General features: G+C 34.7%; 5 protein-coding genes across 5 annotated transcripts; 2 read left to right on the top strand and 3 right to left on the bottom strand.

The window, feature by feature from the left end:
* Positions 1–14,439: 14,439 nt before the first annotated feature.
* On the top strand, positions 14,440–16,683 carry LOC124632338. Its single transcript, XM_047167137.1, has 9 exons — positions 14,440–15,018; positions 15,135–15,339; positions 15,441–15,626; positions 15,717–15,783; positions 15,862–15,897; positions 16,007–16,099; positions 16,177–16,251; positions 16,345–16,436; positions 16,529–16,683. The coding sequence occupies exons 1-9, from the start codon at positions 14,957–14,959 to the stop codon at positions 16,679–16,681; spliced, it is 969 nt and encodes a 322-aa protein (XP_047023093.1). The 5' UTR covers positions 14,440–14,956; the 3' UTR covers positions 16,682–16,683.
* Positions 16,679–18,324, bottom strand: LOC124632335 (putative nuclease HARBI1). The gene is made up of 5 exons (XM_047167134.1): positions 17,935–18,324; positions 17,503–17,835; positions 17,281–17,425; positions 16,871–17,197; positions 16,679–16,795 (listed from the first exon to the last, which is right to left on the bottom strand). Exons 1-5 carry the CDS (start codon positions 18,166–18,168, stop codon positions 16,734–16,736), a joined length of 1,101 nt encoding a protein of 366 aa, XP_047023090.1. The 5' UTR covers positions 18,169–18,324; the 3' UTR covers positions 16,679–16,733.
* A 13-nt stretch (positions 18,325–18,337) lies between these two features.
* LOC124632336 (putative nuclease HARBI1) lies at positions 18,338–20,114 on the top strand. Its single transcript, XM_047167135.1, has 5 exons — positions 18,338–18,858; positions 18,958–19,290; positions 19,368–19,512; positions 19,596–19,922; positions 19,998–20,114. Exons 1-5 carry the CDS (start codon positions 18,625–18,627, stop codon positions 20,057–20,059), a joined length of 1,101 nt encoding a protein of 366 aa, XP_047023091.1. The 5' UTR covers positions 18,338–18,624; the 3' UTR covers positions 20,060–20,114.
* On the bottom strand, positions 20,110–22,353 carry LOC124632337. The gene is made up of 9 exons (XM_047167136.1): positions 21,775–22,353; positions 21,454–21,658; positions 21,167–21,352; positions 21,010–21,076; positions 20,896–20,931; positions 20,694–20,786; positions 20,542–20,616; positions 20,357–20,448; positions 20,110–20,264 (listed from the first exon to the last, which is right to left on the bottom strand). The coding sequence occupies exons 1-9, from the start codon at positions 21,834–21,836 to the stop codon at positions 20,112–20,114; spliced, it is 969 nt and encodes a 322-aa protein (XP_047023092.1). The 5' UTR covers positions 21,837–22,353; the 3' UTR covers positions 20,110–20,111.
* A 32,235-nt stretch (positions 22,354–54,588) lies between these two features.
* Positions 54,589–113,358, bottom strand: LOC124632719. Its single transcript, XM_047167671.1, has 6 exons — positions 113,106–113,358; positions 72,800–73,162; positions 68,883–69,000; positions 59,536–59,705; positions 56,811–56,882; positions 54,589–56,461 (listed from the first exon to the last, which is right to left on the bottom strand). Exons 1-6 carry the CDS (start codon positions 113,185–113,187, stop codon positions 56,394–56,396), a joined length of 873 nt encoding a protein of 290 aa, XP_047023627.1. The 5' UTR covers positions 113,188–113,358; the 3' UTR covers positions 54,589–56,393.
* Positions 113,359–144,179: the final 30,821 nt, after the last annotated feature.

Below are 144,179 nucleotides of genomic sequence, written 5' to 3'. Positions count from 1 at the left end.
ACCTTTTGTCATAATTATTGCGTACTTTTTTTGGGTCGGGGGTTTTTTTAAATTTATAATTTAATGCCAAATTGATGCCGTAATATCAAGTAAACAAAAGAATACCAACTAGAGCATTGTTAATTTATTTCAACAAAAACCATTTAAAATGTTACGTGTTAAATGTTCTGTTGCATTTGTTTGAAGCAAAACGTGAACATTTAAATAATTTATTTGGTATTTAGCGTACACGTGTAGCACCTAGTTTATTGCAGATTGTGTTAGAAAGAATAATTGAGTAATATACTATTCTAGGACTGTTAGCAAGAAATTTAAAAAATAGTTAGCATATAGCAAAAATATGGCATTGCTACTATTTAATAAATAGTAGCAATGCCAGAATCATTTGATTTTGTTGATTGAAGAAAAGAAAAAATCTCTATGGCTTACTTTAACATGCTTTTCGAAACATGGAGGAATTCGTCATGATAATGGTCATCCATCAATGGATCGATTATGCCAAGCGTTATTTAATCATATTGACTTGACAACAATTTAAATATCCAATCCAGCTTAGAAAAAGTGTAAGTTGCTTTTTTAATACGTTTATTTAATTATAGACAAGAAATAGCCTCAATATCACAGTAGAGCAATCGACAAAGTAATTCCAATTATGGACTAGATTATAGTCCATTAATGTTCTAAATACGTGACATTATCAAGCACTAAGGCTGAGCCTACCACAATTAATTTACCTAGGCCATCCAATCAAGTAACTTAATAAATGTTATCGTTAACTTAGCAAAATCTAATCACAGACTGAAATTAAGGAATTCCGATAACTAATCCTTAGGAAAGTCCGGTCATTTGGTACACTGTTCCAATTTGTGTTTCATGAATATTAATAAGCCTTACGTTCGAGCACGCGGCGTTGTCTGTTTTTCCTTTTACTTTCATTTTTACATGATATTTTTTCTATCTGTTAAATGTTTTATGGGACGTTTTTGTATCGGTATTACCTTAGTTTAGAACGTTTTTATACGATCAACAAACAATTTTACTATCTATTGTATATTTTATAACGAGTTGGTTTTATGAATTATTCAGAGATTTATATCTTTCATTTAATTTAATTAACTTCAGATATAAACTAACCAGTTTATGCGCTATACTTGGATATTGATTGAAGTACATCCACACAGATAAGTTAGTAGTATCCACACAGTAATTTCAGAGAAGATGACATCATCAGGTTTACGAACCAACTACTTACATCTTTTTCGTTATTATTGTAGGAATTAGTATAATGATGATTTTGTTTTATCATTATTGTCTTCCGAAAATAACAATACAACCGAAAATAGCTGGCTTTTGTAAAGTAATTGCCGAGTTATATTTAATTTAACTTGTCATTAAGTTTTTTTTGATAGTATAAACTCAATGTGTAACTAACTAAAATGAAATAAGAAGTAAACAAAATCATGCAAATTATTTGATAGACGACCTCGATGGTCACCATGCCGGACTGCCAAACCTGAGGTTCCGGGCTCTATTCCCGGTTCGGTCGACATTTGTGTGATGAGTATGCTTGTTAGCTGTGGTCTGGGTGTTACAATATGTAATTATAAATATGTATATGTGTAGCTACATGTACATCAGTTGTGTTAGCACCCATAACACAAGTTAATTAATAACTTAGTATGGGGCTAACCGACCGTGTATGAAAAGATGTCCTGACATTATTATTATTTATTTCATCATCATCCTCCGAGCCTTTTCCCAAACTATGTTGGGGTCGGCTTCCAGTCTAACCGGATTCAGCTGAGTACCAGTGCTTTACAAGAAGCGACTGCCTATCTGACCTCCTCAACCCAGTTACCCGGGCAACCCGATACCCCTTGGTTAGACTGGTGTCAGACTTACTGGCTTCTGACTACCCGTAACGACTGCCAAGGATGTTCAATGACAGCCGGGACCTACAGTTTAACGTGCCATCCGAAACACAGTCATTGGTGTCTAAGATATACTTAGAAAGACATTATTATTATTTATTTATTTATTATGAATTGCAAATTGACCATAAACCCCTCTTATGTGAAAAATTTAAATTAGACGCGACTTTTTACACTAACGGGAAACAGAATCATACCTACTTTTTATAGTGGGAAATCAAATAATTCCTCTTTCGATACATGATACATTCCCTTGATCAGGTAATAAAAAAGATTGGTAATCTTGCTCATTATCTTATTGTTCTTCAAACACCCTTAAGGTAAATATTACCCAATTAACTTAGCGTGGAAGTTGATGTCATTCCATTTTACCACAGAAATGTAATATTCTCTAGCTAAATATCTTAATTACCTCAATTTGGACTCTATGAAGACGACAAAAGACGCCAATGAGGGGTCGTTCAAAGAGCATTAAGCTGCGGTCTTTCTAATAAAATTTGAGTAATTATGTTAAGGTATTACGAAATAATCTCTTCAACAATTTCTTTGAAGGAGTCGTTTGATATTTTTAACCAGTTATTTAGCGAAATTTTCCACTAAGTGTGTACTTAGGGGGAACTGGTATTGTTGTTTAAAGTTGGGGTGATAAACTAGGACAAACGACAAAGTACCTGAAAGTGTAGCACATTAGGTTAACAGGTGCAGTGTCGTGGTTAGCAGACGTCAAAGGTAAGTAAAAGCGTCTCTCTTTACCGAGTATGTAGGTGAAGGAAAATTATTACATGCATTGGGAAGAAGAAATACTTTTTGGTAAACACATATTTTGTGATTATAGAAGGCCTCATAATCATCCGTAATCTATCTACATAGGTGTGGTAAACATAGTGGTGTCTTACATTTTTATCCGTAACACTTAGTAAATTACATGCAACTTATTTATTATTTACTCCGAATACCTACATAAAGCATTCGTTTTTCAACACGGATCGATTTACGACCTACATACGAGTGGGCTCGCTTTATCTTGAAAGCGGCTATTCTCGAAACTTAATGAGCGAGAAATGCGCTATAAAGCATACAGGACCGAATATATACGCAGAAGGGTTGACTCCCATGACGAAGCAAGGACCCTAAATCCATGGGCTGTACCCACTTCTGATATGAGATTAGTTTCGGCAAAAAGGGGACAAAAAATGAGTTCTTTTTATTTAATCCTTTTGTTGGGTCTTGTCAAATGCAGTGTTTTATTTACCTACTTTTGTTATGGAAAAGTCAAAGGCAAGAGCTAAATCACGAGTGTAATAGACTGTTTTGTTTGCGTTATTTATTTATGTTGATATTTTTTTTACTCTTATAAGATATATCAGTCATTTCTCTTATTAATAATCACTTCATCTCCATACCGAGATCTTTTGAACCATTGCACGTTAAACATGTAGATACAACAGTGTGAAGTACAAAATCACGTTTACTTCTATACAAGTTCCTAGTTCCTGTACGTGGTGGTTGAAATGGACACCAACAACTTTACATTAACACGTACTAGAATGTAATTCAAACAAGTAAGATCGAAGTGTAGTGATCAAACTATCGAATTACCGAACCCAAGTCAACTATGTCCTTGTTAGCCAATGCAATTTGCAGGAGTCAACTAGATGAAATGCAATATTGTAACTGTCGCCGCCTTTGGACTATCTCTTGCTTTAAATATGTTAGGACCCTGAATTGATGGGGAAGCTTTGCGCTTTTGTTTTAGATTCGTTCTTGGAAAAAGGCCACTTCGAAATTTAAAGGAATTTTCTAAAGTAGGTGTTACATCTCGATCAGAGGTAGGTCGTTCTCAGGATTTCTTCATGATTTTAATCTAGCCAGTCTTTGACTGACAATGGGTGCAAAATAACGTTTTGTTCACATTAAAACCAAAATAAAGTTTTCAAATTAGCAGAATATTAGGGTTTATGTAACTACAACAAAGTTTATCCTTAGAAAAATATGTAAAAGTCAATCTTGCATGTAGCACCAATTTCAAAAGTCCAATTCACGAAATAAATTATTTTACATTCGATGAAATTCGACACACAAAAGTTCTATTCTAACAGTTTTGATAGCTCTACTTCGAAATACAGTTGAAACTGAATGTATCCAATTACGTTAGTACGCTCACCTTTAACCTGTGTAAGAAAAGTAAATTGTCGAATCTTAATGAATTACTTATATGTAGTTCCAAATTATCTTGCTTATTTTATTGGTACATAGACTTGGCTTCTCATGGAGCTCATAAAATGTTAATAATTCTGATCATTTAAGTACCTAATTTCGTTGTACATAAAAAACTCTATATATTTTTCTGTTAACTTTAAATGTTTGACTGTCACTAACAGTCTGCTGAATATTATTATGCTGTGTTACTAAACCTGACAGCCACGTTTATAAATAGCCATGTTAACATCAAATTAAAACAATCAAAACTATGACACTCATATCACGATATCAAAAACCACACACACATACAAACAATCTGACTAACACCTTCACACATTGACAGATTCCACGTAAAATGACAACTGACACTACAGTAACGTCACACATGACAGATGACGTCACAAAACGAACTTATGGCGGCGCATAAAATTCTATTTGGCAATTTGTTATTTTCACTTTGGTGTCGCGAAAGGAATGGGGGAGTGTGTATGAAAATTTAAGGACATCTCTAGCCGCGTTGCTCCCTACGGATATGACCGTGTCACGTGACGAATGCTGCGTCGTGACGTTGCGGAATTAGGGAATTTGGAACGGATTTTTTGGGAAACTGTCTTGTGAAATAGTTTAAATATATACCTAATAAGATGTGTATAGATCAAAAATGTACTGTCACACTTACTGCAGTATAATTTCTTTTACTTTTACGGTTGACCGTAAAGAGTGATTTGTGACACAAATGACCTCAAGTAATCAGCAAAAAACAATAACAACCAGTAATTTTAAAAGACAAATAAGTACCAATAACCTGCATTTTGATGGCCATAAAGCTATGGAAGTTACGGGTAAACAATTAAAGGCAACATGTCCCATATCCATGGTCTGTTATTTACATAATTATTAGTAGAAGAACCACGGAGGAAGAAAATATAGTGGAGATGCCATGAGTAAGGTAGGTCAGGCGCCTTCTTGTAGGTCAATGTAACGTACGGTAGACGTGAACAGTTACTAGAACAAACAGAAAAAATTGTCCTTGATTGATTGGTTTATTTTGAGAAAAATGAGCGGTATCCATAGAAGGCGTGTGAGAGCGCAGCTAGTATCGTTTCTCGTCCCCCGAACATTGTGACGCGCTACTTTCTTAGGAGAGTTTACGTTATGACATATCTGCTAGTTTTATTCTCCATGAGGACAACTCATTCGAAGTAGACGATCGAATTCCCTTGATTAGGTTCAACGTTCTGTGTTCGTTGGACTAATTTAAGCTAGCGTGTACACTGCTGACAAGGATATACATGACATACGACGATGTATGTTCATGTTCAAATTATAGTGTACTACATGATATCCTTGGTAACAATTGTTGTTGTTAAATGTACCATCTTCTGTATAGAAATTATAAATTATCAATATTTACTATAGTTAAGTTAACGCTAAATCCTTCTCCGTGTGAGAGGAGGTCTGTGCCCAATAGTGGGACAGTAAAAAGGATCAGCCTTTAAAATAATGTACAAAAGTCAATTTTTTTTTTTCTCTATCGATATTGTCAAGTCAGCATAATAAATGAATCGTAAAAAAATCACTTCAGGACATACATGTAACAAAAAAATAGAATACCAAAAAATACAAAATATATTCATAGATTCCAATAAAAATGAACAAAAAGTAAGCTCTTCTTGCATGCTATATCAACGTTAAACAATTTCGATATTTGATACATCGCAGCCAATATATTTACGATCGTATTTTACTTCAGTGTTTATGTGTGATTACCTGCGCCTCGTAAACCTTTATTTACTTTGACATACTGATGCAAACCTTTTGATTTCTTTGACAAATTACGTGGGGGTCAATGAACTTGATTTTATATTACGTTCTTGTAGTACAATGAATTTATTTTTGTCCAGGCTGATTACTGCGGTTTCACAATCTTTCACGAACTCTAGACAACTCAGTAACAATATACCCAGCCTTTTGGAGCTTTTTAGAAGCTGATGCTATGTGTGGCGTAAGGTAATAAGCTATAAATTACAATCTGTTTTTAAATCAATCAATTTCGCAAGCCATGGATTAAATTTCTGGATTCGCTAACCTTTCAAGGATATAGTAAAGCTTTACTTAATTGCTTTTTCCATTTTCTACTCAAAATATATTCCTGAATGCATTTCACGTACAAATAAGGTACACCCCGAGTATCAGATGGCATCCAAGTAATTGCTTGTTATATCGCTCCCCATTCAAACGGCTATCAGTAAACTATTCAAATTCTATAAAGGACTGAATAAAAAGAACTGAGTCCCTTTTCCTCATTCAAACACCCATTCTAACAAAGTAAGCCTTTTTCATTACATCTCGTTTTACATACGAGAACTCCCTTTTCAATGCGAAGTTCTTTTTTGAACGTATAATATGCTCAACCGTTTTCCTATGAAGCATGATCACACGCAGTGTAAAAAAGGTTTTGAATTATTTTGTAGGTAGGTATGTATACCCGAAAGTGTAATTGCGTGGGTGACTGTACACGCGTGTAATTTTCTATTTAAGTTAAAAATAAATATGTGTGTGTACATAAACTGTTAAATAAATAAATAAATAAAGTATTTTCTATGCCTAAAGAGAAAACTACCTGTCAGAAAAATAGCTACAGGTTTTTTAACTTTCCTTATTTCAAGGAAAACCAATTGAATGTTAAAATAACCAACGTACATATATAGTAACATAACAGGAACACAGTAGTGTTTATTAAAAGAACTCCCGCTGTTTATATTTGAAATATGCCGTGTAAAATTCCTCGCAACCCTGATAATTTATTATGAGAAAGGCTTTAAGATTAGGCTCTTAATGGAGGTCATACATAACCCCACTGGAAGCCATTGCCACCCGTGGTTTCGTTACGTCATACCGTTGCGACAATGTGAAAGCAGGGTGTGAAATTTTTATCTCAAATGTAAGAGATTATGCTCCTATTAAGAGCATATTTTAAGAGCCTGCAGACAGTTTTAATAGAGCCATTAAAGTCTTGGGAGATATATGGAAAAGTTTATATTCCATTTGGCAGTAAAATGTACCTAATGCAATTATTCTGGCTTGTGTTAGTATTTTATTTATGAAGCGTTTGGTAATGCAGTCGAAGACGAAAAACTTTGGCAATTATCCTACTGTTCTCGTCAAATATTAGCCATTTATTTGACATATTGTGCATGGGACAGTAGTAGTGTTTTGTTTCGTATATTTTACTAAAGTTCTATACACAAGTGGATGATTTACAACATTTAAAAATGATTTTGATTTTTGAGCATTTTTTACACTTGTGTTTTATTTATATATGAGCGCGAAGAGTATTGAATAGCACCCATTGGCTTTCACTAAGCAATACTCACTTTGAAATGATTAATAGAAAACATTGTAAGAACAATGTGTTTACAAGCTATGCAGACAGTAGACAAACAATTGGATATCTAAAATATTTAGACAAAATTAAACGTCTTTTATCTTCAAACGTTTTGAGAATATTTTATCTCTTATCCTTTATCTAAGTATATAACGGAATGCTATCAAAATAGAGTGTTGTTTTACAATGTAATATATTTGAGCATGTCTAGACGAAACAGTTATTCGAATTTTAGTATCACACTTCAGTCTGTTTATTTTTATTGATTTGGTAATACACTTTTGTTTTTCGTTGAAATTGTATTTCATACTTTTAAAATGAGATAGGTATGAGTAGACGGGAGTGTCAACGGCCCCGATTGTCGTCGATCACAAATGATATGAAATTGAGCTTGTTGATACTATATAGTTTACCTTGATAGGTATTACAAAATATCGCGCAAGCCCTTCTTTAGAATTATAAGGTACTAGCGGTTGCCCGCAACTTCGTCTGCGTGGGCAATATAGAATAGTCAAAATACTACTTATCCCGTAGGTGCATTCTTTCACGTGACAGTATAATTAGGATTAGCACTTGGCAGTCGCATAGATTGATTGATCAAGGTTGTGTTGTGGATGTGACCATTTATCTAAACAAAAGAAGTAAAGTTTGTGACGTTGTTCAGCCAATTTGGAAAATTATTACGTATGGTGCGTAAGTAATTTTCACAGGAAACAGCTATAATCTATGTCTACATGCTTTGAGTCTGACAAAGCTGTCATTTGTACATTTTCTGCAGCTGCTGCGACTAATCAGAAGCAAGAAAGTCTGTCAGTCTTACCAAGGATATCGTCTTGTGTAGTTGACTGGATTGTAGATAGGTAGTCGCTCCAAGCAAAATATTGGTACTCAAACAGATTCGGTGACTGGAAGCCAACACCAACATAGTTGGGGAATAGCTGGATGGATGATAAAATGAGTCATCATCATCAGCAGGCGCATAGAGTAGGATAGTTTCACTTACTCACTATGGTAAGGCTGACCCCACATCAGGCGTGCGCGATCCTCGGGCGTGTGAGTAGCGCGGGCGTCGCGAGCGCGCTGCGTGAACGTCGCGTTTTGCTGCCCTGCGGCATGTGTGAAGAGTGCAAGCAACGCGCTCGCGGCGAGCACGCGGCGCTCGAGTTGCGTTCTTACCTCTTCGCCTGCTATCCCCGCCGCCCGCTAAACGCCTTAGCAGTTAAACGTCAAGGAGAGCGGCGCGTGCGCGCCGCGAGCGCGCTGCAAATGCCGCAGGGCAGCAAAACGCGACGCTCACGCAACGCGCTCGCGACGCACGCGCGGCGCCCGCGCTACTCACACGCCCGAGGATCGCGCACGCCTAATGTGGGGGAGGCCTAAGCCGGGACTCCACCGAAATGTTTGCATTAGTTCACGAATAGGCAAAATGTACGTATCTGTGAGAGTCCACTTCATGTGTTCGTACTTGAAACCTGCAGCTTTGCCAAGATTTTCAGAATGTACGCTCGCAATTTGTCATTTCTTGGTGGAGCCAGCAAATCAAAAGAAACATAAGTGTTGTATACTGTGCGTCACTAGTTCACTACCGCACACCGGGAAAATTTCGCTCTTGCGGAGGACGTTTATATACCATATTTTGTGTCACACGTAAACAGGACGACAGTAAGTATCCACCGAAACACTTTCAAAGATCTGATGAACGAACAAATCAGACCTGACTTGGTCACCTGGGGCCAATCACAGCTCTATGAAGCGATAATACGCTTTGGCTCCTACTGTTATTGTGGTTTCTGAAAATTTATTCACCTCATTCAACGATGAATGTAATTCTGATGGTACTATTAAGAACACTTGCTTAGCGCAGAAGCTGACGTTGGCAGGTCAACTCTTTTGACTTCTCGAATAGGATACCATTGGTTTTTGTGCAATGCACACCTGCAATGCATTCTGGATTAGGATAGGATATAGGTGGATAGGATTTGCAACAGAGAACAATTCTGTATTTGTGATTAAATACGTAGTTTTATATAAAAGGTGTTTTTTAGGGTTTTTAGACTTGGCTCGGGTCTTACTGAGACTGTTCGTAATCGTGAACAGTGTATTTGCGATCAGAAGTTGAAAGTAAGCATGTCTCTGGTATGCGGCGCGTAATTTGTACGTTTTCAGACGCATAAAGCATTTTACGTGTGTATGGTATTAAATAAAGAGAGCTCCCATTTCTTATCTGCACTTTGTATCTGGGCTTGTTTTTAAAGCTACAGAATCCTACATTACCTACCTCACGCTTAGCAGCGCTTGCGAGAGATAGATCCTCATTTCTTCTAGGATTAAGTTTACATATTTTGCATCAGAAAAAATAATTAAGGTCTACTTAATACTACTCACTCAAAGTAATTTGTTTTAAGGCCACCACATTAGTGGAAGATACGCTAAACTATGTTTATGAAAAAATCCTGATATGAACTCCATCTGTAACTTTAAATGATAATTAATTGTTCCACTAAAGTCATCATTTTTGACATAATGTTCAAAAAATAATTTAGATGGCACCGTTGTAAATTTGGCTGAGAACTATTAATTTTCTTTTCATCAAGGTAATAATTATAGTTGGATTTTGATGTGGCACGGCAAACTGACAAACACTATTGAAATGTCTATCGAAAAATTACACTTCGTGTTAAAATATGGTGAATTACGGAAAATACACAACTCCATCTGTTGAAATAATAATCCTCTATAAAGAATGTATGGTAATATTGTCATTTACCACCTCACTCCTTTGACAGATTTGATGTATTTTATTTACCACAGATGGAGCTACTTTAACCTTGGCTAAACAAAATTTTCATATTTTTTTTTTCTTCCGAAGTTACTTATAAAGGTGTGATTTTCTGTGTAAAGATTAATAGTAGGCCGATCAACTAATAATAACTAATAAGTACAACATTCAAATGTACAGTTTTGACAAATAGATTGCGTGTCATAATATTTTACATCTTGAATTCACAAAATTAATCATATCTTTTGATAGAGTGAATCGATTTCGATGAAACAAAAACTAAGTAATACCCCAAGTTACGTAGAATTTTTGTATATAAGCATTGTCTGCATTTAATTCGTAGGTTTTACGTGAATCCCGAACAAACAAACAGATAAACAGACAAACAGACAAAAATGACAAAAATGATGGAAATGGGTTCTGTTAGTTATCCTTTAACATGCTGGCTATTTTTTTTGTCAATTTCTTCAATGTACAAAAATTACTTTTCTACAGATTTATTATATGTATAGATAGCGGTTGCCCGCAACTTCGTCTGCGTGGGCAATATAGAATAGTCAAAATACTACTTATCCCGTAGGTGCATTCTTTCACGTGACAGTATAATTAGGATTAGCACTTGGCAGTCGCATAGATTGATTGATCAAGGTTGTGTTGTGGATGTGACCATTTATCTAAACAAAAGAAGTAAAGTTTGTGACGTTGTTCAGCCAATTTGGAAAATTATTACGTATGGTGCGTAAGTAATTTTCACAGGAAACAGCTATAATCTATGTCTACATGCTTTGAGTCTGACAAAGCTGTCATTTGTACATTTTCTGCAGCTGCTGCGACTAATCAGAAGCAAGAAAGTCTGTCAGTCTTACCAAGGATATCGTCTTGTGTAGTTGACTGGATTGTAGATAGGTAGTCGCTCCAAGCAAAATATTGGTACTCAAACAGATTCGGTGACTGGAAGCCAACACCAACATAGTTGGGGAATAGCTGGATGGATGATAAAATGAGTCATCATCATCAGCAGGCGCATAGAGTAGGATAGTTTCACTTACTCACTATGGTAAGGCTGACCCCACATCAGGCGTGCGCGATCCTCGGGCGTGTGAGTAGCGCGGGCGTCGCGAGCGCGCTGCGTGAACGTCGCGTTTTGCTGCCCTGCGGCATGTGTGAAGAGTGCAAGCAACGCGCTCGCGGCGAGCACGCGGCGCTCGAGTTGCGTTCTTACCTCTTCGCCTGCTATCCCCGCCGCCCGCTAAACGCCTTAGCAGTTAAACGTCAAGGAGAGCGGCGCGTGCGCGCCGCGAGCGCGCTGCAAATGCCGCAGGGCAGCAAAACGCGACGCTCACGCAACGCGCTCGCGACGCACGCGCGGCGCCCGCGCTACTCACACGCCCGAGGATCGCGCACGCCTAATGTGGGGGAGGCCTAAGCCGGGACTCCACCGAAATGTTTGCATTAGTTCACGAATAGGCAAAATGTACGTATCTGTGAGAGTCCACTTCATGTGTTCGTACTTGAAACCTGCAGCTTTGCCAAGATTTTCAGAATGTACGCTCGCAATTTGTCATTTCTTGGTGGAGCCAGCAAATCAAAAGAAACATAAGTGTTGTATACTGTGCGTCACTAGTTCACTACCGCACACCGGGAAAATTTCGCTCTTGCGGAGGACGTTTATATACCATATTTTGTGTCACACGTAAACAGGACGACAGTAAGTATCCACCGAAACACTTTCAAAGATCTGATGAACGAACAAATCAGACCTGACTTGGTCACCTGGGGCCAATCACAGCTCTATGAAGCGATAATACGCTTTGGCTCCTACTGTTATTGTGGTTTCTGAAAATTTATTCACCTCATTCAACGATGAATGTAATTCTGATGGTACTATTAAGAACACTTGCTTAGCGCAGAAGCTGACGTTGGCAGGTCAACTCTTTTGACTTCTCGAATAGGATACCATTGGTTTTTGTGCAATGCACACCTGCAATGCATTCTGGATTAGGATAGGATATAGGTGGATAGGATTTGCAACAGAGAACAATTCTGTATTTGTGATTAAATACGTAGTTTTATATAAAAGGTGTTTTTTAGGGTTTTTAGACTTGGCTCGGGTCTTACTGAGACTGTTCGTAATCGTGAACAGTGTATTTGCGATCAGAAGTTGAAAGTAAGCATGTCTCTGGTATGCGGCGCGTAATTTGTACGTTTTCAGACGCATAAAGCATTTTACGTGTGTATGGTATTAAATAGAGAGAGCTCCCATTTCTTATCTGCACTTTGTATCTGGGCTTGTTTTTAAAGCTACAGAATCCTACATTACCTACCTCACGCTTAGCAGCGCTTGCGAGAGATAGATCCTCATTTCTTCTAGGATTAAGTTTACATATTTTGCATCAGAAAAAATAATTAAGGTCTACTTAATACTACTCACTCAAAGTAATTTGTTTTAAGGCCACCACATTAGTGGAAGATACGCTAAACTATGTTTATGAAAAAATCCTGATATGAACTCCATCTGTAACTTTAAATGATAATTAATTGTTCCACTAAAGTCATCATTTTTGACATAATGTTCAAAAAATAATTTAGATGGCACCGTTGTAAATTTGGCTGAGAACTATTAATTTTCTTTTCATCAAGGTAATAATTATAGTTGGATTTTGATGTGGCACGGCAAACTGACAAACACTATTGAAATGTCTATCGAAAAATTACACTTCGTGTTAAAATATGGTGAATTACGGAAAATACACAACTCCATCTGTTGAAATAATAATCCTCTATAAAGAATGTATGGTAATATTGTCATTTACCACCTCACTCCTTTGACAGATTTGATGTATTTTATTTACCACAGATGGAGCTACTTTAACCTTGGCTAAACAAAATTTTCATATTTTTTTTTCTTCCGAAGTTACTTATAAAGGTGTGATTTTCTGTGTAAAGATTAATAGTAGGCCGATCAACTAATAATAACTAATAAGTACAACATTCAAATGTACAGTTTTGACAAATAGATTGCGTGTCATAATATTTTACATCTTGAATTCACAAAATTAATCATATCTTTTGATAGAGTGAATCGATTTCGATGAAACAAAAACTAAGTAATACCCCAAGTTACGTAGAATTTTTGTATATAAGCATTGTCTGCATTTAATTCGTAGGTTTTACGTGAATCCCGAACAAACAAACAGATAAACAGACAAACAGACAAAAATGACAAAAATGATGGAAATGGGTTCTGTTAGTTATCCTTTAACATGCTGGCTATTTTTTTTGTCAATTTCTTCAATGTACAAAAATTACTTTTCTACAGATTTATTATATGTATAGATGTGGTTTTATACAGCTACGCGAAGTTATCTTATAGACATAAAAATAATATCAATCTGCATATTTGTAAATATGTGGTAAAAGAAAAATTAGAACATAGTTAGGGATGTATTTATGATCTGTGAATGTCTTGTATTATAGCTGCACCAGTAGTTTTTTCAAACATATAATTGTTTTGTTGCAGTTTTTTGTAGTTATTTCTTAAAACATATACCTACTTATCAATTATATGTTTCATCTTCACTTATTTTTCAAGCTATGCTTCAAGCATGACACTTGAAAATCTTTTTAGAACAAGGTACAAGGTTGACTGAAAACACGCATTCCCGAACAATTGTACTACGTTAAACATTCATGAAATTCAAATCAGAGAGGTCTAAATGCTCAAGAAGTTTGAAGCTCTCTTAGATAAAACTTTACAGTTAATGTCGTTCACTCTGATAGCTGTTTAATTGGTCATATAATACTTGGGTACAATCTTGACTCAAATCTGCCTAGATAGACTTGAGAACAGTCGCTTAGTAGATTTTCAGCGAGTTGTGTTCGTTATTAAATAACTTGACTTGTTCTTGTGAGGGTTTTAACTTTCTCGATTCAAATATTTTTTTGCGTCATCAAAGGTTTTTTTGGAAACCCATCAGATGGCCGGACTAACTGATTTTACCCCACCTTAGTTCTTCATCGATCAGTTGTCACAGGACCACGGTAGCTGTAGCCTCGGCAGGCTTCAGCAAAGTCGCGTTCTGTAGTGGCTATGTTATTACCCATGTTGTTTCTCTAATGGGTATTATCTCTTCTGGGCCTGCAGTCTCGACATAAGATAGCGATTCGATCGCAAACTGACAGTCGCTAAATATTAACGAAAATATTCGCTTGCCATAACGACAGTAACGATAAACGCAAGTCTCGACAGCCGAGATAGCGGGCAACATCGCTAATTATCATGACATATTCGTGTCGGTACGATAGCGAAAACCGTATTCATAGTGCGGTGAATTTGTATTAAAATGTTGCATGTAAAAAAAATCCTTGTATTATAGGGAGAAATGGTAGACAAGATTTGCACAACCAATTTTGTTTCCTTTGACAATTATAAAGAAAATAGATGAACCTTATCATATTAAAACTTTTTGCATCGAACCGTGTAAGTAAAACATACCGTTTTTTAAGAAAACACATATTAAAGATCTTAATAGTTTGCGTACTTGCAATACAGACATAGAACATAAACAAACTGTCAATGTCAAGTTTGTTTGTGCACTTGAACATTGGTTTGATTTATAATAATAATAAAGGAGAACGGTGTATTCATTACTATTCATGGACGGTGAAGTCATTGAAACAGGCGCAGGCCTGCCGGGTGCCAGCAGCTTGAGCGTCAGGTAAGTACATCTACAACGAGAATTTTTTATTCCTATTCTTGGTACTTACTAAATTGAATACTTTGTATACATCCGAAGTATTCTGTGTTTACATAATGACTACTTTAATGTTTCAGGCGTAAGCGTCTGCGTAGCCCTCGTGTTACACCCGCTCAAATTGATGCACTACTATCAATATTAGAAGCGCGTCCATATTTGCACACGCGGAAATTTACCGGCTTGCAGGGCCGGGAAAATTTCGAAACGGGCTGGAGGGAGGTTGCCGAGGAGCTCAATAATCTCCCTAACGGGTCTAGAAAGACACCAGAGCAGTGGATGACGGTAAGTCTTTTTCAAAGATTGAATTGGTTTTAATTATAAGCATGTACATGCCACGTCAGTTTTTTTTTATTATTTACTTGAGTTAATTATTCTAATTGTAGGTTTGGAGAGACTTAAAAAGCCGCGCTTGCAGTAAGGCGGCAAAATTAAAAAAAGAACAAAAACGTACCGGCAACCGAGGCGTCAGCACTGCTCCCCTGACCGAGGCCGAGAGCCGGATAATTTCAATAGTTGGGGCAGATTATTCCTTTGGGACAGACTGCCCGGACGCTATGCCAGAGGAAGATGTAAGTTGTGATTATTGTATTCAATACAATTTAATATTCTCAATCTTTGAATGTTGATAACACTAAAAATACTTTTATTGTTATTTACAGTTATTACAACATGAGATGGAGGCTGGGGTGGTAATCTCTGAGGTTCTCACCTTACCTCATTCTCAGGGTAAGTTTTTAAATTAATAGGTACTCAATTCAAAATATAATTATTTTAATTTTAATGTTACTATTTATTTTATTACAGCTAGAGATTTTGTGGAATTGTTACCGACTGAAACAAGTAAGTTGGAGTTTTTAGTAACTAGTTGGTTACTGCTATAATATATTTTATTATGTGTATACATCTGTACACTAATGTTACCAAAATATTAATTAACAAAATATTTTAGCAATCAATGACAGCAGAGCAACGGCTGGTTCTTCACCACCACCCATCCAAGAACAAGTGCAAGATGCCCCTCAGTCGCCAGTACTACAAATGAGTAAGTTGCAGTTATTTTGCTCACCTATGTTTATTTTCATTGATTTTTATTTAATGTGTTATAATTGATAATTCCAGCAGTACGTGGCAGAAGGACAGAAACTGTTGCATCATCAACACCACCACTGCGACAGAGACCCAGAAGAAAGAGGAGTAAGCTTAAATTTTATTTATAATAAAAACATTAGTTCTGCAGGTGGGTCAGCCAATAATTCCTACAATACCAATAATTTTGGGTATTTTCAGATCTGAATCCTCGCCAAAGTGTTTCTGAGCAATATAGTGCAGCTCGACGAGAATTTCTAGCAGTTGCAGAAGCAAATGCTGCTACAATGAAGGTGTGTTATAGTGTAAATTTCCTCTTAATTATTATACACACTAGCATGCTAGAGAACATTAAGACACATTCAGTAAATCCAACGTTTTTTAGATGCTGGCAACTGCTGCTCAAGCGCAAGCAGATGCTGCCAAGATGCAGGCTGAGGCAGCCAAGGTACAAGCCGAGGCGACGCTGCAATTGGTAAAAGTCGGAAACAAAATAGCTGACGCAATAAATAATTACATAAATAAAAATAATAAATGATATAAAATGTTTTTTATTTGAAACAGTACATAAATGAAAAAAAGTATAATAATTATGTGAAACTAGTGTTAATTAGCCTTCTTCTTATGCGCTCTGCAACAGCTCGCCCAGAACCTGCATAACAAAAATAAAATGTATTGGTGTTAGGTATACATACATAGTAAAATAAAAAATCAGTTCATAAGTTACCTGTAACTTCTAACATATCATCATGGAATCTACTATTATCCACCAGCTGCATGGATGTGGTGGACTCTGGTTCCGGTAATTTATATGTTATCCGCATATTGTGGAGCACTGCACATGCGTTAATTATTAGGCCAGCCATATAGGGTTCGTACATTAACTGGCGTTGGTGTGATAGACATCTAAACACAGATTTTAGCACACCGAAGCATCTTTCTATGATGTTCCTAGCTGAGCAGTGTGCTTCGGTATATTTATATTCCGGTGTGCCAGGCTGTTGATGTTTTATGGGAGTCATTAACCACGGTTCCAGAGGATATCCATCATCACCTAAAAGATTAAAAATACAAAGTAATTTCAGAAGTCGAATGGGCAACCTCTTCGAGGCAGATTTATAATGTTCATTTATTTACCAAGCAGCCAAGCACGGCGGTCCCCATTTTCAAAATGTCGCTTCATTGTTGAGCGCACCGGTGAATTTGCCCATATGTGAGCATCATGTCTCGCTCCTGGCCATCGAGCATTAATATTTAAAATAATAAGATCAGGGTCACACACCTGTAATATATTAAATATGTAAGTACATATTTTTCAAACAATATTTTTAGATATTATAGAACTGAAGGTCAACTTACAGCTTGCACATTTAATGAATGGCCCTCATGGTGACCACTCACATAAGACTCCTCATTGGTCTTAGGAGCTAAAATTTTTATATGGGTGCAATCAATGGCTCCAATTACCCCTGGGAATGGCTGTGGGGCATTTCTAAATTTCTGTTTTGCCGCATGGCGTTCTCCTTGAGTCATTGGAAATTTAATATATTTTCTTAAAAGTTTTTCATTTATTGCCGAAGTTACAGCCCGGATGACTCGGCTAACAGATTTTTGGCTCATGCTACAACCCCACTGCAAGCCAACAGGTTGTTGGTAGCACCCACATGCGTAAAATCGGAGTGCCGTCAGTATCTAATAAGAAGAAAATTTAAAAAAAGTTCAACCTTAGTTATAAGAAAAAATATATTATAGAAATATTATTTATGCACGGTAGGTCGCAAAGACACTTACTTGGGACTCCACAGAAAGTCCGTAAGGCCGTCGTCTTTGGAGAGATGGACGCAGTTCACTTAGTAGCCTGTGAAACATTTCCTTTGAAATTCTATACATTTGAAGAAATTGGCCATCCTCCAAATCCAAGGGATTTTCATCGTTTCGCTTGTTTCGTGCTATTTGTCGACCCATAAGCACATCGCGTCTGTGCTCGAGCACAACTAAGTCCCATGCTAAATATTCAGAAGCCATTATTTATTAAATTACTATTTATTTAATATTTTCTGACGTAAAATAAACAAATATAGGAACGATATCGATAGTAGCTATCACTTAGCGGGCTGTCAAAAACTGTCGCAAGGAAATTCTATGACATAACGATAAATCGTTATCTTACCGAAAATATTCGGTAACAGGTGCAGGCCCTGCAGTCTCGACAAAGATAGCGATCGCTTAACGACAAAATTCGGTCGATAAGTCCTAACGATCCGATCGTAACGATTTTTGGTAGTCTCTACTGCCAAAACTATCGAGTGTCATCGCAAAGTTACCGAATATTTTCGGTAAGATAACGATTTATCGTTATGTCATAGAATTTCCTTGCGACAGTTTTTGACAGCCCGCTAAGTGATAGCTACTATCGATATCGTTCCTATATTTGTTTATTTTACGTCAGAAAATATTAAATAAATAGTAATTTAATAAATAATGGCTTCTGAATATTTAGCATGGGACTTAGTTGTGCTCGAGCACAGACGCGATGTGCTTATGGGTCGACAAATAGCACGAAACAAGCGAAACGATGAAAATCCCTTGGATTTGGAGGATGGCCAATTTCTTCAAATGTATAGAATTTCAAAGGAAATGTTTCACAGGCTACTAAGTGAACTGCGTCCATCTCTCCAAAGACGACGGCCTTACGGACTTTCTGTGGAGTCCCAAGTAAGTGTCTTTGCGACCTACCGTGCATAAATAATATTTCTATAATATATTTTTTCTTATAACTAAGGTTGAACTTTTTTTAAATTTTCTTCTTATTAGATACTGACGGCACTCCGATTTTACGCATGTGGGTGCTACCAACAACCTGTTGGCTTGCAGTGGGGTTGTAGCATGAGCCAAAAATCTGTTAGCCGAGTCATCCGGGCTGTAACTTCGGCAATAAATGAAAAACTTTTAAGAAAATATATTAAATTTCCAATGACTCAAGGAGAACGCCATGCGGCAAAACAGAAATTTAGAAATGCCCCACAGCCATTCCCAGGGGTAATTGGAGCCATTGATTGCACCCATATAAAAATTTTAGCTCCTAAGACCAATGAGGAGTCTTATGTGAGTGGTCACCATGAGGGCCATTCATTAAATGTGCAAGCTGTAAGTTGACCTTCAGTTCTATAATATCTAAAAATATTGTTTGAAAAATATGTACTTACATATTTAATATATTACAGGTGTGTGACCCTGATCTTATTATTTTAAATATTAATGCTCGATGGCCAGGAGCGAGACATGATGCTCACATATGGGCAAATTCACCGGTGCGCTCAACAATGAAGCGACATTTTGAAAATGGGGACCGCCGTGCTTGGCTGCTTGGTAAATAAATGAACATTATAAATCTGCCTCGAAGAGGTTGCCCATTCGACTTCTGAAATTACTTTGTATTTTTAATCTTTTAGGTGATGATGGATATCCTCTGGAACCGTGGTTAATGACTCCCATAAAACATCAACAGCCTGGCACACCGGAATATAAATATACCGAAGCACACTGCTCAGCTAGGAACATCATAGAAAGATGCTTCGGTGTGCTAAAATCTGTGTTTAGATGTCTATCACACCAACGCCAGTTAATGTACGAACCCTATATGGCTGGCCTAATAATTAACGCATGTGCAGTGCTCCACAATATGCGGATAACATATAAATTACCGGAACCAGAGTCCACCACATCCATGCAGCTGGTGGATAATAGTAGATTCCATGATGATATGTTAGAAGTTACAGGTAACTTATGAACTGATTTTTTATTTTACTATGTATGTATACCTAACACCAATACATTTTATTTTTGTTATGCAGGTTCTGGGCGAGCTGTTGCAGAGCGCATAAGAAGAAGGCTAATTAACACTAGTTTCACATAATTATTATACTTTTTTTCATTTATGTACTGTTTCAAATAAAAAACATTTTATATCATTTATTATTTTTATTTATGTAATTATTTATTGCGTCAGCTATTTTGTTTCCGACTTTTACCAATTGCAGCGTCGCCTCGGCTTGTACCTTGGCTGCCTCAGCCTGCATCTTGGCAGCATCTGCTTGCGCTTGAGCAGCAGTTGCCAGCATCTAAAAAACGTTGGATTTACTGAATGTGTCTTAATGTTCTCTAGCATGCTAGTGTGTATAATAATTAAGAGGAAATTTACACTATAACACACCTTCATTGTAGCAGCATTTGCTTCTGCAACTGCTAGAAATTCTCGTCGAGCTGCACTATATTGCTCAGAAACACTTTGGCGAGGATTCAGATCTGAAAATACCCAAAATTATTGGTATTGTAGGAATTATTGGCTGACCCACCTGCAGAACTAATGTTTTTATTATAAATAAAATTTAAGCTTACTCCTCTTTCTTCTGGGTCTCTGTCGCAGTGGTGGTGTTGATGATGCAACAGTTTCTGTCCTTCTGCCACGTACTGCTGGAATTATCAATTATAACACATTAAATAAAAATCAATGAAAATAAACATAGGTGAGCAAAATAACTGCAACTTACTCATTTGTAGTACTGGCGACTGAGGGGCATCTTGCACTTGTTCTTGGATGGGTGGTGGTGAAGAACCAGCCGTTGCTCTGCTGTCATTGATTGCTAAAATATTTTGTTAATTAATATTTTGGTAACATTAGTGTACAGATGTATACACATAATAAAATATATTATAGCAGTAACCAACTAGTTACTAAAAACTCCAACTTACTTGTTTCAGTCGGTAACAATTCCACAAAATCTCTAGCTGTAATAAAATAAATAGTAACATTAAAATTAAAATAATTATATTTTGAATTGAGTACCTATTAATTTAAAAACTTACCCTGAGAATGAGGTAAGGTGAGAACCTCAGAGATTACCACCCCAGCCTCCATCTCATGTTGTAATAACTGTAAATAACAATAAAAGTATTTTTAGTGTTATCAACATTCAAAGATTGAGAATATTAAATTGTATTGAATACAATAATCACAACTTACATCTTCCTCTGGCATAGCGTCCGGGCAGTCTGTCCCAAAGGAATAATCTGCCCCAACTATTGAAATTATCCGGCTCTCGGCCTCGGTCAGGGGAGCAGTGCTGACGCCTCGGTTGCCGGTACGTTTTTGTTCTTTTTTTAATTTTGCCGCCTTACTGCAAGCGCGGCTTTTTAAGTCTCTCCAAACCTACAATTAGAATAATTAACTCAAGTAAATAATAAAAAAAAACTGACGTGGCATGTACATGCTTATAATTAAAACCAATTCAATCTTTGAAAAAGACTTACCGTCATCCACTGCTCTGGTGTCTTTCTAGACCCGTTAGGGAGATTATTGAGCTCCTCGGCAACCTCCCTCCAGCCCGTTTCGAAATTTTCCCGGCCCTGCAAGCCGGTAAATTTCCGCGTGTGCAAATATGGACGCGCTTCTAATATTGATAGTAGTGCATCAATTTGAGCGGGTGTAACACGAGGGCTACGCAGACGCTTACGCCTGAAACATTAAAGTAGTCATTATGTAAACACAGAATACTTCGGATGTATACAAAGTATTCAATTTAGTAAGTACCAAGAATAGGAATAAAAAATTCTCGTTGTAGATGTACTTACCTGACGCTCAAGCTGCTGGCACCCGGCAGGCCTGCGCCTGTTTCAATGACTTCACCGTCCATGAATAGTAATGAATACACCGTTCTCCTTTATTATTATTATAAATCAAACCAATGTTCAAGTGCACAAACAAACTTGACATTGACAGTTTGTTTATGTTCTATGTCTGTATTGCAAGTACGCAAACTATTAAGATCTTTAATATGTGTTTTCTTAAAAAACGGTATGTTTTACTTACACGGTTCGATGCAAAAAGTTTTAATATGATAAGGTTCATCTATTTTCTTTATAATTGTCAAAGGAAACAAAATTGGTTGTGCAAATCTTGTCTACCATTTCTCCCTATAATACAAGGATTTTTTTTACATGCAACATTTTAATACAAATTCACCGCACTATGAATACGGTTTTCGCTATCGTACCGACACGAATATGTCATGATAATTAGCGATGTTGCCCGCTATCTCGGCTGTCGAGACTTGCGTTTATCGTTACTGTCGTTATGGCAAGCGAATATTTTCGTTAATATTTAGCGACTGTCAGTTTGCGATCGAATCGCTATCTTATGTCGAGACTGCAGGCCCAGGCCCTGGCATGGATGGTATCGTAATAGCCACAATTGAAAATTGAATTGGAGTACGAGAGGACCTAATTATAAGACTACATAATTTGCTTCTCTCTTATACAGGGTTACTGGTAAGTAGACCGCATCCTTTCAGGAGGTGATAGTATAGGTCAATACGGACAAATTTGACCCTGGGATACACTGGGCAAAAGTTGACCCGTTTCGAGATAATCGAATTTCAAGATCTTTTCTTTACAAGTCGTCTAGGTACACGAATACATTTTTATTATTAGTTAAAAGTCTCGTTTCTGCGGATTTTTGTGTGTTTTGTGCCTTTTTGGATAGCCAGATAGATGTAGATGTTTTTTAAGTATTCTGCACAAAAAAATGAAGAGTAACATTTTTGAGAAAATGACTACTAAAAAAGTAATTGCTGTTCGCTATAATTTCCTCTGTGATTTGTACAGTTTTATGGTTTGTTATTATGAAGTGATTCATCTTCTATCCAAAAACACACAAAAATCCACAAAAACGAGACTTTTGACTAATAATGAAAATTTATACATGTACCTAGACGACTGATCTTGAAATTCGATTATCTTGAAATGGGTTAACTTTTGCCCAGTGTATCCCAGGGTCAAATTTGTCCGTATTGACCTATACTATCACCTCCTGAAAGGATGCGGTCTACTTACCAGTAACCCTGTATAATATTACATATTTCCAGTCTATTTACAATCTGTTAATAATTTTTACAACCTATCCCTATACCCACCCAGCACAAAAATGTAATAATGTTTCTGCTAAAAGAATTGTTTGGAAAGTAATTTTATTAGATCTTAGAATTATGATATTGTAATGGTTCATGAAATATAATCCCTTAGATGTTTTCTGTACTCAAACATTATTAGATTTGCTTCATTTTATTAAGACCTTTTTATTATCATACCATTCGATTTAACAAAAATACCAAATAAACCGAAGCTCATACGAGTCTTTTAAGTTTATTCATAAAATACCCAAAACCCGATATCTTAAAAGTGTCCAATAAAAAAACCGTATATGTATCTCTTTTCTTTGATAAAAAATTTAGTAGCTTTATTTGGCGGATGGTCCCAAGAGAAATATTGGTTTTACGTGACAAATGCGATCCGTGGACCCATGAAAATATACTACGCGTTTGATATATCGGAAAACCGGGACTTAGAGATACACTGCATTATTTTGTGTTTACGTCAGAATGCCAAGTTTTTTTTCCATGAATATTTTAAGGTAGCCAACGTCACAGCACAGATTGACTTGGAGTAAGGCGTGGTTATATTTTTTTGCTAAATAGATGATATCGTGTGAATATTTTTCAAACATGATCTAAATACATTATTTTAACAAGAAGACAAGATTGAAGGAAAGTTTGTTTTTATAAATGTGTAGTTTTAAAAACAGAGTATCTTAAACGTTTTCTACACCTGAAAAAGTTTTGTTTCCCATTCAAAATATCACAGTAAATAAGCTTTTTTTTACCAAACAGTAGCTAAAAAAAGTCGTGGTGGCCTAGTGGGTAAAGGACCAATCTCTCAAGTATGAGGGCGCGGGTTCGATCCCAGGTCAGGCAAGTACCAATGCAACTTTTCTAAGTCTGTATGTACTTTCTAAGTATATCTTAGACACCATTGGCTGTGTTTCGGATGGCACGTTAAACTGTAGGTCCCGGCTGTCATTGAACATCCTTGGCAGTCGTTACGGGTAGTCAGAAGCCAGTAAGTCTGACACCAGTCTAACCAAGGGGTATCGGGTTGCCCGGGTAACTGGGTTGAGGAGGTCAGATAGGCAGTCGCTTCTTGTAAAGCACTGGTACTCAGCTGAATCCGGTTAGACTGGAAGCCGACCCCAACATGATTAGGAAAAAGGCTCGGAGGATGATGAGTAGCTAAAAATAGATTTTGGTGAAGAATTTCTCATCGTATACTCTCGTACTTTCTTACAAAACGATGAAAATTTACACTGACGTTCCATTTTACTGTAGTGTGTAATTTGACGCCATTAAGAAGAAACCTGGCTGTTTAAAGTTTTATATTACAGCCTGAATGATACTTGAAACGCTTATCACGTCTTGATATTTATTGTCCATCTGGACGTAGCAGCAGTGCAGCGTATTTATACAATAACTTGTGCAGCATTTGCTGAATTTATTTTATTTGTAGAACATTAATATAAAAAGCCAGGTTAAAGATATTTGGAAAATATTAACAAGGTACCATTTAGGTACTTTGACTGTCTTGAATTAAGTTTTAGTTTTGTGTGGATTTTTTTATATTTTCATGGCTTCCAACAATAGTAAATTTTTTCATACGCTTTTTAAATGAATGCAAACCCCATGAAATATTGCAAAGATTAAGCTCTTTGAAGAACATTTAAAATTATATCCACTTATAATTAAAAATGCATAAGTAAGTCAAAGCATAACATTAACTTCCGTTTAACATAGAGCAGTATTAATTAAAAATCACTAACTCAATTTAAAAAATGCATTTGAGATTTTATTTAGTTGCGAAGGTAGTGACCTGAATATTGTGGACTCAGCACAGATTATATTAACGCCAACGCTTCAGCAAGTCGAGTGCTATTTGCGTCTTAAAGTGAATTTACGACGGAGCAAAGAAAAGTCAAGAAATAGGTATTTGAGTGCCCTCATAAATTTACTCGCTTTAGAAAAATCTGTCTTAGTAAATAGTACTGGGAAATGAATATTGTTGGTTTAATGTAAATGTGTTATTTTAATACTTTGTTCAGTGTGTTTTTAGTTTGCATTTTAATTACATTTGAATAAAGTTAAAAATCAATATTTACTCATACTACAAAAATAAATTGTCCAGATGTATTTCAGTTGTGTAGTAATGTTTAAAATAAAAAACAAATATCTGTTTTTTGATCTATGAAGACCACGACTTAGCGCAAAAGCTAATCAGAAATTAGCTTTTTTAATTTTATTATGTAAGCTAGTTTTGCGAGATGTTCATAAAACGACTATAAACAGTAACTGCAGAAGTCATGCACGATTTATACATATATTGCTATTTAAAAAGGAATTCAGAAAATAAGATGGTTTATTTGAACCGCAGTGGCATCTGCCACTGAAAAGCAAGTCATCATAGATCGAGCGAATAAAAAGTTTATGTAAAATCATAAAAACTTGCTGATCAAGAACTACGCAGAATTTCGACAAGGTTTTGATCATTGTTTTATACAGTTTATCATAAAGAATCATTTAGGTTTTCCTTGGTAAAAATAAATAAATCGCTAGTTGACACTGCACTGTATTTAATACCGTGGAAGCCAGCTGAATAGTCACATTTACCTCATACATTATAAACTAAACACCAACAAAAAATCCTCACGTTTTCCCAAATCGATACATACGAGTACAAAGATACCAAATCACGCGTACAAAGGATAATCTTGCTTCCGACTCGTTTGCTGTCAAAGTTTTCAGCAATACTGTTACCAATACCCTTGAACTGAATCCCGATAGCTAACATAATGCTAAAGTGAACTGAATATACCAACTTTAAGTACGGGATCTTGCTGATCGGAAAGGATTTTGTATCAGACGCTGAAAATGCTTTGTAAATAGAAAAAATCTTGAAGAGTCGGCAGAGCGAACGCTTTTTTAGGGTTCCGTAGCCAAAATGGCAAAAACGGAACCCTTATAGTTTCGTCATGTCCGTCTGTCCGTCTGTCCGTCTGTCCGTCTGTCCGTCTGTCACAGCCGATTTACTCGGAAACTATAAGTACTACAGTGATGAAATTTGATGGGAATATGTGTTGTATGAACCGCTACAAAAATATGATACTAAATAGTAAAAAAAAGAATTGGGGGTGGGGCCCCCCATACATGTAACTGAGGGATGAAATTTTTTTTTTCGATGTACATACCCGTGTGGGGTATCAATGGAAAGGTCTTTTAAAATGATATAAAGTTTTCTAAAAAACATTTTTCTTAAAGTGAACGGTTTTTGAGATATCAGCTCTCAAAGTCGTAAAAAGTATGTCCCCCCCCCTCTATTTTTATAACTACGGGGTATAAAATTCTAAAAAAAATAGAGGTGATGCATGCTAATTAACTCTTTCAACGATTTTTGGTTTGATCAAAGTATCTCTTATAGTTTTTGAGATAGGTTGATTTAACTGTAATTTACGGAACCCTTCGTGCACGAGTCCGACTCGCACTTGGCCGGTTTTTGATTTTTTGGGTGCGCTGACTATGCTTGCTTAGTTTTTTTTTTTAAACAAAATACAAAGTGTATACAACAAAAATTTAAATTAAACGTTACACGGTTTAATTCGAGGCAAGCAGAAATTACATCAAATGTTGCTGAACTTACATATAAATCGAATTCTTAAAGTTAGTATTATACTTCTATCCACTACTAGAAAATCAGCAATATTTCACTCCTTCATCAAACAATAAAACAGGAATTTCAATATCGAACAATGAACTGAAACCCAACACGCCAACATTGTATTCTAATCCCACAACTTTTATATTAACGTAACTAACTTCTGAACTATTTGATCAAATTACATTCATTCATCACTCCATAGTTTTGAAACATTGGCCTGCAGTTTATCATGCGAGTTACAAGGCCACGCCAGTTTGACATAGTAAAGGCGGGTTCTACCGTCATGTTAAAAGTTACGTTCGTTAAAACTTGATTATTTGATCATGAATCATAGTTCAGCCATCAGCGCTGAATTACCGGAAAATTAGCAGTTACTCCAGTTTTGGGACTGTAATTTGTGATCTGTTGTGGAAAATAACAATATTAGGTTTGGGTAATAATTGTGTCGTCGAAAGTTTTTGTAAATAATTTTGTGCGATTTCTCAGAGTTCGGTTAAAATTGCGTATTTTTTAACCTCTTGTCTGAAAAGCAATATGGTGCCTCTCAGCCTTATTTCACGATATGCATAAACAATTCCAAACTTGTTTCTTCACTGCGTGTATGCCTCTGTGTATCAGAATGTAGTATAAGTTGTATTGTTTCTAAATTATGACGTCATCGGAGAACGTATGCGGAAGAATTGGTTTCTGTTATGCATAAAAACTCCTGTTTGATCTGAATGACTGTTGATTTCGTAGACTCCGTATTAACCTTTCCAATTTACCAAGCTAGGTAGATTTTATGATGAAGTCTATCAACCACAGTCTTTTCCTCTCACACAAACATCCCTGACATTTCGATAATTTATACCAAACGACTGTTCAATAAATAACTCAAATATTTTCTCTAATCTCTTGAATAAATTTAGCTATCCTAATTCCTAAAACACGGTTTTTAGTCAAAAAGGAAAATCTGCAAACTATTAAATAGACGCTCGACTATTCTACTCACACTTTTGCACATAATCTGTGACGTGAATTCCAAGTAGCCCCCCTAAGCATACGCGCACACTACAGACTAAACAGTTGGCCAACTGTTGGCCGGCGGTATGTGGTTGAATTTTATTTTTTGGAAATCATAAAAAAATGATTTTCGGTAAAATATCTGATAGTTGTTACGTGTGTACTTCCATTTTTTTTGCATAAACATGGTGTACAAGATGGTAACTTAAAATAGAATTGGCGAACATATGTACATGTTTTGCTTGATACATAAGCGTGCAAATACATGCATAACAATACTATAATAAATTATCTAATCTTATGCTGTAGGAATTGCTTGACACTGTAAAAACTATAATTAGACAACCATTTATATAATTTGATTTTGAATAATCTTATATTTAACATTTTGAATTTTATTATACACGCGGACACACATAAACATGTAATTTTTATTGTATTTTGCAAGTCTTGGCAAAATATCTAATGTGAGCCTGTGAGGGTCGCGACGGCTTCGAGAGTGAATATAGCTTGCTTTAGTGAACAGCTCTATATGTCTTCGCACAAACAAACTTTCTAAAATATAAAGAGACGGCACCGGTAAAGCTTGGGTTTCCTAGGAAAGCGGTGCCGTCATATAGCGGCCGTAATAAAGCGGTGAATGACGTCACTAGAACGTTGTCTATGTAAACAAAATGGGGCGGTTTCCTGGAGAGCAGTAACTGACACCGTAACTTCAAAAAGCGGTGCCGCCATTTGCATGACGGCCGTCTTGACGGTGTCAGATAGTTTGGTGAACGTTTTATTGAAAGCGGTGAAGCTTTTTTAATACGTATCTGTGTTTTTTTTTTCGGAACAACGTCAAAAATTTGTTACAACTCTTGGAGCAGCGAGGACAACGAAGTTTTAATAGATTTCGTTCGTAACCACGAAGCAATATATAATATAAAAAGTAGAGATTATAGAAAAAGTCAACTAAAACAGAATTGGTGTCGTGAAATTTGAGAAATATTAAATAAAACAGGTTAGTAAGTATGATACAACTAACAAAAAGTTTATGACGGTGTGTTAAAACGGCCGTGGAACTTTCCACATATCATCACCGTAAAGACGACCGTCTATTTGCGCCCGTAATATTACGGCCGCTATATGACGGCACCGCTTTCCTAGGAAACCAAAGCTTAACAAATCAAGTTTTTTAAATATTGTTCTAATATTCGTCTTTACACTGATCTATTAGCCGAAACAAACTATCGGCAGACTAGAAGTTTTTTGTGTGCGCTTGCTGTTACTCGAAACGTTATCTACGAGCATATGTAAGTCGATGACGGTTTAGATTTTTTACCACTATTTATTGAAATCTCGATACTGTACTAAATAAATTGATATGGTCTACTTTTGCAGATTTATCGTTTATTCATTTGAAGAAGGGTACAACTATGAAAAACGAAGAATATGTTTTGTGAACGACTGAAACTTTTGATCCTAATCAATATAAATGTAATGAAATATGTCTAAAAATGATTTATGTTTTAAAATGTATCTTTTTTTATTTCTTCCTGCTTGCATTTATACCAATCGAAAAAATCTATGGATGCTTTTGGCTCTATGATAGCAATTACATCCTTAATCAAAACGAATCTTTTCTATCGTAGAAAACGGACATAAGCGATGTAATGAGTAATCCATATAAAATACCCATAGCAAGAACAATAGAAATATCTTACATCTTAATAAGATACATAGCAAATAGTTTCGTGACCCATAATACACTTACCATGAACCCATAACAATATAACACATACACTTAATAGACACTACGATCGGCCTACATGACTGCATACATGACACAAACTGGAAGCACACGGCAAAGCCCTTAGATCGCATAAAAGCGTTACTTAATAGGGTTCATTATGAAGCCTTCACTTAATTAACATTAGTAGGTATGTGCGTGTTATGTAGGCTTATGTTCAGTCAAGTGAACTGTGAAATTGAGGAATATTGTGCTTCGATGTTGCTGTCTTATTAATTTGATGCAAGTAAGTCGCTTCTGCCCGTGGTTTTGCCAGCGTCCAGATCTATTTATGTCATGCACCCTGGTAAAGAGTAGCATAGAGTAGCCTTTTTGATAAATGGACTAGGTATATAAAAAATAAATATTTTTTCTAAAGGGCCAAGTAGTTCTTGGGGTTTGCGCATTCAACCAAATTACTGCGGCTTGGTTCCAAATATCTTACTTGTCGTTTCGTGGAATATTTATTAGCTTCCGAGATGACCCGTCGTCGTTTGCTGACATTAAATTGAGTTTTGCACAAATTATGCCTGACGGGTGCTACTCAATAATTGGTTGCAGCTCTGACAGGTTGTAATAATCACCTGCATCCGAATACACTAAAAGCCTACCATAATGATTGAAAGCTTTGGCAGGTCACGTAAACTTTTCGTATAAAAAGGCTACGTTCAAAATAAAGCTTACTAATAGTGAATATCGCCTACAAATATTTTCATTGGCCCGATTGATTGCAATCCGTATCAGTTCAGTTTAAAAGGCTGGCTTTTTCAGTTAAATCGCGTTTAATGGGCCGCTCAAATAAATCAACGGAGATATCGATAGTAGTGTTGTGCTGCGTTAAATGGGGATTATTTTTATACAAATAGGTAGGAGTTTTGTTGGGATGATGTTTCTAAGTATGTAGTCGTATTACTACACTTGTTTGTCTGGGATGACTGGAAAATGTTTTCCTTTTAATCCGAATACTTATACACCACTACACTCTATGCGTAATTTTAATCAGTTTGTGTGTTTGCTGGAACGTGGTAATCTTAAAAAATGCGGGTCGATTTGAAAAACCATGTGTTAGGTAGCTCATTTATCGAGAAAGGCCATAGATTACTTTTTACGGGAAGTAGTTCCCACCGGACGTGAGAATATGTGGGAATTACAGCTAAAATAAAATATAGGTAACTATAAATTACATTATCAATATTCATTCTCTAAAGAACACTGTCTCCATGAACAATAGAATCTACATTACGCCATATTTCCTGCTCCTTGAAAGGTTAATGCAAAAACACTACACCGAGAACCTTTCAGCGCCACTCCGTAAGCTTTACTTTGATATTTTTCTACGGAACCAGCATTAAAAACTGCCATAAAAGCGAACAGAAACTAAGGAACTTCAGAAATACCAGGATACTTTACAAGAACCCAGTATGTGGCACAAACTTGCAAAGTATCTATTTACTTGAGCAACATAAACATCTTGAGAAGGATTTAATCACGGCTCGCTATTAAGTTTTCCACAAGGAAATAATGCTTCATTAAAATTTTAACGCAGCGGTTTAATTTTCTATACGAGAAAGGATTTTAATGAACCGTGGTACGAGACAAGAGTTTTAATCTCCTGGTTTTTGCTTGGTGAGTAAAATATAGAACAGTTTGCTAACAGGTAGTGCTGAAGTTTTTATTTATTTTAGTATGGGTGGTGTGGGTGAAGTTTTTATTTATTTTAGTATGGGTGGTGTGGGTGAATGTTAGTCCGTCTTTTGTTTGATGATTGATGTCTGTTTTGAAGAGTTTCTTGTAGATTTTTGTAGTTGGTTGAGCTGTTGTGTTTGAGTTTTTAATGCATCTAATGATGCTTTTATGTTTATCATTCTTTGAAGGAATAGATGGGTTGTATTTTTTTTTATTTTGAGTCTTTTATTTAGGTACTTAAATTTTTACTACCAACTTGTCAAAACGAGTCCCATGGGTACTTATTTTTTTTTCTTGCAGATGCAATTTAACTTTTTAATTTAATTACTAGAAATAAATAACACTCATTAATTTCTACAAAAATATTTCCCTGCACAATTTAACTAAGTAAAACTAAAAATAACTTGCAACAAACTATACAACGTAAGATAAAAATTAAGTAACTACTATAAGATTACTCAAGGGATTTTATTTGCTCGCTATAAAGCTGAAGAAGCTAAGGCATATTAACCTTATCTCTTGAGTACTGTTTATCATTAAAGTGAGGATTAACCCCGGTAGCTAGTAAGCATTGGATTAGGTAGATAAAAATAATTTGTAACTGTATTGTTGGATTGTTCATTGTTCTACACGGAATCCTTTACTTTAAGTTGATTGAAAAAGAAAAGGTGTAAATTAAACCACCAGGTGTATTTTTGAAGCATTTACATTTTAAAATACGGATAATTAAACAAAAGTAGAATCACAGTTAAACACCTTAAACCTAACGATCTCCTAATGATATAAAATTCCAGAAATATCACACGTTATTAAGGTAATTTATGAATGAAATAAAAATTGAAAAATATAACAAGACATCCAAAAGTTTCTAAAACATCGTACCCATATTTTCATACATATTTGTGGTCACCATCCATATTTTCATACATATCCAAGTATATTTCTCACACATCCCAATAGACACAAATATTGTAGAAATCCCCGTAACCCGTCTCAGGTACGCCACTATAGCCTACATAAGAAACGCGAATAAATTTCCCGCGCGCCCAGTCTCACCCATTTTCATATGTACCCAGAATATGGGGTATTCTAAGACCGTTGCCTGATAGATTCTGAGGTTTACGCAAATCCTATCTTTTTGTGACAGTAATTTGTCTCACTGGGACCCTTTGTTTTGTCCCTTTGTTGTAGTATGGATTGAATATTTTGTTACAGTTTTGTGTATTTGACGTATGGAATGTTGAGTAGGTTGTGTGAAAAAGTTGGTCGTATTTTGTAACTTTGAAAGTAAATACATAAATAAATATCTTAGAGCAAAATAAAGTTAAAAAGTACTTAATGTACATAAAGAAACTACCTAGTTATGTAAAGACGTTTATAAAATGTCAATCCTACATCAAATATTATCTAAATGGAGTTTCATACGTAAAATTTCTCACAACACCTTAGAGACGACGAAAATATAACAGCCTTGAAGAGTACATATAATTCAATTTTGCTTATATAATACCCAAAGTGAAAATTGAATTTTATTATATACTGGTCACGGGCTGACGTCGACTTTTGAATAAGAATATTTTCTTACGATGCTCGACGTTGCATCTGTTATGTGCCATAAGTTACAGGAGCGTCAGGGCCAACTTAAAAAAAAAATAACAACTAAAATAACTCTCCCCAAGAATGAAATAAACGACTGAATATAAAACTTGCTACAATTTTAATTGCTCTCACCAAACGCAAAAACAAGATCTACGGTTTGAATTAAAAACTTCGAAACGGAGATAGTGAAAAAGCATTATAGACGTCCGAGGCTGTTTTATAAACCGATATCGGAGCCAAAAACTTTACAACTAACGATGAAATAAAAATGGACAGTCATAGAAGTTTTAATACTAAACCGTTGGCTCCCCGCCAGTTGAGAGAGTCGAAGGCAAAAAAAACGTTGTCAACACAGTCCCTTCGGTAAGTTTGGAACCCTGAATTGAATACTTTCTTGCCGCTGCAGTTCTGCACATGCATCACAACATTAGCATAAAGTGAACAGGTGCGGGCGAATAACTGAGCCGTCGCAATGCGGTATAGGGGATCTTATATTCATATTATTGTAGCGACTCAGCCGCTGGCCGGGACGGTGACGATTTTAAATTCAGAAATCAAAAATGCTTCAATGTAGATGTTGGCTCTTTTATGGTGTGCGCACCTGGTGCAAATATAATCCGAACAATATACATTTTTGTCTTTGTTGTGTGATTTTATGTATTATAAGTTACCGATGTGTATGATGAGGTGTTATAGAGACAAAGAAGTCCCAATTTTGACTTTCACGTACTTTTGTTATTCATTGTTCTGTCTTTCTAAGATACTATTTTTATTACAAAGTTTTTGTTTCTCTCAAATTGACAACGACACGAGTCCATCGTATTCCCCGAAACCAAATACCACGACAACCACGCATAGTACTTACCTAATCTCATTTGCGACGTAAATGTCTGCTGACAGAACCACCCGGTCTTTACACTGCTCCCGATTCACGGGAGCTAATTAATAGGGTCAGGAACATGGACCAATGTTCCAAGACTTGAATTACCGTTGCAACTGCTAATTGAAATGAGAATCGTCAGTTTGGGTCGTAAGTACAAAAGGTTGTGGGTCTCTGGGTGATGCGGAAATTAGTGCCAATTTTAATACAAAAGAGGTTTAGTAATAGGAGGATTTAGGAAGATGATGAGTTTATGGAACATGGAAATAATATTTAAACACAGTAGTATATTTTTGAAGGCTGCTTTAGATATTATAAATTACAAAAACAGCAATAGCAAAAAGTTGAGTGAGAATATTTTCCGTCTTACCACAAAAACTTTTAAATGTCAGTTTAAGACTTGTCCAAAAAAATTTCATATTATGACGTTGAAATAAGGTCCATTTTGGAACCACACTTTTTTTAGACAAGTGTTTGACACATGGTTAAGTTTTTGTAGTAAGACCATTTATGTTTAGAGTTCAACAGGCTTTGGGATATTTTTCTTATTCCCAACCATCTCCTCTCTACTAATCGAAATGAAATACGACTGCTAGTGATGTGGTGTGTTGATCCCGTGGTTCTCAGAATCTGGTGAGTACCTGGCAAGTAAATCAATCAAGCCTTCGTAGTCAATCCAGAGAGAATAGGTACTTTTTGTACCTACCGACACCATGCCACACCCGCTTGCAAAAAAAAAACAAATACCAAAAATGTAAAACAAATACACTCTAAACTGAAAATCACCATAAAAACACCATAAGCAAGCACTCACATACAATCAAATATTTGACGAGTTAGTAAACAACAAAGAATCCTCAATACCAATATCGGAGTACCCACATTTAAAATATGAATACAGCGTAAACGTCAGGCCGGCTAACAAGTACTGGGTAACAGGAATAAAATATGACCTTCTGGCTCAGAACCACTGAAACTGTTACTCCAACCTGCCTTGCTGAATATTTATAGCTTCAGGAACGTCGCGGTTTTCACTACTGTGTATGTGGATGATTTCATCACTGGATCGTGATTAATCTTTCAATCATATTTATTTTTGAGTTTTGTATGCACGATCAACGTTCAACGCTTCACCAAGGACCAACAAATACTGGTCGTATTTCGTTGTTGAATTCTAACTAGTGGCCGAGAGAATGTATGATATTTACTTAAATACCAGTATGGTTATATGCGACCAAAGATGATTCACGACGAATGTAAACTGTTAACTTCTTTGATTTGTCTGTATTCCAATGCAGTGGCCTCTTATCAAAGCGAGTCTTGCATCTAAGTTTCTCTAATTGACTGAGACAGGTGACACACTTTACCTACCATTCTCGCTATACATGTATAATTTCTTTTCAAAAAGCTAAGAAATAATTTTATTAAATAACTACCATCAAAAAGAACATGAACAGCAAACCAACAACTCAAACTACTCAGGAAACTCGAACTACAGAGAAATAAATAATGTTGAACATTACCCTCGGAATACTTCTCCGTACATTAATTAAACAACTGTTTCGTAATTATCATGCTATTGAGCAAAAATTTTAAATTAATTTACGCTACAGTTCCAACTGAAACTATTCATGGCGTTTCGAGATTGTTCACGAGTGTACCAGCGAAGACAATAAATAAGGGTGACAATGTTTCAAGGCAACAATTCGCTGGTTGCCTGAATAGTTTTCTTCGTCCATCAGTTTCCATTGTCCGGTGATCGTAAAACTTCATCTGCTTGCTTTTTTATGTATTCTAGACGTGGTTTTAGACAACCTGTGTTTCAAGGAAAAAATGTTTTTTTTAGAATGACCAATATGACCATTAATGAGAGAGGTATTTTTGTAAAAAATATGTACCTATAGTTATGAGACAGAAAGGTCAGTTATGATAGTTTACAGAATTGTGTCGCTTAATGTGAATGTCATACCTCTATTTCTCCTTGATAAAATTCTACAGACCACGCAGTCACTTAAGCAGTATTTTTATAACTTCTACAAAACCCAGCCAATTTCAATTCCTGTTGTTGTGTGTAATGGCCTAAAAAGATATAGTTTGTCGCAGCTCCACTAACCTGCTTCATCTATTGTCCTGGCTGCGAAACAGATGACTGGCCCACTGCCACTTGAGTTGAGAATAGTTTTAATATTTTCAAGCCGGGTTGAAAGGAAATGCGGCATTCCTTCGGCGAACAATACCCCAAGTAGGACCGTGCGGAATTTTTATTCGTGCCAAAAAACTTTTATGCTTTACTGCGTACATTCCCATCGGTTCGTTAGTTGAATTGAGCTGGGTATTTAAGTAATTGAGTCAGATTGCGGCCACTGAAGTGCTCTTTGAACTACCTCATTTTGTTTGACTGGCAAATTATCTGGCAGCCGATTGAATATTGTAATGTTAGGGAAGTCTTCTTTGTTTTTGGGGAATGTTTTAAATTGTTGACTGTCTGTGTTGAGTTTTATCGTTTTTATTTTTTGAAAATATGGCTTGGGAGACAGAATTCAAAGTTAAGACAGAACAAGCTGGTTTCTAAGACATTTAATTTCTGCTGTAATTTGTAAATTATGATGACCTTATGAAGTTGAATGATATAATTTGAAATAACTGTAATAAAACTATAACAAAACAAAATTATTCATCACCCACTTTCCTGTAACTAAGCCAAAATAACTTTTCTTGTTTTGCAGTAAATAAATCGAAGTGAACCGAAAATTCTAAAGAATTTCTACTCTCGGGTCCGGCCAAACAACGGGCATCCGAAAATTAGTTAAAATCCAATTCGATAATTGTTTTTCTTTGCTAACATTTCAAAAAGTTTCCAAAAAGTTTGTTAACTCTTTTCTTACTGTTGAGAGAAGTTGCTAGGGTACCAACCGCCATTCGCAGAAAATTAATGGCGAATTTTTCCTGCCTTTAACTTCCATTTTTCAAACGTTGAGTTCTCATTATTTTAGTGCGGCTTCGGGTATTTGGAACAATTCTTTTTTTTATAAGTTTCACTAAGTCTTTGCTCACTATATTTATAGGTATGATTAAGCTTGGCGTTCTAGGTAATTAATTTGCTTTACTTAGATAAACTTCTAAAAGACAAATGAAAACACTAAGCTAAAATAATTACAAATCACTGCGTTGGTGTTAATGCAGATTAGAGCTAAATTAATATAGATTTAAAATGAAAAGATTTTAAGACGAAATGCATTTTTTTCATCCAAACTCGAATTGTTAAGTCATCCATTAATTTGCCCAACTATACCATTTATATATAATTTACTTATATATGCTGTATAAACCAATAAAATAGCCGACAAATAAAACACAGTCGTATCATTAAGACATTGAAACAAACACATCGCAAGTCTGTCTTCAGTCATACCAGGAGTCAATATATCACGAATTAATGTACTGGAAATAAAATATCGCGTTTGCTATTCGCCCTTGTACTTCTAGTTTATATGCTGGCTAATACGAAGAGATCACTGGATTTATTTTTATTACATTCCAAATAATAATATGGTGTTTCATTAATTTAGGAGATAGATGGAGTATCTATCTTAGTATGGATAAATAAAAAGACTACGAAACTACTGAACTAATTTGAAAAATTCTGTCGCTTATGGAAAACCTATGTAATCTGATGGTGCTAAATCCATAATCTCAGCTGCGTCTTTAATTAACTTTCTAATCAATTTATTAATTTACACTTCATATGCACTAAATTATACATAAATGGGTTTAATGACATAAAGCACTCTCTACCAGTTAAACCGCGAGTAGACCAATTATGGTATCCTCATTCCAATTAGGTATGAATTAAGTCTTAATTAGTGGTTACAATTATATGCGTAACTACTTAATTATTTCTGTATAAACTTATGATATTTTTCTTAAACTAAATCTTAAACAGTTTTTACACCTACCACTTCTATTTCACCATCACCTTAAGGTAGACTGGTAGAGAACACCTAAGGCGTTAGGCCCGCTGTTGAACATAAATGTAAATAAATATATAATACAGTTTACCCCTATTGTAACCAATTCTATTAATAGTGTCCTCCTGTTATTAAATAATGGACCTAAACTCCAATTTGAAATGTCTATTAGCAATTCAATAGCAATACCTTTACATTTAACTGTCAATGATAGTTATAGTATCGTAAAACCGAATAATATCGGTTCAGTTAAAGCCATCAGGTTGGGTAGTTGCATCCTGTAGGTTAATGGCTATCGATTTGCGATAGGCCGAGCATATTCCGTATCTCGGGTGAGAACTCGGAATACGTATCGATGTATCGAATCGGAATCGTTATAATTTATATCGTCTCGAATGTCCGGGGTGTTTGGGGTTTTTGGTTGGTATTTGGACTTTCAATCGATACACAAGTTATATTGTATTTATAGTATTTTTAATGTTTTCATTAAGATACGTACAAAACGTGATATAAATACTTAAAAGGTTCAAGGATAAAAATCTCCCTGTTACTGAAAAAAATAATCAGACTCATTCAATCGAATCACAATTCGAATTATTCAATTTAAATTTCGAGGAAAAGGATCTCGATATCGGCATTTCAACAATGACAACAAAGATATTTATAAATCCGATTTTAAAGTAAGCCTCGGTAAAGGTACGGGTCATGGAGAACAAAAGGACTAGCGGAGGTGCCATGTTGAAAATCTCTTAAGAAAGTAGCGCGCCAAAATGCGGGTGTGCGGGGGACGTTACTGTTTTCGCCCTTATGCGCCTTATTTGGACCCGACCATTTTTTGTAATACCAAAAATCGGTGATAAAAGTCTCAAAGAACCCGAACGCCTCGTTAATTCATAGCTTTGGTCATGCACGACGCAAAAATGTGACCAAGAAGAAGACGCCTGACCTACCTACATGATGATATCTCCGTTCATCTTTTCTTACTCCGTGGTACGGATCGTATGGAAGCCGCGTGGTAAGTGTTTGTCACTCGATACGTTGGATGCACTATGGTAGTACCTACACATTCTGTTTGGCAGGTCTATAGGCAACCGTCAGGCGTTTGTGTGCTTCTAAAATGTGTCTGGTGAATTTGTTTGGTGACCGAGTATATTGTGTATTGACGGTTTATGTCAAAGAACGGAATTGTGTTTTTTTATAGTAAACTAGAAAATAAAAAAATAGTTACTTACCTGTCAACCTACGTAGGTGGTCCCGGTCATATTAAACTAAAATAAAAACGTGGGGCCCATTAACTATTGCTGTAGTACTTTCTTCTAGAGGTATAATAGGTGTGGATTGCATCGACTTACTATAATCGTAACTGGAGATTTTGACAATCAATAATCAGCCGTAGCAGCTTCACCGGCGAACGCCGAGCTCATGATCTACCAAAGTATAAAGATATGCTTTGCCATAGGTAGGATTTCACAGGGGCCCCACGTTTTTATTTTAGTTTAATATGACCGGGACCACCTACGTAGGTTGACAGGTAAGTAACTATTTTTTTATTTTCTAGTTTTCAGTGCACATAAGATAAAACCGTTTAACTTAAAAGTTTTTTTACCGATTTTTTTATTTATTTTCTAGTTTTCAGTGCACATAAGATAAAACCGTTTAACTTAAAAGTTTTTTTACCGATTTTTTATTTTCTAGTTTTTAGTATTTAATGAAAATGCGTACCGAATATTCCTCATTCTATCTAATTCATTTAGTGTATCATTATTACACGGTCTCTTACCTGACAATTTATTACAATCTAATTCCTCAATACATAGCCCTTCCAGATACTTTTTTTTTTAACAACCCCAAAAATCATCACATGACCTCTCCTGCTGTGGGTCAGCAGCGGTGAGGGAGTGTCAGACTCTTGACTAGAAACCGTTTTGTTCCGTCGTAGGCCTTTTATGTACCAGGGCCGCGGTAACTCTTTCGAACAATCTCGCAGCCCAGGCAGGCCTTGGCCCTGTTGGGCCCCGCTGGAGTTACTGACAGTTTTCTACTTGTGAAGCCCTTTTATTTGATACCCGTATTGGTGGGATTGATAAAAAATTGTTATCAGCCATTTGGTAGCGGCGGCCATCTTAGATTTCAATTTTGCATAGTAAATTGTATTCTACTTGTTGAGACCTTTCATTTGATACCCATGTTGATGGGATTGATAAAACCTACGTTATCCGCCATTTTATAGCGGCCGCCATCTTGGATTTAATTTTTTATAGTATATTGTATTCTGTTTGTTGAGCCCTTTCATTTGATACCCATATTGATGGGATTGATAAAACCTACGTTATCCGCCATCTTAGATTTCAATTTTGCATAGTAAATTGTATTCTACTTGTTGAGACCTTTCATTTGATACCCATGTTGATGGGATTTATAAAACTTAAGTTATCCGCCATTTTGTAGAGGCCGCCATCTTGGATTTTAATTTTATATAGTACATTGTATTCTACTGGTTGAGAACTTTCATTTGATACCCATATTGATAGGATTGATAAAACCTACGTTATCCGCCATTTTGTAGCGGCCGCCATCTTGGATTTCATTTTTTATAGTAAATTGTATTCTACTTGTTGAGTCCTTTCATTTGATACCCATGTTGATGGGATTTATAAAACCTAAGTTATCCGCCATTTTGTAGAGGCCGCCATCTTGGATTTTAATTTTATATAGTACATTGTATTCTACTGGTTGAGAACTTTCATTTGATACCCATATTGATGGGATTGATAAAACCTACGTTATCCGCCATTTTGTAGCGGCCGCCATCTTGGATTTCAATTTTTTATAGTATATTGTATTCTGCTTGTTGAGCCCTTTCATTTGATACCCATATTGATGGGATTGATAAAATCTACGTTATCCGCCATTTTGTGCCGGCGGCCATATTGGATTTACAATGTTATTGATATTACTATATTGTATTGTCATCGGAATTAAAGGTGTATACAAAATTTCAGATTAATCGGTTGACAGGAAGAGGGTGAAATTTGAATTACTAAATTTGACCCAAGAATGAATAAATAAAACAAACGGGGTAAGCTAAATATAAAACCGTTTAAAAAAACCGTTTAAAAAAAAAGTTAAATGATGATGAATTCAGAATTCATTTATTTCATGTACTAATGTAGTTTACACAACGCAATAATTTGCCATAGGTAGGTATTAAAGTTTAAAATGTCTCAATTGTTCTTTAAAAAGTAGGAATAAGTTTCTAAGTAAACTATATTTCAACAAAGAAAAATATAAAAAAATCTTGTTCATCCTTTTTTAATCCTAAACCTAGTTAAAACCAGCAACCTGCTTCATTAACCCAACCAATCCACACGCAACGCTTAGGCCTATTACACAATACCGGAGTATTAACGCAAAAGACATTTAAGGCCGGTTGTGTAAAATGGAAGTGCAATTGAGCGCACAATCGCATCAGTTGAAACCGGGATTCATTTTGTTGAGCTCATCGACCTGGGCTCAGCTCGAATGCGATGCTGTGGTGCAGTTTGCATTCGATTTGAGCAATACAATCGAGTGAGCGCTCAAGGAATATGATGTCTCGATTTTTGAAAGGGATTTTTTGGCGTGGTATTGTGTTGAACGTTTTTGTTTGAATATGGAATTTTGCAAATGGCTTTGTTTTTCGATTATGAAATATGGAATGTTGGTAATGTTTAACCCCTTTGTAATTAAAAAAAACATGATAATTTTCTGGATAAATTATCCTTAACAGACGAGTCACGATAACAATTTTGACTAGAATTATTTTTTTGTGTACGACATGCGCACAAGACGAACGACGGAAAAATATTCCAGAGTTTTCCTATGTTGAATTAATTATTAATTTTTAAATGGATAAAAGCTACAAGTTTGTTGGGCTCATCGACCTGGGCTCAGCTCGAATGCGATGCTGTGGTGCAGTTTGCATTCGATTTGAGCAATACAATCGAGTGAGCGCTGAAGGAATATGATGTCCCGATTTTTCGGCGTGGTATTGTCTGCTTTGTTTTTTGAATATGGAACTTTGGTAATGTTTCATTTGTAATTTAAACAAAATGAGAAATTATGGATAAATTATCTTTAACAGTCCAGTAATTATACAATTTTCCTTTATTTATGTAATTTCTGTACATACAACATACGCCCATGAAGAACTTTAAAGGTAAAAATATTTCCAAATCAAGGTTTATTCCAAATTTTTACTCAGTATTAAATATTAGTCTTCAAATGGAAAACAACCTCTTAATTAAATTAGTAACTTACAGAACATTACTTATTCATACGCCGTCGCAAAAAACCTAACACAGATTTATTAATCAGATAGAGAGTATACACACAAAAAATGTTTACCTTGTAACTATTGTACCTGTCCCGAAATATCATGATAATAGTAACAGACCTCTGGAGTCTCTTACGTAAATTGGATCTGTGAATAGATATCATCAAATTGAATTAGTCGGTCTATCGACGCTATGTCCTCATGAGATATATCAGGTACCTACAAATCTGTACACGAGTATCAAATGTAATAAGGATTAAGGGAATGTGTCACGCCATTTTTTGGGCGGAAAATCCTAACTAATATTATAAATGTGAAAGTAACTCTTTCTGTCTGTCTGTCTGTTACGCTTTCACGTCTAAACCGCAGAACTGATTTTAACCACTTCACTGTCCACGATACAGACACAATAGTTAAACAATCGGTGTGTATCATATATGACTCGTGGGACAGGGAAGTTATTAATAAAATTTGGAACAGAGATAGAGGTGACCTTGAGAAAGAACATAGGACAGTTTTTATCCCGGACTTTTGAATAATTCTCTTGGAAACGCGATATAACCGAACTCTACACGGGCGAAGCCGCGGGCAAAAGCTAAAGTTTTTAGGTAGCTCGTGGCTGAGTTACACGAGTCAATCAGTCAAGGTTTACTAACACGTGTTAGGCCGTGGATTGATGACTATATAATTAATTAAAGACCGCGCGAACCCTATAGTTTGGAAAGTTCCATGGGTTAAGTCAATGATTTACCCATGGAAACTACGAAAAAATATTGTTGCTATTTAAACTACATACTTAAATCTACGTTGTAAAATGAAATATATAAGGATATCTTTGTATCATTTGGGGAGACCGAAGATGATTACCTATCTAATTGTTAGTATTTAGAAATAACTTATTTGTAGATTTAAAGATACAGACAGCCCGATTGTTATCTCCCAACGAGACATTCTACATAATAGTACCTACCTATTTTATTTGAGTAACATCCGAGCCGAGTACATGGTGTACTTAGTCATCATCATCCTCCTGCCCTGTTTCCAAGTCATTTGGGGTCGGCGCAACATGTCTTTTTCTTCCATTCCTCTCTGTCAGACGTCATACTTATATCCACTCCCTTCTGCTTCATGTCCTCTTTCAGGCAATCAATCCATCTTTTCCTCGGTCTACCTCTGCCTCTCCATCCTTCCACATTCATACTTAGCACACTCTTTGTAGCATGCGTTTCACACCGTCTCATCACATGCCCATCACATGATGTACTTAGTGCGACATTGCAATTTAATTTTCTTCAACAGATTAACAATACATACCTACACACTGCAGGCTCATTAGTACATAAATTATATTCAATAAAAAGTACAAAAACGCGTACTTTCTCATAATTCTTGTTGAGTAGACACTTAAAGTAACTTCAGAAAGCAAGTACTTGTTATGTACAGTGTACTTGCTTTTATTACGAACGCGGACTTTCTAGGAAGATTTTTTTTTTGTTACAAACTTGTAATTATGTTTTCTGTTCGCGTTGTTAAAACGATAATTGGTAGTGCGATACAGTTTTATGGATAAAAATAATACTTACTTATTTTTACTAGCCCACGAAACATCCTCTAGTCAAAATAGTTTTTTGTTTGCATAACAAAAAAATCTTAATTCCGTTTTGCTTTGAAAATTTCGCAATATTTTTGTGTGTTCACTAGTATTCCAAATTCTTTGGAATATTTATGTTTCGTATAGTATCGCAACAAAGTACGTCAGTGCCACGTCGGTACGTAGAGCCACTATAAAATATTACGACGTACAAGCCTAAAGGACGTATACGTAATCTGCTGGCCTAGCGTGGTGTTCCAACAAGATGTTACCAACGATAAAAGGTAGCTAGTGGTTGTTTCGACATATTGAATCTGGAAAATATTTTTGTGCGTCCATATTTTGGATAAATATGCAGTATGTTTTATTTAAAATTATTAGCTTGCATAAAAACATAAAGTAAAACAATAAAAATTAACTAAGCCGTTGTGTGCCAGAGATATAATTCTGCTCAAGACATACCTACCTTATAATAATACGTTTACGTACCAGTACCTACATGTATAACAGATTTATGTACCTACTATCCTTTATTTTATACCATATATGAGTCGTAAAACTCCTCTTCATAATCCTTCAAAAAATATGCATTTATTTTCATAAAAAAATACACAGAAAAAAAAACGCTTAACATAAATCAAACATTATCAGCTTTAAAACAATTACACAAAAACTTCGCAATCAATAAATCAGTCTCAAAAATTCATTGTCACCCTTGTACAGTGTGAAACATTGGTGAATTTTCCGGCACGTAACTCTCAGATGTAATGTAATTTATCTGCACTCATGAAGCACTCATTTGAAACGATTTACGCGCTTACACTCAACACTCATTCTGTCATTATATTACGTGGAACACTTGTATGAGCTTCCCTTGTCTTAGAATTGTACCTTTAGCTACTGGCAAGAAGAACCAAATTATTTTTGCAGAAGTGTCATAACGGAAAAATCATCAAATGATCCCTCTCGTTGTGGGTTAGCAGCGTTGAGCGAGTGTCAGACTTTTACTGACTAAAAATTCATGGTGTTCCTTTGTAGGCCTTTTATGTACCAGGGCCGCGGTAACTTTCGAACAATCCCGCAGCCCCGGCTGGTCTTGGCCCTGTTGGGCCCCGCAGACGGAAAATCACCACAGAAAGAAGCGCGCAGACCCAAAAGCCTTGATAGTCATGCCCACCGTACGAATTTGACCTACAAGAAGGCGCCTGACCTACCTGCATTATGACATCTCCGCTTATCTTTCCTTACTCTGTGGCTACTAACAATAAGCTCTCTTCTAGCTTTGTTATGCAGATTCGTTTAGAAATGCTATGTTGCTTGACTTTGAATTTCTATCGTCAACTATTTTCTATCTATATTCTTATAATATTCTATCTTAAACGTTACTGTAGTAGAAATGGGTTTCGTAGCTTCGTGGAAGACCTATGTACCGAATTCAGGAAATGCCTGTCAAACGCAGGATAATTTCTTAGAAAATATAATGGTATTGAATTTTTGATATGTAGTGGAAAAAATAATATACGACGAGTAGTAAATAAACAGGAAGGAAAATCTGTTATATCAAGGTTTCTCGAAATGCTCTAGAGTCTAGCTCAATTACCTACTTAGTAATTTGTTTGTTTTAAATAATTCTCTGTGCATTAAAAATGGTACACAGCTGTGACGACATGGGGGCTCCTTACATAGCCCAGCGAGCAAACCAGGGCCAAGGCCTTCCGGGGCTGCGGGATTATTCGAAAGCTTTACCGCGGCCTTGGTGCATAAAAGGCCTACGAAGGAACATGATGGGTTTTAGTCAGCAAGAGTCTGACACTCCCTACTAACCTACAGAGCGGGAGGAGTCATTTGATGATTTCCCAAAAAAAGGGCTCTTTACATTTTGACGATAAGCGCTTAAATATAAGTACCGTTAATATATACACAACACACAGTGACAATTTACAGATTATACTAACAAGTCTACTTACTCAAAGCGATGATTATAATCATTACGTTTATTAATTGCGCTAATCAACAACTCGCATGTTGGTTAGCTATCATATTATTTGACTCAAATAATGTAACTGCCGGTTGAGTGGAGTTAATTCACATTGTTTTACTGGTTATAATCATTGTTTAACTGTTTACTAAGCGGTCTGTGGTAATTTAACATTCAGTTATATAATAATTTTGGTTATTGATTTGTTTAATTTGTGCTAATAATGTTGAACTTTGGGATATTTTTTTTCTACAATTTCAGGACGTAGTGTTTTAACCCGTAACTCTCATAATATACTTATTGGTCTAAAAGAAAAGTGCATTATGGTCTAACCATAACATTATTGACGAAACAAACGGTCTCAAATATTTTTCGCTACCAGAAATATTTCTTCAAATTTTTTTTATTTAATTTTCAGTGTACCTATATAATCAAAGTTGCCTTTAATTTACTAGGTACCTCTATTTAATTAATATCATGCGTGTCCATGTACCTACTACTGTTGCTCTAAGTTATAGTGGCAATCGCTCTGTCGACCGTACTATGCTTAGTGTCGTCGGCTGAACATAAGCCTGACTTATTAGTGCTGGTTTGTTACTGAAACTACCTATATTATACTTAGCTGATTTAGATTCATGTGAATATACCAACTATTAGATCCAAAACTCCAACTCATCTTATCTGAACACTGTAGAAATTATTTATGTAGCACTGTTTTTTCAAGTCATCATATTTATCAGATAAACTTGGATATTACAACTGCAAACTTTACCAGATATCTAACCCTTGATAATAATATATATGTTACAGCCAAAGTGATTAAATATATATTATACATAATGTCTGGTCATTGTATATAATACCCAAATTGACTAGACAGTGTGATAGATTAATCACTTTATCTGGATCTCATTCATAATAGCTGGTCAAAGTTAGCCAAAGTAATAAATATGGTATAATCGTCTGACTACTTACTAATTCTTAGAAACGGCTCAAGTTATTATCGACTCTTTTTATGATAAATCATCAAATGATTCCTCCCACTGTGGAAGAGCAGCGTGAGGGACTCAGAGAGCGTGAGCGTGCAGCGTGAGGTCAGACTGTTAGTGGCTTAAACCCACGCGTTGAACAACGCGCACCGCCGAGACAGGTCCGTGTCTCCCAGGAGACGGAAGGCCGATAAGGCACCCGAACTCATCGCACAGGCTCACGTCTACGGTGGCTGGGAGTCGTCTCTCGACCACACAGAAGGAGACGATGGCATCCCAGTACCTCTCGCCCCGGACCTTGGCTTGAACCAGGGCCGGGTGCGAGAGGTCGCCGCTGCCGACTGCCTCGACGGGGACACGGCGGTGCCCTTCCCGGGCAGGGCACACTCCAGGCCGTCGGTCGGTACAATGGCCCGAGTCACACTTCAAAGAGGGGACTTTTCGCTACTATTATGGGGTGCACTGTGCTAACTAGCCTTTTTCGAATTATATTAAGGTCAGCTACCAGGCACTTTAGTTAGTTAACATGAAATAATAATCTTTACCTACTTGTTTTATTAGGTACATTATCTAAGTCTATGGAGATATTATATAAAATTGCTAGTTAATGTGATTAATTCTGTGTCAATTATCACTTTATCCAAATTGAGTAGATATTATAAATAATAGCTAGATAATATGTATAATATGCGGACTTATTACTTTGGCTGAACTTACTACTTTATACTGAAAAAAGAAGCGGCTTTTTGAGACCACCACGACGTTACATTTAAAAAAAGACTGTTCTAGTATAAGTTTAGATACATGTATACTTAACATACATCTTCCTCAAAATGTCTCTAAACCTTGTACAATATAAAACAGAAACGGCTGTTCTTAAAGACTTGGCAATTTTGTGTAGCACACAAATAAGCCACAGAAGTCCGCTGTCTCACACAGACGACAATTTAGTTTTGCAACAACAATTTTGTGCAGAAAAGACACAAAATTTAATTTGGTACACGTGATTCTGTCTAGACTAGTATCTTTGTCAGAGCATGCAGTTATTTATAGAGCAGATGTTTTCGTAACTAATATTTTAAAGAAATTTTTTGTTTGTTTGTTTATACTCCGAAAATACTAAATCGATTTGAAAAATTCTTTCACTGTTGGAAAGGTACACTCTTCCTGAGTAATATTTTACCCTGGTATGTGCAGTAATTCCCACGGGACGCGGGTGAAACCGCGGGTAACAGTTACTTAAGAACGTTAATAATGTCACGCAGTCTTGCTTACCATTATTCGTAAAGAGCATTTTAAAGCAAGCTTGAGAAGTTACAACCCGAGAGTTTACTCACTATTTCGGGTCCGCTTTGGTTGCCTGTTTGTTCTACAATGTGTTTTACCATGTTTTGTGGAAATCTTAATCTACTGCACTTTACCTACTTTCAGATCTTAGGAACTTGTTTACTATAAATGCTATATGCATGAATAATCGAACGAATGATTATGCCCATCTACGGGATGCGATGTTCAGGAAAACAGGTGGCTATTACCAAGCCACCGAGTCAGAATATGAAACTTCCAAAAATATTTCCTATTTTTAAATAGCTTCATGAAAATAAACACACAACGAGTGAGTAAGGTGCCAGTAAGCACACAATTATAATTTCGTATTCGGGACGCCGTAACGCAATAATTTAAGCTTACGAATACAATTTGTACGTCAGGGGAACGAATGAAGTGAGCGGAGTGAATAATTTTGTGTATAAGAGTTACGTTGACGGGGTTTTGTTAAGAAGTCACCTGTGCCGAGTAAATTACATTTTTAGAGCGTAAATTTAATTATTTTGTAACATTTATGGTAATGCGGTGTGCTTTAGAATGTTCTAGCGGTTTTATATTTTACGTTTAGGTACGCCATAATTTCATTAGTGAAGCTAGAGTACATAGACTATTTATTGTCGTGGCTCTAGGTTCTACATTTGAATTGTGTATGGGCTTAAATGAAATTACTAGGCTCAAGGTAACTTGGGCTGTAATTTTGTTACATGTAGGTATAGTAATAATTTAACAGTGTAGGTACATACATTGTACGGTATAAATTGTCATACTATTACAGATATTCTTGTTGATAAAATAGACTGACTGTGCTAACCGATTCTTGTGTGTTAACAAGGTGACGCTGTTGATAAATAGCTAGCCGTTTTCTCGCGGTTTCACCCGCGCCCCGTAGGAACTACTGCCTGTTCCGGGATAAAATATAGCCTATGTTACTCGGGAATTAGCTGTCTAATAGCGAAATAATTTTTAGTAGTTTCAGAGCTTTTAAAATTAAAACACAACCAAAAAAATGTTTCTTCTTTATTATACTAGTGCAGACCATAGATCAATTTTAACATAAACCCAATGGAACCATTATAAGAACAGGAGGACGATGTAAAATTACGTCCCCAGACTATGCCATCAGCATTGATGTTTTTCAGCCACATTACTTAAAGCGAAAACAAATATGAAAGAACACTAAAGTTACGAACTATAGCGTCGCAGATCAAAGAAGTTTGCTCAGCTCGTTGACTGAGCATTTTCTTTGAACCTATGGAGACTACCCATCGATTGTACCTTTACGTTTTTGTTTGAGCAAGTCGCTAATGCAAGCGGAATATTCTTTATTGTAACCCTTTTTTAATATCCTCGCTTGTTTTACGATAGATTTCTTATGTTTTTCGGTTAGGTTTGTCTACTATCTATTCTATATGAGAATTGTTATACAATTGTTGCTGTACATGTCTAACGAATTTGTAAAAGTTTCTATGACAAAACAAACTTTGTAGCGTCTCAAAATCTGTGTACCTACAATACAAAAGTTTCGACAAAATATACAACAAATTGGCAAAGTTAGAAGCTGAAAATATCAACTTACCTAAAATTAATAAGCCCTTGAAAACTTGTCACACTAAAATTTAGACACCATTTTCTAAATCTAAGCAAATATTGAAATTTAAACCTAATCTGCTTTAATATAACTCATCTATTTGCGTGTCTATAATCGGGTTAATTCTTGTCATAAATAAAGACTATGTTCATAAATTGAGTTGCTATTCACAGCGACCTTTAGAAAGGGGTTAGAGATGTCAGGGTGGTAATCCAACTGTGTCACTGCAAATGTCAATAGAACTACCTTAGTATAATGAGTGCTGACTAATACGGTGAAGCTCTTACGGCATATGATCGCCTGGTACCTGGCGTAATGGCGATATGCTCATTAAAAAATTAGAGAATTATATTTTCGGGATAATTATTAGAATTTTATCGTTAAATTTTATTGATGTCTTTCAATTAAGTCAAATATTAAGTTGATCTCAATACCTATTAGTTACTATTATTTACCTACGCTTAAAAATAGTTTATGTGTTTAAAATAATATTCTTATGCGCTTAATGTGCTCAATTTTCAGATGTTGTTATTTCATTTACCTGAGTAAAATCTCGAATGCATTTCATACATTTATTTGTTCATACAAAACTATTCCATAAAAGCATTAATTCTCTTGAAGATTAATTTAATTTAGTAGTGCTTCTGTCTAAAATCCCTGACCACTATACCACTTCAAAGAGCACTAATTATTATTATTTAGTAGTCCTTAGAATTCGCATATAAATTAGTGTTTGGGTAATATTATTTGGACAACATGAAAAGCCACGGACTCATACAGTGTCGGTTTAATCGTTGCCTTTTGTGTGGCCGTATACAAAATTATTTAAATGTTTTAGGGAGTTTGAAACTAGGGAATCTGTCATTTGTTGCTAGCTCATAATGTGTTCTATTTATAAATAGGTGGAACTTATTTTGTAATTAAGTATGAAATGAAATAGTATGTACATAGTGTTAAGTATTCTAGTGATTTATTATTCACTCGTACGGTAACCAAAGGTAAATAATAAATGAGTGTAAAAAGCAACTAAGTTCAGTGCTTCTCAAGTAGTTCTTCAGGAGGATACCATTATCAGATGAGTGAGAGATATCGTCAACATAGTCGTATCAGTTGTATTATGCCACATATACTTACCTATTAGATGTCCTGAACGTTGCTCTTCTGAAACTATGAAAGAATCGTATTCAGATAATAAATTACCTCCCAATTACTGCCTAGTGACCAAAATAACACACCAACCATCAACCACAAAGTCATTCCTCAACTCACTTCAAAGAGTATTCAAACGCTGACGATTCACTCCGCCAAATAAATTCTCGTTCACACTTTAAGCTTCCACATCACGCGCTCCTGTCAAAATTCTCATACGTTTTGATCGCATTATTACGTGCGTCGTGCAAAACAAATGAGACGGCTCACTTGGTGATATTTTGCTGGATACGGCGCTCATTTTTGGGAAGTATTGATCAGTTTGAGTACCTAGATGGTTTCCAGATTGGGATCGTTGGTTTTATTTAAAGGAAAGATTGAGAAAAAAATTACAAGTTAAGGTACTTTTTGAATGCTACAGACTGCAACTGTCTGTACATACATACAACCAGTAGTGCCGATTTAATGCAGTCGCGCATCTGTGGTCGGCAGTTGCAGTCAATAGTTGCAGTCGGCAGTTGACTTTCAAAACGTACCTTTACGTACGTAAAAATTGGTTAACAAAGTCTACTCCACATCGTTATAATCGACGATCAAAAAAAACATCACACTTACTGAAACAATCGTAGAGCATTTCACTCCAGAAAATATAACTACGCTACCCCAACATATTCAATCCAGATTAATTTAGGTCAATAGCCATCTTCTTCAAAGTTCGTTCCATTTTCCCTATATCATTGGCGCAGGTGAGTGCGTAAGCCCCTCTCACGTAGAACCGACTGTTCGCTCTGAATCACAAGTAAGAAGTATCGCACTTAGATATGAAATATTTTTCATTCATAAACTACTCTGTTATCGGATATGGAAAGGATGTGATGAAGATGTAGGCCGTGCCGGCGCTTCGTGTTCGAATTGTATTGGATATCTTTGTAAACTTGTTTTGTATGTATATGTGTGTGTGTGTGGAGGTTTTGTGTTTTAATATGTGTGTAAAGTGAGTCGTAATTTTGTGCTGATTGTAATGTAGTCTTTTGTTGTGGTTGAATTATCTTACAATTGTGTAGATGTTAATAAAATATGGCTATTACTAATTTTATACTTAAAGCCTCATTTATTTTTGTAGTTTTATGTGTATCTACACCTACGATTATATGCTTGTATTACCACGAGAAATACAGAGGGCCATAATATGTGCAGTTTATTTTTCCAAACATCCTTGGCAGTCGTTACGGGTAGTCAGAAGCCAGTAAGTCTGACACCAGTCTAACCAAGGGGTATCGGGTTGCCCGGGTAACTGGGTTGAGGAGGTCAGATAGGCAGTCGCTTCTTGTAAAGCACTGGTACTCGGCTGAATCCGGTTAGACTGGAAGCCGACCCCAACATGATTGGGAAAAAGGCTCGGAGGATGATGATTTTTCCAAACAATTCCACTCACTTTACTTTCAACATGGTTTTCAACATTTGGTACCATATACCTAATGAACGCATCCGACCGTGCTCTCGCTGTGGCAGCATATTGGGCTGACAAAGTGTAGTCTCACTATAAGACATGTCATCGACACGAAAGAAGAACCACATACCTGAAGATCCAGCTGCCCAAAATTTTCATAGGTAATCATCCCAAAAATTTATTGATGACCAATCACAACAAACAGTACGTTATCTAATTATTATGCTGATGCAGCTTAACAGTCCACAACGCAATCGAACAATTTATGAACCTAATGTATTTTGCTTGATCCCTGAGCACATACGGGTGATTCATTTATTATGCTTCGGATTGGCTGCTAGCTAATGAAATACGTTCATTCCTGCATTTGTTATCAGAAGATCTATCAATGAATTAGGTAAATCAGCAATGGATAATATCCGGTATTATTTGGTAACGTGCACTGGATTATATTGATGCCAAAACATGGCAATGTTGGTTATCCTTTCAAAGAGGTTTACTTAATTTTAGTTCCTTTATTTTCAGCTATTTCTGTAACGATACGTATTACAAAATTAAATAAACCTGTTGTAAAACATATTGACAACGGACAGTAAATCTTTACTTAACTAAGTATCCTTTAATCCAGGCAATACTTAGGCTTATAACACTATCTATTCACCCGTTCGTTGGCTGTACGATCAATCATTCAAGCCCAAATTACTTCTAGGCGTCAAACCGTGCAAAGGAACTTCAATTTTGATTCCACATGAGGTATAGCCCAAATAGGTTACGAAGTCGATTTATACGTGCGGCTTCGGTCAGAGGTGGCTTGCTCAATAATTTAGCCGGATAATTCGTTTGGGAGAGCGGCAAACGAATCTATTATTCAATGGGAGGTCTGAAACTCGCGGGAATGGTCTAATGCACCCGAAAATGTTTTCTATTTCTGACCCAGTTACCGTTTGATGGATCGCTCTCATACGAATTTCGTTATGATTTAATTTTGTAGGAAAAATCACGGATTGACTCCTTGTTTTTGAAGTGTTGAAAGATTGATGGCCTTTGATTTCGACGGGATTTCGAGTTACGTGAAAATTCTTCAAAAGTTTTTTTCCTTATAAGACCGAAAAAGAAGAAGATATATTATAGTGATGTGGTATCATACGTACCTGTAAAATTTGACTTACCTTTGCTTAGGATGGCGCTTACTGCATCATTAAATCTGCTTTGAAGGACACAAAAAATTTGAGCTTCACAGAAGATCCTTCTCATCCTTTTGAAAATATCCGCACAAAATAAAATAGGTATATTTGCCTAGCTATACTTACTAGAGGTACCTATTTAAAACCCTTTCAAGTTCAAATTTCACAAAGACAAAGGTATTAATGATGATGAGGTTGGGCTTCGTGCCGGTTTGTGATAAAAGAGAAAGCGATTTGTTTATATTGAACATTGTTCAGTAAAAGGATTTGAAAATTGTTCTTTTTTTATTCGTAGGTAGGGGTCCGTAGCTTTATTTATGTACATTTCGAAAAAAATATAACCAACTTCATTATATCGAAGTTAGTCGACGTATACTTAAGGGCCATTCAACCGCATAAAATGACTGAATATTTACTAAGCATATAAGTTCTATATACCAATTACTTGGAAATCGATATGACAAGTTTGAATCGACATCATTTCAGCGATATTACCATTTAAGTGAGTGACCCGGAATTGATTCTAGTGAGTGATGTAAATTAAATTCTCATTTAAGCTACGCAACTATATTTGCGGCAATAACTTGTAACTTGCGTGAAGGAATGAACCCCAAAGGATTATAAGGGACCTTGTGAGATTCAAGCTTCACTAAACATACGTGTTACTGGTAGTCATTAACGTTACCTTGTGACTGGTTCAAATGATGACGCAACAGAGCTATGTATGATGGGAACAAAACTTATCATAATATAGAGCATTTTGTTGTTTGCCTGTACATTAAAGACTTCGACAAAAAACTATATATAGGATATATTATATATTGAGTGCTGTGCGGAAGTACTTGCTTAAGAAATCGTTGGCAGAATCATCATCACAATAATTTATTGGTATATTATATGTATATATGTATGTATGTATGTATTTATTGTTATTTGTATTAATATTGTTGTATTTAATTAGTATTTAGTGTTTTATTTTCTAATGCACCTACCATGTTTTTCTCTGCATCACCCTAAGGTTGACTGGAAAGAATGCCTATGGCATTAAGTCCGCCTATGTAATATTTTTGTTGCATAAAGTTTAAATAAATAAATAAATTATGCCCGGGTACGGGTTACCCCAGTAAGCGTTAGTTACGCCAGAACTCATCATCCTCCTGCCCTTATCCCAATTTTATTTGGGGTCGGCGCAGCATGTTTTCTCCTTCCATTCTCTTCTATCTGCCGTCATCTCACAAGTAACATTCTTTCTTACCATATCTACTTTCACAGAATCCATCCATCGTTTCTTTGGTCTTCCTGTTCCACTATATCCGTCCACATTCGTACTCATAGTTACGCCAGAACTGTTAGTGAAAAATAAAACCAACAAATACACAACGATCCTTTTTATTTTAGGAAATTTCACAATAAAAGTCTTGATTGGATCTTATCCATAAACGGCAATATGCACAGCAAATATTATTACTAAAACCTTAACATTACTGAACCAAAGAAACTTATGATTTTAAATCCATACAAATATTTACAAAGGCCCTTATTCATCAACGAATTTTTATTGAACTTAAACTTAGCCTATTGAGTACTTGATGCGGTAACTATTGACTTACAAGTATGTTCAAAATAATTAATTTTGTGCTTCGTCAGTTTAGGATCAAACAGATTGGTATTGAAGCCAAAAAAATAAGTTTCAGAATAAGGGCGGATCTTTTTATACAATATTGTCCAAAATTCATACCGAACCGTTGCTAAAATTGAAAATAATAATGAACTAAATTCGATACCCTGTTTACGAAGGGACCTTTGCATCCCTTCTTTAAACTTAAGGATTAAGGTAAAAATATTATTTGATGACACTCGAAGTTACACTATTTTTTGTCTGTGTTCGGGATCCGAATAATTTCATTCATTTCATTTTTGAGTATCCATTTCGTTGTCAGTTAATTCATAAACAATTATGGCTAAACCAAAATTCCAACTTATGTTCAAAAACTTAAATTGTCTAACATTGCTTTTCATTAATTAACCAGAGTGTCTTATTTTTATTACTTTAATAATTAACATTGATTCAATAAAAAAAATCTTTGTACAGATTATACGTATATCGTCTTTGGAAATATTACAACTAAACAAATATTGCATTTTGTCAAATTAAACTAATCTATTAATATTAAACAAATTGGCTATATATTAAGCTTAAGATTGCCATCTGTGACATATCCATTATATACTGTGTAGAAGCAAATGACAATAGTAATATTTTTAGAACATTTATTATCCGAAACCATTAAAGCCACTTCTTATAAAAATTTCCTTAATACTAAAATGTTTTCAGTAAGCATTATTATACATTTTTTATATTCAGAGTTTTCATTTCCAGGTTGTTAACTTGACACACTTGACAACTCGCGATATAAGAAAAATAAATTTAAATATTTTTTTGGTACACATAGATTAATTGTCATCTGCTTCATTTCTTTTATTGACAGGGTAACATTACTTTAATCATTATTTACAATGATAATTGCAGCTTATAATTCAACATTTAGTCTTAGAACATTTATTATTTGCAATTAACCTGTAACTAAAATAATCTATACAGACTCATCCACACACTCCTTGTCACACTCATTATTACTTGAATGTCCTTCCTTAGGCCCATGACCACACAGCTAACTACCAACAAAGTCTGTACATTTTCTTTCAAATAATTATTTATATACACATTTAAAACTTTGGTTTTCACAATGAAAAATATTCTCAAAATTCGAAATCCATACACCCATTTTTTACTATCTATTTTTTTTATTATTTTTTTTATGTGGCTTTCAAACACGCATGTAACTTAGTGTATTACACGTAAAGCTATTTTTATTTCTGCATGATAATTACAAAACTGTGTATCTAAAGCTGTTGGGTAATTAAACCTATTTGGTTTGGTTTTGGTTACTTTGTTATGACTAGATCTATACGGAATGTGTCAGTAACTATAAGCCTTATTCTATTTCAGAAAAATATGCTGAGAATAGTCCTTTTTTGAGAAAAATGTGTGACTATCAAACGCCATATTACGGTTGTCAATTAACTGGATATGTCTTTCATGAGACATATTTGAATGATAAAGTAAAATAAAATGTATGACTTATTTTTAGATGTATTGAATTTTCTTCATGGCGGTTTATGAGACGAGAAGTCGAAACAGCACTGATAAAGCAGTTAGCGTGATTGCTGTGAAGATGTTCGGTTCTGAAATAAAATATACAGCCTTAGAAAAGTGTTAATTTGTAGTACCTATAAAGTACCTACTTGGTGAATTACGCCACAATATATTGGGCAGTAAATCGCTCTTCGAAATATTGGGATAATAGTTACAATTTGGATAATTCAGCAAACAATAATTAACACACTAGTGGTTGATTGCTTTGTGAAATTATCTGGATTCATATACAATATGTATAATCTGACCCAAGCTGTTGGACTATTATAAGGTAATACATAATAAAAGATAGAGTATACTGTTAACAAATAAAGATTGAGGTTGACAAAAAACTAAATACCTCCTTTTGTAAGTCGGTTAAAGAAAAAGATAACTTACCCCTAGAACCGACTGCAGCTGCAAGTTGCATGTCCGCCGCTGTGGGCATTTCTGGCGTCGTACTTATGGGTCCTGAAGGAAATAAAAAATAGTTATTTGTTATACAAGAGTGCAAAGTTGCTTTTTAACCGCGGGCTCAATTTTGATGACCGAGCAAGCGAAGGATTCTAAAATTGAAACACGAGCGTAGCGAGTGTTTCAATAATTAGAATCCTGAGCGATAGCGAGGGAATCAAAAGAGCACAAGGTGAAAAATCTTTGCACTCGAGTGCAACACGTAACTTTTCATCCCACCTCATCGAGGAAATTTAAAAACAAAATGGCGCGCACATATATGAGTATCAAATTAAAAAGAAGTACGTATTAAAGTTCATTTATTTGAAAACTCAGTTTTAAATTAAACGAGGTCAAAAATCTATGTAAAAACAATAATAAAAATTACTTAATTAATTGAATAATTATTTTAAGCAGTATTTCATTTGTTGAATATGTATTTGTTTGAAAAGTCTTATCAAGATTGTCACAAATGGAGCATTGCACACGATGTTCTAAATTCAAATCACTTTGCCGCTCTAGAGGATAAAAACGGCTTTTGCGCTCAGATATCAAAGGGTAAAAGTACTCTTTCCGAGATGGTGGGATGAAAAATACATTTATTTACTTTCATCCATATTAACAAACTATATTTTAATCAATAGAAAATACCAAGAATCTGGTGACATTTGCTATAAAATATTTTTTTATAAAAAAAAGCCTTACGGCTGAAAAATACAATAAAACTCATTTTTTGCTATGACTATGACATGTACCTCTTCAAAGTATTTTGTTACCTAAATATTTAAAATGAACAACTATCGTATCGAGAACAAAAACTATATTTCATAAGTCAATTTAATTTGCGGCTCCAGTGAAATTCGTTACAAAGCTTTGTTCATTAATGAAATTATGCAGTGTCATTTATGTAATTATTCGTGCATGCAGGATTTATTTACTTTGTACAATATTAATTACATTAGCAAACTAGGTATGTGCACTAATTTTTTAAATATGATTTAAAAATCTCTTCAATTCAGTTCGTAATATCATTTTGATATTTGAAAATCATAAACCACTTTCTAGAATTCAATATTGTCATTCAATGTCATGACAGACACTCCATTTATATTACTTTGCTATTTGAAAGTGTATCCTTCAGCTAGACGTGAACGTTTTGCAATTCCAAGCACGTTGACGCGAAAGGTAAAATAAAAACTAGCTGTCAAAAACCGATCCAACGACTACCAATAGTTTGTCAACAGTAAATTGGTCCTATACCCCCGAGACTTTGTGTTTGATGTAACTAAAAAACTCTATCCATCATAATAATCCATTTTTCAATGTCCAATGTAAAAAGATTTTCGGAGGTAAAACTTCGGAACTAGGGTGTGTTGACTTTTCATTAGGATCAAGGAACAAACGCTAAGGAAAAAATGTTTGAACGCCCACCGATATTCTATTAAGCGCATTTACCCTCCACAATGGACTTAACGAAGCGTAAAATTATTCACGAGGACTGTAGGAAACGTTCGTCTCATGTACTTTAGATAGCTGTGTACACAAACTTTCCACTGATAAAAAGCTTAAATGGCCCTCTCCGAAATTATTCCGCAAAATTGTTATTTTCATGGCTCCCCTTAAAAAATATAGGTGCCATTTCTTATTCTTTGCGCTTCTAGGGGGAACAATAATGGCGTTCGTAGACTTACAAAGCGGCTATATTCCCTTTTTTTAAAATAAATAAACAGCTTTTAAGACAATGTGCTATTCTGCTGATTTGCCTATTTCCTACATTCTTATGATAATAGCGAAAGGTTTTGGTTTAAAGTGTTTATACGTTATAAACAATTGAATTTATTTATGTAACAGGAAAACAATTGAAGTCCAAAGAAGATACTCGAAGTAATAGCAAAAAATACGACAAACGGCAAAATAAACTAAATATCAAATCAATTTAAAACTTCTACTACAGGTTATCAGCTTATTTACAAGGATTAAAGTTACTATTTTTATAACAGAATAGCAAATCACAGAGAATAGAGTTACACCCAAGAATTTTCTACTGGCAATTTTATTCGAATCATGATTATTCCATTGAGGCACTATTATGCAAATTAAAAACATTTAAAATTCACTCGCTCACTGTTGAGTGCTAAAACATTTTTCGCGTTTATTTCAAAATCTGGTAACGTTAGATTTTTTGTACAAAGCTGGTTGAATGATAATAACATTTGAATGGAACTGTATGCGTATTTGTTTATTTTTTGTAAGCTTTGAATATTTAAAAATAGAATTTGAAACATTATGAACAAAGAGAATTTTATGTAAACTTTCCATGGTATTCATAAATCTATAACATTGGATAGAATACCTACTCCATGATTGGTGGAGCAAGGAATTTAAAATATGAAACGCAAATCAGATACAATAATATGTCGTTTAAAATCAGACTCAAAGAAATGATTCACATGAACCGACTTATTTTGTATGTACCGTAACAAAAAAATTAAAACTTCAAAAAGTCTAGTCTCCAAAAGTAAGTACCTACTGAGAAATCGGATGAATAAATGCATAAAAAAATCTCAAGGTATGACCTTGACCTTATTTATATTGCACAAATAAGCCCTAGATTTAAGCTACAAAAATCTTTTTCAACGTCCATGAATAAAAATAGCAATCAATCTATTACCTGGATAATAAATGGCTTCTTTTCTCACGGCGTATTTCGCTTGTGGTATTCTTAGAGTACAGATGAATTCTGCCGGTGAAGGCAGGTCTGCATCATTGAGAGTGACTGATGACACTGCTGAGTACCTCCCGTTGACCAGGTGCACTCTGTGGTCTACTCCTTGTAGATGCCTAGACAGAAGAACATCAATGAATTAATTAGACTCAATTTGATCGTTACATAGTTACAAAGTCGGGTCTGTTTGTCTGTCTGCTTCTTTGATGTCAATTTTAAAATAGATAAAATAGCTTCGTTGTCTAGTAAACTAGTAAAAACTAGTTCATGGATGTTCATGGGGTTTTTAACTTTTAGTTAAAATGCTTCATGATGAAGGTTTAGGTAGGTATATACATACACCGAGAGCAGACGCGGTGAGACGCTAGTGCACCGGAATGCACTAATACACTAAACAAATGGAATAGAAACTCACGATAAACTTTTTATGACCCTCATTAAGAATTATCATAATAATCGAAAAACAGTATGAAAATTAAACCGGAATATTTTTGTGGAACATTTTTAGGGACATATGGGAATAAAGCCTTTGTGTATTTTTTGAAAGCTGCAGTACCATTAGTGCATTATGTTCTAAAAAATGTTCAGCATTTTGCGGCACAGATTCTTCTTTGTTTTTTTGGTTGTATGACACACTGTCTTTTAGTGCTTCAGTATACATTTGTTTTTATTCAACTACTCGTATTACTGTGTCATTTTAAAGCAATTTCTATTTATTTACTGACGGTAATCTAATTATTTGCTTATGTCAATAATATCTCGGATATTTCTCATAGATGAGTTTGAAAACAAAAGATGTTCTCAACACTACTTTAAGTTAGAGGTAATCTAAAAAAAATAGTTTACACAAATCGATGAAAGTCGAATACGGTCCAAGACTTTTTCCCAAAAATACAATAAAATTCAGACATTCAAAAATATTTCATCACGCCGTGATTCCAAGTTTTTCAAATCAAACCTTCGACCGATACCTACAAAACCCTATCACATTAATATAGAGGTCCTTTTATATTTAATCCTGATATATTATTATCCATACTTCACCCGGCCGCGACTATAAATTTCGGGTTAATGCTGCCCAACTCAACTGGGACTAATATTTAAGTGTATCAGTGCCATTCGAAGCTATTTCGATCTTATATTGTACAGGACTATGTGTGTAAAGTCAGCTCTGTTTTTTTTTCGAGTAATACTTATTTATTTCAGGGATATCTCTCAGTGTCCGACAATGCCTTTAATGGCTCTATTTCTCTCTTTTTAGTGAAGATATTCTCGAACTGGGAAAGGTTTTAAGGGTTAAATTATCATTTTAGAATATGAAATTGTGGATTTGGCATGGCATGTAAAACATTCTACAAAATATTTGAAGCTTACATACCAAATATATATAAAAAGGAATCCAGCAGTTACACAATCTTATTTCAAAAGAACAAAAGTAGTTTCGGAAATATAGTTTCACGAAACACAGTAGAAATCCAATTTATAACAAATGTAACCATTTGGATGCTGGACAATCCCACGTCCAATAAACACCACGAATTTATCCTTACATTTAGCTTATACTAGCACCCACGTTATAAAACATATTACTTTGAAAAATATTAGAAAATGAATGTGTTTTCTTCTAAAAGTCACAGAGGTCAACCTTCAAAATGGAATAACAAGAAAAGGCGAACAGCAGCTGACATTCAATTTATTTTTTAATTTCAAAAATTAACATCGCTCACAGCTCTAAATGCAGATAGCTATAATAAAATTTCCCTGCACAAATATTTTTCCTTGCTCCCTATTCATTACTCGAAGGATAACAAAAAGAAAAGGTGCAATTTCTGACTTTTTACTTAAAGAATGCGATATCTTGCTTAAAAGATAGGGCCGTACGCAGTAAAAAATCACCGCGAATAAATTCAAAGCCTCGCAAAGTCTATGTTCGTAGTTTTTAAAACATTCCCTTTTGATTAAATTTTGTTGTTATATAGTTTCAAGACATATTTCCCGGCGGAGGGAAAACTTCATTGTTCCCGGCAAATATGTGGTCGCCGCTTGTAATGTTGGTTATACAAAGTTAAATTAGAAAGTTGAGATCATTTTAGTTTCTACATTCATTATAAAAATATTTGTGTGAGGGTATGTAGCTGTAGAATGGGGATAGTATGTACAATTTTACTGTGAAATATCGACTGTTAAAGAATAATCTAGACATAATAGCGTAATCCTTAGCAGAGACTGAAAGCTGATGAAGTCAATTATGTAGGTAATTATTTTAGCAAAATTATTGTGCTTGAAGGTAATTAATGAATCTTACATGAACATAACAAACAGATAAATAAACCGGCCAAGTGCGAGTCGGACTCGCGCACCGAGGGTTCCGTACAAATGCTGTATAGATAAAAAGTGAGTTTCGCGCCAACCGTTCAGTTTAGAACAATCATAGTTATGGTAATTTCGTGAGAGTCAAAATAGTTAATATTTTTTATTTTATAATATAACTAAAATAGTAGGCCAGTACCTTGTAAAAGTTAATTTATTGAAGTTATTTATATACAACATTTTATAGTCATCATTCAGAAATCTGATTGAAAATAACTAATTATGTCTTAAAGGTCATGGGGCATATCTGACCCGCTTTGTAAAAAGTGGCGGACATGAATCAAAGTAGTTTTAAATCGTGGAGAATGGTATGACGTTTCTTTGAATATAAATATTTTATTAAAATTCCATGGAGACGAATGTCCAGGATCGTTTGAAAAATATAAAAGACAAGCAGTTTCAGAGGATTGTACAGGTTGCAATGCTAGTTTTTATTGTTAAAGACATTTCATAAAGAAGGAAGGTGCTAATCCGGATGACCAGGATCTGATGAGGATCTGGAAACCCTGAGAAATCGAGGGCAACTCTTGAATATTGTAGGCACGCATCGAGTCATAACCAGACATGTGAGTGTATTTTTGAGGGTACTGGTAAACAGTGAAGGTTTGGAGCTGATTTGATTATGGAGACTACAGAGAGTCAAGGGAACTCCCGAACGGTATGTTGCAACTACCACGTGTTTGGGCTTATTTTATTCGTATTGGCGAAGACTTTCCACAAAGATAGGTTTGACTGCCATTGTGGGATCGACAGCTAAGATCAGATATAGTTATGGGAACTCCTTTACAAATTATAACGTAACCTTGTGTTGGAGCTTATTTTATTTTAGGTGATGAGAATTCACTACAACTTGGGTTAAAGCAGCCATTGCAGGAATGGGATCTTTTATTTTTGAGGGATTAATCACCTAAAGAGCCCCAGTTTCAGGTTTTTTTCGAAACCGCCTGACGACTTGTAGCTGTCGAATTGTAACAACGACTTCTAGAGAGTAGGATTCGGGGCTGCTGGCTTTACGTTTCTAGAGCCTTGACAAAAGTGTAATTCTGTCCCTTTCTTTGTTTTATAAAGTCGGCATTATTTTATTTTGTAGCATTTTACAAACAAATCCAACTTCAAACATATAAAAAAGCAACAAGAAAACAAAAGCAAGAAAGAAATTAAAAAGATGTTAGGTGCATCGGTCTAGAAGTCGGTGTCTAGAGGATGCATCTATATTTATTTAACCACCGAGATCTAGACCGATGCATATAAACAGTTTTCTTGTTATTTTAGAAGTTGTTTTTTTTTTTTGTAAAAAGTTTTTATTTTTAACTTTTGTGAAAAGTTCTTGTCAATACGAATAATGTAAGCCCAAACACGACGTAACTAAAACATACCGAGTTCTCTCGACTTTCTCACGTCTCCATCATCACATAAGCTCTAAACCTTCACTGTTTGATAGTATCACCAGACATACATCTGAGAATCAAGTTTTAATCCTATGCATGCCTACAATTCCTGATAGTTGCCCTCGATTTCTCAGGATTTCCATCATCAGATCCTGACCTGATGACAATGGAAATAAACGGCGAGTATACTCTTTCACTACAAAAAAAATGATTTCTCAAATCCGTCAAACTTGGTCGTTTAAATTCCTCATTGAAATGAGGAAAATATTTGATGTTTACACCTGATTTTCTCTAGATTCCCATGGTTCACATTGATGCGACTAATGCCATAGTAAATCAGAGCCTTTATCATTATACTGTGCTATATTTCGTTCGTATCCGCCGTGGGTATGGTTTTCATACTAAGGTGCCCAATGACCTTTGAATGATTTAAAATTTTTCACAGTTTAGAGGCCATTATATTTAAGAAAGATTATATTTAGTGTTTGATATGTATTTCACTTTTTATTCAAAACTTTAATATCTCTACGCGTTCATGTGAAAAAGGGTGGGTAGTAAGTTTATAATTATTAAAAAAATATTTTATGTCATGTAAGCAAAAATAATATTTTAATATTTTATGTAACTTCAAATTTATCATTTTCGCAATTTTTCCTTTATCTGTACTATATAACGTTGCTTCGTGCCGAATTTTAAGATTCTGAGTTCACGGGAAGTACCTTGTAGGTTTTGATTCCCTAACGTGTGACGGAAATTCGTCTAAGGTGTTGGTAAAACTGCTGTATCTTTTGATCGCGTTAACTTAGAAGTTTGATTTTTTCATTGCTTAAAGGGACAATAGACCTAGGTATTTGGTATAAATTTCAATTTGGTACCTTTATTCGTTCGTGAGAAATAAGGTAGTAAGTTTCATTTTATTAAAATATTTTTATTATATTATATAACAAAAAAAATGAGATTTTCGCAATTTTTCCTATATTTGCATTATATAACAATGCTTCATGCCAAATTTCAAGATTCTGAGTTTACGGGAAGTACCCTGTAGGTTTTGATTCCTTTGCGAGTGTCGAGAATTTGTTGAAAATATCGACATAATCGGTTGTATCTTTTGATTGGCTTGGCTTAGAAGCTTGATATTTTCACAGCCTAAAGGGACAATAGACCCGAGTATTTCATGTGAATTTCAGCTTGATACATCCACGCGTTCTTAAGATAAAGGGTCTTGACAGACAGACAGACAGACAGACAGACAGACAGACAGACAGACAGACGGACAACAAAGTGATCCTATAAGGGTTCCGTTTTTTCCTTTCGAGGTACGGAACCCTAAAAATTATGAGAAGTTTTATATCTAAGGTCCCTTTCATTTGAGTTTGTGTAAGGAACCAGGTACATTCCATAAACCATAACCAAACCCTGTTTTACAGAGGAGTACCCCACATTTTAAATTACCACCTTTAAAAAATTAACATAATATGCAAATACTTGGTGACCGAAATGAAAATTTTTAGCAAAGCATATTTTATAGCCAGGTAGTTGCCAGGTGAACCAGATGGTAGCGTTCAGGCCGACTAAGTTTAATCTTGGACCCAAACGTTGCCAACTTCCTTTATTCTCCTATAATCAATTGTTCAAAATGTGATATTATCTTAAACTATACCCTGCGGATTTATTCGAACGATTGTAAAGAGAACTTTCTTGGAGCAATGAGGTGGTAAAATTGTTCGTAGTGCTTTTGTGGGTTTTATAAAACGAATCTTTTTTTTGGTTTACCTAGGTAGTTTTAGCAACAGATAGATAATTCAACTCCCTCATCAGACTTGTAATTACTGCAAGAATTTTGGCTATGTGTAATTATTTACTAGCGCACCTACCTATTCTCTTTAACAACATACCTGTTCTATATTACAACTGTATTATAATCAGCAATTATATTCTGTTTACCAATCCTTGCAAGAGATCTAACAAACCCACAATGTGCGCCCAACCCAACGTTCCCTACAAATTGTTCTAACAATGGAGCAAGGAAACAATACAAAACTATACACCATGAACCGTGAAACACCTCAAATCCCATCCAACGGTTTGGGACATTCCATATCAAATTGCGCTAACATATAACATTGGTAGTTCCCGCAATGCGGTTGTTTTGTGCCTTGGGTAACTTAACTTCATAGAAGTACATTAGGAACTCGTCGCCTCGTTGATCTAACTGTCGCTAGCTGCACGAGGTCTCGGGTTCGATACCCGGGTCGGGCTGAAATCGCAGCGGGGGTTTAAAAATCTTTCAAAAAGCGGCCTGTAGCCTGGAAGTGGGTGATTGATACACCCCGTTCATCGGCGGGCACGTTAATGTCGGTCCTGCGCCTGATCTCTCTCCGTTCGTGTCGGATTACCTACCGGCTATGAGAGTGAAGGTATAGTGAGTGCATCTGTGTGTGCGCAAATGCTCGTGCACTATAATATGTCCTGAGCAACTGGCTGATGTCCTTATATGAGAACAGCCGCCGTGGCCAATATTCATCTAGGAGGACATCATTGTCTTCACATTAGGAACTAACCACTTTATTTGGACACCTAATATTGCCTAAAGTGACCTCTGTGACGGCTATCTAGTCGCTGAAGGAAGGTGAGAGAGGGGTCAGTGCGATTGGCAGGTTGCTTCCTTATCAAGATTTTTGGTTGAAATAAGAGGTAAATTGGAGAAATTTACTGTAGTTCTCTCATGTGGGAACTATATTACAAGAAGTTTTTTTTTAAGCTATGATCTATGTATCCAAGATTGTGAAAGTTCTTGTACTTTGAAATGTTAATTAGGTGTTCAAAATATGAATTGTGTTTATAACTGAAATAGGAACTTTTTAAGTAATTTTCGAGGCTATAAAAGCCTAACATGGTTAAGTTAATGTTTATTTCGTTATAATTGTGTAACATTAAGCGTTTTAAGCTCACATTGCCTTGAGGGAATCTATTTAAATTTTACTTTGATAACAAATACAATACTGTAATCTCTATTATATAATTTAAGAGGATTATGAATGTAATTACTTGTAATGAATGAAGTAGGAAATATTTAACAGTAATATCTAAAATTATTTAATAAATCTCTTAAAATTCTTCTAGGCAGGTTATTTACGTTATATCCTATTAAGAAGTAACCGGAATAAAGTTCCTCTAAAACAAAAGATATAAAACTCGATTAAAAACGAAAAAAAACGAACCTACATTTTAAAATAATCTCCAATATAATATCGAAATAAAATAATCGAGTTTTTCTTGCAAAAACTAAAGTAAGGCAAAACAAAAATCATACTCGCAGTGTTCAATATTTCATTTCCCGCTAAGAACATTGACTTCTAACACTTTCATACTAAAAATATTTTTGATTCAAAGAAATTCTAGTTATTTTTTGACAAACAATGATTTAGTTTTACAATGAAAATTTTGGATCATACCACTTTATTTATAAGCGGAATTTGAACAATTAGTGTTACTTAGTTCCTGGTAGAGAATTAACTAGGTTTAACTGGAACCGTTTAATCTATGCACAGCAAAAATATTTAGAATTATTCATGTGTATTTCTGCTATATTAAAATATGACGTACCTATGTAATTTTTATTTAGGTACATTTTGAAACTATTAAATTCATTATTTTTTTTCATTGTTCATTCTTAACTATTTTATTAATTGCGGTAGTATGAATCATATAATTATATCCCACCCAAAACAAAAATGTGAAAGACTGCCAAGTTCGATAATATGGGAATGCTTCGCCTATAAAAGAAGTGAGATCTGAATAAGTACCAAGTTCCATACACATACCTCAGTTAAAAATAGTTACTTTTTAATGATGTTACCTGGCAAGTTTTCACATACCTTGTTATAAACCTACTAAACGCAATGAATCAAGTATTTAATTTTCTATTAAAACTTGCCAAGTAACATCATTAAAAAGTAACTATTTTTAACTGAGGTATGTGTATGGAACTTGGTACTTATTCAGATCTCACTTCTTTTATAGGCGAAGCATTCCCATATTATCGAACTTGGCAGTCTTTCACATTTTTGTTTTGGGTGGGATTTCATTTATTTTTTTAAGGTTGTTTATTTTATTTTTTTCTTATGATTAAGTTAGTTAAGGAAATGGTTCATTTATACTATCTTTTAGATTTTTAAATATGCACTATGCTTCTTACAAAGAAATGAACTAGATTAACTAAATGGACTAGATTTACCAACTGACTGACATGACGTTATCATTTATTATGTTCGTGGATCAAAGTTACACATTCGTTATTTTCGAAAGTGATTCACACTTTGCCGTTTTCAGATTTTTACTTTACTTTGACTAAATACAAACCTTTGTACCATTCGAAGGTATATTATATAAATATAGATTTTAGTTCGTTTTAGTTCCTTAGGGGTATAAATTTACACTGGGTATAAAATACCTTCATTATTTTGAAACGGACTCACACTTGGCCATTTTCAGATTTTTTCCTTTACCTTGACATAAAGACCTACCTCCATGCCAAATTCAAGTCAATACGACCATTGGAAGTGGTCTAGGTTTTTGATGAGTGAGTCAGTGAATCAGTCAGTCAGTGAGTGTATAGTAAAAATAGCGATTTTCTGACGTCAATATCTCAAGACCTACAATAGGTATATTAATGAAATTTTGTATTTTAGATAAGTGAGGGGGTCTCAACAGATACTAGAAATTATTAGATATGAGTAAATAAAATAGATTTTGAGTTACAGGGGGGTCGAATTTGGCCCGAAATGGTTCGTGTAATATAACCCACGGCCGGTGTGTCTCTTTTTTTTTGCTCGAACTTGGCGGACACACTGCCGTGTGTCTAGATACAATTATTTTAGAAACAGGCGATCCTTTGATAATTATATACGTATGTAAAAATAAATTATTTACCTATCTAATAAATAAATTATAATCTACATTTTACCGATAGAATAAAGGACCTTTACTATACCTAAATACTTCCTTATTTACGGTCATTGACCTTCAAGGTAAAATGTTCAATATTTCTCAGAAACGTGGCTTCTGACAATAATGTATTGTAGCAGAAAACTAATAACAGGCTATTAAGAATATTAGAAGTATAAAACAATTACAAAGATACTGTTTTACAATGTTTACGATATTTTACCTTCAACCTGTATTAATTTTCGAAGTTATTAGTGAATGGCAAAGGTGCATTTTTCACTAAACTCAAAAATTACAAAAGGCTAATTCCCATATAAATTAGATCAAATTCCTTATGATAAGTAATTACACTTGTAGTCACTACTACCTTTATGCGCAATTTAATAAACATATAAACGATATTATAGCTTAACATGATAAAAAAAACAAAACACACACAAAAAAACTTAACCCTCCAACGCGAACGCAAAAAAAAAGCGGTCATCACATCACATCGACTTAGTTTTCGTTTTGACACACTAGCAGACCCAACTGACGGCCGGGGTCGCCAAACAAATTGAATTTAACCCTTTTTAACAAACTACTTACTTTTCTGGCGTTGCTATGGTGAGGTTGGGGGCAGGAAAGGCCCCGTCGGCCGCACAGATGACGTTCACTGTGTCATCATCAGTCTTGTTCTGGATCAGACGGAAACTCGTCTCGGGAACTGGAATTTGATAGTTTTGTACACATCGTTTAGATTCGCTTTGGTGTTTGTATGTGTGGGTTTGGGTGGTAAGGGATTGGTGTGGGTGTATTCGATTTTGCTGGGTGGGTGTGTTTAATTTGGGTATTGGTGTGAGGAACACTTTTCAATGTTGTACTGTTACTTATACAACATGTAACTTAATTAACGCACATCCTGAAATTAGTTTGTTCAGAATCGTTTACTGAATCGATTTATATCATTTTTAATATAGGTAATTTTTTAACCCAGAAATAATTAAAACTACGGAAATTATTGTCATATTAACCCTGTACAGTCAAAACAAATTCAAATAGACCGTAACTCAAAGTAATAAGACTTCGTGTATTGTCGGCTTTTTCCGTAGTTTCGTTTTGATGTGTCGAGTCGAGCGGCGCGCGGCGCGATATTTGCGTGCGTAGTAGTATGACCAAAAAGTTGTCCAAGAATTGGTACAACTAATTTAGTAAATAACAATGCATACACCATGTTAAATTAAAAATTCAGTGTATGTATTATGATTATAACATAATATTCTAATTGGGGTGTTTGAGGGTGTGCGTTAATTACGTTACATGTTGTATACATTTATTTTTTTGGTAGGTACCTATATTTTACAACTATCTTCCACCAGTGATGTCACCCGCATCTTGTGAGAACTACATCATACTAAATGATATTAGCGCGTTCAACTAAACCAACTTCAGCATAAATATTACGAAAAAGTTCAGGCCACGCAAAAAATGTACGCGCTGTATTCTTTTCTAGAATAACCCAACGATTGATGACAAGTTCTTTACATTTTAATCCCGCAATGTGACAAAGCCGGTTTATGTAAAACAACTATCTCTCAATAAAAATAGTTCCCTCCACTAACAGCCTGTTAACCAATCGTAAACGATCAATATTGAATTATGTTACCCCAGTTAACTTATAAAACCTTCTTCGAACACGCAGCTGATACCTTTCTTTCTTTCTTTCTTTCCTGCTTTTAATAAATGAATTGGCCAAGTGCATGTCAATTCGAAATTAGGTTGAGAATTGGGCCAAGTTCCACAATAGTGGTTTCAACTGTTGTTTTTTTCGTTTCAAAATGTCCAACTTAATAGGCGATGGTGACATTTTATTTTGTTTTTATGTTGGCAACATTTTTCGTTTAAACACAGTGCTTTATAAAAGCTGTGTGGATGTTCGGAAATATCTACATTCTACATGCATTTAAATTTGTCTAGCAATGGTTTTTAAGAAAGAATACAATTTTGTGAAAATATCCTGATATACGTATATCATTCTGACAAGACTCGTGATGTCTTTATTTTAGCAGCGTATCATCTACTTCTATTTTTTTTCTTAAACATTTTTATACCACCATTTTCTGTTACTGAATTCGGTTGACATAATGCAAAAGTTTATCAGTTCCACGCATACATATCTGGATTTAACCCAAATTTTAACCAAGTAAATACATACACAATCTAATTTTACACATCCAAAATTCCACCCCAATTTTGGACACAACAATTCCCAAATAACCCCAATTGCATAAACTCCGATAGAGATAGAACAGTTCCGTATAGTTTTATTGGTAAAGAAGGCTTACAAGTGTCATTGACACAAAAAGCAGGGTTGTGGATACCAGATGTTGAATATATAAAACTGGCTTAGTTCAACAAAAAGGATATTCGACTCAAGGCAGAGTCGGAAGCGTATCCTTAATTTTTTTGGAAGACTTTCAAAATAATAATATGCAAAAAATATAGCCATAAAAACTATTTAGGTACCTGCAAGATTATATTCATTACTGACGAGAGTCTTAAGAATTAAAAACTGAACAATATGGTGTCAACTCTATTATATAATATCGATAAACTGTAATTAAAATGTATCTTCCATTATAATACATAATAGCGTAGTTTAGTTCGTTTGCGTACAAGAAAAATGGAGTTTTCGATCTGTATCAAGCCTTTCTGGTGAAAAAAACGTAATATTTTACTACTCGAAGTTTATTCTTTATTCTACTACAAATAACTGAATTCTGAAGCCAAATTCGATCCGTAGAGGTGAAAACGTATTTTTACGTACAGAGCAGGGGTTAGAGGCATCTTCTCTTAAGGACAGAGAGAGGTCGCCTTCAAAAACAGTGAGAAGTAATATCTGGCCAAAATACCAAAACAGAACATAACACTAACATAAATCTGTTGTACTAATAAACTTATCCTCGTCAAACGAAGTTAATGAACAGAAGGAACGGGTTAACCTCAAGAGTGAAAGGGGTTAGATATAATGAACCTCCGATCGCCACTGACTCTAGACGTACTCTGTTCTAATTATAATTACACATTAATCAATATTCAGTGAACTAAAATTACGCATCTATTAATAACGTTTTGCGAATATTCCAAAATATTTATATATATACACAAAACTGGAATAACTGGAAACTGAAATAGGTTTCTAAAAGCTATTATTTATAACTAGGTATATTTTAAATTTTTTGTAACCACACAATAAGGAAAGACGACAGGAAAGAAAGAATTTACAAAAGTAATGCTTATTTGTAAAGAAATCTCTTCCAGCATTTTATCTTAATTTTGTTTGGAAGGGCTTCTAGTTTCAAGTCTATTTTCACCCAAATAAATAAATGAGTTCTTAAGTGGACACTAGCTAGAACCAGTCAAGCGTAATGTGGCTAAATATAGAACACCCCCAAGGCAGGGCGGAGTGACTGTCTGCGCCATCTTCTAAAACTGGACAGTATTATACAGACTATAAAGATACTAACATCAAGAAGTATACTTCTTAGTAGATATACTACAATCTAATGATAATAATGAGTTTTTAAAATTACTCTGAAATGACAATCGTAATATTAAAAGCAGAAGTTTGTGAGTGCGTATGTATGTTTATTGCTACATTTTACGCAAACAAATTTACCAATTTCGATTTTAGTATACAGGAAGCAAAGGCTCTGAAAATATTTTTTTTTATCCAGGTACTAGAAGTAATTCCTTTAAGATACGGGTGAATCCACGGTCAGAAGCTAGTAATCCCTAAAATGTAACTTCATAACTTAGTCACATTTCGAACAAAAATAATTCAAAATTTATTTATTCCTTGCACCACGTCGGCGTCGCTTATATTATAACCTTGCCACAGAATTCTAACTCTACGTGTTATGCGGGAAAATAAACGGTTTACGAGGAAGCCTACAAATATGAAATTCAATGTTTTCTTAGTATGGATTGGGTGTCTTGCGTTAGAACTTTATATTATGTTAGTGTAACATAAATTTTCAAGTACAGTCGCAGTCATGTGTGTGTATACTTAAGTGGAAGAGTAGAATGTATGGGAATGAAAATGTGCGGTTCAATTGCGTTCTGTAGGGTTATGAAAATGTTTGTCAGCTGTTTTACTGTTTGTATGTTCAAAAGATGGATATGTAATGAATGTACATGGAAACAAATGAGTATCAATAAAATGTAATGCTGTTATTGCCAAAAAGTTAAACAAATTTTTGACGCGTATTAAAAAAATTGTTGTATTCGATTTTCACATTTATAAAACGTCTGTTTAACTTAAAACACCAGATTTATTCCGCAGAAATACGGATGTAATTTAATAATTAAGATTTCCAAGAAAAAATATCCAGCTAATAAGAATTCCTAGTAAAATGAATTATTAAAATCACATAAAGCGACGCAGATATCGCGTAATGAAATTCTCTTTGAAGTCTTCTGAATAAAATGCTATTAATTTATTTAATTTAACATAAATTACTTACCAAAGACCGTCATGTGTTTACTCCTGACATCTTCATCAAGAAACGTTGACACTACGCAAATATATTCACCAGAAATGTCCGTATCTAATTTAACTATTCGTAGAGCTCTATACATTTTGAGGGGATCATCTGATGCTCTATAATTTAAGTCCACACGACCCCTCAAAATGCCTATGTCCTGAGGCTTTTGTGACACTATCCACTGATACACTGGTTTCGTTTTGCTTCTGAAGAACCATTTCACCATTAAGCCAGGAGTTCTGTTCCCATACGTGTAATCACAGTCTAATATTACCGAGTCTTGAACACCATACTGAATTATCTCTGGCACTACAAACTTCACTATTTTAATTGCATGCAAACCTGGAACAAGGAAAAACATTATGTTAGAATTTATTTTATTAGAGCAAAGCTAATTTCAATAGAATGGTAATGCGATGTTCAAACATTAATAAGGTAGCTATTAATATTCAGGAATCTGCCTACATTCTCACGCTAGACCCAAGTTTAATGTAAATGAAATGAAATACAAACGGATTCTCATTAATGGCTCGCTTTGTATCCAAGGCAATTTAGAGCTCGTGTTTTCAGAATTATTTAATATTTAGTTCTCAAACAGTTAACACTAGGATATTGAAGATATTTTAAAGATAATGAACTGAAGTTTAACAGGCAATTCTGTGAGTGACAACAGCGCATTAGCGTCGGCAGGGCCAATAATAAATCGGAACGCAATATTGACGGAAAGAGGCCATCGAAGCGTTTCCTCGGTAATGTAAATGATTAATATTCATTGGACAGCAACAAACAATTTGCTGAAGACACGTTGTCCTCAAGTTGCTTAAAGAAAACTCCCTCCGGCTAATCCATATCCATCAGTCTTGTAGTCCGCGAACCATTAATATTTATGCAATTCCAAGTCAACGCTGTTGAAAGCTCATTTAAATTCATCCTTGGTACTACTTAAAAGCGGGAGTAGGGATGACCTAAAAATTTGATTCGGTAGCACTTAAAATTTTATTAGTAGATGCTTCTGGAAATAAAGTCGAGTGTTAAAATAATGAATTCATAAAGCTGGGTTTCTCATAAGATATGGATTTATATTTTGTGTTACGTATCTTGGTAAGTTTGAGTGAAGGCAAGTGTTCAAGTTGGCTTGAGGTGGGGTGACGGTCAGGATAACATAATAGTCACTTAACTGCCAACAACTTAGTAAAGCTTTCAACGCTATCGAATCCCTTGACGTACAAAATAGTTTGGTTATTTATGTACCCTAGTTTCAAAGGTGTGTAATATTAAAACGGTGTAATTTATACATAGTTCCGTTCGAAGATTGCTCCCTTTCAGCAGGGTATTGATAAGTTACAGAATGCAGACATCATGGTATGACTTCTAAGTAGTTGTACTTAGAAGTTTTCAGTGATGGAAATTAAATTCGCTAGAGTGAATTTGATATACAGTAAGTTTTTGAAAGCTAGTCTGCTGCTCTAATAACAAGAACATCGCGATGATTTAGCTAAATGATTGAAATGGACACCAACCTAGGATGGAAAATTACGTTGTAGAATTTTATTTTTCAGTATTATATTCAAAGAAAAAGTGAGTATAAATAACAAGAAGTCGAGGTTACTAGAAACATACCAAAAAGTGGTATCTCCAACGTGTCGTTACTCGCTTTCTATTCTGAGAGCACTTGCGGTTGCTAGGACTTCAAAATTCTCGCTAACGAGGTGACTATCCTAGTTGTCACGTTTGAATGAAGCCAGTGAGGTCAGCTGTTCCTAGTTTGGGTAGCTTTAGGTAGGTTTGGGTAGCTTTGGGTAGGTTTGGGTAGCGGAATTGCGGTCGCCAGGCTTTCTAGTGACCATTGTTGCGAAGCGATAACGTCACCAACTCCACGCGAAAAATACGGCTTTTCAAACAAATATGAAATGAAAATGGTTTGTAGTGCGCCGTGTTATATGTTTGCTTGTTAAACTAGATTGGTTGGTTTTACAGGTGTTTCTTTTTTATTGGTTCAACCTGTGTTGAATAGATCATCCTGGGTTCAAATCAAATAGGTAGAAATAAGTATGCACCTAAGCTAAGCTGCATTTAGACTTACATATTTATGTCTGAAACATTTAAGCTTGAAAAGCATGCCGGTAGTCGAAAGTCAGAAAGTCTGACAAACTTTGTTACCAAGTCTCCTTGGTCCTGATCTCCTTTCTTACCGGGACTCAGGTAACTCGGTAGAGGTCAGATAAGCAGCCACTCCATGTAAAATACTGGCCCTCAGCTGCTCTGGACTGGGAGTCAAGTCAAGGTAGGTAGAAGACAGATGTGACTAAAATTTTCTCCACACAAAAACCTTCTTTCCGTTAGGTAATATTTTTACAGTCGAGCTAAAAAGTGCTTCAAACTTCGGGTCTACTTTATTATACAGCTATTTAGTAGTATATTTAACTTCTTCAACGTTTTTGTAGCAAAGTTCGCTCAGTCATGACGTAAAGCCTCCGTTATCGTGTGACAACAGCCGGGACCGCTACTTTTTCTTTGTGGTTTTATCGTCATATTGTTAGAAATTTTAATGTTTTAGAAAAACACAGTTCATTAGATTTACAGTTTTCTTGGGTAAATAAAATTAAGGGGCGGATTAACTAGTTTAAGCGTTGACTAAAATCATTCTTGTTAAAATCTGAATATATCGATGTACATAATTATATAAATTACTGGATAAATTAATATTTACCTACCTTAACATAAAATTATGGACAACTTAGTCCTTCCGCCATGCCAGTGTTATCTAGAACACCAGTTTAAAATTCCCATAGGAAATCAGTTTGTCAAACTTACAAACTGGCAACACAGTCAGAAATCTTGAACAAGTACGACAAGAGAGTAAAACCGAACTGTTTCTTGTAACTGGCAACACGGATGGTCTAATTAAACTTTGTTAACTCATTCGGCATGGGGTTTTGTCTATGTACAAAACACGTTTGCGAAAATTAGTGTTAACTATTGTATTGGTAAACTTTGACAACGATAGTTTAGAAATGTAACTGTACTCTCAGGAATTAAGGTCACTGGGACAATATATTTTGACTTTATATCTCAAAAAGACGCTTTTTCTCCGTACTGACCCATTGTGACCGTTGAAAACTGATTCCGACAAAAAATATTCTACTTTTTAATTACTCTAATTACGAAAAATAAACATTTTTTGGAATCTCATAATACTCATAAGTCAAAGGCGACCAAAGTTACATTCCACTTTAGAATTTTTGAAATAAATTAGAAATAATATCTGTTCAGAAAATCATAGAATTTGAATATAACGAAGTTTTTCCTAACTTAGTTGAGGTCGGCTTCTAGTATAACAAGATGTGGCAGAATATCAATATTTTACATGAAGTAGGTAAATGTTCTTTGACCTCTATAACGTAACTTTTAGCAAAGTTATACCTATTCGAAAATGACTGGTGTTCCAAGTTAAAAGGGTTATGCTCTCAGTACACTTTGACTCATACTCTTGTTTCTAAAATAAAAGTCTCAAGAAGCTACTTACATAAATTTAAAAAAAAATACAAAGAAGTTTTCTTTACTTAATTTTGAATTCATATTTCTTTCAAAAATATACGCATTACTTAAACTAACATTACATAACTCAAAAACAAATTCAAAGATCCCATTTTCACCAACGTTTACTTAATAAGTTCCATAACCAATGAACACTCTAAAAGTCTTATCGATAGAAAAAACATAGCGAGCACTGAAAAGCGTTATTATTTTTTAATTCGATTCTGATACCCTAGTCGGCCCTCCGATCTTATTTATATTTAATTTCGTCCGGTGAACACCGTAGGCATTGCATTTGTATCTCAAATCGAATTGGGGTGTCGAATGATGCCAAGATCGATCTGAACTTTATCAATTTCCAACACTATAGATTTACATTAATTGGAATCGTATTTGCTGATGGCTCAATAGAATCGTTCACCTTTAAATTTTCATTTTCACGATGTTTATTGTTGAGTGTTGAGCGTATTTTAATCGATTTGATATCGATACCCACTTGTATATTCGAATCGCAATGGGTTTTTTTAAACATAATATATTGTTAAAAATTATTTCGTGTAAAAATATAATTTGTAGTCCGCTCGCATGTTTCACTATTACTGGGAATCAATTATATTATTGGCTGTGCAAAATTATATTTTAACAGCATATAAATATTTTGATGACAGCATATGAGCAGCTAATTAATTCATTGAATCTATACTAGCACGTCCATGAATTTTATAAATGCGTAGAAAATAATTATTTACGTAAAAATATAATTAATTTTTTGATAAAGGTATTTTTGCATACATTTATTCCATCAAAATTCTTGTCTAAAAGCATGACTGAACGATCCATCTGTTTAGAATTAATTTTCCGTGCTTTTGTTTAATCTAAAATGTAAATAAAGTCTATATGTCTAAGCGTATATAAATATCCCATATCCCCCAATCTACAAACATTTTCAATAAAACGTTATAAAAATAAAACAAAGCCAGAAACGAGGTAAAATCACAAGTCAACCTTTATGAACGTTTATTTAGAATGAAGCTGAAGTTAACAGAGGAACATTAGGACAATATTTTCGAGTCCCAGCCGGTATCAAAAGGTTACAATATATTATTTCCCAAAGGCGACCTCTGGGCTAGTCCGCGGCTATTAATAATGAGTTGCCTTTGCCTACGAATGTATGTGACAGTAACGACAATGCTTTTACCAAGTCATTTATTGTGTTGAGTTTTTTTGGTTCGTATTTATTTTTATTCAGTTGTTTTTTTTTTGTTTGGATGAAGAAGTTACTGATGAAAGTAATTTTTAAATTGTGGGTATTGTTTTCAACCAATGCAATGTCTCTACGAGATTATGCACTTAATGTTAATATCATGTTCGTCAAATCGTAGATGATTATTTTTGTTCCGTTACATTTCGAAAACACGAATAAAATTCGTCACCAGTTATCTAAACTGCCAATAAGTTACACGCCTCAATAAACTGTCTTAGCACGTTTCATATAACAATTTACATTGTATTACGAATAAAATACGTTACAGCCGCGGATTTATAATGCCATCCATAATTTGTATAAGTGCCTATATTTTGTGGAAATATTCTGCTGGCTTTAAATATTTTATAGCTCGTAAGCAAATTGGGTATAATCTGTAGCGAATTCTAAAGCTGTTAAGTCAAATGAATTGATGCTTTATTTTGATTTATATTTTCACCCGAGTCTAGACCAACATAACTGGGTCGAAATCGTTTTAAATTAAAACAAAATTTGCATAGTGAAAATGTATTGCTTTAATTTTGTGTTGGTGAGGAAAAAATGGGGGTTTGAAAGCCGTTATGTGTAATAGGGAACAATATTTGCACGATCATATTGGCTAGAACTATGCTGTTATTGAAGGGTTTTTAAGCGAATATAGTATATTTTTTGGATGTAATTATGTATTTTTTATATAACACAAAATTAGGCGTGAGTATGATTTACATCGTTTTGGCTGTTATAAAGCTGAACTGATTAAGAGAAAAAATAATACGGAGAGAAGTAGAGAGTAGCCCCTTAACATACTCACTGATTTTCATGTTCATTCAAGATCTAAAGAAGGTATTTATTTAAGCACAAAAATACCTAAACGAAAAGGATCCGATTAAAATACCATCGAAAATTCTAAGAACATGTACATAGCAACTCGTAGTTTGAATAACTTAGAACCTCTTAATGAAATTGAACGGGCCTGAACCTTTATCGATTTTCACTGAAAATGCCTTTTGGGCAATGTTTTCTTTATAGGCTTAAATACGTACAATTAGTACGTACTTCAGAGCATATTGCCTCCTATCGTTTACTTACTGATAAATATAAATGGGTTTATTACTTTTTCGTATATTTTTGGGGTATTTTTGCATTGTAAAAGGTCGTTGAAACTCGGGAATTGTAAAAAATAAAAGGATGGCAAAGCGCTCTCACGAAATACACGGGAAAAGATATGAAGAACTTGCGTAGATGATATACGTAGTATGTGAGTACACATATACCTAAATCAGTTCGGAACATACGAGGGAAACGTATGACATAAGAGCGTTAGATGAATTAAATGGGCAGTTTCGTAACGGCACTTTCATATCTAGTTTTTGTTTATTTGGATGTCCAATATGCACTCTATACTTACAACCTCAAACTACTTTATCCTTACTATCCTTACTAATATTATAAATCGGAAAGTGAGTTTGTTTGTTTGTTTGTTTGTTCCACTTTCATGCCGTAACTACTGAACCGATTGCTTTGAAATTTTGCAGACGTAAAGTTAGAAGTCCGGATTAAATAATAGGGTACTTTTTATCCCGAAAAAAATAGATATTCCCGAGGGAAAACAAAAATATTGTTTGCTTGATGGATGGATTGTAGATGGCGCTGTGTGTCGTTTAAAACAAGGTAATATATTGCAAACGAATATAAACATGTAAATTTAGAAGCTAAATGATACGATAATGAATCCCCGAAAATGAGGAATTCCCGAGGGATGATGTACAATTTGTTTAATCGTCTAAACTGTTTTTTTTTACATCTACTTATATATTGCAAACGAATATGAACATATAAATTTAGAAGCTAAATGATACGATAATGAATCCTCGAAAATGAGGAATTCCCGAGGGATGACGTACAATTTGTTTTATCGTCTTAACTGTTTTTTTTACATCTACTTATCCTGAAATAACTATAATTCAACGAATTACTAATTGGTATAAGTATTAGTTAAGTTATTTAGTTCTTGAGGTATGCGATAGATGGCGCTGGGTGTTTTTAAAACGTGGTAACGATGTGTTTTTAAATACGTAAGTGGAATGATAGCTTTTTAAAACGTGGTGACGTTGTTTTTTTTAAGATACGTAAGAAGTGCAATGATATCTCGCGCTTTAACCTGTAGCTCATCGTATCCAGCGTTACATCGCGCTTCTTAGATTTTTCCGTGGGAATGAGAAGTTTTCTTATAGTTGTGATTTATACCGCAATATAACCGACTTCCACGCGGGCGAAGCCGCGGGCGGAAAGCTAGTTATAAATAAAATAAAAACATAAAATAGAACATTGATGACATGGCGTCGTAGTACTTAAAATACCTACTTACTTAGTAACAGATATTTTCATGAAAAGATGTTCAATCATGGCACCATAATTTTTACTCTTACAGGTAATTTTTATATCGAATTGTTGAAATAAGATCTAAATATCGAATTAGTTGCCGTAGGACGTGTATGAAACCCATGGAGGAAAGTTGTGTCAAATAAAATTGATAAGTATTATTATCTACTCATAATTTTCCCATTTAAAACCTAACATACCTACTGTTTCCACTGTTGATAGAACTACTCGTCCATTAACAATACTTTAAAGCGCGATCTTATCGAGCAAATGAACTTAATTGATAGCGCCAGTTATGTAAGCCCGATCTAGGTTAACTGTACCTGTACTTGTGTTACAAGATTTAGTTCTAAGAGTTATATTACGAGCCATTACGGGCTTGTCCCCGTTTACACCAAACCCATTGATTGCTAGTGCAAAGTTTTTATACATTCCTTACACTTAGATCGATATGTAGAACAAAATAAATAAATTAAAATATACCTTCAAATTCCTTCCATATGGCTCCAAAAGATTTGTGTGTCGTCAGAAAACAAAACGCTTATATTTATTTTTTTATTTAGTTCAAGGTGTTTTGACATACAACACGCTAAAAATAACATCCCTATGTTTTTGTGCTGTCTGCACTTACAATCTTTTGGAGCTTAGGGGAATTATTTAACGGAGCAGGTGGGAACAAGCCATATTACGACCTGCCTTCCAGTTACAGGGTGAAATGTAGACTGTACTATTAATTTACATATAAGGGTAGCGGACTTTTGAAGTTCTGCGATTTAAATTAGGACAACGAGGGTATAATGTAGGGCTCTTAAAGTATACGTAATTTGTGGTACTTGTATTTTCTAGGATGTTTATGTTTGGATATTACGCTAATAATTATCGTTAGGAACTATGAGCCTCTTTCGGAACTCTAAATGACTGTTTTAAAAGAATTTAATTGTCATTTCATGACACGCCCAGACTATTAAATGGCCAAGTACTTAAACCAATTTACCAATCATATTTAAAAAGTCGTTTGTGTTGTTAGAAAAAAAACTTTTACATGACAACGTAACGTGTAAGTATCGTGTAAAATTGAGTATCATTCAAACCACTTAATAATGCCCTGCACCCGGATAAGAAAGCATCTTTTCCGTCTTAAAAGTCCCGCCTATATCTATGCCTAATAAATCAATTGACTTTGCCGATTTAGCATACAGCATTTCGGGTTAGGGGGAAACTCGCCTCTGGGCCGCGGCCCAGATTACACGGTATAATAACAGTCGGGAAAACTGGTCCGAATGTGCGGGCCAGATTACTATGTGACGGAGGTAAGTCGACCCATTGGGACTTAATTTCATAAAATCCGATAGTTGTGAAATTTTTCACAGCTCAAAATCGTCAGGAGGCAAAAAGACTTAGATCTTTTTCATAATTTTCATCATAAATATAATACTTTGTCTAGATACTGGACTCCTAGTAGCTAATATAGACTTCGTTAAATAATGAAGTTCCTATAGATATTTGATACATAGTTTTTATTTTTACTTTTTTTTAAATATCTAGATTAGTGGAGATAGTGGGATATTTACATATGTAGAATATGTGTGTATAAGTAGGATATAATATTTATTTTTATTTACTTACAGCATGTTATTTAGTTCCTATACCTATATATTTAATAATCGCAAAATCGTCAGGAGCTAAAAAAATAAAGATCTTTTTCATAATTTTATCGAAAACTAGCTTTTGCCCGCGGCTTCGCTCCCGTCAACTGACTTCTCTACTTTACCCTATTTTCATAAGAACCTTCTCCTGACAATAACAAACACAACAAAAAAAGAATTAGTCAAATTGGTCCAGGCGTTGTTGAGTTATGCGCTTACCAACACATTTTGCGATTCATTTTTATATTATTTTATATTGATGTCAATATATCCAATGTCAACATAAATGAGTGTTACAAAAATACTCTTGTTGCCAAAAGGGGATTTGTTTTTTCTTGTAACACTCGAACAAAATTTTGATAAAAAGAAACAATGTTTCTATATTTACGTTTTACTTATAAATTGAGATTATTAATTAAGTATCTATAGGAACTTCATTATTTAACGAAGTCTATATTAGCTACTAGGAGTCCAGTATCTAGACAAAGTATTATATTTATGATGAAAATTATGAAAAAGATCTAAGTCTTTTTGCCTCCTGACGATTTTGAGCTGTGAAAAATTTCACAACTATCGGATTTTATGAAATTAAGTCCCAATGGGTCGACTTACCTCCGTCACTTTTTTCACATAGTAATCTGGCCCGCACATTCGGACCAGTTTTCCCGACTGTTATTATACCGTGTAATCTGGGCCGCGGCCCAGAGGCGAGTTTCCCCCTAACCCAGCATTTCGAACAAACAAACAAAAATACTCGCTTTCATGTTAATATTAAGTAAGGACACCTACTTAACTAAGACGGACAAGAATATTTATATCATTCTCTATTATGTAACAGACTTTACTACAAATATTATTTTAGTCACACCTTATGTAAGCCACAAACAACGAAGGACCAGAGAGCGTTGATAACTTCACAAAGGCATATTATATAAGTGGGCCTTACAAACGCGATTAACTACAATTTGCCCAGCCATTCAACGTCGACAATAGTTATTGAACTGAATAAATCTTTTGAATGTCTAGTGAATTTTATGTCACAATTGAGTGGGGATGAAAAAGTGTGTGCAGTAATTTATGCGCTTGTTTCAAAAGAACGTGAAATACACTCTGTTCTAGTAGCACTTTTATCTAGTAAGTACCTATGTAACAATACATTAAAATGTCGTAAAAATAAAATTGTATAAGACTGGTTATTAAGAAAATTGGTCATCAATCGATTATAAGTATCACAAAAGTAAGGAAAAACTACCAAAAAATTTCATATCCATATCCTATGGATATAAAAATTGTCTAACGTATAATGCACATAAATTCATTATTATTTTATAAGCACTTTCTTGTCAATTCAATAAGTTATTCTACACGAATTTTGAGACATCACTCTCAACCTCAATATAAGAAAAAGTCTTCCACTAACACATTCCTTTAGGACCGCTTGTACACAATACATCTAACATTACATAGTCAATTTGTCGCACATACAGCAGGGCATCAGCACAGACGGCCATTAGTCGTCATACAAAGGACATCGCTCCAATTACTGGGCGCATCGCTCCTTGCGTAGCCGCAGTGATGTCTGTCTCTCTTGCGTGAATCGTTTGGATGTCGTTTATCGATAGAACCTTGTGCAACTAAAGGCGTGATGGCAAATTTTGGTGTTAAATAATAGAGATATTACAGTACAGTTACAGTATTGTTTTGTAATCTTTGTTTTTTTGGTACTTTTGGAAGGCATATAAAGGACATCGCTCCAATTACTGGTCGCATCGCTCCTTGCGTAGCCTTAGTTTAATGTCTGCCTCTCTTGCATAAATCGTTGTGATGTTGTTTATCGATATACCTCTAGAACTACATAGATATAGTCATTATGCATATACATAATATGTATTGTTATTTAACACCGTTTAGCACTATATCTATGTGTGTATAGTATAATATACTACAATATTCCTACACATTTGTTTAACAGTCTTTGTCATTTCGGTACTTTTTCAGTAATTTTCAGTACTGTATAATAATGTATACTGACGACATAATATGGAACGCTTATAAAGAACTGAGTATTGAGGAATTTAAACCTAAGTCCTTACATATTTTCAAAACCACAAACGAATTAAACGAAATTATTTTTGCATGTAAGTACCTAAAGATAGTTTTCGTCGGACTCAAAATGAATGAGTTTAATAATAGTGTTCCATAAATTGCCTGAAATATTTTTTCATCCCACCATCTCGGAAAGAGTAGTTTTACCCTTTGATATCTAAAGTCGTTTTTATCCTCTAGAGCGGCAAAGTGATTTGAATTTAGAACATCGTGTGCAATACTCCATTTGTGACAATCTTGATAAGACTTTTCAAACAAATACATATTAAATAAATAAAATACTGCTTAAAATAATTATTCAATTAATTATTTTTTATTATTGTTTTTACACAGATTTTTAACATCGTTTCATTTTTAAAGTGAGTTTTCAAATATTTTAACTTTAATAGGTACATCCTTTTAATTTGATACTCGTATGTGCGCGCCATTTTGTTTTTTTGCATTTAAAATTTCCTCGATGAGGTGGGATGAAAAGTTACGTGTTGCACTCGAGTGCAAAGATTTTTCACCTTGTGCTCTTTTGATTCCCTCGCTATCGCTCAGGATTCTAATTATTGAAAAATCCTTCGCTTGCTCGGTCATCAAAATTGAGCCCGCGGTTAAAAAGCAACTTTGCACTCTTGTATAACAAATAACTATTCTAGTCGAGCGGGTAAGTTTCAACTTAACCAAGTTAAACTTGTTACTAAATATAATAACTATCACTAGACTAGAAGTTGTCTGAATTCAGTTCTAACAACAGCTATAAAGGCCTTGATTTTAACTTAAGATAATTAAGTTTCTAGAATTAAGTAGACAATGGACAAAGTTTGTACTAGGGTAGAGATACGAATCAATGCTTTGTTTACTTTTGTGATTCGATAACTAAGTATTATTTCGGAGAATTTAGATCTTGTTATAATTGTAATACCGTTCCACGTCAGAGGCCATCAGGTGGATGGGACAAAACTCAACTCTGGGGCTTACTGCAACCCACTCGATAAGAAGAGGAAAATTATAACACTGTAGCGCGTGGCGCGCTAGGAACTGGGGATCTTCAGGATATTTCAATTAAAAGATTGAAAGAAACTTTAACTTAGCGTTTATTGAGTGATTGGGGTGAAGTGACATCCTTCAATATAAAAACCTATTCTATAGAACAAATCGAATATTTTTAAAATGATTGTCCGGACAGTATCAATTATGATAAATAAAACCTTACAAATGAAAAAGTTTCTAACTACGCTACAATACCTACTCATTACAAGGTACAATAAACCTCCGCTGTCGAAAACCTACGCAGTAACATTTCCTTATGAAAAAAAAATCATCAAAGACAATATTCCTCTTGCCACCAACACAAGAGTCTCATTAATTTTCTAAAAAAAAAGGAAACAAAAACATCTCAAATTGCCACCTCAAAAATTGTTCACACAGAGAAACACGCCACGGTTTTAATTAATTAAGGCCCAAACGGCGGATGCAGAACAAAGTAGCTTTTGCCACACAAAAATATCGTTGTTTCTGTGAGATGGAAACGAGCACAAAATGTAGGTCAGACCGTCGTGAAGTAACTTACAAAGATGTAAAACAGACTTTTAAGTCATAAGCGATAAGAGGGTTGTTTGGAACTTGTTCACTTTTATACCTAGCTTGGATTGTTGGAGTGTTTGTTCTGCCAGCTGTATTACTGTTGAAGCGAGGTACAAAATATGAGATCGATGCACCTGACTGCATTTACTGGCCATCAATTTTACAATAGGTAGTAATATGTGTGTTATTTCTTAGTAGTTTTGTAGTATGTTGCTTTGTAGTGGTGTGAAAGAATCGTATTACAAAAAAAAACGACACAAAAAGTGTGTCAATATTAAACATTTTCCGTCTTACCACAAAAACTTTTTAACGTCAGTTTAAGACTTGTCTAAAAAAATGTCAAATTATGACGTTGACATATGGTTCATTTTGGAGCCACATTTTTTTTAGACAAGTGTTAAACAGTGGTTAAAGTTTTTGTAGTAAGGCCATAGATGTTCCTACACCTCCAAAATTATGTAAATTTTGTAAACAGTGTTATTAATTCGTGCTGTTATGTAAATGACTGTAATTTAATCAACAGCTAATACACTATCGCTGTTTGATATACCTACATTTGGCTTTCCGTATTTGCAAACTTTGTTTATGTAACCTATCGGCTGATCGTGTTTGAATATTTACAGTTTTGTGTATCCATCAAAATATTGAACATACAAAAATATGTTCGTCAATGTACATCAAAAAACCACACATTTTTTGAATTTGTTTAATACAAAAGGTAAATATTTACGAACAAAAAGTTTCTAGTTGCACAACTTTCTGATTTTAGATTTTTCAATTTTAAGGTAAACTTTCGTTGCAAAATTTTATATTGTTATTACACTTGAGCCAGGAATTTCTCTCGAAACTTGCGCCAAACTGGGAAAGCTTCAAGGCGTGTAATTTTACGTGATCTCAAAACGTGGGGCGGTCCGCACCATTCCGTTTGTCTCTTATTTTGTTAATATTATGTGTTCCCGGTTTTCTGTACCTAAGTTTAAATAAGACCGGCTGTAATAAAGAAAATTCTGAACTTCAGACATTCTAAAACACGAACTAAGTATGGAAGGAAACTTGAAAAATTGCTAAATCTTATGTACAAGAAAGTCGTAGGTATTTGTTACACAATATTAAACTCATGAACGGCTAATTGGTGTGGAGATAGCTTAGAATCAGGAAATGGATATAGGATACCTTAAATCCGACTACGGAATGTAGTTTTCTCAAAAGACTGGTGGAATCGTGGGGGGAATCTAGTAGGTACGTTATAAACTAGCATTACGAAACATTAAATTGATGTTTGAACAGTTTCCACTGATAATTAAAAAATAATTGAAAAGGTCACATATTACTATCACCATGACCTTTTCGAATTTGAAACGTTTATCAGTTTTATTCTAATAATAATTATGATTTATGTTATCTGCAACCAGAGGTCGCGTGTCACTTTATCATCGGAAATCCAGGATGTGTGGTAGACAGGACTTGATAAATTTATTTTTACATATTTAAGTATAATTTTTTATTATATTAAATGCGGAAGTGATTATGACTTCCCTTCAAAAATATAATCCGTTATTATTGATCTAATCTTTTTTTTTATGATACGCTTTCGGCTTTAAATGGCGAGTTTAGTATTTGCGTTTTTCCGTAACCAAACCATACCAAAATAAACTAGCTAATCGTTGATCCCCAGATTTTAAACTATATTTATTTATACTGAATAAGTAAATAATTTATTCGTATTAATTTATAATTAATTTGAGTTAAGAAGAAACAAGACTGAAGTATTTTTTTAAGTCGGAAAATAGTGCTTAAGATGAGGACATTTAACATACAGACTACATTATCTAATCGTATAAATTAGAAATAATTTATTTTATAAGATCTCGAGTTCATTGACCGTAAACATAACAACGAAACAAGATTACGTCTTCCGGAGATAAAAATAAACTATGATTTATTGTTTGTTTGTTTACGAATAGACATAATGATAACAATGTGAGAAGGAATTGATAAGAGAGGTCAAAGAGATTTTTTATATCTATTATGACAGTATTACGAAGTGCATTGAATTATGTAAGCTTTGATTTATTTATGACTGCCAAGCATTAGGGTCTTAGTTTATAGAAGAAAGCAATAAGTATGTATCGTACTTTATTCGGATTAAAATAACAAAAACACATACGTATGCGTTCGTGTAATTATCGTACTTGTTTAAATAAATAATATCCGTTGACGTGAAAAATAATAATATAAGGTATACCTCCTCCGAGCCATTTCCCAAACTATGTTGAGGTCGGCTTCCAGTCTAACCGGATTCAGCTGAGTACCAGTGCTTTACAAGAAGCGACTGCCTATCTGACATCCTCAACCCAGTTACCCGGGCGACCCGATACCCCTTGGTTAGACTGGTGTCAGACTTTCTGGCTTCTGACTACCCGTAACGACTGCCAAGGATGTTTAATGACAGCCGGGACCTACAGTTTAACGTGCCATCCGAAACACAGTCATTGGTGTCTAAGATATACTTAGAAAGTACATACAAACTTAGAAAAGTTGCATTGGTACTTGCCTGACCTGGATAATATAAGGTATATGTATAATTATTATGACAACAGAGCTTAATTTAAAAGCTTAAGTTGGCTGATCACATCCTGGCAAGAGAGTATCCGTCATAACAAAATAAAGCTATTCAATACAGATACCAAGAAAGATACTACTACAAAAACCCTTTACTCGCATAAATATATCATGAACACTAGCTATACACTATTTACTATACCATCTCTTTGTCACCAAACAAAGACACAAAACTACCAAACTCTCTTGACCTCGAAACGCGAAGTGTCAAATATCACCCGCCACTAAAACGGTACAAAACCCCTCTTCATACATATTGTATCGCATCACATCAACAAAAGATACATCATTTCACATTACCAACGCGTAGGCAGTATAAAAATAGCCTACGTATACAGCCTTGCCAATTTTCTTGAAAGCGCGACATATCTTCTTTGACATTTGATACAAACGAGGTCGGTGTACCTACTAGTTTGTTATGTGACTGAGTTAAATAGTTGTTGAGTGACCGAAATGATTTCGAATTAAACATCTTTGGGATTGGTATAAGTACTAAGCAGGCAGGCATTCGAAAAAGTAATGAGTCCGTCGATAACCCTAAAATAATAGATACATATTTTTTCTTTTCTCTCACACACAAATAACAAGATTGAATTCTTTTGTTACGTCACTTTTAGGTACACATTTTACATAGAGGTGACGTCACGAGTCCCCACTCCATCTTTGCTGCGTTTTAATGTTTTGTCCAATAGTTGCCAATCTAAAATGAAAACTAATTATGTAGAATCACAAATTTTTAACCCTGTTGTCACGTCTGTTGCTTGAACTGCACCTATAGCATTTTTTCTTTGTTTAGATGCAATATATTTTTAAAATTATATATTCATTAAAACTGGATGAAGAAGAAAGGTTGTCTTATAAAAAGTCAACGTTAAAAGGAACGTCATATTAAGCTGCTTATTCACTAGACGGCCAGTGTTTTGCCATGTTGCGCAAATTGCTACTCGCCTTAAAACAAATGAGAGCCCAGTAAATAGAATGGCTTTAGTGACACAGTAAGTGTTATTCAAATTATTATACAAGTGTTATATTAATTTTAATACATATAGTATGTGATAATATATGGTTTTGCTGTGCATTTTTGCAGTTGCGGAAAAACAAATTAAAAAAGTGATATTAACATTTTTACATGACTAGTTCAAGTCACGTTTTGCCCGTCAGAGGCCGTCGGGAGATTTTGAGAAAACTGTGATTCTAGGACTTCTTATGTGATTAAACCACACCTAAAGTCACCTATTGCACGTCAAAGGCCGTCAGACAGTTGTTGAGAAAACTGTGATTTTAGGACTTAGTAGTTAGATGATTAAACATACAGCTCACTCGATAAGAAGAAGAAGTCACATAAAAATAAAAATACATACAAGTAAAGACATAAACAAAAATGCATTCCACAAGTGCACTACCATTCCAACTGAAATTCTTCTATTTTCAAAGAAATACCATCTGATATGACAAAGAAATCTTCAAATGACATTTTATGCCATTAACACAAAGTGTTCGCTCGATCGGCTGCGAACGAACTAAGATTCAGCCGAGAGAAATGGGTCGTTATAGTGCAAGTGGGTTGAATCGATTTAGTCGCAATGTAAAATGGTACGGACCTAGGTACGTATGTAGGTATTTTGGGAGCGCATGCTTGGAATATGACGTCTCTAGTGAGATGTGTGTAGCTGGGTACATTTTTTATATTTGTTTGCTTAGGAATTACCAAACTGGTTTGACAATTATTTCAGTCTTAGTTTGTCCATTTATTGAGAAAATCTGTAGGCTATTTTTCATAGGTGCAAGATGATGTAGTTTCCAAGGCTCGCGGGTAATTGCTGGTGAAAGCTAGGCTTTAATAGGTATAGAATTTTTAAAAATATTGTTAAACTACAACAGAAGTCCCATTTAATTTCCTTTGTCTCCTGACTTACTTAGTCCCAAAATAAAGGGAGTACCTATTTCATTTTCAAAACATTAGACAGAGATAAAATAAATTTATTTCTGGTAGACCAAACAAAACCAAGAATCTCATAGAACTACCAAAATTATACACGAGTGATTCGCTACTTTCTTTAATTATATTTTTTCTAAGAACTGTGTAGGCAGTATAAATTCGTACATTATTTTGAGTTACCAAAAATAACTTTAGCGAGAAATCAGTGTTAGCTACCCTCTTACCCTTAGAGCCTAAATTATTAACATCAGATAGCCAACATTAGGAAGCAAAGGATCCCGCAGGAAATGAGAAGCAAATTCATTTTTCACGACCCTGTTCGAAAGTTTTAATAGGTTGGTAGTGGAAGAGTATTTAGATTTTCTGGATAACAAAGAGATAAGTGGTTGTTATACTTTTTAAAATCTAATTTTCTTGGAAAAGGTTTACGACATTTTATGCGTACTTATAAAAAATGGTTATAAGAATGTTCGGTCATTATTCGCGTAACATTTCAGAAATACATATATTGTTTTTAGAATAGCTGATTTCAATGGTTAATACTCAGCATGAGTGGCCATGTTTAATACTAAAGAGAAGTTAATAATTCACTTTTTCAATTAATAATCGCTAAGTTGACAGTGGCGGTCATTAATTTTCTTTTACTGCACCCAGCCCAAGCAAAGAGTATAAAGAATACCAGCGTTTTTCTTGAAATTATGCATAAAGAGTAACTCGATTCCTTTGCATAAAGTATGTACAGTAGACTGCACATCAGTGGTAACTGTCATGCACCTGTTAAGTCAATAGTAATCAGTAAGATTTTCCTATAAAACTGTTACTGTTATATAACTAGTTTATAATACACAATCTTTAATAAACTCTTCAAAATCTGGTAATATTAATTAAAAGAGGTAACTAACATCTGTACGACCTTTAAACTTTCAGGAAAATAATTACTTACAAACAGGAGTAGATAGAAACCCCATTTTAGTAAAATATTCAAAAAAAATAGCTCTTTACCAAGTGGGTGAGCATCATAAATCCCTATTAGATCCTAATAAACTTTCGAAGCTAAATGTATTCAAATAAAATGCGTAGGTATAAACTCGTTCAAGGTCTTCAAAATCATTACTAGCCTTTTAACGTTTAGCCTGGCCGTTACAAAGAGGGAAGAATATTCATGAATTTACCTAAATCAGGATTCTAGGTATTGATTCTTTTTTAGGATTCTGTACCCAAAGGGTAAAACGGGACCCTATTGTTTTCGCTCCTCTGTCCGTCCATCCGTCCGTCCGTATGTCACCAGGCTGTATCTCATGAAACGTGATAGTTAGAGAGTTGACATTTTCACAGATGATGTATTTCTGTTGCCGCTATGAACAAATACTGAAAACTAGAATTAAATAAATATTTTGGGGGGCTCCCATACAACAAACGTGATTTTTTTGCTCATTTTATAAGTTATGGTACGGAACCCTTCGTGCGCGAGTCAGACTCGCACTTGGCCGGTTTTTTCAGATTCCACGAAGTCAAAAAACTGAAAAGGTGGGCGGAATAAAGACTGAAACTCTTTGTGGTTAGTCTTTCTTTTGTTCCTAGAAAGGTTCAATCGAATTTATACGAAAGCAATCAGAGAAGAGATGCTAGAACAAATGTGTAAAATAGAGGTTTTATGTTTACCAAATATATTTTTTTTTTTTATATGATACTTATAAATTAAAAATAATGTGTTTTTTTTAATAATAATAATAAATCATTTATTTGCAAGAAATATGTGGTGTTACATTAGATTTAGGCATGTGTAAGTTTGTGTACTGAACATATTTCACCCTTTTTAGGGGTATGCTTGATTATTAATAATTTTTAATAGTGTATCTATTCATGATAATGGCTAAACATAAGATACCTACCTTTGTGTACAGTGATTATTATGTGCTTAAAAAACTAACAATATATAGAAAATCTTACACGTAAAAGTTTCTTACAACAGCTTGTTTAAAATACGTTCCACTTTCATGCTTCCGTACTTACGTAACGTGACCTGAATTATTTTGCTAACCGTTTCACAAAACTAACAATTTATAAGTGTTCTTATTGAATTATATGCTTCAAAAAGAATGCTTGGGAAATTAGCACGGAAAATTCAAATAAGGATTCGTCTGTTTTATATTGGTTTAACGAATTAAGTATGAATCTAGTAAATAGGTATGTTAAGTAAATATTCTTGAAAAACTCTTGTAAGAACACAGACAGTGTTTTGGCACCGTAGCCCACGTTAGACACTAATCTTAAAGCTTGGTATGTCTATAAAATGATTTTACAACAAGCATTATAAAAATCTTTATCTCTATTTATTTCAGTTCACAAACAACACATTCTAGATTCTAGACTGAAGAATGTAACATATAAAATTCTTCTTCAACATTCCATTTTTAAACAACAATTATTTGGAACACAAAACCTTGCAAGCAATACGGTATGTCAGCCAGTATAAAAGACGGAACGTTCACTCGCCTCAGGCCAGTTTAAGTTAAGCTCAACGTTCCTTGCACAGAGGCTAAAAACCGGCCAAGTGCGAGTCGGACTCGCACACCAAGGGTTCCGTACTATTATTTATAAAACGTTCCATATACTGAGAATATTTCAAGCATCTACATGTTGGCATTATTGATATAGCTAAAAGCAGCAAAAATGACCAAAAAATCACGTTTGTTGTATGGGGGTTCCCAAAAATATTTATTTTATTCTAGTTTTCAGTATTTGTTGTTATAGCGGCAACAGAAATACATCATCTGTGAAAATTTGAACTATCACGGTTCATGAGATACACTCTGGTGACAAGGACGGACAGAGGAGCGAAAACAATAGGGTCCCGTTTTACCCTTTGGGTACGGAACCCTGAAAAGGCTGAGCGTTTTATACTATCGGATGACCGCGGCTTCAGGTAAACCTACAAAGATAAAATAAAAACATGCCAGTACACACGGTACGAAGGATTCCGTTTTACATACGGCTGTATTATTTCTGGTTATGGCTTTCGTAGAAAAATAAAAGCTATGCTTTTCGGCTTACGGTGCGGGTTGTTGGGCTCGCTTTATTTCAGGTCAATATTTTTTTGATTTATTGGAGTTCTGATACAGGTGTACCTTTAATGTTTTTTTTTTTTTGTGTGTTACATTTGGATACGAGATTCTTGGTTCGTTTGTACTGTAGCATATTTATGCGTTATATTGTATATCAGTACTAACAAAAACTTTTTCTTTTCTTTCATTGAAATAATTAAAGATGTTATCAAAATGGAATTAAAACTCGGAAGTCTGAAATGGAAATTGAGTTACTAAAACAACTCTGCAGTGTAGATTATGCATTAATTATATTCTAGTTAACTTCTCTAACCAAGCTCAATTTCTTGTTGCAAAGGTAGTTTAAATATTTAAAGCGAGTTTTAACTAAGGATTGTAATAGCAAGGAGCTTACCATACTCGTTTTAACTTGGGAGATTAGACAAGATAATGTTATATTTCATTAACAGTAACTTCACGTAAAATACAAATGAAAATTCGTTACAGAACCGATGACATAGAAAGAGGATAAAATAACACAAAACAAAAGAATTGCGAAACATGTCCAATAGAAAAGCAAACAGTAAAAAATTTAAACGCAAAAACAAACAAATGCTGTGACCACAACACCCGAGGAAAATTTAAGGACATAAAATTAAATAGCGCAAAAACCACTTTGGCATATCAGTATTCAGCACTCATAGGACAAACGGCCCCACTTTTCCCCGGTACGAGGCGAGCTAAAATGACAAGGCATGACTCTGCTCCGACTCACTAAGTAATTACATACACGTCATATGTTAGAACGAAGCATATTCAGCGTTAATGTAGGGTCGCCATGCTGCCACGTTACCCGAGACTGATTAGGATTAATATTACACGCTTTACGTCACTTCAACACAGCGTCAGTGAGAGATTTCCTGCCTTATACAGCTTTTGAGAGGTCGACAACCGAAAATAAGGTAGTTCAAATCTAATGAAAGAAAACAATAAGATTTTATGCACCAATAAACTACTCGTAAATTGAAATTTCTCCGGGTTTATGACAACCTAAAAGAGAAATATAAACGTAGACATAAAACACTATGATGTAAATCCGAATAGGTTTGGGTTTGAGTACAAAAGGAAGCACATATTTATTACGTAAACTCAGACAAATATAAAACCTAAGAAGCTTTTAACGTATTTATTCTAGTTTCATCAATAACGTTGACCTAAAATTGACCTCAGTCAGCCTTGAACCAACAAAAATTAATAGTCCTACAGAAATTCCATTTCCCAAACTCACAGTCACCATATTTCACACATTATTCATTGGCAGTGAAAAGCAAGAGCCTGACTTGTAAATAAATAACCCAATGAAAAGCGCTCACTTCTTGCAGGATTGATTAAATAATCAAGTAATTGGATCATATAGAAATGGAATTTATCTTTAAGGTAACTTTGTATTTCATTTTAATTACATAAAAGCTTAGGTTAAGTACCTCATACTTAAGTGTAATAGGCTAGTTTCCTAAAAAATAATAATTAGTCCGTCTTGTAGATTGTCCAAAATTAAGCGATACGTATTTTTTCTTTTTTAAATTGGATCAGAACTTGTTAAGATATAGCGTGTTAAAGTTGAGTGTGACGTCACAAGTTGCTACAATTTTCAGGACACTGTGACGTAAAAACCCCCACTCCTAATTTTTGAAGTGTATTATCTTTGTCATTTTATGTTTAATTAATTAAAAATACGTATCCAATATTTTTTGATTATCTAAAAAGCGGACTAAATATTATTTCATTATTTCGACCCTGGACACTACCCTATTATCATTTGCGAATGTTATGGTAGAAAAAAAATGTTTTATATACTTATAATTGATAGCATGACATTTTACCTTTCTGAGTCAATCAAATAGTCAAGTTTTAATCACCAATATGATTATCATGAGCTGATGATTACAAGCAACTGGCTTAATAAAAGCTTTGGCCGTTCTTCACACACTTAAGGTAACTGAAATAATACTGTAGTACTTTTTATCGTTCGCGAATATTTAATAAGTAGGTAGGCAAAGTAATCCACTTACTTATACACTTCGTAAAAACTAACAATCCATAATGAATAACTACTCAGAAAATAACTAGGCCGGCTTTGCCCTCAACGCTACTTTTTGCCATTGTACACTCGCGTTCATGAAAAGAGGCACACAAGCCGAATTCAAAATTACTCAAGTATAAACGTACAAGTGTGATTTTAATTAAAAATGTCCAAGGCTTATTCTAATTAATGTCAAAGTGATGTCCTAATTTTTTTCATACATTTTTACTTTTTAATTTTTTTACTTATTTTGCAGTGTGTAAGTATCTTATTTATTTTGTGCAATTTTTACTTTCCGTAGTATGTAATTTATTTTGTGCACGTTGCAAAAGTTATAATTAATTTGACTGAGTTTCCTAGTTATTAGTGACATGAATGCAATTCGTTAATTATACTTAATTATGCAAACACCTGTAATGAGTGATCATGCAATGATTTATTGCAAACATGTTAATGTTCTCTAATATTAGACTACTCATGTTTTGATACAATTTAGGTTGGTGTTTGTTTTTAATTGCATAATAATCAAGAGTGTACTGATTTTCTATGACATTCTGAAATCATATTTAATTTCACAGTCGTATAAACCAAACTAGCCGTGTTCCTTCGGTTTCATGCGCGACCCGTAAGAACTACTACTCGTACCATGATTAGATATAGCCTATGTTACTCGGGAAGATGGTAGCTTTCCAACAGTGAAATAATTAAAAAAAACAGTCTAGCAGTTTTTGAGTTTATCCAATACAAACAAACAAAAATATTTTTTTTACCTCTTTTTAATTTTACTAATAGATAAAGAGATTTTTACATAAATAAGTACGTAAAAACGTCCATAAAGTACCATTAATCATCGTCCAAGAAGCCTAAATCCCTAATCGACGTCGGAAAATATACAAAAGTGTTGCGACAAATTAGGTAACAGCTTTTATCGGTGTCAAGTCTTATAGTACTAAAGTATTTGTACAAGATCTAGTCACAAAAATAATGTTACTTATATTGTATTTGTACTGAAGCTTATTTTTATAACCTATTCTTTATCTCTTATTATAATGATACGCTATATTGAAGATAAAAAATTGGTAGCTTTTTTTTCTGGAACAAAAATCAGGTAGATCGTTATTCCGGTTAATAAAATACATGAGGGAAGGGTAAATTGTATTTATGTAAATGTCGCTGTACCAATAATTTAAAATCGTTTTCAAACTACATAGTTAGTTATAGAATAGCTTTTAATTAAAATTTAAATAGTATTATTAACTATAATAATTCTTAAACTTATCACAAAATAAAGTTACATCGCAAACATGTTAACCAAAACCTTTTCCAAATAGACTACCAGCTACTACTTCAATAAACGCAAGAATAAGGACCAAATATACCTCCAATCTTAGAAACTAACATGTTCCATTTAGCTGTAGCATTCCCCAAGCTTCTGTTTCTCACAGCTGGAGTTTCCCCACTTGGGGAAAGACAACATTCATAGCATGAAAGCTTTATACATTATTAATATCTAGACAGTCGAACTGAGCTTAGCGTTCATACAAATCGGTTGACCACGACAATTCAACAGTTCTGAATTCCAATATTGGAGAATGTAGCTCTTGGTCTATTGTGTCTCTGATGCTTCGTTTGTCTTCGTTTGTGTGCATTTGAGTTTGAATGTGAGGATTCCAATGTTTTTAGTAAATGAGTGGTCTGTTGAAATAAATATGTTTATGGTTTTAAACTTAACATTTAGAAAAGGACGGTCCTTCTAAGAGGAATGAACTAGAGAGGATTAGGAAAAGGATTACACAAAGCATAAAAAGGGTGCTGATATGATCATAACGTATTTTATCCAAAATAATGTTTTTTGATAAATAAACCTATCACACAAATACCACGCCGTTACCCCGGGCAACACAAAATTGGTCTATAAAAACGTCAAAAATGTAATTTTTCATATTCACACCACATAAAATATATTACGTTTGCATAGCAATGTCATAAAAGGTTAAACAAATTGTAACGAACAGGAGTTACAAATCATTACGCGGAGTGACGTCATCCGTTACGTCACCCCGTACACTGCCGTGCAAAAAAAACAACTCCAACGAATGATAACACGGGGAACAATGGAAAACAAACATCAATAACTCTGAGCCAGTCTGTTTAAACTCTAATAGCTTTTGATACTCAATTATTTCGGGATTATTTGTACATCAAACGTGTATTTGTGAAGGGTTTTTGTGCGAGGATTTAATTCGTAATTCGGGATTATGAAAATAAAAGCATATCCAAAATGTACGTGAAATGAACAAAAAGTTTTCGTTCTCTCATATTTATGGAATTGTTGACTAGTTTTGGAGTTTTCCTATTTTCGCGCTGTAGGCAAATAGAGCGAAAGTTGAAACATTATTTTGTAATGAACCCGCTTCTCTCAAAATGTCACAAAGTTATGAATTCTAAAGTTTGTAGAATAAAGCTGTATAGTTTTAAATTGACATCAAAAAGGGACACAGCTAGCATTTTATATTACTGTAAGTGAATTTCATTCAAAACACGTCCTGTGGTATTACATATTAGGATTAACATTACCCATTCAAAATAAGCAAAGCTCATCAAAAACAGTGACAATAAAAATTGCACTTTTATTGACTAAATCAGAAATAATAACCAACATCCTCACCACTTATTATTGCCTCAAAATTAAATAAAGATACCATCACCCGTATACCAAACTCCCACGCATCAAAGACAGGGAGATGTCACTTTACTTCAACGATTTGTCACTATTTGGACCAATTTAATATCCGAAGCGAGTCTCCAATGGGTCCAGTTCCGACGCGTCTGCTTGCGGTGTGGGACCACGGGGTTCGATTTCCGGACGAGTCATGTTTCGGGAACCACAGATATCGGTTTGGGGTTAAAATGTTTGAGAGGAACATGTAATATGGATGTTAGGTATGATGTGTAGTATGTCTCGTAAATAGAAACTTCTTTTACATATCAGTCTTTTTAAATTATACTATTTAATCAGCAGCAAAGAAAGATATATAAATATCATTAAATCATCAGTCGCTAGAGTTAGCTATGAACATGCTTCGAAATGTGGTTTTGTTAATTTTGATGACCTATGAGTAAATGAAAAACTTGATGTTTGCTTGATTTATGTATATGAAAAAGGAGTCTCAGTCAATATTTTTTTTTTTTTAGTTACTTGTCGAGCCCTAATGACTTCATTGTTTTTTAATGGCGTTGCTTCAAAAACTTAATGTTTAGTCCTACGCATGAGTCACTTATCGTGAGCCACAATATTAATTATGCAGCATGCCAGACTAAAGTGACATAAAAGGAACTTTCTGAAAAAAACATTGAGATTAATGATCCAAAAACTAATAACCAAACATTTTCGTTTACAAATATTTAAACACATTGACAGCAAGGCAGTCGCAATAAACGTGTCACTTTGTAATCGATAATCGATTAACAGCAGTTACATTTTGTGTAATTTATCACTGTGTGACGTGTTGGGTCGTGTTTGGTGATTAGCACCCCTAATGGCACGAAATTTATGTGTGTATACTTTATTGTTCACCGAAGTGTATTTTTATAGGAATTTTCGATATCAGGTCTACTGTCAAATTGATGTGTGCTTGTAATTTGTCTAAAGAGGATTGGGCGTTATTTAGATTAGATTAAAAGTGACTGCAGAGTGCAGATAGCAGATTTTTGTTCACCAAAAAGGTTTGATTCACTTTTCGCTGAAGTAGGTCACCGACTGTGCCTGTGATGGTTCCGTTTGACTTATTTAGTCGGCGAGAGGTAGCCAGTTGGCCGGAATGTCATGTGCGATGTTGAACTATATGGTAAGCTGGACAATACCTATACGTTCTTACATTGCCGATTGAATGCCGTTCGTGTGTTACCTCGTAGATTGAATACTTCGTATCATAATAAACATAGGCAGGTTATATAGTATTTAAGGCTACGTAAAAAGATGCAAAATTCCAGAATGTGTTATGAATACTCAACACCATCGGACGTTGTAGCTCCAGGGCGAGACGCAACTCAAAGGCGAGTTGTGTCTTGTATAATGACTACGCTGACCTAAGCTGCTGCATATTCATAAACTTAAGCAGAACTTTAATTACATTCATCTAAGACCAGTTCGTTGTTCTAAAACTCGTTTCAGTACAAAACTTAGAACATCCGATCACACGATCCAACCATTCGATAGTAAAAAAGTACTTTCGGCGCGAAATAAAATGAAAAAAAAAGGAAACAAAGCGAGCACATAAAACTTTTACCGGGCAACGGCCGGAACAGAGTCGGGCCGGGTCCATCGAGGCGTTAACGCCGGCACAACATGCCGGATGCCTGTGTCCGGTACGACATTAAAAACGGCGGTCACGTTATCTCTGGTGATTTTTTCGGACCGATCCAGTAACCCGTTTTTTCCTGTGTTATCTGTGCCATTGTGGGGGTTACTTATGGGCGTTTACAAAATAGTTTGGGGCAAGTTGGTATTAGTTTTAAAATAATTTCAGAGTTGTATTTCTGTCAAGAAATGGCTTGATTATAGTTGTGTCATAAAGTTTCCTCAAACATTTTCTCCTTATAATACGAAAGATGACACTTGACCAGGTTCACAATTCTCTATATACTGGAAAAATATACCGCATTAAAATTCTCAAAACAGTAACTTTTTCTCACAACTCCCATACTTTACACTCTACCAATAAAAGGCAATGCACACAGATTCAGTATTATTTCAGCTCAGATTCCACTTTTATTGTCCGTACAAGATGATACGCAGCTGGTGCATCCGATGCGGTTTTGTTACAATACCAATTTACATGGAAACTGCCGGTGTCAGCGAGTAAACGGCTTCGAACATGACCCGTCATAGACTGCAATGGGTTTTACGTAGAATTCATAGAGGTGAAGTGAGGTAACGGACCACTGGAGTGTTAAGCCTAGAGAAATACACGAGTAAAAAAAATATCTCAAAGTTTGTTACATGTCTTACGGAAACCTTAAAATTACAGTTAGCCGGAAATGTCATTAGTTGGTCTACTGACAACTATACGTTTATACAATAATATATGATTGGAGTGCAACTACCAGACAAATGAATCATTCCCATTTCATCCAAACATGCAATTAAAATTGCCACTAGAAAACCAAAGTAAATTAACAGTGTTAGAGAGGCAGTGATTATTGTATCAAAAGGCAGTTTCCTTGTTACATACTCTAGAAAACCAAACATTTTGAGAATACGAACAGAAACTATAAAAACAAATCTTCCACTACACCATTAAAGGCTTTTAGAGCCTATCTCAAACACAACAACGTAGGGTAGAATATCTCCACCCGCATTATAAATAGTAGCCAAAAACATTACGAAACGTAAGCGGATGACAGGCAGAAAGTCGGCCATTTTAAGCTATACAAAACAGAAACAATACACTCATACATAATTACTCAAATATACATAATCCACGTCATATTCCAGGATGACTCGGCGAATATCAGAAGGAGCGTTCTATTATTCAACGGAGGCTGTTTGCCGCAGATGTGAGCGACATATAAAAATTCGCATGTCATTGCAGTGTGCTCCATTCCAAATGCGACACTGCGATGGTTATTCTGGAAACTTCGACGAAGGATGCAACTGCAGTTATTCGTAACGGATCAGTTATTCGTGCATATCTGGAATATCTAGCTTGGATGTAAAAGCCATCAGCTTTCTTTATGGATGATAAAGTTTATAGCTGATCTTTGCTTTAGATCTTAGAAGAGACATTTGAAATAGGAAAAATAACTATATGATAAAAATAGTATTTTTATGAAAGAATATGTAATGTTCCTAAAACTTCACCCTCCCAAAATCCCAACGGTGGTCGATTGAATAATTATGCTCCATGTTTAGTAGTATTTAATGATCACGTAAAACAGATAGATAAGGCTACCGTTACATAAGTAAGCCCACAGTCAAAAAACAGAGTTTAGTGGTACTTGAACTACACACAAAGATCCAAAATAAAATAACCCAGAAACCAAACGAGCCATACAAAAGGCCTACCTCAAAATACACACGACATTACCGTCTCATTTGCTATAACTAAAGTTAAAATACCCTGCGATATGTAAAGTGACCGTACTTGGCATAAGTGGGCCCTGTACGGAATTATAATAACATATTTTATAGACCGGCCATCTTGCTTCTGACATTAATGACTTTTGCCCTGAAATATGAGGCTTTTTCAATCCTGACACAGAATTTTTGGGAGGTTAATTTGGAGTGCAATATTTTAAAGAGATTGTATGCAAATTGGTTGATGTAGATGCTAAATTAGGAGATAAGGTGGGCTTTGCGCGTTTGTTTGGTGTAATTGTTATTACCATGCAAGGTAAAGCAGTAAATAGGTAGAATCTGCTTGTAAATTGTTGCGGTGTAAGAGCCTTTACCTTAAAACGACCCAGATAATAATCTAGTACAGTAATGGATAAGTCATTATACATACTTACTATTTTTCAGGTAAAAGCAAGTTTTCATTTTAAAACTCTTGTATAGAGAAGTTTCATCGTTCAGTCAAAAAGTCATTGTCACTCTGTAAAAAAAAAACAGACAACAAACAAATCCTATCTAACAAATAAAGAACCTATCGCTTTACAATATCGGTTCAAGTTAAAAGCTTCGAACATTCTTTACATCAAGAAACCAATATCATTTGTACAAATCGTTTCACCTACTACCCTGTACGCGGTACACAATGAAACAAAACAATTGAGTTTTACCATAGACCGGGGAACTTATAGAAGTCTCACTAACGAAAATTCGAAAGTTTGTTTTGTATAATAATTTTTGTTGTTGCCATACTTACATACCATATTATAATAGAAACAGAAAGAACTAGTATATAAAACAATAAATACACATTTAATTCATAAAAAAAAACTTATAATTTATCATTTAAAGTATCACATTTCCAAAAGAAAACGGCGAAGTAGCCAGGTAAAAAAATATTTGCTTTATTTACGAGTTTTTATATCTTATTTGTCCTACCCAAATCTTATCGTACAAGTAATTTATATTATTAAGAATAGATCTTCTGTGTACCTAACTTTGTTACGACCCTACTTTTAGATAGCTCGTGTGGTATTCAGGGTCAATTGAGTAGGGACGACATACTATTGACCTTGCCGGCCGTAGTCTTTATAATACCTACTTTTGTCCCAGCGAAAATTGGCAGCCAATTTCGTGAATTAAAGAAAAACAACACACTGTAGGTATGGTACGTTTACTTTTTTATAATTGGTTTCGTCTGTACAATATTGAAGTCTGTTTCAATTAGAGTTTAGGATTATGAAGATTTATGGGAGCCTTTTGTTTTTAGTTTAAAATTGTTTGGGTGAACATGTTTTTGGTCTGGGATAATAGTTTATTGTCACGCACTATTGTTTAGTACATTTTATAAAAAATCTGAATTTGATCTTTTTGATGGATAAATAAGTCAATTGTTATTATTAAAAATATATGTTTATTTACCTTTAAACCTATACATATTTTGTAAGGTACTCCGAGTTGTATAAGTTTAAGCATTATCAAGTAAGCTAGGGTACGCCGAACGTTACTACATATATGTACATACATAATAATTTATTGATGATATATTTTTGTCGTTGCTCATCCCTAGTCTTTGGTAGGGACTTACTACTTTTACGTAGGGAATTACTGACTCACTGCTACAACATTCAAAATCGACACCAAAATATTAGTTGTCTAAAATTTTCCGTTCTTTAAATGATAGTGGCTACCAAATAAAATGATTACATGTTTGTAATCTACTTGGATTAAATACCACGAAGGTATAATATCAAGGCGACCAGCCTTCAGACAGAATAATAGATATTTTCAGTTCTCAGAAACTCGATTATTGTCGGTACTAAATAGCTTGTAATCGAGAGAAAATTATTACATAGACTTTGTAAATTAGCCTCAATAGGTACACATAAAATGTAACCTATAATTGATATTTAATTTTCTGTGGTGGCAACATTGTATTAAATTACAAAATGGCTGGCAACAATATGTTTCTAGGCAAATTAACAGCTTATATATTAAGGAAAAACTTCGAAGTATTTAATAATAAAATTTATGTGAAATAACAGTTATCAGCACCTGCTTGGTTGAAAATGAATGGTTTGCGGTAAATTAATAGGTAAAGCGAGTGACTGACACTCCATACTGGTTGATTTAAATGTGGCCCAATAGGAAAAAAATCGTATTAATTATTATGGGGACGTACGCAGTTAGTAGGCCTACAAGCTAAAACAATTGGTTTTTATCCTGACTAATCCTTACTTCCTTACTATTATTTTAATGAACAGTGTGTATTTCCGGGTATTTGGAACTAGTTTCCTTCTGTACTAGGCTAACACCTCAAGGAAACAGCTATCCTTTACATACATACATTTAAATCGAAAAATGTATTCCATGTGCAGTAACCCCTGTGCTAAGTTATCAATATGACAGCTAACTATTGCACCTATGACAAAAAAGTAACGACAAACGTAGCCAGCACTCAGTAATATTACACGTTATTTTTAACTAGCCGTTTTCCCGCGGTTTCATCCGCGTCCCGTGGTAACTACTGCCCGTACCGGGATAAAATATAGCCTATGTTACTCGTGGATAATGTAGCTTTCGAATGGTGAAAGAATTTTTAAAAACTGTCCAGTAGTTTTTGAGCCTATATATTACAACCAAACAAACAAACAAAGTTTTCCTCTTTATAATATTAGTATAGATGACAAGACCATGATAACAAATTATCCTTAATTCTATTTAACCCACCTATTCTAATTGTTCACTTAAATTGAAGCACTAAACTCAATTATTTGGTTCACGATCGATTTCCAGAAAATCTGAGAATGGGAACATACATGAAGCCTGACCCCAAAAGCTAGGGTCATCAGTTAGAAGCTAATGCCGCGTCATGACATAGCTACAGTCAGAAGTAATTGTATGTGGTGATGGAGAAAACTTTCGCAAGCACATTAGAATCTAGAGTAAATAATGGTTGGTAGGTGAGAAATAGTAGTCTTGAAAGAACAATTGTCTATATGTTACCGGTCGAACCCGATTTTAGGACATACCAGTTTTGCCTAGGTTCAACTAGTTCTTCCTACACGCGTTAGGATTAACTAGTATAGCCTAGTCCAAACTAATTTGTTTTAAGCCCGATAGGACGGACCAGTTTAGGCTAGGCAAAACTAGTTGATCCTAATATCAATACGCACACTCTAGGATAAACTGGTATGGCCTAGTCTAAACTGGTATGGCCTAGTCTAAACAATAAACAAATGTAGCGAGGTCGGAAAGTAACTGAACAAACATGTCAAGAACTGCAGCTACGAAACATTCTGTTGGATCAGGCCAAGGTTTTGTAAGATGCAGCAGCAACAAGAACTGTTCCACAAACAGATGCCAGTGCAAGAAGGCAATGATACTCTGCAATTCTAAGTGCCACCAAAGCAAACCGTGTAAAAATAAATAACAATTTTAATAATTAACATAATACTCGTATGATTATTGCTTCTTAAAAAAAAACTGTATTATTTGTTATAGTGTGATTGTTTGTATTACCAATTATTATCCATAACTTTTAACGACTACAATTTTAATTTGAGATTTGATTATTGCTTCTATTAAAAAAAAAAATACTTACCTATTATTTGTTAGTTAGCTACATATATGTAGTATGATTGTTCGTATTATCAATTTATCCATAACGACGAATCAATAAAGATGATTATTTTTCTAAACACGTTTATCCTAGAGTGTGCGTACTTATATCAGGATCAACTAGTTTTGCCTAGCCTAAACTGGTCCGTCCTATCGGGCTTAGGACAAATTAGTTTGGACTAGGCTATACTAGTTAATCCTAACGCGTATAGGAAGAACTAATTGAGCCTAGGCAAAACTGGTTTATCCTAAAATCGGGTTCGGCCGGTAACATATACTAATATTATAAAGAGGAAAACTTTGTTTGTTTGTTTGGTTGTAATGGATAAACTCAAAAACTACTAGACCGATTTTAAATATTCTTTCACCATTAGAAAGCTATATTATTGGCGAGTAAAATAGGCTATATTTTATCCCGTTGCGGACAGTAGCTCCCACGGGACGCGGGTGAAACCGCTGGAAAACGGCTAGTTGTTAATAAAAACTCAAACTCAAACTCAAAATATTTATTTGCATGTTAAGGTTGTACAGTTCTCAGATATAGGTTTAGGTTCAGCTTAACGGCCTTTTGCAGGCGTTGCAAAAATGTTTAAACAGTTTAGCTACGGTATTGTTCGTACTATTATTTTTGTGCTATATTTTTTGATAGGTACTGTTTAAGGGATGAATGGAGAGGTTAAATCAAATCATATATTTCCCCTTAGACATATCTTCTTACTTGCTATATAATTTGGCGTATGTGGTCACCAGAATCCAGTCACTGGGTTCTATCAGACTAAGGATATTAAAGATCTAAAAATATTTAGGATGGAAGTGGTTGACTTTAAAGACATGGATAGTTTAAGGTAAGAAAAAATACTAGATAGAGCGACAAACGGATGACTGAAAAGTGGATTTTGTACTCCAAATAATTCAATTCCATTTTGTCATTAACCATTCTTTATATAAATCCCATCATTCAGTCATTATAATGCTCTGTCACAATTCTGATTAACCATAATTAATTCAATGAACAGACTCCCAAAAACGCGTAATTTTATATTTTAATCACGATTTAAAATTGGTAATTTACACAGGAAAGTTACTTAAAAGGAGTTATGCCCGATTCGTCATTTTAGTGATTTGGCATCCATAAAAAACGTGTCCCAGTTTGTCATTCAATAAAATATTTTATTTTGCTTAGTCCCAATTGGTCATCCGTACTTTATTTTGTAAAAAGTACTGTCAACAAGATAAGCTGTACAATATTGTATTACGTTTTTTTTTATTTATGTTGGTTATGTTTTTTCCGATTCTGGCAAGACGCTATTAATAAAATCGCGATTTCAACGGCGTCACACAACGCACGGCCAAAACCAAAATACCAGGATCGCATAAATCAGATGAGTAATATACCAATCAACGAGTGTCCATGGAACTGCCCACCATGTACTAGGACCGCATAACTTACAGGAGTATAGCAGTCAAGAGTGTCAGGATTTTACGTTTTTTTCCTAATTGTAGATAAACATACCAATTTACACCATGTCGATGAATTGTATTTTATGTATGTGAGCCAATTTTTTGAAAATCCCGGTATAACTTATTTATATATAAAATCAGGTAATAAAACAGAAGCCTTTTATTTTCTAGAAAGAGACAATATATAGAAGGGGCAAAGTATGGTCCGGTTTCTATTGTTTTGTGTAAGTAACTATTTACTATTATCGGTATTAGCAAAAAAACATGTGGTGTAAATGCATTATTAGTTGGTTATTGAGTGCCCTGGAAGTGTATGTGACTTGTGACCAAAACTTAAGCACATAGGTATACATAAATAAATAAACATATTTTCTCAATTGTGTATGGATAGTAAAGCACTGGTACTCAGCTACATCCGGTTAGACTGGAAGCCGACCCCAACACATTTTGGGAAAAAGGCTCGGAGGAAGAAGTGTATGGATAGTAAGAACAAGAAGTTTAAGAAGATAATTGAACTGAAACGTTCTGTTTAACCGAACAAGGACCAAGTTAAAAGAAAAACTGCAGTATGTACAACACAACTGCTGACTACATTCAAATTATTTTTGTTAATTAAATTTTATATTTATGAATATTTTTTATGTATACAATCTCTTTGCTAGTTATGGGCCCCTGGTACTTTTGTTACCGGTACAAAAAGTATCGAGTCACATTCTCGGGTTTATAAAATGCCCATGTTGTCTTCACCTGTGTTTTAATGTAAACTTTATTATATGTTTATGAGAACTATTAAAACCTTTACCTACATTGAAGTTTATCATTTAAAATTTCTTCTAACACTTTTATTTCTGACGGTACTCTGATACGTGAAATTTTCGTTCGTACTCTGATACGTTATGCGGGTGACGAATCGGAACTCAAAATTTAAATATTATATTATTTATTTTGCTCGAATGACCAATCGGGATTTGGTGTATGGAAAAAATAGTTGGTGACCAATCGGTACTAATGACAAATTGGGAATAACTCCTTAAAAGAATATACCTTATCATGAAACTCTTTACATATGCAAATGACATGGCTATGTTAATCCGTACATATTTAACTTCGCCATTATACTGATTATAAAGTTGTTATATTCGTAACTAAGCTGCTTCGTGGCGTGTGGTTGTCACATAAAAATTATAATGTATAGTTTTGTTGAATTTATTGGTAAAAATAAACAAAGTGTCATTACCCGGAATAGTGTATAAAAAGAAGTGAAACATACGGTGAGCGTAGTTTTGGCGGACGCGTTTTTGTTGCACTTTTAAGGTTCTGGATGCACCTTCTTGTTCCGTAATGCGAGATCTGTGGTGGTCCAGCTTGATGAGTTTGTAGTATGGTGCGTGTGTAATTTTTTTTTGTAATATGTTTCGTAATACGTTCAAGTGTTAATGCTACAGTATACTTAACTTTTAGTACACACACTTCCTCCCTATTTAATTAAATTAAGAGAATTGTTAAACCGCATTTTTCAAACAGAAAGTAAGATCATTATTTTAATGTGATTTACATATCTGTAGTACTCAAAGTCTATTCATAATTTCGATGCTTCGTAAAACAAACAGCGCTTTCCGTCCCGGCTGTATGTTTCCACAATGATTTAACTGTTACGCGATACTCTGTGGTACATTATAGATGAGATGTGATTTCTTTGATCGATGGGACCCGATTTGGACGACGCTCGTTTAGAACCCTGGCCGACTAATATTTTATTCACAAAATGGCGGTATATGCCTACCAACTGATAGATACTTAACCTTCCAATTTTATAGGATTTTAGATTATTCATGGTAGCTACGGTTTTTGTCGGTGTTGTCATTTTTCAAGCTCAATTTATTTCTACGGATCTCGGTTGAAATTGTATGATTGATACGGTTCGTGTAATAAATCAGAGTAGTAATGTTTATTAATGTATTTTGACGTTTCTTGAATTAATCTTAAAATACCTAAGACATTGTTTTTAGATACTAAAAATAGTAGAACTTTATTTCTTGACTTTGAGTGATCTAATTTGTCAAGATGTATTAAAAATAAAGGGTCTGTTTCAACTCATTATGTGATTAACGTAATTAATTAGATCACTTACATTAAATATTCTATTTTATTTAAGTACTTAATACGAAAACGCAAAAAAAATAAGATTGAAATCTCTGAAATATCAAAAGTATTTTCTACGCAGTAAATAATGCGTATTCAAAGATGCACATAAGTAGATGCATAAAAATATTAATTTAAGTAATGATAATCAAATAACGTTTTAAAATTAATCGCTCATATACCTAACAAAAAAAGAATATTATTAGTATCGTGTTTTTAAATAAAAACAGTCTTCAAACATAAGTAATTATTTATTTCTAAAGTACTCTTATAAAAGAACATCATACGCCTAATAAACGAAGCATCGTATTTGTGAAAGTATTTCTAAGAAATAAAACATTAAGAAAAGTCTTAAAAAACCTGGTTCTCGTTAAGTTACAAACAAAAGAACAAGTATGATTCGCAGGAATAAGTAAGTACCGATAGCAAATAAAACTTCAAACATTAATAAATAATAAAAAGTTATATTAAGAAGCAGCCAAGTTATTTTATTAGCCGTAAATCTCGTGAAGTAGTAAGATATATCTACTCAAGAAATTAAGTGTAGATTCTTTTTTTTTACAACCGCACTGAAGTGATTTACGAGATCTGATAAGTAGACGACGAGACGAAAATTATAGGGGATTTTCGCGAAATTGTATCAACAATTTTCAACTTAGTACATAATGTCTTGAAAAAATCTTTAAAAAACGAGCAACTTTTACTTTTATGGATGTTTCACGAAATTTGACTTTAGATGTGGCAAAATTCAATTTCGATCCCCTGGTGATACTTTTCGAAGGTACAAAAATTTTACTCTATTTTTCACGAAGCAACTGTCGAAGTAAACCAATTTTGTATCCAATTTTCTTATAAAATAAATACTTAATCAATTTAGACTAACGAGATGTCATTTGATTTATCTTAATCTGGGACGCTACAGTTTGATAAAACGCTCTCTAAAATGTGGAAATTAAATTCTCTCAATCTGTTTCACTGAAAGCGATGTTGAGTAATTTACGTCACACGAAAAATACGACTACATTTTCAAGCTGTCCTTTTTTCAGTTACTAGTGTAATGTTGATTTAAAGTGCATGTCTGTTGTGCTGATATTTCGGGAATGAAAAACTCGTAATACAGGAACGACAAAAAAGTTTATACTAGGCATAACAATAATAAGAACCTAAATAGATTGTTTGTAGGCTACAATGCATTAACATAAGGAACTACTAAAACGATGTATCGAGTAAGGCTATACGCTACATTTTACCTAGCTGTGCGAAGTAGTTCCCACGGGACGTGGGTAAAACTACTGCCGAACCTGGTCTATCATAAGATGTTAAAGTACCTACGTAACGTACGTACGTAAGTAGTTTATATCTACTATGTGCTTAATGTGTACGATCTTTCAGACGGATATAAAAGTCGATACAAGACATGTCAATAAGACAGAATGTAATGAAGTTCTAGCATAATCTAGGATTTCCCATTACTTATGTTGTAGGTATGCGTTTCCATTCCTAAGGTAAATTCCCACCTGTATTCGTCTCCGATTCGTATCTATTTCCGTACCAAACAGAACAAAAATACGAATGTTGGTCTTCCTCCTACTCAGGTATACTAAAGTTCATCTAAATACATCCAGCCTTTGAAAATATTGCACAGAAACATACACCTACAGAGTAACTATGAAATTACTAAGGAAGTAAGGATTCCTAAGCTGATCATCATCTTAGCATAATACACATACCTACGATGAACGCACCACGATATGTTTGTTTGGGGCCGAAGGACGGTAACGGAAGCTGGTCCGGTGCCCGATACTATAAATCACTTAGTTTAAACGCTTGCAGTTCAAATTTAAGGATTTATTATGCCTTTTGTTTTTGATAGTTGGGGAACGTATTTTGTTGTATACGATTGTTGAGGAAAGTATATAAATTGTTGGACATATAGGTAAGGACCTTGCCAAGTACAAGTCTTGCTATATGTATGTATATAATGTCTATATGTTTGCAATATTGTATGTGTATAATGTCTAACAATATAATTTGCAATGTACAATTATTGTGGTTTAAGAGATTAGCTCTTAAATCTGACACTCATAATATTTATAGTCATTGGAAGATTAATGACACTGAAATTATTAAGAAAAATGAATAAATGATTCTAAGTAATGTATGAACTGTAAATAAACTTCAAGAACAGTGAGTTCAAGCAAAGAAAGCTAAATTATGGACGAAGAAAAATAACTTACCTACAAAATAATGAGCATAATTTCCTCAACCCAGATCTTTAACAAACGTTTCCAATAAAATTGATTAAAAAAGACTGCCAAACCTTTCACATCTCCATTTAGATCGCAGCTCTATTCAAAATATTTCCCAAAATTCATATCGGAATCGTTTTTTTTTTCCTTTTGAAGATCGTATCAATTTCGCTGGAAAAAAGTTTCCAACTAATTTGAAAGAGAACAACGAGAGAAAAGGTAATGGCCAAGTCTTTAGAGTTTCGGAGCTCAATTTCAATATCGCGGATATTTATTGTCAAAAACACGAACATTTAAAGTGAAATCCTCGAGGAATATCGAAGTAATAATTTTTAATATAGTAGTTTGAGCTTTTAAACTTTTTGGTATTAATATTCGAGATAATGAAATGGCTTGCTGGTATTACGTCTCGCTATTATTATGATATTTTAATATACCCGTTACCTTTTTTGCTTTAATGATTATGAATATTTAATGAAAATGATAACATACCTACTTATACCTATTTCTTAGGCATCCATTCCGGAGGGACTGTCTTATCTTGAATCTTAAGAGCTGCTCCAGTATGTTTATTATTTATTTTGTATCAAGGGTATCCTGTAGTAGGTACCTAGTTCGTAAAAACCTTTTTGGTTCTTGTAAAGAAGCAAGGAGGTAGGTTTCAGTTCCACTGGAAGAGCCTTGAGGGTTATTGTTTCCAGTATCCTATGACTTCTTGATAGAGACCCTGACAGTTGAGTTCCTGGTCTAAACTTCTGTTCAGTAAAATAATTTTATATTTTAAAATATGAATATCTTTATAGGTTGTATTTTCAAAGCTTCCTTCCAAGCCTTCAAACTTACTTAGTTAATGACATTTGTACCCACTTCAAACAGCAAATTGACATCGGGTAAACATAAACGCTGTGCATAATCAGAGCTTCTACCGTGAAAACCTACCTATAATCTATTAGAACCCTTTATAGACAAGCAAAGCCTTATAATCAATGTTACATACATTCTCAACGATCATAGGTGTGATCTCAACTTTTTGTAAATCGATTAGAGAACATTACAAGTTGATCACTTATGTACCTACTTAATTTTTATTTAATTAAAAAAAGCTTCTATCCCAGTCTACATAAAGTACATTTTACCTAAACGCTTTATTTAATATCTCATTCTTAACACATCGTACCTACGTCTATTATCATTACTATCACATTTTTACTTTGATTCCACGATGTCACATCCAATTTTGTTTGAGTGCTTCTATTATAAGTAACGACTAGAAGCCATTGTACGGTGTAATTTACTAAGTATAAGTGTGTAGTTTATACACAATTTAAAAAACAATTTTGTATTACAAATTACTAAGGAGTTTTCTTTACTTAGGTATTTGTAATGACCGTGACATTTGTATATTATTCCATAATTGCGTGGATCTAGAATCTAGATCATAGGAGTATTTCCTCTAATTTTCCATTGAGCTAGGTATATTTTACTACTTACAACTTAAACTTGAGGCTTCCTGGAGCGAGAAAAGCCTTTCCTTGTGTAAAAGTGCCTCATAAAATCATTTTACAATATTCTTACGCAAAACTAGCCAAAAACATAACTGTCAAATACCTATATTAGTCACAATGTATTCACAAAGTTCGTTACTCGAACTTTATTACTAAGCTCTCGACACTCAAAGCTCAATTTTTAAATTGCTTCCATAAAACTCATACCTAATTAGTGAACTTCTAAAGTTGTAAGCAATTTCAGCAAGAATAAGGCATTTCGAACCTTGATGTCTTTTAAATGACTCTTCGAAAAATTGGTAGAGTAAAATATTATAAGTTTGGGCATCAAATTGGTACTTATACTTAAATCATTTTCAAGTATTTCATTCATCACAAATATATCTTGAATTTCAAGACTTCCGATTGTTTGAAAAGATTAAAAAGATCGACGCACCCAAAGAAAATCCGTATGTATGGTTCTAAGGTCGAATTTTCCTAACGTTTTTAGTAACCTAATCATTAAGGTATTACATGACTGATTAGCTCAACATAAAAACCAAATCATTACACCGTATCAAATTCTATAAAACTAAATTATGCATAAACGGAATTGGTCGTAAAAGACAGCCATCAAATAAAATTGCTTGATAAACAAGTTTCCAATTACAGGGAAAACGAACACAAACCATTCAATCATAAACGATCGTTGCAAACAAATTTAATTTTCAATGCTTTGGACGATCATTGAATTCGCATAACTCTGAAAACATATCCGGTCCAACGAATATTCAGAAGGCCCGACGTTTTTATCGAATTAACTGCTCTCGCCGAATGTTAAATTCCCTCAGCGATTATATCGAAAAAACAATTAAATTGCGAAACGTACGTTTTAAAACGACAGCATTATTCGGACTGCACAAACTTTGCTCCAAAATAGAATAATAAGGTTAAAACTTCGTAACGGCCGAGACCACCGAACCGCATCGAATTACCCCGCAACCCCTTTTTGTACAGTTTGACCCTGGGTTCCAAAACTTACCGTTGAAACAGGTGACCAACCACAGCAGGGTTGTGCAGGCATGCATGATGGTCACTCGCTTCACACCTCGACAACGCACCATCGCACTTTTATCGAATCACCATCCCACAGAACCAATTTATATACCTCCCTCAGAGGGACACTATTATCTACGATCAGAATTTCACCCTCGAGCTGTACGTGTGACGTAACAGAAAGTTCGTTCGTCCCTGTACTAGGACAAGGCGGCCGCTCTCGTCGGAGCGTCCCGTTCGACTGAACTGAACACGCCGTTAAAGGCTCCAAGGGTGAGGGGAGGGACAATATCAAATGTTTTGTATCCTCACAGCTATTTCCCTCCAAGAGCGGGTACCACGTGCCCTGTTTAGTCAATTTTCGTCTGAATGGGCCCACGGCTATTTATATTTTTATTGTTGTCATTAAATGTAACATAATTAGTGTCGGTTGTACTTCGTTGATTGGCTGCTACTGTTCAAACGAGTTTAATTAAACAGTTTGGTTCTTGTTAGTTACAAATTGCTGGTTGTTTTTTTGCCAATTTGACGCTTCATTGTTGGAAGGGTTAAATTGTGATTTTGGGAAGATAGCAATACAAATTCATGACCTATTTCACATGAGCAGGATATCCTAAATACCCGGTGTAAGAGTTATTAATATAAGTACACAGTTTATAAAGTCTCTGATTTTATAACGATACGTCGGAAATACGAAACTCGTATTAAAGTCGCCGAAGATGGTCGAAGTTTCATCGGTTTCGTGCTAGGCCGTCTTGATACAAGGAGTTTTAACTTGGAGCCGAGCGAAGACTTATACACGACTTTGGGGGTTGATACACGATGCCCCAACTTTATGAATTAAGAAAAACTGTGAACATATTTGTTTGGTAGTTACCTGAATGATTGTTTCTTTTAAGGGGTGCTAGTTCAGTTTTATTTTGGTAATTCTTCTGGTATAAAAATCTTGCAGCTGGACTTTTTTACTAATTACTGCTTGTTTTTAATTTATGATTAAATCATTATAGTTTTTGAAATATATTTTTAAGATTGAAGACTTAAAAAAATATTTTTTAATGACGAAAAACCTGCGCAAGTGGAAATGTAATTTGAAACAATCAGTGCTCTTTTGTTAAAGAATAAAAAACAAAATGCTAAAGGGTATAAGGTAGTTAATAATTCATCATTTACGCACGAAGTCAAATTGCTTACAAACATAGTGGTGTATTTCCAAAAAAGCCCACTGTTAAGCATCAATTAACTAGCTTCTGCCCACGACATTACTTTGTTATGTATACTTACAGAATTTGGGCGTAATCATAGATCTTTAGTGCTGACTTTTTTTGCAATACTCTGTATTTATGTGATTTCTTTGTTTCGAAATTAAAATTTAATGAAAAGTATGCCATTAATTACTAACATTTTTCATAATAATTATTTACTTTATACAATACGATATTAACTAACCAACATAACATAACGCAAAAAAACGAAAAACACAATAAAAATACTTAGTTGAGAATACATAAAGAGAAACAGAAAATTGCAAACTTCTAATTTAAAATATGCACTTCCATAATTTAAAACATTCCATATTTAGAACGATAGAGTGTTGTAGGAAATTCTACATCAACTCATAACTACAATTTTCTACCACTGCAAATAAATCGACATCTCTATTCGTACTCCCTATTCGTACTTGTAAATTAAAGTAAAAATATTTCCTATTCAAACCTTACGTTGCAATGCAATTTTCTCGATTTGAACGCAGGACCTATATGCAGCTAAGTATAGACGTGCAATCACAGTCAGTTACCAATGCTAATGCATACAGCGTACGTACCTTTAGATATGCAAAATGTACGAGGAGAGATATTTCTGTGTGCGTAATTTGAAATATCTTACCATACAATCGGAGGTAAGAAGAATGTAATAAGAAATTAGTAGATTTAGGAAAAAACCTCGCATAAACATCCGAGTTGAAAACCTTCTCCTTTTTGGGAACTCGGTTAAAAATAGGTACAGTTTCATCACATCTGTACCATTATTTAAAAGCATTTATAAGATTCCGATGTCATTAATAAAAGAATAAGAAGAATCAAAATAATTCTAAAACAACTATTAAAAATGATTCATTACACACAAAGAATCTGTCGTCAGCACTTTATACTTTTGTAAAAGAATGTGTAAAAAAATCAAATCCCATATTTCCATGTTCAAAAAAGCGGTCAAGTGCGAGTCGGACTCGCGTACGAAGGGTTCCGTGCCGATTTATAAAACGGACAAAGAAATCAAGTTTGTTGTATGGGAGCCCCCCAAAATATTTATTTAATTCTAGTTTTCAGTATTTGTTGATACAGCAGCGACAATAATACATCATCTGTGAAAATTTCAGCTCTCCAACTATCACGGTTCATGAGCTACAGCCTGGTGACAGACGGACGGACAGAGGAGCGAAAACAATAGGGTCCCGTTTTACCGTTTGGGTACGGAACCCTAAAAAGCGTTTTGTGTATATGTGTAGTAAATATAGTTACGAGTATTTCATAAAGAAAGTTTATTTCTGATATTGTTTGTGCGTATGGTATAACATGTCATGTAACCTGTCATTTGTGTTATCGGCGCATCGTTTTGTGTGCTCATCGCAATTTTTCTGATGGCTGACATTTGTTTTTATATGGATATTGAGGTTTATTGGATCGTGTGTCGGTCAGGTATGGTTTTTTTTTTCCAACATATTGCCATTCACGATTATGTTTGTGTATGTTTATGATAATGCGGGGAGATTTTGTGATTGGGACTTTCAAATGGCATTGAAAATATGGCATATGAATAAAACTCCGATAAGCAAAGTCACAGTGAAATAAATTAATTAGTCCTTAGAGGCGCTTATGACTGTCAAAAATATAAATAACCAAGTTTTATTCTAGTTGCTCTTCCCCAAAGGTAGCATCCTATTAAGAAAAACGAACAAGAAACGGAAAGAAGATTTAACTTTAAATGCCTACTAGTAAAATTAAAATCGTGATTATTTGCATGAATAACATACACAATAGCTAGGTATATGATATACATAAAAATGATAAAAACATTTTAACGCTCCAAAATCGGCATAAACTGCCGATTGATCGCCAAACGCGTTTACGCACGGGATCACTTCAAAACGCAATCAGTTGAGAGAAAAAAACCCCAAAGTGATTAAGTACGCCCAAAAGTACTAACAGCAATACTGTGGTGGCTGGTTTACAAATCCACAAACGATAAAAAAAAAGTTTCACAGCAATGAAATTCGACTCCAATTTTGGAGTACTGGGTAGAAGGACCAAATTCTAGTATTGTAAGTACAAATTATGTCTTTAACAATGGGGTGAGATGATGAAGCCTAATTGAGTCAACTTGATGTTTAGCGGACCAATAATGTATAGCAATAATGCGTAGGTACCTATCATTATCTTTTTAGTCTCAACTAGCCGTTTCCCGTGGTTTCACCCGCGTCCCGTGGGAGCTACTGCTCGCACCGGGATAAAATATAGCCTATGTTACTCGCAGATAATGTAGCTTTCTAATGCTGAAAGAATATTTAAAATCGGGCCAGTAGTTTTTGAGTTTATCCATTACAACCAAACAAACAAACAAAGTTTTCCTCTTTATAATATTAGTATAGTAATATGCCCAAATACTGCTACGTGTGCCGTACATACTCACCAATTTTTTTAAGCAGCCTTTACCGCGAAACCTGCCCTTGCGGTATTCTGATTTCGTAGGTTCCTGAAAATTCATACACATTGCAAACCCGATATATGGTACTATTTTTAATGAACTTTTGCTCCAACTTCTAAAATCTTACTCAATATTTCTCTTATTATTTGTAAAAAATTGAAAGTAGCTACAAAGGTAATCAATCAAATAACTACATCATACTTTCAAAAAACTGTAAAATACACAATACAAAAATACAATAAAAAAATCTCCAGGTAAACGTCAAACGACACTTGGTACCCGAAACCACACACACGGCCATTACTAACTGGCTAGACATTTATGTATTAGAATAAAATATCGCTGGACCCCATTACGAAATGCGTCCATAAAATGTTTCCGCGTAATATCACTGATATATTATCCGAAAAGATATATTTCGAATAGTGTTGTAAAAACCGGTGCACGGCTCATGGAAATTAACCGAATGGTCATTTCAGTTTTACTATATGAGTAGATGGATTTTGTTATAATTTTGTGGCCATTATTAAAACTGCGGATTGTACGTACACTTTATTGATACATGTGCTGTGTTTATTTAGCAAAAATAGGATTTATTTTCGTGTCAATAATGGTAAATTAATTTATGATTGCTACCATAAAGATTGATTAATTTAACATTTTATAACACAATAAAAATAAATGGTGTACAATTTTACAATTAATATTTTAGCAACATAAATAAATAATCCCTTTTTCTGATATGACCATGAAAATATAGCCAACATTTCACAGATATTTTACAATTTAAATAAACAAACAGTTACCCAGCAACAGTATTGTCAGTTATATCCAAAGCAGTATTTTGTCGGGCCGTTCCGCTTGGCTAGCGAACACCCCATATTGAAGTGCCCTCAATAACGTCACATATGGTGTCCTGTCAATAGCAAAACCCAATATTTTCTTATTAAATAACTGACTGTTTAATAAGAATATCTTTGATATTTGTGAATCAAAATGTTTCATAATATAACAATGATCCTTTTCCCACAAAAGTTTAGGAAAGCGAAATAGTTTATTTTTATAGTTACGTGAATTGACAAATATCTTCTGTCATGGTTTCATTCATGACATTACCACTAGGCTTAGATACTCTACATAGTTTTAGTCAGTTTATCTCTCTAGCACTAAAGATATCTAGTAAAAGCCTCTTAAATACAGTAAGTGAGAGTAACAATAACAATTATTGCACCACTTTCCATTTTAAAAACTAATCTCCTTAAGGTTATCACTCACAATCATGAAAATACTTCAACATTCCAAAAAATCATAACACACTCTTCTCCCAGTCGATGCTCATCTAAAACAATAAAGGTGATAACAATAACAATAATTCACGGATATAAATAGCTCACAATTGCAATAAGGTCCTTAGTTCCTACACAACGTTCGGTCGGCCATGTTGTAAAGCCCATATGTGACCAACGGCAATTCGCGCCCAAAAAGAGGTGATATTTCTTCTGTTACGTAGTGTGGTTGTAAGTGCTAGGCATTAACTGGCTTTTGGGGAAATTAGATAGGTGCATAGATATAAATGACTAGTATTATTTCCTGACTCAATGATAGCTACACAAATAAATTATTTATTACTTATCCAAAAAAAGATGTCTATATCATTTTTTTTTTTTCGGCAAAATTATGATTTCTCATAATTAGTGTTAATTATAATCTACAAGAAATTTTATGTTTCACCGTGAGAATAAAAAAAAAAACTGTTTGTTGAGCTTCTATCGTGAGCAAAGAGCTTTAGATCACCCATAACGTAAGTTTAATATATGAAAACCAAATATGAGTGGTCTTAATGAAACCATGTTACAAATAAATACATTTTAGTTGCTTAAATTTGCAACAGACCTGAAATACTTGAAACGTGGATTGAAGTATTTTTGTTTGTGCTCATCCAAACGTCCATTAAAGTTCAGTTGCATTAAACTGACCATGTTTAGAATATTATTTATAGACTTGGTTATCTCTTTTAGAATTATTCTTACCCGTATTTTTTTGTGTAAGTTTCCTCATCTTAACTTGTTTCCATCTGGGTCCTTCTCCTAACATATACATTTTCAGAATACCTACTGCAAATCAATTCAAAAAATATTTGATCCCATAGACCCACTGGCAATTTCTGACCTTAAAGTCGTCATCTTAGTCACAGCCAAAAAAGGTCCAACTACTGGACAAATACCTTCCAAGCTGAGGAACCATACCTACTTACTACCCTGGCCATACGTGTTGGTGAGCGACTCAAATTGCGTCGTATTTTTTCTCGTTTATTATTAGTGTATTTTTCACTTCTTTAATAAACACACTCACTCAAATCTTTAAGTCTTTACACAAGCTACCTATAAAACGTTCTTCATATCTGTAACACAAAACCTCAACCGGAGTACACCCACAGACAGAAGCAATAACATGACCATATTTTTTATGAGGAGCACAGTTTAATGTTATTAGCTCTGGACCGTCCTGTGATTTACAAGGATAATGTTCTGACCTTAATAGACTGTTCCTAATGTTCAAGTGAATTGTGGTCACATGAGCTGTTTTGTGAGATGGGACTGTGTCATTTTTATTGGTAGTTTTTTCTAATGATGTTTTAATAGTAAGACGATGAGATATTTCTTGCCAAAAATACAGTAGAAGTTGGTTAAAATATGCAAGGTTTTATTAGTTATCGCCATACAAAAAACTTTGAGCATTCTATACATGTCTGATCATGGAATAGGTACTCATTTAATGCGTAAGCAAATGTTTATGGCAACGTTACCGTAACCAATATTCCTTTATTATTGACGGTAATCAATACTGATATAATTAACCTGTTTAATTCAAAATTAAGTCCTTTCGGCGAATTCTCAACTGTGTATGTATCAACAAAGTCCGTTTGAATAAAATAAAAATAAACAAAACAAATCTCTTTTATTTTTATAATTGTGTCCCAAAAAAAGTTTCGCATGCTTAAAGTAGTCCCCAAAACTGGAAAAATTGGAATAATCAATAGCATGAATATTATAATGGGGCCGTTGACACATTTTGCAAGTCATGTGAATAAATGGCCTCCACTAAAGGTAGTCATTACGGGGTAATCTAAAAATTATATCGGATCAAGTGTGTCGTACCTATCTTTATGTAGACCTACTAAAATTTTCTTTGAATTAGAAGTGCTCGCATACATAGTAGAAAATATTATGAACATATAATAAAAATGAAACAAAAAAACATCTTTTAAGTACTCATTGCCTTGGAACTAAGGACCAAAAACTAGTTATCCATTACTTGTTTTTAATGTTCAAAACGATTACGTTTTTAAACGCAATATTTATGATATAAAGAAAATGCCAAAAGAGCAAAGGAAAACACTAATATTTCACAGCTATCATGATCACTAACCGCAAAAATATTACGCGTACCACAACATATTAAGGAAAATAAATTGTTTGATATTACCCTTGTTTGACTTAAAAACAAGGCACAACGCACACGCATTTTGTCTTAAAAATTACTTGTCCTATAAAAAATGTTGTAATATTTTTATAAGACACTTACTGTTAATAGAGTCTTTTAAATCTAGCGGAGGGACGAAAGAACGATGTAAAAAGTGGTATGCGATTTATACCACCGCCGCAGCGGGCAGCAAAGAAAGTCGTTTAGAAGATATATTAACTGAGAAAATGCAAGAGAATATGGGACCACGTTATGCATCACGAAAGCGCTTGATTTAGAGAAGCTCTTTATTACTGGAATAATTGAGCCTGGAATTTAGCGTTCATAAAAATGCTTTTTTATACCTACGTAATAGATTTTTAGGGCTCACAAAGTTTCAGTCAATTCAGCAAAAATTTTGTAGAAAACTGTCTATCGATCGATGCAAAGCTATCAAAAAAATGTGCAGATTTATCCTAGAACGTTGACGTTACCAAAAAACTATTGGAAACGGGCCAGGTTCCCACTGTTTCAGATAAGCCGTAACAGCGCCGAAGGCCCGCTTGCTATTTGTCCACATAATTTGCCACAGGACGGCCAAGATAGTTCCGCATAACAAACTTTAAGCCTCAACAGTACATACGTGTTAAGTTGCCCCGAACCACTCTGGAATATTCGAGCCAGTTTGTACACCGAAACTCCGGAGCCTTTTTCAAATGTTGTTTATTTATGATAAGAACGATGTACACTGCTGCTTTAAATACAGATAAACTCAAATGCTATGTAACAATACCAACAAAGAATTGAACATTACACTTTTCCCCCAGTGTGATTTACACTCTAATTCTCAGTTGTCAGTCTCGGGGTGCAGACACTGGTATTAAGCTACTTTAACGGTAGTTACAGTAAAATAAGTTAATGGTTCCGTGATGACTTTAAAAGAGTTGTTGGAATATTTTACAAGTTTTATTTGAAATTGCCTTTCTACAAAGGGAAGTTTCATGAGTATAAACGCTTTCCAAGTGTACTTTTAAAAGTGAGCAAAACTGTTGAATGCTGGCATTTGTTAAGAATTGTGATGTCACTAATAAAGCTGGCAGAATCGTATTCGTTAAAAGCCTTTTATCGTTTTCCATTTCAACCAATACATTTATGTAAAAATATGCCGAAACGATTATTTTCTATTGCTCTTAAGTCTGTAAAAAACTTGACTGCTCAGCGGTAAAATAATATAGCTATACAGACATTCTGCATGCCAAGTCACGCTCCAACTAAAATTTTGTTGAATTTATTTAAAAATCAGACGATAAAAATGCTATGTTGGTTCTCGCTTTTGAATATTGCTGTGCCTGCGATGTCTGGACAGATTAAAATCTCGATTTACATAAGGTCCATTTTGATTCTCTTAAACTTAATTTGCACGCAGACAGAAAGTGTCTAATGCAGACATTTTGCATTAATAGAAATATACTGAAAGCGTTAAACTTCTGAGAGAAAAATATTTTAATATAAGCGTAAAAGCTGCACACGATTTTCCGAAAATAACACTGAAGTTAACGTTGCAAGTGTCTATAATAATAAAATTGTTAGGAGCTCTGAAAATTACTTAAGGCAATGCAAATATAGACTAGAGTTAAATTCTTGAATTTTGTGCTATCGAACTCAATGTTCTATCTTACAAAGTAACATGGAACAGTGAAAATGTTGAGCCAAAAGTAACTGCAGTAATTACACAAATTGAAATATCGAGACTGAACGATGCCAAATGTCCCACATTCCAGATGACAAGATATATCACATTACGCTGAACATATTCACAAGTTAGAGCAGTTCGCGACCTCAATTCACGTCCAAACAGTTTTTTCGAACTGACAAAGCGACCACAAACTCGTATGTCGTATGTTGGGTCACGGCCTTAGTAAATCCCGCGGATGTATGCAAAGGCCACGAACGGGAGTGAAATCTGATCAAATGGAATGTGGAGGATTCAAACTTTGAGGTCCGATGCCATTTTGCGGATTTTACGCCGTCGATGTGTTCCTATGTTTTGGTCTAATCGAATCAAATAGTTTGGGCCACATGCGTATCTGATATCCAAGTTTTGGTGTTTTAGCGTTTGGGTATCAATATTTGTTTGTTTTAACCAGATGCTTGTGATTTTACTTGTGATTTTGTTTGATCAAATACTTTTTGGTCCTTCTGTACGTTATTGGTCTTTATGTCTTGCATAATGTGACCAACCACTTTAAAGTCAATTGGTAGATTGATAGTTATTTACAGTAATAAATCTATCGTAGCAATAAATGGTGTCTAACCAACGTGAGAAATTATCATCTTCACATAGAAAACAATAGTGAAAAATATAGCTCATGAACAGCATAATGGTCATCATCCTGCAAGTCTTACGAATCAATTGGAGGAAACAATTTTATTATTTAATAGGTATCAATCAAAGTTGGTCCTAGGTGACCCCGTGATTTGACAACACTTACGGAGTAGGTTTGGCCTACATTTGAAAGATTGTAGATACATGGCGTTAAATAATACTTATTTACAAAGACTGGGAGTATAAGTGTTAGTTGTTTCGTAATCATAAATAGATAATTCATATCCAAGGAATGCTTATAAGAATGACCATATTTTTATGTCGCCAAATTATATAACTTTCTTAATCCTTCAGTGAACACCAAATTCAAATCGTCACGCCTCAGAAGCGATTAAATCATGAAACTCTAAAATAAACTTCCATCAATACAATTTGGTACGCTTGTTTCATGTATTTTAGGCTAAGTGAATGTTTTGGCAAATCAACTCTGGTTCGTTGATTGCCTGTCGAAATCAATTCAATTGTTTCAAATTCCTGTGCATTTAGGACCTCCGGCAATGATCAACTAAACCGTTTTGTTGTGTTAATGCTGAAACCTATATCATCTATCTATCATATAGGTCTACATTACTTCAATTTTGGTCGATGGATTATGTGTGTAATGTGCCTGTTTCAAATTAATTAATCCATAATCGAAAAGTGAAGCTTTGACTTCGCTATGTAACTTATTTACTAACTTTTCGATGTAATTTAGTTCACACAACGCAGCCATATGGCACAACTTTAAAATTACAAACAACCGCGACATTTATGACAAATATAAAGCTTAAACTTGGTATTCCATACCGGGTACAAATTCCACAACACAATCACAATGGCCGCCTACCTAACGGGTGTTCGGAACACTCCAACTTTGCGGCCAGTTTGTCACTCTGAGTCAAAAGTTGCCTCCACTTGAAGCGATTCGACTCGGACTTTGCGTGATTCGGAACCAAAGTTTCCCTCCCTACGCCTTTTTATTTTATGACGGGTGTCAATTACTGGATATCTTTTGTTCTTTTCGTCGAGTTCGAGGAGTTAAAGTTCCTAACAGTGGATGTTTTTATTTCAGTTCGCTAGTGTATTTTGATATCATAATAAGGAGTTTCAAGTTGTACGAGTATTACAGTTTGTGAGTATTTTCGGGACAAGGAGAAGATGGTTTGGAAAGTTCGCGTTTTATTTCTATCGTTGAGACTGGTGTTTTAAGGCGTTGTGACCGGGAATTTTGGGCGCCTCCGCCTTACAAGTGTTGAATCTCACGGCAGGTATACTGATGTGTTCCGGCCGCGTATTAAGGGCACAACCCTCTCAATAGGTCCAAGCATCCCCTTCTATAGGCCTACTATGTGGGAACTATTTGACTGCGACTTTGAAACGTACTCACTTACTCATTCTTTGTTCATGGTTTCTATATGACATACATTCCTATACAATCCGAAAGTTGCCTTAGGCTACAGGTAGATTGACATCCCACGTATATTCCATGTATATTATGTTATCATTATGTATTTGCTCTTTGATTTAATTAATTCCTAAGTTCATAAAGTACATTATCTATTAGTTGACATGGAAGCATGATAACCTGTTATACCTATTGACTAAACTAATGAAATTATGGACGCTGATCTAGGCTAGCCTATTCTGTATTAGTTAATTCCAGATTATGTTTGCTCACGGGCCGCAGTTAGCTTTGAGCAATATCTAGCCGTAAGCAAATGCAGTGGGAACTAGCTGTAAACATTGCTTTAGTGGATATTAGAAGTAATATAGCTGTTGCCTGTAGGTGTTTTGTGATGATAAATGGAAGAGAGGTAATCATTGGGAAGCGATTACAATACCTTTGGATACATAAAGCCGCTAACGACTCGGACAGAAAGTATAAAAGCGGCGCATCGGATAAAAACACCCCTTGCTAGGCCGCTACTGTATAATCCTTGCAAAGCTGTGGCAGCTCCATTTTATTGTACATTTCCCTGCAAAGTGCCTAGAAAGGCTGAAAGCTGAGCGAACATTCATTTGCATAAAATGTTACAATATAATGTTGCTTTTAACTCGCCACCGCGAGGAATGCCTCATTTTGTTTGAACCAACAATAGGTTTTTAAGGAGCTGATTGATGGAGATGAAACGCCTTGGGTCGGGTCAACGGAAAAACGTTCAGGGTAAAAATACACAAATTATTGGTAGAAAAGAAAAATCGGCCGCGACACACAAACGCGCGTCTTTTGTTTAGTCCTATCTTTTATCTGAACCCCAAACGTGACTTTACCATTTCAGCAAAACACTTTAAGAGTTAAATAGAAAACGTATATTTTCTTTTTCAGTACAATTCAAATAGTTATATTGACATTAAAAGAAAGGTTTCCTCTGGGTATCAAAAATGTGACTTTTTCCTCCAATATGGGTTTTGCATCACAAACAGGGCCAGGTAAAACAATGTGAATAACATGGTCCCTCAATTTTCCTAGAAGCTTACACCTGAATAGCTAGATATTATCTACCTACGTTATACAGTAAATTGCAAACACAAATACACGCGCTACTGTTGAGCAAACTGTGTTACTTTGAATTAGGGGCCGGACAAACAAACAAACGGTTGAGGCAATTTGCCGCTGGCCTTATTTATTACGGGACCCTAAAATAATACGGTGCGAATGCCAACTATTGGCTTGCTTTCTAAGATGTTTTGTGAATTTTCATTTGGGAAAATCATCTCTGAACAAAATCACATTTTCCGAATATTAAACAAAAACACATTCATACCTAAATAAAACAAAAAAAAATATTCGTCTCAACAAAAAATATATCTTACTTAATTTATATTGACTAGATATTTCGATAACTATATTTTGGTTCCTTTGATACAAAATATAGTGCCATAACGATAATATTCACCGCGTCATCCAAAAAAATGCCACACTAACTAATAATAAACTGAACCTCTATTAATAAAAATAAACAACTCCATTCCGTAAATCTCCGAAATAATAACCAACGAACAAACTAAAAACGCTACAGCGAAGAAAATAACTACGTATGTTTCAATTCCCTCGTACTTATAACTCATATAAAGTGCTATGATACTGACGTACTCAATAATTTCCTAGCATTATGTTATGTTACAACTTTAGTTATGATATCATTTACATATAAACATGGAGAAACAAATGACTAGCAAAGATGTCATAACGCAAAATCTCCTGAGGTAGTAGCGCGCCAAAATGCGGATGTTTTAGAAATGAGGAACGTAACTAGCTCCGCCCTTACACACCTTCTACGGAATCGGCCCATTATAAACAAAAACACCATCTATCAATCATGACCAATCTTTGACATATTGGTTTTGATTTGGCAAGGAATCCAAACGCCTCGTTAGTTCTAGTAACGAGTGATCACGCCTACCGTACGTTTACGTGACCTACAAGCAGGCATGACCTACCTTCTTTATGACATCTCTGTTTTCCTTTCTCTATGCATATAACCAAGTCATGTATCCACAAAACGTTTGTTAGCAAAACAAGAAAAAAAAAATTGACAGATATTATTTTTTTATTATATCTAGCTACTGTTATTCTATTCCGTTGTCGTCGACTCCCTTTATGCTTCATAAAAATTTAGTAGATACTTATATTTCTGCTTACTGGTTACATCAGAATTGTATTACTGTTTATGTAACTTCATTTTTATGGGCGTAAGCCTTTCCTGAAGTTTGATGACGCGATTTTTTATTTTTTTCATGATCATTGCTATTTTGGTGTTGTTGTTATTGGGATTATGGGTTTTGATCCGTATAAATAACAATTATGTACCTAGGTGCTTGACGGAAATCTTGAAGGTACAATATTTTCGTTTATTGTTAGCGTAAGTAAGTACCTTTAATTGTCTGACTTCATAATAATAATTTGTTCTAAGATTTTTATCGAGCTTAATATAATTTTTTCAACACAATCAACTGTCGAATTTATTAAGTGTGAATTTTAAAACATTTTTTTACGCTGAATAATTTGAATTTAATGTTGCGTTTGCCCTTTGCGCCCTTGTCGACTCAGTGCTCAAGATCAAAAGGTGCGCTCAAATTCTCAACCAGTCGGATAGAAACCTAAATAGGTGCAAGAGTTAACTCAATGTGTAACTACAAAGTATAAGTACATTGAAGTAACTAAATGAGTACCTTTTCACAATGAAAGAACAACAAAAATAAACTGTTTTGAAATCCAGCTTATACTACAATAGTAGGTACTAACTCAAACAGTCCGGAACCCTATCTCAATCAACCAGAAAAAAATCCTCAACCTAACCAAACATTTTTATCACAAACTACCACAACCCGGAACACTATGTGTCGAAAAACTCATTAAACGCCAACATTAAGAGAACTCGGAAAAATCCCATACAAATAGACTATTAGCGTAACTTTTAATGGCTAGTTTGGGTTACAGGCAGTTAATGGAGTGCCATATTTGGCACTCTCGGTTATATCTTGAACTGAGCCGAGGATTATACGTTCGAAACTTAATTAAAGTTTTAATGAGCCACGCAATATATGTATTTTGGAATACTGGCATAGATTAAGTTTTGGGTGACGGAGATGGGTAAAGCTTTTGAAATGCGTAATTAGTATTCACAGAAACTATGACAGATTTTAAAATTGCTATTTTTTATACTAGTTCCATGAATACGGCTAAGAAATAAATAGCCCTGAATATTTTTTTCTACCAAGAAATATGCATTATTTGTCTACAAAAACACAGTACCATACTCATTTCCTACAAAATACTCTCTTACTTTTTTCTTACAGTTAACAAAAAACAGCGAAATAAAGAAACAGGAACATGGTACTCAATGTACCTTCTTTGTAAGAGAAAAATACTTTTCTCGCAATATTACAAAACATAGCACGTTTTATTTGGTCTATATTGTCTTGTAGCCTAGAAAAAGATACTTATCATTTCATATTATCATTTTACTGGGCCATAAGTGTCTAGCCTTTGCATAAATTGCTACAATGAACGACTGAAGAGATATTGCTCGGGTCATTATTCACTAAAGTTGGCAGGCGGCTAGGATGAATTGTAGAAAAATGTGGGAGTATTGTTTCTAGTTTAGCGATGGAACAAAGTTGCAGTGAATAGACTTGCTGTGAGATCGATAGTGCTGGTAAGGCTTTTGTGGTGATTAAATACATTTTGCTTAAAAAATCCTGTTCTTTATTTAAATCTGTTCATAAATGTATTTCAACATCATAGAGTTAGTTGTCTTATAAGCTAAAATAGCCAACTGAAACTATACCTCAGTTACTTACCCTAGGTCTGTTGTTTTAGGCTTTGGATAGCGAACTAGTAATTAAAATCGCAGATTCGTTTATTTTAATGAAAACTGTCGTCACCAGAACAAGACGAAAAAAAATAACTTCTTTATGAAAACGATTTTAAAAGAACATGATAACTAATTAAAAAAAAATATATACCTAAGAACTATCAACTCTCTCCAATTACATGAAGACTTTTCTTAAAAAAAAAACTTATCCCAAAAAATCTTATCGTCACCCTACCCAATAAATTAACGCGTACAAAACAACAAAGTAGGTACCAAAACATTCTTTTTTCCGACTTATCTAAAGTACATCGCTCACTTGGCCGTATTCCAAAGTCCGTTATTAGTACAGGAGATTTGCAGATTCACCTGGCCCAGATCTCAGGGGTACTTAGCACGTAGTCTTTGACATGCCAAAACTGAGACTTACTGGCTTTAATCGGAGACGTGTGGGTGTATTTTGAGATGCATGATTGTAGCTATAGAAGCTGTTTGTAGTGTGATAAGGTGTTGTTTAAAATGTTGTGGAGTAATATTTACAACTTTTTTTGTATTTATTTATTTTTATTTACCACAGTACAAAGTAAAGTAGGATGTGTCCCAGGACACATTTGGATCCCGACCAAACAACTGCTCAATGTCCTAGAGTGTGACAGATTGTAATGATCAAACAGACAAAAATAAAAATATTTTACCATTTATGTACACAGTGAATATATAAAGAAGTAGAGATAGCGTAAAATAGTACAAAGGTACTGCTTATTTCTAACGATTTTTTATGAGATAATTACATTTGCTTATTCTATATCGTTTTTTAAATGCTAACTTACACAGAAAATATGTACATCTCAAAATTGTGACATTGTGGAACTATTACTTATGTTAACAATAGGTACTATCAAAGCAGTGTCACATCTATTTTCCATACAAAACTTAGTCTATGACGGCAAGTTTAATTCTATGCAATGAGCGATATTCAAGTTGATTTAGATCTAATATCATAGAACCTATTAGCCTATAGTTTGGTCCAAAATTTACGATATTCGTTCCGCGAGCCTGCATAATGTGTGTAACTTCAATATTGAATTTGTGTTATATTCATTCAATAGTTATTTAGCTCACTTTAATAAACAGACAATGTTATTACCTGCGTTTTAATTAAAATTGTTTGAATTAAGTTTGTATCTAGTAATTTGCGTTATGTTTAGTGTTGGCTGTTTTAGTTCAACTATTCCGAAATTAGGTTATTATGAATACATGTTTATTGTAATTGATAGATTAGTTGTGTGGCTATTAGTGATTCAAATTAAAGCAAATACTTCTGTTTGATGATGAAAATTAGCATTAAAATAGTGCTATTTTATTATTGACTTTTAATCAGTCATTTGAAAGTACATAATCCCAAAATACCTAGATATAGAGATGCTTGTTTATCTTTTGAGAAGAATAGCCGGAACAAAAACTTAATCTTAAATAGTTACTCTTTCTCACACGCAAAACGGTAAGAGCTAACAAGTTATAAGAGTTAGCCAAAGCGAGTGAATTATTATGATACTCCGGACGCGGGCGGAACTCACACGAGCACTTGGCAGTTTTTAAAAGTAGCAAAATAAAAAAAACACATGTATATCCAAAGGAATATAAAGTGAAAAAAAAGAAAGAAAGATTTATCTTTTATTGAATTCCTAGAGACGTGGTTTCGCCTGTGTCCCCAGGAAACCTTCCCGTACTCATACAAAAAGTAGCCTACGTATTTTTTCAGGCTCTTCATTCTTCATTCTAGTTTTGGTTTGATTCACGATATATAGGATGCTGGATAGACAAACAGAGTTACTTTCACAATCATAATGTTAATAAAGATCTGTAAGTGGTCAATCATCTGTTCTAAACCAGTAAAAATTTCTGGCAAGTTCTCATACCGCCGTACGCACACGGAAGCATAAAACATGGTAGGTAGTTGGTAGTGTGTGATCTGTACAAGACTTCTTACTATTAAAACTTTGTGCTATAACGCTATGTTTGCACTGCACCTGATTACTTTAAGTGTACTTATTTGGAAGTGTTCTTAGAGTCTGGAAGAACCAGAAATTTTTAAGTGTTATGTAAGTAATTCAGCTTTTAAATGTTATTTTTTTCAGTAGGTTAAAATGAACTTACTACTTACTGCAGAAATAAGATTGAATAAATTCACAATACAATAAAATACCACTCTTTACCATAATTGAAAATGACAATCAAATAAAACTGCATTAGGTCATCCTCTGATAAATATGAATTATGACCCATATTTACACACAAACAAGAAAACACATTGATGTTCCTCAAATAAACAAAGTAAGTAAAATATCAGCACCAAGCTCACAAATAAGCACTGAAATTACTCACAGTCACATAAAATCGATTCCCTGTATAAGTAGGCCGATGCTAACAGAATCTGACTTCGTGAGCACATGAATGTTTTAGTACAGTATCAGAAATTCTCCGTTCCTAATAAAATTTTATTTACGTGACCTTGAAATCCAAATCCTCATGGAAAGAAGTAGCACTAATTTTTTGGTCCAAAAGAATAGTTACTGAATAATGTGTAAATAGATGACCAGGATGGTTGTCGTTCCTTGGGGGAGGCCTAGGTTCTGCGGTAGACGGCAATTAGCTGATATGATGATGATGTCCTTATAACCAATTGTCGGCCACGGCAGCTGTTTTCATATAAGGAGATCAGCCAGCTCCGCAGGAAATATACACAAGCATTTGCGCAGAAACATACGCACTCATTATTCCTTCACTTTCATACCCCGATGATGATATGACGATGTCATTAATAAAAAACACTGCTAGGCCTCCATAAAAAATCAATAGAAAATAATGAAGTTAAATCAATGAAAATGAGTACGTAAGGTGTGTTTGGCGTCATTCCAGAAAACCGATGCCGTCTGTTGCCAACCGTTTAGACCGGTAATTACACTAATATTTTATATAATGCTTTCCTAAAATCATTCGTTTTGCTTCGTTTGGACAAACAAATTGGGTAAGCTAAGAGGATTTTATTCATTGAATCGCCAAAATAATTTGTCTAGTTTTTATTTGAAGCAATTTCCTTCTAGAAGAAACATTGTCCATTTTTACAAAACTACGCTATTGTGGACAAAAAACTACACAAAGACCCATCTTCTACCTGCAGCTCTTAGGGTTTTGCAAGGTACTTACATTACTCCTTCTTCGACTCAAAGGATCTCATATAGTAGATAAGGTATTACGTAGTTCAGCCACAGCTTATGATTCTCCAAAGACCTAAGCCCAGGAATACCTGGTCAAATAAGTACACGTACGCAACCTAACATTACAATAGCTTGTAAGTGTCACCACATTACGAATGATAACTACTCCCAATGCTCAATTCGGGCCCATTTCAATAATGCTCCGTTAGCAACACATCTCCAAAGGACCATTACGGGCCATCCATTTCCTGACTTTTACAACTTGCACCAGACAATATGGCCAGCTTTTATGTCCTACCGACTAAAACCAGCATTATACCCCATAAAATAATGACTACAAAATATATTAGGTTTGCCAAAAGCCGCAGTGCACCGTCAATTTAGATTTTTGTCATACTTTTTGTCCGAAAGGTAGTTAGGGTTTTTTGTGTGTAGAAAGTTGAGTCACCAATAACGATATTTTGTCCGTTATAGCCAATTAATTTGTTGTTGCAGGCGCTAACAACACGTGGACGATTTTGTCGATCGTTTAAGGTGGGGCAGAGTTATTGCTGGTTGAACGTGAATTACCTTTGTAACCTCCGCAAAGGCTACCAATTTTGGTGATCTTGCTGTTTTGTTGTGGTCTGTTTTTTTTTAAAAGGTAAGAATTCATTTCTCCTTCTTGCTTGAAGTTTCCTATTTTTGGCTCATTTGAGGATACGTCCGACCCTTTCTGACACCAGACAACAACATGCTATGAAAGCTTTGACGAAAAAAAATTTTGGCATATCTCCGTAACATTTAAATAAATCATGACAGAAAAATATTCCCCCAGGTCACAGATTGAACTGAGGACCTAATACAAAACGTTCCGTTTAAAACGCAATAATCTGACGGACCGGAATCGGACCGGTTGGCTCCACGCCAAACATCCGCACCTTCGTGAGGATACGTACGTTTCCGTTTTGTGAACGAACACGCGGCCGCACGTTTGAATGTAGAACGGTTAGTCATTAGGATACTTCAGGTATGGGTAAATAGACAGGCAATTTTGGAAAATAGTTTAAAGGAAATCGTTTTATTTTAGGTCTTCTGCGAAACGACTCTAATATCTCCTTGCCGAGCCCACGTATAGTTAAGTATGAGGCAGGAAGAAGAAGACAATATCTCTCCGAAAATATTGGATCGGAATACACTTATTTTTACCCTCATGATCATTTTAAATGTCTACTATTAAGTGTGGCGCAAGGCCAATCGTAAAGGTAGTTCATGGCATCTGTAAGATTGATTTGGAAAGGTACACCTTTGTAGGTCAAAAATCTTAAAACCGTTTTAGAAACTTTTAATCAATAATCACTCTTCCAACCCTTTCCGATTCCCAGAACTGTAAGTACTAATCAAAATCCCAATCCGATCAAAGTAATTAATAGAATACTTTAAATTCTTCAGAAATCGACGTCTTCCCTCAAGTTCTTCCAAAGTATGTTTTCAAACAATAATCTCATTGCTCCCGCCATTAGAAACTTGATGTTGGTGATTATTGAAAATGTTTGCTTTTGGTTATCTTGACCGGCCGCTAACCTAATGGTTAATAACTGTATAGAGGCAAAAACAAGGTCTGATTAGGGTACACACTTAATATTGTGATAAGGTCTGTATTTTCCTGAATGGGCAGATAAAAGGGGGACCCTTGATCGTTTAAATATTGTTTGAATAAATGCAACATTTAGAAATATGTCCTGTTATCTTTTGGAAAATGAGTAGTAGCTAGAGGATAATAAAAAATAACTATGTACTTACATAAATTTTAGTTAATTGTTTTCTGATATTGTTTTACAAATACGTAACCTACAATGGCGTATTCCTATTTTTTGAAGAGAATGAAAGAATATAATAGAATGTAACAACCTGTTTGTAAGGCCTAAATATCTCAAGTGCACGAGGCTTCGCGAAGTCTATGTAAACAGTGGCTGTCGGGCGGACTTCACATGCAGTGTGACGGATTAACCTTTGTCCTTTGACGAGCCTTGCATTCAAAAGGAACTGTAGAAATATTTGCAACATATATGCAGGCCTTTGTGCAGTACACTGGAGTAAGATTAAATTTGCACACAAGGTTTTGTGAATTTCTGAGCTTACTCAGTAAGGGAAATCTGATAAATATGCCGTTGGTCGAGTAGGTAGATATTGATCATATCTTAGCATTTTGTCTACAGTATTGGTAGGCTTAGTCTAATAAATAAATATTTTGTTACTGCTTAGCTGATCTTACCAAACAGTGTCTGGGTGTCAATCTTATTTTTGGCCCTCTTAAAAGTAGTCAAAGACTTGCAAATAAAAGCGAAAAAGCGAGAGGAAAATCCAACCCTAAAATTCTTATATATTTTCACTAACATACTTGAATGTTCAATATTAAATGACTTCAGCGCCATTTCCGATACCTAAGTCAAACTCGCAATACTGATGTAGCAAGAGGCGTGCCTAATATCCTGTTCAGTAATCGTTAAGGCGCCCAAGACGCAACACGTCTAGCTCTTAGCTCTCAGATTGCATCAGCATAAAGCATACTTAGTACACGTCACGAGGTTTAATAGTACATTTTGGAAAACAGAATTGTTTATCCGATGCCGAATTCTGGCTCGCAGCCAACGCACAGCGCAGCCAACACCTGAGATCGTAATTGGCCCGCACATTTTGGCCTGATTGTTAGAAGCGGATACCAGATGATATTTCATTGGTATGGATTATTATTGGTTTAAGGTATGTGGGTGTTTGCGATTGGGGGAAGATTTTGGATTTAGTTTGAGATATTATTGGGAACGGTTTCCTAGATATCATTTTCGTGAGCTTATTTACTGGTCTGCTTTACTTGAGTGCACAGCGTAACGCATATGTAGCTTATTTACGCACGTCGACGCGTTGTCAAGCTATTGCACTACGCGTGATTATACGCTCAGTCCTGCTCACACAAGCATTTAATGTACCTACATAATGTGTGTATCCGAACTGATTTTCTAACTAAATACATCGGATGAACAAAGTTAAATATTCCCTTGCTTTACTAAACAAAATTGGAACACATAAGCCGCTTGAAAAGCTGACGCGTTCTGTTTTATTCAGTTCCAAATTAACATCGATGTCACTCAATAATTGAAATCCCATTGTTTGGGGAATTGAACAAAATAGCCTGTTTTAGTTTTAAATAGTTCGATTAATATGTAGGAGTGAAGACAGATTCGACAACATACAGACAGCTAATTAAGTTCTATCAGTACTAACGGGAATTATAAATGATTGTTGAATTCATTATTTTGCAAGCTGTAGGTACCTACTACTTGCAACTTTTGTGATAAATTATTTAGAAAACGATATTAATTTTGATTCTTCATCTTTTCAAAAAATCTCTATCGTAATAACTCGGACTTTACGATACTTGAAATATGAAGTAACATCTTTCTAATATACCGCGTAGGTACTAGTAGAAGACCGTAACAACCCAGCTCAACTGGCTCAATGTCTATCAAATTACACTAAAGCTGGCCCTCCAACTGCCGGGGCTGCGGGTTGTTCGAAAGAGATACCGCGGCCCTGGCACATAAAAGGCCTATGACGGAACACGACGGTTTTTAATCAGTAAGAGTCTGACACTCCCACTGCTGCTAACCCACAGCGGGAGGGGTCATTTGATGATTTTTGACGTCGTTAAAAAAAAAAAAAAAAAAGCTGGCCCTCCAAAAAATAATTGACGATAAAATCTACACAAACAAACAAGCGAGCAAACAAACTCACATAATGTGTTGAAAGTCGATTTTTGCTAACACTGAGCGACGGCGAGTACGCAAGCATTAATTACTCGGCTTGACCGGAGCGTGGCGTCGCATAATGTTTGGACAACCGGTGATCATTTATAACTTGGACGCGTTTGGCCAAGAGATAAGCGGGTGCCACTGATATGGACCGTCACACAGCGTGCTTGGAAAAATGTAAGCCGTATGCGTGAGAGATTAATTTAGCTGCCATCGGGATTATGGAAAAATAATTAGGTGTATTGTGTAAATCTAGAGGGCAAAAAATAAGTTTGGCGAAAACAGTTCCTATTGTAGGGTCTCCCCGATACGATAGTTTTAACTCAGAATAAGATAAAAGAATGTTTTACCTTCATGTTGAGATTCATTGTATACTTCAAAACAAACACAGTCTTAAAATCTTTCTTCAAAACTACAACAGACAACATGTAAAACATTCACTACAAAAGGTACTTTCGCGCTCTCAAATCTTGGAACAACTACTTGAAACTGACGAAAATAATCCGGTAACATATCAGTATTCCAGCAATATTGCTGAGTCGTAGTCTCCGTTTCACACATCCAAGTTTAATGAACTTTCTCGCGTCAGCGACAGCGAACTTCGTGGCTCCATACAATAGTAAATTTGTTGGGACTAAATGTTTATTAATGTGTTTGTGTGAGTCGGTTTTGTACTGAGTGAGTCTTATTATTTTGATGGCAAAAAATGTTTGGTTATTGTTGTTTTGTTTCGGTCTGGTTTCGTGGTTAGTATTTATGTGCTAAGTTATGAGATTAGTTTTGATTTATTATATTGGATTGCTAGGAAAAAGTAGGTACTTGAAAATGTGAATAAAAGTCTTAAATTCATTTTGCATAAAATTTTACATTTTAATGTTGTCATAAACATGGCCTTTAATGAAGTTAATTATAACACTGATGGTTTGACAGAAACCCCTGTAGATCCAATTACAATTTCCTAACCGATCCCTTTGACAACTATAGCCGTGAAGGTACCTATTCTCACGAAATACTCGGAACATACCCACAAAACAATGAAAACTAATTAATCGATATAATGCCAACCAAAATACTAGGAATAGATTAAGCACTATTGAAATTGATACGGAAGCCGTACTAGTAGAAGGGGCCGGCGTGAATCGATTGGATTATCCCGTTACGATGACACCTCGCCAACCTCTGCTTTCACACGAAATTGGGGATTAGGGACAGTTGGATGAAATGAGTATTTTTATACGTAACTTTATCTATTTTGATAGTTGGTTTACATAGTAACAATATTATTGAGCGTGAGAAAGTTAATCAAATTGGAAGTACTTGTAACAGCTGTTTGGGTGATGGGAAAGTTGGTAGCGGTGTTTAGTAAAGACCTATAAGTGTGAGGTTGGTACGTGACTTTATGGGGTCAATGAATATGTCAACACACCAGTGTACGAATACACCACTCCTAATGAACATGAAATTACATCAGTCTAACAAAAAATCGAGAACAGAACAATCATAAACAATAAGTCGTAGTAACAATACCATTCTGCCGATCAGAGCTACAAATATTATATCAGATTTATTGTTTACTAGTTTTTGGATATTCCTGGCATATGTCCAGAACACTCCAAAATTATAACAGAATTCGATGGTAAAGATATTTGTACTATAAAAACAGTAGCATCAAAAACATTGGTACCAATTGATACTGCTGCTGATGCATCTAAAATAGAGGAAATGTAAGAAGGAAGTATAAAGAATGTGTTACAAAGGACAGCTGACTGAACCTTGTAATAAAATATTATGTTTATTAGTCTGTTTTCGTTGGTCACGTTATCTCCTTTGGTCCTATTTGAGGATTATATATTTGGGATAACGCATTAGGATAATAGGGTTTATGGTCGTCAGCAAAAATACTGTCAAAACTTATTCATGTGCAGAGGTCTTACTTAGGAGTATGCTTATCATCGTCAATGGATGTCCCATGGCTCAGATGACGATGATGATGATGACATGATGGGCAATGAAACTGAAAAATAAATCAAAGTACTTAACTTTGATATTTAATTGATAGAAAGGTTGTAATTATATGAAACCAGTAGAATGGAAACAAGAATACCAAGTGACACAAACAAAATACAAAGTTGAGAGCACAGAAAATAATATACTAGGAATCACAAATAGAGCTAGGGAAGTCTAGACTTTATTGCTACAAATATCTCTCTTTGTTACTTCATGTAACATCTCATATACGAGTACTAAATAATACTCCTCACTACGTAAGCCCCAGCCATTGTAGGAAGAAAAACCCTCACTTAAATTCATTTTCTCACAAACACAAATCGCATTAACTTCTTCAATCTCAACATTTAACGCAATAGTACTTAGGAAATAATTCGCCTCATAGAAAGAGCTATTGTGTTTCGAGTTTATTTCCTCCCTCATTTTTCAAGAAGGATCAATAGGGTCAAACTGCGTCTCGTCTATTGTCTGTGACGTCACAGTGTGGGCTCATTGTGGCACCGCCCTACTTACCGAGTCCGTCGTTTGGCGCGTCCGAATGTCCGAGACACTTAGTGCACTCAGTTTGACGGCCTCTTGAGTACTAGCTTGGATTAATCTGGGGAATCGAATGGGAAATTGATTGAGAACCATTTATTTGATAAAGAATTGAGCTGATTGGTTCCGAGCTTTGGCGTCCGAAGCCTTAATGGGTATAGGACAAGGATTATTTTGAGTTGAAATTGATTTATGGGGTATTGTATCTGGAATATCTTTATCTTTCACTAGTCTGAAGTAAGGTAAAATAACCAACTGCATTAGCACGAGACTCAACTACATAACTCCCGGTAAAAGCCCATATTTCCAGAACATACAGGAGATCAGTACAACAGAAAAAAAGGTCTACTAAAAGCAGGAAAACCTCCCCTAAAATCACCAAAACAAACCCCAAATAAAAGTTAACGCTGATATCCATTGCGGTCCGTGTGAAAAAAGTCGTACGACACTTAAAACATCCGGACACGGGCGGAGAAAATTAAATGGCGTCCGAGTAATAATAAAAATGAGTGTTTGTAACACAATGGGTGTGCCTGCGCTCCTTCAATTTGGCGACGACAGACAGTGGCTGGTCACTCAAAAATATTTGGACAACACTAATACATTCTCAGAATCTCACTAACACAACCAAATTCTTGACAGTAGATGCTATGTAGGAACTACCAGTTTCACCCTCTTTGTATGTGTGCGCGACGTTCCTGTGACGAGTAGCGTTTCCATGTGTGCTTTCTAAGGTTCCGTTGTGTTAAAGTGAATTGCGTTGTGACTGAGATGACCCTTCCCCGTACAATGACCAGTGTCCATTATTAACGGACGTGTATATAGCGATGTATGAGATATTTTCCGAGATGAGAATACTCCTAAAATCTTTTGAAACGAGATTTTATAGGGAGAGTTAAACGGTTTACTGGTTTGGCGAATGGAGAGGCGGTGAACTCTGAAATCTGTGGTGTACATTTTACATCATTAGATTTAAAATTTTACGGGAAGTATCACTGGTGAAAGCTTGCAATTTAATAGCAGATGGTTTTCCATTCTAAGCAAGACTGAAATTACCTATGTGCCTATAGTTACATCGACATATTGTGTACCTTTAAGCCGATCCGACAATAACGTTGTTTTGATGCTGATCACGATTCCATTTCATGCACTCTCTGTGATATCACTGATTGCATAGTGATTTTACGCCGCAAATGCTACCTAAGGGGAAACAAAACACTCAGATGAACCAGTATTTTGGGTTACATTTACATTGTTTCACAAGACCACATTTCGAATCAAAAAGTACTGCTATAAGACTCGTAAAACTCATGTTTTCATAAATCATGGTTATTATAGTACCACGCCATTACAAAATGAAGTTTTCATGTAAACCATTTCAATATCGAAAAGATTAAAAAATATACATTGCTAAATATGGAATCATAAGTACAGTTATATTTTCAGCTACAACAATAATAATCACATAACAATAAAACTTACCTGAAACAACTGCCAATTTTTCTCCCCGACTCGTGTTAACAACCTTTAATGAGCCTTTCAGAATATGTGCGCGATATTCATTATGATGCAATCAATTAATTCCAACTGTTGATTTCGATGCGTGTTCAAGCAAAATCAGTTGGAATCTTTTGCAACGATATTGTACTCACTGTTATGAAACGTGTTCAGAATGCAATTATACGAAGCCTTAATTATAATTGAACCCGAAACTCATTGGTTACCATTGTTATATTTTGCATAACGATTTTATTTTCATATGAATTATTTTAATTAGTAAATACAACCTTGCTTATTTTTGAGCTTAAAGAAATTATTTTACGTGGCAGTCACGCGATGTTCCTTGAAAAGTAAAACAAACGTACTTAGAAGTAAACTCATAGTGATTTTCTTTTGAGAATTTGGAGCTACTTATAAAATATGGATACAGGGGTTGTGAGATGGAGTAGGTTCTTGCTTTTATTGTAGTTGTAAGATAATGTGTGGAATATTCTTGTTAAAACCACATTACCATACACGTGACTAGAATATAGTTCATTGCTCCAAGTCTTGCTTGTATTACATTAAGGAAGATAAATTAAAACAACTTGAAGTACAGGAAAATTATAGTCATAATACGTTCATTCATACTATGAATAAAACACGTGTGGCATAATACCAGTATATCATTCCCGCAAGGAACACATATTTGTATAATCTAAGTTATTCCATACCCTGACATTCTCTAACATACAGGCGGAATTCAACTGAAGACCAACTTTTTAAAACCCTCCAAAAGCGGTTAAAACGAAACAACGGTAGTCGAATAATAGTTTTATTTGCGGTAAAAGTTTACCATTAACCGGTTAACTCGTTACTTAATCCGATATTAAGTGGTTCGGAGTTTACAAGGGTTGCTTCCAGCGATTTTTATGAAGGCCTTTAAAAAAAAGCGATTGTTTTTCATTAATAGGCGTAGGAAAAATAAATTTTCCTTGTAAATCAGAAAGCTTAAGGGTTGTTTTACCTAATATTAAAGCAAACCTTTTAAAGGTGATTTATTTAATTAATTAAGATTCTTTCATTGGGTAACGGTTCTTAATTTTCTTGTGCTAATAATTTTTTGCCATCATACCTAGTTATTGCTTAAAATAATGGGTTAGCATTTTAGGAATATTAATGAGCTGTTTTAAAATAGTATATAGATATATAAAGCTCTTGCACATAAAAGGTTTTTTTCATCATTATTATTCAATGACGCTTAAATATTTAAGAGCCAAAAAAGAAGGGTTCAAACTAACAAAATACTATGTGGGTCGAAATAATAGTTTACCAACCTATTATTACTTTCTAATCAATATAGTTTTCGATAAATTCTAAGCAATATACGAGGAAGCAAGCCATAAAAGTTATGGTCTGTTATCTATAGGAGCAATTATTTGTTAATTGGCGTACATTTATAGGCCGTTTTGAGGCAACAATGCTTTACGAATGGGCTTAAGTGATGGATGGTGAGCGGTCAGAGTAAAAGTGCCATTAACACTGGTTTTAACTTATTGTATTATTTTATTTTATTTGTTTAATTATAAAATGAAATAAACATATTGATGCAAATGCATTAAATTGAATGAATTTAAGTATTAAAATTCTCAAAAAACCTCAACTATTAAATGACTTGTTGATATTCCTAGTGGTCGCAGTTAAGTATACCCAGTGATAGTTTTGTAAGTAAGTATCGTAAATCAGTTATCGGGTTTATTCAGTACCAATTCTTTTGTCTTTGTATTCAAATAATAGGCTATTTGCTAATCACCTAGTTCAAAGCTCTACCTTAGTCTAAGAATTTAGCAATGTCAACCAAATACGCCTGCTAGCGCTTATAACTCACACACACACAACTTACCCGTCACGCAAGCACCCACTTCTTTAGGCTCAGCGATTATTTAACAATAAATTATTCGTGCCACAATAAATTTACATATTCAGAATCGCCCTCCGTTGAGTAGTACATAAATTACGTTTCGTTACCTTCTCACTTCGTCATAATTGAGTGGTAAGGTGTATTGGCTTCGGCGGTAGTGCGTTCGTGACCGAATGCATAGAGGAACAGTTTTCATAGGGATTTTTTGGTATCGTTATGTCAATCCTGTAAGGGTATAATATTTTCTTTTCTTTGAGACGGAGAAAGAGCGCCCCAAAATATTTATTTAATTCTAGTTTTCAGTATTTGTTGTTATAGCAGCAACAATAATACATCATCTGTGAAAATTTCAGCTCTCTAACTATCACGGTTCATGAGATACAGCCTGGTGACAGACGGATGGACGGAAAGAGGAGAGAAAACAATAGGGTCCCGTTTTACCCTTTGGGTAAGGAACCCTAAAAATTATAGTACCTAAGTGATAGTGGGTGGTGGGGCATAATTTGTTAGGCATAGCTGTCATGGGAATATTTTTTTTTTATGAAAAGCAAAACAAAAATTAATATAATTTATTCACTTTTGCTGCCATTCTAGTCTTCATTTTTTATAGAAACGAATAATATTTGCGCATGATTTTATCAATCAGAGAAAGAATCAGAGCGGAATCTTGTAAAGTAATAGAATTTTATTGAAAACCCTATTTCTTTTACGAAAGCCCGTTAAACGTTCAACACTATTATTAAAACACAAATCATTTGGTAAAGTTCATTGCAATCCCCGTCAAGTTTATAAAGGTTGAACATGAAGGTCTTCAAAGCCTAAATACTTTATTACACAATATACCTTTACATAAGAATTTTCTTTAAACATTGAACTTACAATTTATTCATGGTACCGCAACACGCAAATGCATGACGTCGATAATTTCTTGTTCTTATTTTGTGTAGAAATATGAACTAGCGAAGGGTTATTTTTCATCATAATAACGTTGCGTAGAAAGTTATTTTCGGATGGAGTTATTTTATTACGTAGTTTTTTTACTAGCAGACGACGAAATCAGATTCTTTTTATATGAGTTATGTGCTTTTATAACTTTGTATAATACGTTGCTGTGAAAGGATTTGTGGTAATCGTTTGACTAAGTAAACACATAGTTAATGTTATTTAATCACTTCAAAGTTAAGTTAATATGCTTATATAAAAAAAAATGAAAAAATGTGCAAAAAAATAAATAAAACCCAATATAATAAATCGTTACTGATACAACACTTAATTTATTCCAAGTAACGGCGAGCCGTTACTTGGAATAACGCCGTCGATTATATTTCAGGTTTACAATTTTAATTCACAAAAGATTAAAATATTTAATCATATTTAGCGATTGACCTTTCTAAATAGTTGATTATAAACGCACGTTTGTCGGAAATATGGCTACCATAGCTACATACATGTATCTTACACGTGAAAAATTCAACCAAAGAGTACAGTGATTTGATGTGACATACAAATATTTAAAGCCTGACATTTAAACTGGCATTCAAAAAAAAATAATAAAAATAAAAGTTTAAATTCTTTGTACAGAATATTTGATTAACCTTAGCTTTTTAATATAAAAGGTAAAAATTAAAAGTTCATTTACTACAGGTTTAAGCCCGAACTCAATCTGTCACCGTCAGGAAAAAAATCATAGATATAAATAAAACTCTTTACTTGCCTTTCATTGCAAGCTTAAACAGTCATACTAATTCCATATCAATTACCAACAATTAAAAATTGCAAAGTTACAAGTCACAAACCAACATTAACACCGCCCAAATGCCTATAAACAGTCATAATCTTACAGCTGTAATTCCCGTCACCTTACCGACTTAAATCCGAGTATTAGAGGGCCCTAATTCTATTCACACTCTTCCCCTAACTTAACCCCCTTAAGTCAAAAAACCTCATTGACACAAGGCATGAGCCCCCTAGAATCGCGTGACCGCAAACGCGGGATCTAATACAGTAGCCACTTAGCCAATTATCGTAGGTTGACGTGTTACCATGATGGTTCAATTAAACCAATAATTGTTGGCGTTTTTATTTAGTTCTAAGTTAATGACTTGTATATGTTTGTTTTATCGATTTGTTGCTGTTTTTCTGTTGTAAAGTTTTACAAAGGTAAATGGGATGGTGCGAACTGTTTTGCGAAGCTGAAATGAATGCATTTTTATATATATACTGGCTTCTGCCCGCGGTTTCACCCGCGTCCCGATATGACTGTTTCCCGTAGCCGGATGGTGACAAAAACTATCCTATGTCCTTTTCCCGTCTCTAAGGTCTCCTCTCTCCAGGCTCCCCTCTAATTTTCAGCCGAAACAATTCAGCCATTCTTGAATAATAAAATGTGTAACTAACACGACTTTCTTTTATATAATTTTCTTTTATTTAATTTTGATTACACTTTGAGAATAGTTAAATCCACCGAAAAAGTTAACGTATCCCAAACGCTTTTCCTAATACCACATTAAAGTCATACTTTTGCCCTAGAAAATCAAAACAACAGCATTATGGAATTCCGATTTCCATCTGTCGAAGTTTATAATGAAAGTTTCTACTTATTATCACGGAATCGCCAACAGTTATCGCCAATGGAATGTTGCAGTCGAAAACCCGATCAAAGGCGGCTTGTAAAATAGTTAAAGGCTGGTTTTAAGTGGTTTGAACTGGTTCCAGCCGGCGGAATTCTGTTACATCGTGTAGTACAAGATGAGGGATTTCGTGATTTGGAACATTTTTTTTTTATTGACGATGTTAAAGTATTTGTTTACTATATCTTGGATAAGTATACGGAGTGTTTGTATTAAATTAATACTATTTTTTTACGGGGAACATCGGGATTAAATAATATTAATATAACGCGATAAAATCCGTAAAAGTAGTTTTATTTAAATGTCTAATATTCGCGTAAGTGTCAGAAATCAATCTATACGTGTCTATAAAACTTATTTAACTATAAGTTGACAAAGTTTGCGCACTGGATAAAATTCATTCCTGTATGATAAAATTTTACTTGCAAAACTAAAAATGTTTAATTTTTGAAAATGAAAAGTAAATAGAAAGTTTAAATAGTCTCTCTATTTTCAATCAATAAAACCGCTTTGACACACTAACACACTTTTTGAAACAGAAAAAAACACATAAAACAAAAACCGTCTAAGCCCAAAGAAGCTTCGAAATCCGATTGTCATGTCCAACACTGAAAAAACATTCGTGCTCACGTTTTCGTG

The sequence above is a fragment of the Helicoverpa zea genome, chromosome 8 (assembly GCF_022581195.2).
Source record: "Helicoverpa zea isolate HzStark_Cry1AcR chromosome 8, ilHelZeax1.1, whole genome shotgun sequence".
Classification (NCBI taxonomy): Eukaryota; Metazoa; Arthropoda; class Insecta; order Lepidoptera; family Noctuidae; genus Helicoverpa; species Helicoverpa zea.
The sequence above is the reverse complement of the archived record's forward strand: the minus strand, read 5'-3'. Positions and strand labels throughout refer to the sequence as shown.

Bases quoted from the DNA above. Each gene is read 5' to 3' on its own strand.
- LOC124632338 (XM_047167137.1), top strand. From the start codon at position 14,957: ATGGACGGTGAAGTCATTGAAACAGGCGCAGGCCTGCCGGGTGCCAGC. The intron at 15,784-15,861 runs GTAAGTTTTTAA...ATTTTATTACAG, and splicing joins CACCTTACCTCATTCTCAGG to CTAGAGATTTTGTGGAATTG. The intron at 16,437-16,528 runs GTGTGTTATAGT...AACGTTTTTTAG, and splicing joins CAAATGCTGCTACAATGAAG to ATGCTGGCAACTGCTGCTCA.
- LOC124632335 (XM_047167134.1), bottom strand. From the start codon at position 18,168: ATGGCTTCTGAATATTTAGCATGGGACTTAGTTGTGCTCGAGCACAGA. The intron at 17,426-17,502 runs GTAAGTTGACCT...AATATATTACAG, and splicing joins ATTCATTAAATGTGCAAGCT to GTGTGTGACCCTGATCTTAT. The intron at 17,198-17,280 runs GTAAATAAATGA...TTAATCTTTTAG, and splicing joins CCGCCGTGCTTGGCTGCTTG to GTGATGATGGATATCCTCTG.
- LOC124632336 (XM_047167135.1), top strand. From the start codon at position 18,625: ATGGCTTCTGAATATTTAGCATGGGACTTAGTTGTGCTCGAGCACAGA. The intron at 18,859-18,957 runs GTAAGTGTCTTT...TCTTCTTATTAG, and splicing joins GACTTTCTGTGGAGTCCCAA to ATACTGACGGCACTCCGATT. The intron at 19,923-19,997 runs GTAACTTATGAA...TTTGTTATGCAG, and splicing joins TGATATGTTAGAAGTTACAG to GTTCTGGGCGAGCTGTTGCA.
- LOC124632337 (XM_047167136.1), bottom strand. From the start codon at position 21,836: ATGGACGGTGAAGTCATTGAAACAGGCGCAGGCCTGCCGGGTGCCAGC. The intron at 20,932-21,009 runs GTAAGTTTTTAA...ATTTTATTACAG, and splicing joins CACCTTACCTCATTCTCAGG to CTAGAGATTTTGTGGAATTG. The intron at 20,617-20,693 runs GTAAGTTGCAGT...TGATAATTCCAG, and splicing joins GTCGCCAGTACTACAAATGA to CAGTACGTGGCAGAAGGACA.
- LOC124632719 (XM_047167671.1), bottom strand. From the start codon at position 113,187: ATGGTGCGTTGTCGAGGTGTGAAGCGAGTGACCATCATGCATGCCTGC. The intron at 59,706-68,882 runs GTAAGTAGTTTG...TCTTCTGTCTAG, and splicing joins ACCATAGCAACGCCAGAAAA to GCATCTACAAGGAGTAGACC. The intron at 56,883-59,535 runs GTAATAGATTGA...TATTTCCTTCAG, and splicing joins AGAAGCCATTTATTATCCAG to GACCCATAAGTACGACGCCA.